This window comes from Leptodactylus fuscus, chromosome 5 (assembly GCF_031893055.1).
Source record: "Leptodactylus fuscus isolate aLepFus1 chromosome 5, aLepFus1.hap2, whole genome shotgun sequence".
NCBI lineage: Eukaryota > Metazoa > Chordata > Amphibia > Anura > Leptodactylidae > Leptodactylus > Leptodactylus fuscus.
The window spans coordinates 163,451,053-163,595,231 of NC_134269.1; the positions used below are offsets into that span (position 1 = coordinate 163,451,053).

The 144,179-nt window shown below is 42.3% G+C and overlaps 2 protein-coding genes across 6 annotated transcripts; one reads left to right on the plus strand and one right to left on the minus strand.

The window, feature by feature from the left end:
• Positions 1–834: 834 nt before the first annotated feature.
• Positions 835–92,850, minus strand: UIMC1 (ubiquitin interaction motif containing 1). Of its 4 annotated transcripts, none has more exons than XM_075274670.1 (14): positions 92,643–92,850; positions 82,551–82,721; positions 61,652–61,739; positions 59,559–59,686; positions 55,296–56,339; positions 45,257–45,321; positions 40,070–40,158; positions 36,197–36,279; positions 26,284–26,446; positions 24,607–24,685; positions 16,801–16,921; positions 13,339–13,408; positions 4,030–4,066; positions 835–1,346 (listed from the first exon to the last, which is right to left on the minus strand). In XM_075274670.1, the coding sequence occupies exons 1-14, from the start codon at positions 92,754–92,756 to the stop codon at positions 1,163–1,165; spliced, it is 2,436 nt and encodes an 811-aa protein (XP_075130771.1). In that variant the 5' UTR covers positions 92,757–92,850; the 3' UTR covers positions 835–1,162. The 4 variants fall into 4 exon arrangements, 3 of the variants coding, with proteins under 3 accessions (XP_075130771.1, XP_075130772.1, XP_075130773.1); XM_075274671.1 differs by lacking the exon at positions 92,643–92,850 and adding an exon at positions 86,643–86,742; XR_012716120.1 differs by lacking the exon at positions 16,801–16,921 and having other exon boundaries at positions 1,307–1,346.
• ZNF346 (zinc finger protein 346) lies at positions 92,794–107,037 on the plus strand. 2 transcript variants are annotated; one of them, XM_075274695.1, is made up of 7 exons: positions 92,794–92,897; positions 94,876–94,979; positions 95,075–95,173; positions 95,926–96,073; positions 98,889–99,134; positions 105,088–105,181; positions 106,596–107,037. In XM_075274695.1, exons 1-7 carry the CDS (start codon positions 92,840–92,842, stop codon positions 106,933–106,935), a joined length of 1,089 nt encoding a protein of 362 aa, XP_075130796.1. In that variant the 5' UTR covers positions 92,794–92,839; the 3' UTR covers positions 106,936–107,037. The 2 variants fall into 2 exon arrangements, with proteins under 2 accessions (XP_075130796.1, XP_075130797.1); XM_075274696.1 differs by having other exon boundaries at positions 95,929–96,073.
• The last annotated feature ends 37,142 nt before the right edge of the window (positions 107,038–144,179 follow it).

Below are 144,179 nucleotides of genomic sequence, written 5' to 3' on the forward strand. Positions count from 1 at the left end.
TGTGTCCGGATTATAAAACCCGGTTTCGCGGCAGAGAGCATAAAACGCTCACCGCAGGACATCTTTCTCACCCATTCAAATGAATGGGTGAGAAAGACTCCTGCAGGTTTCCGTCTCCTGCTCTGTTTTATGCAGGAAACGGAAACCTGAAGTACGGAGAGCAGAACGCAGATGTGAACGAGCCCTAACTCATACTCCCCTCTCTCTCTCCTTCCTAGTTGCATCACTTGCAGCTCTGATGTCCGCCGGTGTTCCAAGCTCAGGCATGGGCAGTATGATCTTCTAGTTCTATGCTGCTTAGTAGATCATAGAACTACAAGAGCGTACTGTGCATGTGCATTACGCCATCTTGGATTTTGGAAGGAATAGTCATACTGCACATGTATACTTTTAATATTTTGTGAGATTTTAGTTGCAGCATGTGAATGACATCTGTAGGAATCTCATCCTTTATGCTGCTACTGTAGATTTAAACAGATTAGCTGTAGAAGTGTTTTGTTTTCAATTAGGATTTTTTCCTATCTAAAAATGCCTGAAAAAAACCCATAAACAAAGCCTGCTACACAGGAGCCCAAAATATTCAGCAAAAATAAGGACAGGGAGTAAAAAGGATTTGAAAAAAACCCTGATGTTTAAAGCATGTTGTTAACTGCCCAATTTCGGATTTACTAACACATGGTAATGTTTACATTTTGGGTGGAAGTCCTCTTTAAAGGAAGAGGTGCCAAGCTAGCAATATCTGCTCTAAGAGAAACATCCATGCACCAAATTGTTAACATAAAATTATAGAAGAAGTATACAATGGTGAAAAGAACACATTGTCATTTATTCCGTTCCATTCAGACTGACACATAGATAGTATATTTTCAGCAGAAAGTATAAATTTCATTGTGGACCATAAGGAAATAAAATATCACCATAAATTATATATTTACAATTGCAGGCACTTTACCAGGCAGAGTATTGCCTGACATTATAATTCATAATGAAAACACTCACAAAGATATATAGCTGCATTGATGATGGAAAAACATCACATCCTTCTGTGGAAAAGTCCTATGTTCTTGTGTACTACAGAATAGATACTGGTCTATATAAAGAACAGATTGTACATGTGCTGACATACAATATTTGGTCCTGAATTAATCATGTAGAGATGTAGTCACATCCTACGTCTCTTCCCCCGCCGACTTGCTCTTCTACTGTTTGGCTGGCGGCTGAATTGCTTCTTGAAGTCAACAAGGCAATCTGTGGCTTCTGAGATGGATACAAAGGATTTGATGGGAGAGTCGCTGAGGTTCAGAAGCTCAGAGGTTAAACTGTCATTATAGTCTTCTCTAGGTGGGCTGAACACAGGGGTGCAAACAAAGAACAACAATTTATGTACATGTATACAGTAAATATAGTTACGGTTGGTTAAGTAGATACATTTCTTTAGTGTTTGTGTCATATATTGACACTGTTTATGAGACCAATGTATTCTTTCTATGCATACCTCCTCACAGTGACTGGCTGCAGGATGCAGAACCACAGCGGCTAGCTGTCAATCATCATTGGTGGGGTCATAAACTATATTGAAGACCTAAGTTTTCCATGCCAGTCTTAATCATCTCTGCCCTACCTGAGTTTGCTCTTAATTTATGGTGTATCCTCCAGGGTCCGTGCATCTAAATAGAAATGTATACCAGTAGTCCTGTCCCAATCAGCCCCACACGTTCAGTGTATTCCTTGATAGCTCACAAGAACCAAAGGGTACAGTTTTTGTACAATTTTGGCTAATAGGAGAGTAGACCTGTGCACATACTATGGTGTCCTTACATAGTCCAGCATAGTCGGATGACAGATCAGCTTTATAGCAGGCACTGTGAGCTACATTTTATTTTCTCTCTCCATCCATCAGGTATCTGAAAGTTCTTTTCTTTTAAAATTCTTTTGATTGATTGATTCTTTGGATTTTGTATTAAAACGCAATTACAATTACAAGCAAATTCAAGCAATAGGACATGAACTGCCATTGAACGTAGGATAGTAATACTGCCAAAGCAAAACATGGAGAGTAGGTTAGAGATTAAATGTTTAATAACGGAGTCAAGAATCCAAGCACCTAATAGATAGTAAAGCATGGTGTATAGGTGTGGGTTGAGGAGCTGAAGGAATGTAATCTTAGAGTCTGCTTACTTTTTGGTAAGGGCTGGTTCACAACTGCGCCCGGGAGTCCGTTATGCAGGTTTCCGCTTCCTGCACAAAACAGAGCAGGAGACGGAAAAAGCTGCAGGACTCTTTCAAACCCATTCATTTGAATGGGTGAAAGGTGTCCGGCCGTGAGCGTTTTATGCTCTCCGCAGTGAAAACGTTTTTTTTTTTTTTTTTTAAACGGACACAGAGTCGGACATACAGTACTCTGTGTCCGGTTTAAAAAAAACTGTTTCGCCACGGAGAGAGCATAAAACACTCACCGGCACTCACGGCCGGACTCGGCATGACAGGTTTCCGTCTTCTGCATTCAGAAGACGGAAACCTGAGAACGGACTGCCGAACGCTAGTGTGAACCCAGCGTAAGGGGTAAGCTGTCCATGCCATATATAACAAACTTGTCTATAGTACTAATGGTCTGGCAGACTGCCTTTTGGAAACATTTAGGTGTTCTATGTCAGTATACCTTTATTTTCTATTGTTAATTGACTACACTTTTCAATACAACAAATCTCACAGTTTATTTTTATCATACTAAACTAAATGAGCAACTTGAGATTGCATATGTTGGAGCGCTACATACTACAAATGAAGGAGACCGGCAGAGTGCTGGAGTCACGGTATATCTCCCTCAGGTTTCTGACATGCGAGTAGTCCAGTGTGGGTCTTGAGTAGGCCTCAGCCCCGGTGTGGGTACTAGGCTCACTATTGGGCCATAGAAGGCTGCGGGGCCTGCACTTCAGAGCAGAGCAGATCCTGGAAGCGAAAGGAGGCGCCTGGGTCTGTCCTGAACCACTGATAGACTGGTGAGACCTAAGTCTGCTATTTGTTTGTTCGTGTGGCTGGTAGTAAGCCATACGTATATAGTTAGCCTTATACTGTTTAGCTAGTTTTCGGACAAGCAGGGTTTTGTTTGACATTTTTGTCTGAAGATAAGGCTGCATTTTGTGTTGCTTATTTTGTGCCTGACATGAAGGTTTATTTATTTTGCTGTTTTTCCAAATAAACCTGTTTGCACCAAATAATATGTCCCTGTGTCTGACTGGCTGGATCTGCATTAATGCGACTACTGAGCTACCTTCCCCACAGTACTTACAAACGCTTTATTTTACTTACTTATCATTGTCCCTATTACCAACTAATGAAAAAAAGAACTAAAATCACTTCAATTCACTCCTATTTAAAAAAAAATTAAAAAAATCCTATGTGTCTGACTAAAAAAGTAAAACATTTGGTGGTAAACTAAAAAAAAACAGGCTTTGGGGTCAGAATCTAGGACCAGTTTTGAGTGGAATCAGAAGTGAATAAAAGTTACAGATTCTGCCTTCAAAATAAAATAGTTACTTATTTTAATTATTTTTAATAACATTGTTTTAATATTATGAATTAGATGTATAGTTTATTGCAGATTTACTTTCATAGGAACTCTATCGCTAGCTTTATTCATGAATTACAGGATCTTTACTGCCTCTGACTAACCATGGCTGTCATTTATGAAGGAGTCAGACTGAGATAAAATAGAAGAGTTGGTCAGTAAAAAAAAAAAAAAAACTGGTTGAGAAAAGGTCAAGTTAGTAAATTAAAATAGTCACAAAATTTGGCACATATAATAAGCATAAAATGGACTTTCATTTTCTTTCAAACTTCAGTCTTTGGTGCAAAGCACATGTTCTTCCAACACTTTGGTATAAAAATCACCAGACTTAGTTAATAAATATATATGGAGACCTCTGCCATCAATAACAACTCCTAATGTATAAGGGCCATAGGACAATGATACCATACAGAAACTACAATAACTATATTGTATGTATAACGAGTTTGGATAGAGTTTACCTCAGACGGGAGGGTTCTGCAGTGGTACTGTTTGCTTCTGTAAAGTAAAACAAAAGTGTAAGAAATAATGTAAGACATTATACTGTGTTGTCAGTGCCAAATCTGCTTACAGAGGGCTTTTTCCATTTCCACAAATTCCAGTCCTTTGTATCATTTAATGTGCCCCCTCCATTTATTTCAGCACATTTGGGATTTCTTTCTCCAGTCCTCACCATTCCCAAACAATCAGTGCTGTTAGTTTGGTTCCTAAATTATTTAGCCTCTGTACTGTCAGGAGGGCGGGGTCAGGCAGGAGCAGACAAGGAGCAGTGATTCTGGGCTCTGACACTGGCTGCCTCTGATTCAAGATCTGAATCACACCCCCTGCCTGACATCACCCACCCAACAGTACAAAGTCAGGTGAGACATTTCTGAGTAATCATCACAGTTCATTTTGGTGCATGATATATTTATCAGGTACCAAAACTACCTACATTGATTGCTTGGAAATGGTGAGAGCTAGATTCCAGTGGAATCAGAGGATCGGCAAAGAAATGGAGTTGGTGGTCCTCTTTAAGATACCACCCTTCTACATATCTGTAAAGAACAAAATATTCCACCAGTTTATAAAATTATAAGAACAAAAGTTTATTAAGGGTATGTTTACATATACACGGTGGTGAGACTCACACCAGAGGGAAGACTCAAGTCAGAAAAGATCCTATTGTTTTCAATGTGATCTGTTCAGGCACCTCGTATAACTGATGTTACAAGTTACCTGCAACATTTTTCTGTCTGACTCTTTGACAGGTCAGGAGCAATACCTTATTGTAAAATATAAGGTGCCATATAAACACCAGTTGCCACCGTTCTGGCCAGGGCTGTAGCTGGCCATGGCTGGTAGGCTATATTCTTAGACTCTTTCATAACTGGCAGCAGGCCATGCTCAGACAGGAAAAAAATTGCTAAAAATAAAATATCATATACATACTAATCACTCTATTTTATAGTCAGAGTCAGTAACTATTTCCAACTACAACTCCACCCAAAACTGGCCCCAACTGATTCCACAGCCCTGGATCTGGCATCAGGATTCCTCTGGCTTTTCTGCACCATTCTGGAAGGAAATTACAACCGAGGACATTTACAGTCCTATGAAAAAGTTTGGGCACCCCTATTAATCTTAATCATTTTTAGTTCTAAATATTTTGGTGTTTATAGCCATTTCAGTTTGATATATCTAATAACTGATGGACACAGTAATATTTCAGGATTGAAATGAGGTTTATTGTACTAACAGAAAATGTGCAATATGCATTAAACCAAAATTTGACCGGTGCAAAAGTATGGGCACCTCAACAGAAAAGTGACATTAATATTTAGTAGATCCTCCTTTTGCAAAGATAACAGCCTCTAGTCGCTTCCTGTAGCTTTTAATCAGTTCCTGGATCCTGGATAAAGGTATTTTGGACAAACAATTCAAGTTCAGTTAAGTTAGATGGTCGCCGAGCATGGACAGCCCGCTTCAAATCATCCCACAGATGTTCAATGATATTCAGGTCTGGGGACTGGGATGGCCATTCCAGAACATTGTAATTGTTCCTCTGCATGAATGCCTGAGGATTTGGAGCGGTGTTTTGGATCATTGTCTTGCTGAAATATCCATCCCCGGCGTAACTTCAACTTCGTCACTGATTCTTGAACATTATTCTCAAGAATCTGCTGATACTGAGTGGAATCCATGCGACTCTCAACTTTAACAAGATTCCCGATGCCGGCATTGGCCACACAGCCCCAAAGCATGATGGAACCTCCACCAAATTTTACAGTGGGTAGCATGTGTTTTTCTTGGAATGCTGTTTCTTTTTGGACGCCATGCATAACGCCTTTTTTTATAACCAAACAACTCAATTTTTGTTTCCAAAATGAAGCTGCCTTGTCCAAATGTGCTTTTTCATACCTCAGGCAACTCTATTTGTGGCGTACGTGCAGAAACGGCTTCTTTCTCATCACTCTCCCATACAGCTTCTATTTGTGCAAAGTGCGCTGTATAGTTGACCGATGCACAGTGACACCATCTGCAGCAAGATGATGCTGCAGCTCTTTGGAGGTGGTCTGTGGATTGTCCTTGACTGTTCTCACCATTCTTCTTCTCTGCCTTTCTGATATTTTTCTTGGCCTGCCACTTCTGGGCTTAACAAGAACTGTCCCTGTGGTCTTCCATTTCCTTACTATGTTCCTCACAGTGGAAACTGACAGGTTAAATCTCTGAGACAACTTTTTGTATCCTTCCCCTGAACAACTATGTTGAACAATCTTTGTTTTCAGATCATTTGAGAGTTGTTTTGAGTAGCCCATGATGCCACTCTTCAGAGGAGATTCAAATAGGAGATCAACTTGCAATTGGCCACCTTAAATACCTTTTCTTATGATTGGATACATCTGGCTATGAAGTTCAAAGCTCACTGAGGTTACAAAACCAATTTTGTGCTTCAGTAAAAAGTAGTTAGGGGAATTCAAATCAATAAAATGATAAGGGTGCCCATACTTTTGCACCGGTCAAATTTTGGTTTAATGCATATTGCACATTTTCTGTTAGTACAATAAACCTCATTTCAATCCTGAAATATTACTGTGTCCATCAGTTATTAGATATATCAAACTGAAATGGCTGTTGCAAACACCAAAATATTTAGAACAAAAAATGATTAAGATTAATAGGGGTGCCCAAACTTTTTCATAGGACTGTATATGTGAATGGATTCTAAGGGGATGTTCACGCCCTGGGATTTCCATCCTAAATCCCAGGGAAACTGGACAGGGGACGGCTTGCAGGCGGTCAGCTTTAAAACCCATTCATTTGGATGGATTTTTAAAGGTAACCACCGTTATCCGTATGTAGGCTCTCCGCAGGGAAACCGTTTTTTTTTTTTTTTTGCAAGCACACAGTCGTACATGCAGGACTTTGTGTCCGTGCAAACCCCCCCAAAAACAAACAGTTTCCAGGCAGAGAGGCTGCATACGGACACTGGCGTTACCTTTAAAAACCCATTCAAATGAATGGGTTTTAAATCTGACTGTCGGCAAGCCATCCCCTGTCCAGTTTTTCCAGGGTTTATATATATTTCCTTGTTTTTCAGAATATAGCTGGAGCCAACAAACCCTGAAGTCGTATAGGCCACATGTGTCCACAGCAGACATCCTGCAGAGGAGGAGTATTTTTTTGCAGCAAAGTTTAGGCACAATTTTCCAGACAGCTAGCCTGGCTTTTGACCTTTGCATTGCAAACCACTCTGCGCTGCTTTCTTTTTTTTTCTGCAGTGTGTGTGAATGGGATCTGCTTGAATTCCACCCACTACACGTCTATTGTAGTTCACAGCAGGTTAGCCATTGTCGATTTCGCAGAGGCTAACAACCTGCTGTGAATGTACCATGTGTTCCCAGCCTCCATTACATTTTTTTTTTTTTTTTAAATATAAAAGAAGAAGGACAAATGGTTTAGAATGAAGCAAAAACAAAAAAAGAAGAAGCTGCACTCACCTCATTGGTCACCTGCTGCCACCGTCCTCTCTCAGAATTCCCTATGTGTGCAGACAGGATCGGGAAGTAAAATCCAGAATCCTGGTAAGTGGCGGGGGACCAGAACGTCAAGTATCACTTCTTTTTTTTTTTTTTTTTTTTTTTTTTTTTTAAACCTATCCGAGTCTGCTTCAATTTTTTTGCCCCCAAAACAACCCTTTAAGAGAGAAATCAGCAGGACTCACAGACTCTCTATCAGGGCTGGCAGCTTTGAAACAGCGCTTCACATGAAAATCCTGAATCAAATCATAGCCAATTACATGTCCCTGGGCTCAGCAGGTCCCTTCTATCTTATACTGCACTGAGTAGCATGGGGGACCTGACAGATTCACTTTAGCATCTAATTATCTATTATAGCCTATGCGATCCACGACTGTCACAGAACAAAAATTCTGGTTTTTCTGACAATACTGGAGGTATACAAGTAACTCCTCGGTCATGCAGGGGTAGGTTTAACCTGGTGAGCTCTTGTGATGGCTATGCAATACAAACTGGCGAGAAAGTGCAAGAAAGTCTGCGTACTTTTCCAACTAAGGGCTGGCTGTGCTATATCCCTGTTTGCCCTCAATAAAAGGGAAGAAAAGTCTGTTCATTAAGAAGTATTCACAGGGGAAATAGCTAGTAATGAGCGATTCTCTACTACATGCTCGTGGTCAAGGGTCTCCAAAATGAACACAAGACAAGTAGCACACACTGGCGATGCGTGGTTTTCTGTAAAATGAACAACAAAACTGAAAGTCTCATAGGGCATCTCATAAATATCCTTTACAATTCTCTGCACGCCAAGTTATGTTTTGATTGTGATGTAGAACATTTCCCGGGTGGATTTTCTCTCTGCTTTTTTATCACTGTTTGAACAATTTAGGAGTAAAACTGCGATGTAAAACTATTTACATGGTGCTGTGCGAGTCTTCTTGGGCTTTAATCTTAATCTACATACAAGGAGAGATTGTAACAGCTTTAGCTCTTACACAAGTATTTTGTTCCTGGGAAACCTTCTGCATACACCCTTATCGATTGTCTGCATGCTGTTGAGGCCTGCTGTGTAAACGTGTCTTTGAGTCAGTAACTATGGCCATTTTCTGGGATTTTAAGTAAATATGATGCAATTTTCTGCTATTTTTTTGTAATGTTGGTACAGAGACTCGAGAAAGGAAATGAGGTATTTTGCATATCAACCAATACCAAATTTCTACAGGGTACAGTCTGTCTCTGTGAAGTTTGGGGTGTCAATGCTTTGTGTGGCACACTTAGAGGGTACTGGGCAGCCAGCCTAATCTAATAGTAAGGACCACTGCATATAACTGTGTGACTGACACGTTCTAGAAGCCTTATCTATATGCAAGGATAACATTACCTAATGACTATCCACTTTCCTTCATAGATTTTAAAGGGGCTCTATCACTAGATATACGTGTTATGAGCCAAAGATATGTCTGAATAGCCTTTAAAAAGGCTATCCAGGTGCTTCTATTAGTTTGTAAAAAGAACACCCCCCCATTTTTCTTTCTTATCTCGGAAATCGATATTCAGATGAGCTTGATCGTGCACAGTGGGCGTCCCGTGCACCCCTTAGTATCATAGCCTCAGGACGCCCACCGCTCTTCCTTGTTCCTCCAAGCCCTCCTCCTTCTGCTTCTTCACCATAGTCGGCGGTTTCCATTAAAATAACGCGCATGTGCAGTAGTGCTTCCTCCAGCGCACTACTGCGCACACTCCAGCACCATTTTCCCTTAGAGAACATTGCAAGCAGGAGCTGGAGCATGTGCAGTAGCGCGCTGGAGGGAGCACTACCGCGCACGCACTTTATTTCAATAGAAATCACTAATGATGGAGGCGGTGAAGAAGCAAGAGGAGGAGGGCTTGGAGGCACAAGGAAGAGCGGTGGGCATCCAGAAGCTATAACGCTAAAGGGTGCACGGAATGCCCACCTTGCCCGATCAAGCTCATTTGCATATCGATTGCCAAGGTAAGAAACAAAAACGGGGGGGTCTTTTTATAAACTAATAACAGCTCCTGAGTAGCCTTTTTAAAGGCTATTCAGGCATATATTTAGCTCATAACACGTATATCTAGTGATAGAGCCCCTTTAAGCCCTTGTCGCAGGGCCCTCGATCCCGCTGTTTTCTGTTAGTATTCTATTTCTTTTGTGTATACCTACAAATATACAGCATCACTGGATTAATAAATAATAATAATACTAGTAATAACAGTATGTCACCATCTACATCATGGATGCAGGCCAAGAATTCTGCATCTAAGCAACCTACCTCATATGGCAATATTACGCGTCCGCCTGTTGTTGAGAACTGCTGTGTGGTCTTTGTACCAGACAGTAGGATCTTTCCTGTGATTTTACGTACTTTTCATTTCATGTTCTGTTATTTGTTAGCCTGTCACAGCATTTACCAGTGGGTATAGTCATACAATGGATTTTTCTGCCAGAAAAATCTAATACGGAATCCCCTACAGAAATTCAAGGCTAAGCTTTGACTTTCTGTTGCAGATTTGCAGTAACATACTATGGATTGGTGCACGAGTTTAGCCCCAGTGATGATTTCTAATCTGCGGCAGAAAAATCCACAATGGTATACGATAAATGGAGACATACTATATGCAACAGTAAAACCTGCTGCACAAAAAGCCAGCCACATCTTCGAGCGTAAATGCTAAACCCCCATTTACTGTCAATGTCTTGTACTCTACTGTAGATTTTAGGCCTGGAACTGTTTTGACTAATGAAGCAGATTTCCATCAGTCAATTTCAGTGTCATAGACCTGAGGGTTATAGTTAACCATTGTAACACTGTTCGATTGCTAACAATAATCTATATGTCTATGCATCTTCAGCTAAAAAGAAACTTTGGTTGCATAATACCAATGCAGCACAGAAATATTACAAGTAATCATTGTGCATGTGGATACATTACTATATGCAATAGGATCAAACTTAGAGTCAGATGTAGAGTCAGACATTTTATAGCTGTGCATCTGCAAGGCGACAAGTGATAGAAACGGTTTTTAGGTTCATGAAATCTGTGGTGATCTGACATCAGGAACCCTGTCAATCAGGCCTGTTGCATTTGAGCGACTTTGGTCCATGTTAAAGGGGTTCTCCAGCTAAAAATATTAATTACCTAATTAATAACTAACATAAGATCTGTAGTGTCAGATACCAAACACCCCCACAGATCAGCTGTTCTCAGCAGCTAATACACACAGAATGCAGGAAGCAGACAGCTCTATTCCACATGTAGTGGCAAACTAAACAAATGAATGGGAGCCAAGTTGCAATGACTCGGTTTAGCCACTACATAGAAAACTGCGCTGTTTGCTTCCTGCTCCATTCTCTGTGCATCAGCTGCTCAGAACAGTTGATCAGTGGGGGATACCGGGTGTCAGTCCCTTACTAATTTGATATTGCTCAATATTTTCAGCCGAGAAACCCCTTTTAAAATGTAGAAGAGTAAGAGGGAGAACCTATTTTACTCCTCCTCAGCTAAACTCCTGTAATGAAAGTTCTACTAGTATATAACAGAAGATAGCCTAGTAAAACTATATTCAAGAAAGTCAATTAACCCATTTGTAATAAAGTTAAATTTCTATCTCATGGGTTCCTGCTTCTGAACAGACAGGAAAACCTTTGGAACATAACTGGGATGACATTAGATGTACACAAGCATCATGTGAGTGACTGATGACAGCCTAGGTTTGTCCATGACCAACATACAACAGGATCAAATAATCCAACCTATCAAGAGGTCTCCCTGAAATCAGCATGGCTGCTATAGAGAGATCTGATATTTATGGAAAGCTAAAAGAGAGTCTGTAAGCAGGAAAATTGGCAAAAAATCCATAACAATACCTTGCAGGGTTGCTTCATACTTTCCAAAGATGTCTTTCTTGTTCTTCATTTCAGCTCCAGTTTCATGAAAATCTGAATTTTTTTCTTATGCAAATTACACAAAAATGGCTTTACGGGTATGTCCTCACCTGCTGGAGCTTCTCTCTTACTGCACCCCAGCTCTGTCCCCCCATTGCGAGAGCGAAGGCCTGACAGGAGAAGAAACTCCCCTAAAGACCTTTTCAGCTAATTGGCATAAGAGGAAAATGCTGATTTTCATAAAAATGGAGCTGCAACACAGAACAAGAAAACATATTTGGAAAGTGTAGAAACTGCCCTACAAGGTACATTAGATCATTAGTTTGATACTGATTTTTCTGACCGACTCCCTTTATAGGCTAAGTATACATGTGTAACCAATTTTTCATAATAGAAGAGGGATTTCCCACTCAAGAGATTTATTTTAAAGAAATGCTTAAATTTATTCATCACGTGGTAATATTCACATGTAAGCGATTAATTACTCTACATCAGGGGTGCCCAATACGTCGATTGCGATCTACTGGTCGATCGCAAAGAATGTATGGGTCGATCGCGGGATGCAGCCAGGGATCCCCGGTGTCTGCTTGTTCACAGTGCAGGCTGAGAGTCGACTCTCAGCCTGCGCTGTGAACAAGCACTCCGGACACTTGCAGGCCGGGCAGCAGCAGCTCCGGGGGATGACGTGCTCCCCCCTCTTAGGGATGGAGGGAGCCGGGGTGCTACTTGTTCACAGCGCAGGCTGAGAGTCATCTCCGGACACTGGCAGGCGGGGCTGCCGCAGCCCCAGCCTGCCAGTGTCCAGAGATAACTCTCAGCCTGCGCTGTGAACAAGCACTCCAGACACTTGCAGGCCGGGCAGCAGCAGCTCCGAGGGATGACGTGCTCCCCCCTCTTAGGGATGGAGGGAGCCGGGGTGCTGCTTCTTCACAGCGCAGGCTGAGAGTCATCTCCGGACACTTGCAGGCGGGGCTGCCGCAGCCCCAGCCTGCCAGTGTCCAGAGATAACTCTCAGCCTGCGCTGTGAAAAAGCAGACACTGGGGATTCCTGGGCGGCCACAGAACGCTGCTGTCTCCTGCTCTCACGCTTCGCGCCGACCCTGCCCACAAGCCCGGCCCTGGTCCCGCCCACAAGAAGTGGGTAGTAGATCTTTTGCCTTGGTCAGTTTAGGAAGTAGCTCACATGCTGAAAAAGTGTGAACACCCCTGCTCTAGATGAATATTACCACGTGTAATGAATAAATACAAGCATTTCTTTAAAACAAATCTCTTGAGTGGGAACCCCTTCTTCTACTGTAGGATACGGCTGGGACTCTATTTCTACACTTACAGTGGCGTGCAGCCTACACTCTGTAACATAACATTTTTTTTATAATGATCCCAATGAATCTAAATGAAAAATTAAGCAACTAGGTAATAGGCCATAGGCTTTAATGCTATCATACGTTGTCCATAGGATCACCCTTGCAGCCATTGTCAGGTAAATGGAGCTCCTGACATTTAGCAAGAAGCAGTGGACACATAGAAGAGCATAGGATTGCCTGATCAGGCTACGCAGTTTGTTTGTTGTCTGTTGCCATGAAGATGCATAATTTACATAGAAAATGAATAAAGAAAACAGAGAATTATTAATCAACACCTATTGCAAAATTTTTCATTTATATGCACTGAGACATTAGAAAAAAAAAATGTTTGCAAAAGGTGTACATAGCCATTAACAGCATCACTACAGTGACGGGAAGCCACTGCAGGTTTCAATGGCTAAATAAAAGAACAGGGCTTCAGTCTGTAGTTTAATTCTCCTTCCTAAATGCGATTCACAACTCATTTTACACTCTGTCATACATCCTAGACGTTACACTTCATACCTGCCAAAGAGGATGATTCTGACTGCTCCAGCATGCTTAGAAGCCTGCAATTAGGTGCTGGGTATTCCCTCTGAAAATCAAGGATAGACAGCTGTCAAAATCCATGGTGTAGACAGACTACCTGCTTAAGGATAAACTGCAGAACAATACTATTAAGGAAAACACAAACACATACAGCGTTTTGTAAAAGTTTTCATTCCCCTTGCACTTTTTCAGATTTTGTCAAAATTTTAATCAAATAAAAATCTGAAAAGTGTGACATGCAAAAGTATTCAGCCCCCTGTACTCTGATAAGCCTAAATAAAATCCAGTGCAATCAACTGTCTTCACAAGTCACTTAATGAGTTAATAGAGTCCAGCTGTGTCTAATTCATTCTCAGTATAAAGACACCTGTTCTGTAAAGGCCTCAGTGGTCAGTGAACAAACAGCATCATGTAGACCAAGGAACTCACCTGACAGGTCAGAGATAAAGTTGTGGAGAAATTTAAAGCAAAGTTAGGTTATAAAACCATATTCCAAGATTGGAGCATCCCAAGGAGTACAGTTCAATCCATCATCCAAAAATGGAAAAAGTATTCTACAACTGCAAATATGGCTGTACACCAAAACTGACAGATTGAGCAAGAAGAGAACTAGTCAGATAAGCAGCTAAGAGGCCAGTGGTCACTCTGGCGGGGGCTGCAGAAATCCACAGTCGATGGGAAGATGGAAGGAGCTAAATACAAGGCAATCCTGGAAGAAAACCTGTTGGAGGCTGCAAAAAACTTGGGACTGGGAAGGAGATTCACCTTCCAACAAGACAACGACCCTAAACATACAGCCATAGCTACAGTGGAATGGCTTAGATCAATGGCTTACATGTGTTAAAATGGCCCAGTCAAAGTTCAGACCTAAATCCCATTGAGCATCTGTAGCAAGACATGAAAATTGCTGTTCACAGACGCTCTCCATTCAATCTGGCTGAGCTTGCGCTATTTTGCCAAGAAGAATGGGCAGAAGTCTCAGTCTCTAGATGTGCAAAGCTGGTAGAGACATACCCCAAAAGACTTGCAGATGTAACTGAAGCGAAATATGGCTCTGCAAAGTATTGATATAGGGGGGCTGAATACTTTTGCACATCATACTTTCCAGATTTTTATTTGATAAAATTTTGAAAACCATGTATCATTTTCCTCCCGCTTCACAATTATCTGTTGAAATTAAAATAAGACTCTCCCCAAACAACAGATGTTGGGGTCGGAAGAATTTTAACATGTCTGACTCTCTTTTTTTCAGAGAAGATAAGCAGCTGCCAGAGGTGTCTGGTAGTCCAATATCCCTATCATCCCATGGAGAACTCATAGACAATCTGCTAAACCAAGCATGCATGTGTATAGCGGGTCCAGGAGGAAAAACTGCTGAATGAACCAGAATCTATTTCATACTTATAGCCTGCTGTAGTTCTGCCTATGCGTTGCTGTTATTTTAGCACTTCACATATAGTTATGACTGTAAGTGTTGACATCCCTGAAATCTTTCCAGTAATTCAACAGAGAGTTCCTGCTGACACTGATGCACCCTAAGCCTGCAAGACCGCTTGAATTTCTTTGGAAATTGATTGCGTTCGTACAGGGAGATTAGTTACAATGCCACAGGTTGTAAACTTCTTGAATATGCAGCACAGTGTAGACAAATGAACATCAAGATCACTGGAGATAGACTTGAGAACCAAAATTGTGTAAAAATATCAACATTCTCAAGGTTACAAGTCCTCAGACAGTTATCTTCTTCTTGTTCTGTCTCCAATGTTAAGAGTGGCACACACTGACACAGAATGCAAAGACTGAGTCAAGTTCTCTCCTCTTTTTCTAGTTCAGGTATGATTTTTTTATTGCCCACACCTGTTACTTGCCACAGGTGAGTTCAAACAAGCATCACATGCTTGAAACAAACTTTGAAAAGGTGCCAACAATTTTATCTGAACCATTTTTGAAGCATTGAGTGAAATTATGTCCAACTTGTCTTTTTTCTTTTTTTTTTTGAGTGTGTTGTTCCAATAGCCTAAAGGAAATAAACATGTATATAACAAAACAGGTGTAATTGCAGTCCTGAAGTGGCCAGCAGCAAGTCAGGTTCTAAATCCCGTTGAACACCTGTGGAGAAATCTTAAAATTGTTGTTGGGAAAAGGCAGCCATGAGAGACCTGGAACAGTTTGCAAAAGAAGAGGGATCCAAAATTCCAGTTAAGAGGTGTGTTATAGTGATTGATTTCAGTTATTTTTTCCCAAGAGGGAAACGTTGCGTTGAGGGTTCCAGTAATTTTGCATGGCCTATTTTTGTGCAAAATTCTATCCCTTTCGGATTTTTTTTCTATGTTCTTTGAGTTCTTCCAATACACATAAAAGAAATAAACATGTGTATAACAAACCGGTAATTGCAATCCTTTTCTGGGAAAAGTACTTCATTTTCTGGAAAAATTTCACATGTGCCAACACTTACGACCATGACAGTTTGCGTTGAAATGGTCAAGTTCAGATAAAGTAGTTTCTCTATAAGTTCTTCTATTTTGTTCCATATAGTCATGTTACTACCCACAGGTCATATGTGACTACATTAACTAGATCACATGCTACTGTTACATAGAGCAGAAGAGCACTGGATGATTCAAGAGGCCTGTTGCATTTGAGTGACTTTAGTTCATGTTAGTAAGGTTTTCCAGCTAAAAATATTAATGAGCTAATTAATGACCAAAGATCAGGGATTCTCAGCAGCTGATACACAGAGAATGGAGCAGGAAGAAGACAGCTCTGTTCTTGGTGTAGTGGCCAGATTAAGTTACTGACAATTTGTTCCTATTCGTTTGAAAACAATCTAAGGTGCAGTGACTTGGTCCAGCCACTACACAAAGAACAGAGCTGTTTGCTTCCTGTGCATCTGTTGTTTAGAACAGCTAATTGATGGGGGTGTGGGGGTCTCAAAATCATACTGATATGGTATTGATAACCTAGACTAAGGACAGGTCAATAATATTTTTAGCCCAGAAAAACCCTTTAAGTAGCACATTTGTTGCATCACCTCCCCCCACAAACTAATTACAATGATAGAGAAACAAAATGCAAAAGTGTGCAGTTGGTCAATGTGGTTTGGTGCGTTTTCTTTATTTTTTCCTATGATGTAATATGTAAAGCCTATGGATAAACCCATGCTGATTTAACAAAAAAAAACCTCTGTCACATGCCAGCCCCCTCTTCATGAATGTGTTGTATTTGGTTGTGATGATATAATACATTGATGCTTGGATTACACTGGCGCTGTCAGGTTGGTGAGGGAACTCGAACAAAAGAGAGGAGGGGGATCTCTAAAAGAGCAGATATACACAGAGCCCTGGGACCTCATTGACACGGGTGGAGAAAGAAGTCTTCCGCTAATTTTTGGCAGACTCTGCAAGGGAGTCTCCAACGCAGATGTGAATATAGCCTTACCTTGTTGTTTCTAAGTCTTGAGTCCTGGGTTTCTAGCACTGCAGTCTGCAAACAGTTGTCCACATGTGCCTGATAATCTTTTAGTGGTACTAGTGATTTACATATGTAACATTTCTCACACCTGCGTAACACAAAAAAAAACAGAGAACAATTGACAATTGTGGCAAATATAGAAGAATTTGTTTTTAAATAAACCCATTTACAACAAATATGGGGTGGGCTCAGAAGCAAGTGCTGGCTTTGTTACAGCTGGGACTTGCAGGCAGTGCCTGGGACTGAAGATAATTCTCATCACTGATACTTAAGTTAAGTAAGGTTATGTCGTCAAAAAGACGGACACAAACAGTTACACAGCGCATATCATAACCTGTCTTTTCTGACAAATCATTCAATGGGTATCTGTCTAAACTGTCCGTTTCTGCTCATTTTTGGTGGACTGTTCCCCAAAACAAATCGCTCTCCGTTGCTGGTGGTGGGGTAACCTGTTTATGCCTGTTTTCCATAGACCTCAATGTTATAAAAAAACAAAACAAAAAAAAAATAAATAAAAAAACAACAAAATAAAAAAACAACATCTGTTGCTCTCCGTCGTGTATTCTTATATTTTGGACAGAGCGAAAGTGCTGCAAAAGAGCGGATACATATAAACAAATAACAACCTGCAGATGGTTTTAAAAAACCATTGAAATCAATGTTTGTTTGTTTTTTAAAGGGGCTCTATCATTGGAAAAAAAAAAGTCATTTTTAACTAATCACATACATGCATAGCCTTTAGAAAGGCTATTCCACACCTACCTTTTGTATGTAAATTGCCTCAGTGGTTTTTTTAATAAGTCCGTTTTTATTTATATGCTAATTAGCCTCCAGCCAGCACAGGAAGTCCCCAGCAGCACTCATCTCTACTATTCTCTCCTATCTGTGTGTGCAGGAAGTCATCAGCAGCAGCCTTACATAGGAAAGAATAGCAAAGACGAATGCATGATGAGACTTCCGCACTGCACCAAGAGGCTAATTAGCATGTGAATAAAAGCAGTCTCATTCAAAAACCACTGAAGCGAATTACATACTAAAGGTAGGTGTGGAATAGCCTTTCTAAAGCCTATGCAAGGATGTGATTAGTTAAAAATGACTTTTCCCAATGATAGAGCCCCTTTAAACAAAATATTCTAATCAGTTTTTATGATCTATCGATGAGTCCCAGAAACAGATAAGATGCAGAAACACCAATGCAGATTTGAAGCCAGCCTTACGTTACTGTATATTCCTCTCCACATTTTACGTTACAACTTTACTTGTATAGATCACAGTTGGTAACTGGCAGATTCAGCATTATTTACAGCCCCCTGTGGTATGTACAGTATGTCCACACTGCTAAATAAGCACTACTATCAACTGTAGAACAAACATGAACCTATACTTAGACACTGCAGATTTGTAGTATGGATTCCATGTGGAAAATCCACATCAGCAGACAGTATAGTACAAGTAAATCTATTTTTTATTCAGTCATGGGTAGGAAAAAAAAATCTATGTGGATTTTAGGATATGCTGCAGATTTTACCCTTTGCAACGTTTCCTATTTTAGATGACTTGGATATCATCTGAACCGCTTATCAATGTAGGATATTACTATTTTTGCAAAACAGAGTGCACAAGGAAAACCAAAACATGGCCTATAACTGCTTAAACTTACATGAGTTAGTATTTAGATTTGCCTATATTTACTTCGATCTATCTAGAAAAAACAAAAACTTGAGAAAGGCTGCTGTGTGGGCTGATACGTTGTGATTTCTGGCTCCAATAAAGCACTCTATCAAAGGTCGAGATGCTGGAAGACAAATGCTTTTGTTTTTTTTTTAAATTTATATAGGTGTGTATGTGAGACAATCTGATAGTATACTATACATGTGCAGTTTGTGTGTGTATTTGTGTATACCTCTCTATATATGCACCTTTGTGTGCACACAGGATTATGTGTATACTGTATGTGTGTGTACATACGTTCTTGTCGTGTATATATTTACCTGTATGACTTTTTGTAAGTCTGTATAATAGGGTTTGCTTTATATTGTGGGGTCAATATACTGCAAGATCCAAAATCACAACATACAAATAGATTATGTTTTCAATAAAATGGGTCTGTCAGAGTAATATGCTGTGTTATAAATGGCAGCAAATCATAGCTACTGGCCTTTTATGTCCTCATGTATATGCAGTTTTATATATCGTCATCGCTTACAGCCCAGTGATGACGCTCAGCTACGATGAACGCCCTTTTGACAGAGGGGGTGAAATCGGTGCTGAAACTAATGGCACCAATATCTCCAGCCCAGAGGCACATACCAGGAAAGCCGACACGGTGTGGTAAAGGCTACCCTGCCATATTTATGATCATGTATGCCCAATTTGCAGGCTGGTGTACATTTCAGTAAAGGCACACAGCCCTGCATAAGATCTTGTTTAACTGAAAAAAAACCTTAAATTAAATTATATTGGTAGTTAATGTAACTCAACTACTATAATAATAACATTCTTATCATCCAAGTTGCAGTCACCTCAAGAACTTCTATTTTAGAAAACAGAAAGAAAATAGAATGGCAAAGCCTAGAAAATGTTTCTCCAGTGTTATGACCACACCAATCCAGAAATACAATGGGTTTCATTTTACAAAGATTACTTGAATAGAGTAAGGCCAACGTGTAGGTGAGAGCTGTTGTAACAGAAGTACTACTTCACCTAGAGTACGCATGTGCTACTTACTTAACCTGTAGGGTGTCATGGACAACGACAAAATAGGCAAATGCTTACAATGTGAAGTATTGTGTATATTGATGCACAATAGAGTTTGTAGCTTTTGTTAAACCAGCATGAAAACTAAGCGCACATTGTGGATTAAAAATTGGCTTTATGCCCTCAAAGCTTTGTTTAACAGACTGAGTACAATTCATACACTCAACTGTTTGTTGTACACATAAAATGTACTGCATCTATTCTGTAAAACAAAGCGCTCATTCACATGACAGGGCTGTGTACATCACAGGCTTTTCACGGATCACTTATAGACCTGAATCTATTGAGCGATCCATGAAAACGGTCCCATATATGACAGCTTCTCAGATTGGTCACATTGCCGTTAAAACAACAATTGTGTGAATAAATCCATTTCATGTCTAGATGATATTCACATTATTATACTGTGTAGTCAAAATGGGCTTAAAGAGGACCTTTCACCACTTTTGGGCACATGCAGTGTTATATACTGCTGGAAAGCTGACAGTGCGCTGAATTCAGCACACTGTCTGCTTTCCCGATCTGTGCCCGCTGTAAAGAGCTTACGGTGCCGGTACCGTAGTGCTCTATGGTCAGAAGGGCGTTTCTGACCATTAGCCAGAGACGTCCTTCTGCCTCGCGGCGCCAATCGCGCTGTGCTGTGGAGCGGGGAGGAACTCCCCCCCTCCCGCTCCTGATAATGCTCATCTATGGACGAGCTGTGTGAGCAGAGGGAGGGGGCGTTCCTCTCCGCTCCACAGTACAGCGCGATTGGCGCCGCGAGGCAGAAGGACGTCTCTGGCTAATGGTCAGAAACGCCCTTCTGACCATAGAGCACTACGGTACCGGCACCGTAAGCTCTTTACACCGGGCACAGATCGGGAAAGCCGACAGTGCGCTGAATTCAGCGCACTGTCAGCTTTCCAGCAGTATATAACACTGCATGTGCCCAAAAGTGGTGAAAGGTCCTCTTTAAAGGGATTCTACCATTAAAAATCTTTTTTTTTTCTAGTTAACACGTCAGAATGGCCTTTAGAAAGGCTATTCGTCTCTTACCTTTAGAAGTTGTCTCCGGCCCACCGTTCAGTAGAAATACCGGTTTTTACCATTATGCAAATGAGCTCTCTTGCCGCACAGGGGGCGTCCCCAATGCTGCCAGAGAACTCTCTCCAGCAACACCTCCGTCTTCAACAACATCTGCATCTTCTTCCGGCTGGGGTCACACTCCACTCTTGCGCGCATGTGCAGTACGCTCCTGTAGTTCTCCGGAGTGTGATCCCAGCCGGAAGAAGACGCAGATGCTGTTGAAGATGGAGGCGTCGCTGGAGAGAGTTCTCTGGCAGCATTGGGTGCTGTTTGAGCGCTGGGGCCCGCCCCCAGTGCTGCGAGAGAACTAATTTGCATACCGGTAAAAACCGGTATTTCTACCGAACGGCGGGCCGGAGACGACTTCTAAAGGTAAGAGATGAATAGTCTTTCTAAGGGCCATTCTGACGTGTTAACTAGAAAAGATTTTTAATGGTACAATCCCTTTAAAGAGGACCTTTCACCATCTCCGCCAATTCTATTACTTTTCATTATTTAATAGGCACTGCTCCACTGATTCCAGCACAGTTGTAATTTTCTCAACACCCCCCCACCACCACCACCATTCCTGAACAACAAGTGCAGTTATTTTTGATGCCTGATGTACTATTTAAGCTCTGTAATGTCAGAAGGGCAGTGACAGGCAGGGGTGTGTGATTCAGAGCTCCAGTCAGAGCAGCTCCTTGTCTGCTCCTGCCTGACACCACCCTCCTGACAGTGCATAACATATCAGGCTCCAAAACCAACTGCAATGGTTGAGCTAGAGAGAAAATTCCAACTGAACTAGAATCAGTGGAGCGGCACCTATTAAATACTGTAAAGACCTAGAGATAGTGGATGTGATGAAAGGTCCTCATTAAGTGATTCTTCCCCTTCAATACCCTTGTATAAATAGTGGTCACAACACTTGCGAGCATTTCAAAAGTGTACATTATTCTAAATGTCCATTTATCTATGCAAGGTAAGGTTTCTCTGTTTGTTTACAGAGCAGCCGCCTCGGTGACATCTTGTTGACTAGTCGACTGCAGCCGAACATTGCTCTCAGCTGACTACTGCTCTATACAGCGTAAAAAAAGTGTTATGATTTTACTAGCATTCACCTAGTCATAGGTATCTTATTAATGAAATACGCTTCCTCTCCACTTATTAGACTTACTTACTTCTCACATATAGATTTATGGAGGGAACCTGCAGGAAAAGAAATGGGCGAGAAAGGCTGTGCAAATAGGTCCGTTAGATCAAAAATTATGGTCTGCAAAGCTAAACTTCCCCAGGGACAATCTATCCGTAACCTAGCAGAGCGCTGTAGGAGAGAGAAAACTCCGGAATTCAAAAAGAATTGGTGTCGCGGCCTGGCATTGAGACCTTAGTAGTCATTTTATAATCTTCCAGTCTTTCCTATGATAATGCCCCCTCATTCATGCAGCCTATGATATAAATGGGCATTAATGGGCCAGTCACAATTTAACGTGCAGGGCATTTCCTACCCATCAAAGTTCCATTATCCAGCTATTATAGTATATACTGAGATAAGCAGGAGTTTCATTCATATCATTGGGCTCATCTGACGTACTATTATGCATTCAATGAGGTGCTTGTATACAATATATACTGTTACTTTATGACACTTAGAATGGGCCAGTATGTCTGCAATCCAATTATTGGCATTATGAAATACATATCATCATACTATGGAGCATACTATTTATACATTTTAGTACTAGGGGACTCTATTCTCTGGGGTTATTCTTCCTTCTGGTTTTAGTTTTTAACTCGGTTGCTAACCATGGCATGGTTTTTAGTCCTGATAAAAGTGAAGTTTTACTGATTACCTTGCCACCGCCCTTTGGCCTTCTATTCTCTGACCTGTTTTCTCTGTTACTATTTGGCAGTGTACACTGTGATGGCTCTTGGAGGGGGTCACTATATGGTTATTTACATGGAAGAATATCTATAGCGCACTTGTATCAAAGAACTCTCCAAAAGCAGTTATTACTTGGGATAATCCACTGAAGGCGGGTTCAAACCTGCGCCCGGTCTCCACTTTGCAGGCTTCCGTCTTCTGCCCAAGAAACTGGACAGGAGACTGAAACCGGCAGTCAGTTTTCAAACCCATTCATTTGAATGGGTTTGAAAAGTGTCCGCCCGTGAGCATCTTCTTCCTCTCCGAGGCGAAACCGTTTTGTTTTTTTTTTTATTTTAACTGGACATGCAAGACTTTGTGTTCAGTTAAAAAAACAAAAAAAAAAACAAAACACAGTTTCACCGCGGAGAGCAGAAGACAGTGACACTGACTGTCGGATTTCCGTATCCTGTCCAGTTTCTCAGGCAGAAGATGAAAACCCACAAAGCGGAGACCGGGCACAGATGTGAACCCGTCCTAAACAGTTTTTAGAGTGCGTCTCTGCTGACGAAACCTGGGCACAGTATATTGGGCACTGAAATGTTGTATCTCTGTAAAAATTGTAATTTCAACTTTTCAATATTGGCAGTGTATTCATTTCTAAAAACTAACTGAAAACTCTGGTATGAAGGGTTAAAAAGCACCAGTTTTCCCCTTGATAAGTTCCTTGAGAGGTGTAGTCTACAAAATGGAGTCGCTTCTTGAGGAATTTCATCTTAATAGCACCTTTGGGGCATTCTACATATTAGTCTTTAAAGAGATAAGGGTGAAAACAAAGCTGCTAGGAACACACTCAAATAATTTCTACTGTTACATTCTGCTACTCTGTACTCCTTTAACACTGGTAGGTTTGTAGAGAAGAGGCTAGGAGTGCACAGAATGAAGCAACAATTCAATTAACTATCCGGTGGGCATATCCTACTCCACCCTCACGGTTACGGTTCTGCCTATATATATTTAAATTAAAATGTGAATGACGGCAGAACCCTTTAGACTGCGCTGGTAACTGCAGTCGAGGTCCACAGGCCTCAGAGGGCAGCTGTTTGTCTGAACAAGGCCTTAGTCAGTAGCTGCATTGGACAGTCGAGATTTGTACTATTCAGTGTGCACAGACTGCAACAAAAGTCTCCATCAGTTCAACTGCACTGGGGAATAGCATTTGTGATACAGTGTGAACAGACTGCAACAAGGTTCACCAGTTTAACTGCCCTGGATAAACACACCTGAGAGTAGATGCTACAGGTGCAGGCTGCCAGGGGTTAAATGTTGCCCCTGGTCAGCAACACAAGACAGAGGTCAGTGGCTCACAGACCCCTAGTATTCAGAACTGACAGGGATAGAGGGCCAGGGCACAGGCTAACCCAGAGACCAAACCTGCTGACAGCGTCACGGGCTGGTACAGTGACCACTGCTCCAAAGCCCTAGTGTAGCGCTGACAGTTCAGGAGGATTACAGGTCTTACTAGCAATACCCAGAACTTCTGTCATTAACAATTTCCAGTCAAAGTGTGAGCGCCGGGCGGCGGCACACTGAAACTATATAAAGGGAAGTCCCCGCCCAGCAGGGCGGTGGCCATGACCTCACGAATCATGCTCAGTATGGGCAAAATGGGACTTAGCCTCTGAGTGGCTCCAAAAGTTCCGAGCATGCTCAGTAGAGGGAAAAAAGGGACTTAGTCTCTAGACGCCTCACTGCACGAGGCCGAGAGTCGGGTTGACCTGCAGGTGGCGCCGTGCGCCGGGACGGAAGCCTGCGGGACTTCATCCTAACACCTTCCCTGCTCCATAGAGTTCTATGTGAGAAGTGAAGAAGGAAACAGATAAGATATATTGTAAAGTTTCTTATATTCACCCGCATTATATATTTACGAAAAATTGTTTATAACCAGGAGGTATGTTTTAAGGTGTTAAAAGGTAAAAGTCTCTTCACTTTACTATGGAAGAACAATATACTTTAATGAAGACTTCCATAAGCTGTTTTTCATTTTACACACGCACACTATTCACATTATTCATGTAAATGTAACAGAAATGAGCATACCTACTTACTTGCCAGTGTCTGCAGAGGTCATGCTAACAGCTGAACTATCATGGCTTCTCCTTGTCAATTTATTTCTTGGTCTCAGAACTAAATAACAATAGAACAATATACAGTGACATTAAAAAGCTAATACGCAAACAATAATGCACTGTGCGAGATATTCTTACCATATGAACAGCTAGTTATACTATACAAACAATGTAATGTAGAAGACTGACAAATCTAGTGGGGGGGTATCAAGACCTGCACACAATTGAAGTGTCTCAAAGTACAGTTTTGCAACTTTTTGAGCTGATTTGAGTCAAAATTTATTAACACTTAGAACTTTTACGCCACTCACTCGACTTTTTAAAAATGGGTGGGAAAAGCGGTGTGCGGTTAACCTGTCTAGCTGCTTGTTCTCCAGAATTGCCAACAGTGACTTTAAAAATTCACAAAAATATCACAATCCTACTCCAGTGAGTGGGTGGTGCAGAGTGTGAAGTAACATCTCCGGACAGAAGTGTTATATGTATACGTAGCACTATGCACACGTTCTAGGCAGGTGTGGAAAAAAATGCTGAAACGTACAGAACGCTTTCAAAAATAGGAGTGTTAATAGTTAATTTTTTTCAACAAGAAGCAAAGTAAATGAACAAGCATGATGTTGAGCTCAGGGCTCTATGGGGGCCATATCATCACTTCCAGGACTCCTTGTACAAACTGCCTTCTCCTAAAGAATCACGTATAAAAGGTTAGTGCTGACCGTAGATGCAGAGGTCATCCAACCCAACAGCAGATGAAAGACAAGGCATGTTTACTTCCCTTCAAAAAGAGCCAAAATGGGAAATATTTGTCTGTAAGAGAAAGGCAATATGTCCATGATAGGGCTGGAGAGCGATACAATAATGAATGTCTGCAGACAACAGTAAAGCATGGTAGAGGTCCCTTGCAAGTTTGGGGCTGCATTTTAGCAAATGGAGTTGGCGATTTGGTAAAGATCTCGTCAATACTCAAAAATATAGGCAGATCCTTATCTGTAATGTAATGGCATCATCTTATTGGCTCCATATTTCACAGCAGAACAACATCTAACTTACAACAAATCAACAAATATGATTTAAGAACTACCCTCAGTGTAAAGAAAAGATGAAATGGCCACCGATCCCCGATCCCATCATCATTAAGTCTGACTGTGATTTCATGAAAAGACAGAAGGATTGGAGCAAGCCTAAATCTACAGATCTGTGGTTAGCTCTCCAAGATGTTTGAAACAACCTTCCTGTCAAGTTCCTTCTAAAACTGTCTATAAGTGTACCTAGAATTGGAGCTGTTTAGATGGCAAAAACTGATCACGCCAAATATTGATTTGATTTAGATTCTTTTTTTTTTGTTCATTTCCTTGAATTTTTAAATTGAAAAAAAAAAACCAAAAAAAACTATTAAAACTTTTATTTTTGAGAGCATTCTTACTTTTCAGCACCTGCCTAAAATCTTTGCACAGTACTGTATGAGCCAAATGTATCAAACATCATGCGACATCCGATTCATTCGGTTCAATTTATGCAAATACAAACTCCGACACAACTGACTTGAAAATTTTCCGTCCTGATAACTTTACCTTTGGAAAATAAGACTATAAAATAAGTGTCAATTACTTTTTGAAATACAGCTCTGTATTATATTAAATCATAGCGTATACTAACCTGCCATTTCCTGCTGCCCAATTGTTCCATCACAGTATGCGGCATGCCTCTCAATTTGGGTCCGAGGGAAGTTACACCCACACATTGGGCATGCAACGTTTTTGTGAAACATTTTGTCCAGGCAAATAATGTCTTCGTCAGAAGATTCAGAAGGAATACAGGCCTAAAATAATAATAATACTAATAATAATAACTGGTCATTCATATTAGTAATCATAGCTACCATATGCTAACATTATTCTATGATTTTAATACCTGACATTAAAACTACCAGAATAACTGACATAAGCGGAACACTGTCCATCACCATTGACCAGAACATTATATAGGCGCTTTCGTTTTAACAGACATTGCATAAGTGAATAGTACAGATTTTAAGTAACTTTTTAATACATCTTATCAAAGAGAAATGCCTCTTTCTGCTCTTATCTTGTGATTTCTCTACTCTCCTTCCCTTTGCTAAAATAATTTTCACTCTTAGGGCTAGTTCACATGGGGCTAGTGTCGGCGTAATGTGGTCCCGATTTTGATGCAGCGGTCACGTGATCCGCCGGGCTCAGTGTCTTGCAAGAGCTGCTGTGTCCTACAGGACCCAGATCAGCTCTGTATAATGTGTATACAGCATGCAGGAGGCTGTATTCCTCCTGCAACTGGGGCTAATGTACCAGCCCCAGTTATAGGAGAAATCAGCCTCTAATACAAAAAAAAAAAAAGTGATCAGATGTCCCCAAAGGTCTCTTCTGATCTTATAGGGACACCATCTGAAAAAATAAAAAAAAAGATTTTTTAAAAATTTAAATAAAATAATTTTTAAAAAATAAGTAAAATAGTACGCCAATAAAACGCCGTTATTAAAGATTATAGCCACACCTCTGACAACACCATGCAAAATAAACGGAGAGGAAAAACTATTTTATAAAGTTTTTCAGTTGCACTTTTGTGTTATTAAATTTAAAAAAAAAAAAAAAAAAAAAAAAGTGAAAACCAGACAATTTCCCTCCTATTTTGTTTATATTTTCCCCAGATATATATAAAAAAAATTAAAACACATTCAAAAATAAAAACAACATAAAAATAAAAACCTACAGTCCTATGAAAAAGTTTGGGCACCCCTATTAATCTTAATCATTTTTTGTTCTAAATATTTTGGTGTTTGCAACAGCCATTTCAGTTTGATATATCTAATAACTGATGGACACAGTAATATTTCAGGATTGAAATGAGGTTTATTGTACTAACAGAAAATGTGCAATATGCATTAAACCAAAATTTGACCGGTGCAAAAGTATGGGCACCCTTATCATTTTATTGATTTGAATTCCCCTAACTACTTTTTACTGACTTACTGAAGCACAAAATTGGTTTTGTAACCTCAGTGAGCTTTGAACTTCATAGCCAGATGTATCCAATCATAAGAAAAGGTATTTAAGGTGGCCAATTGCAAGTTGATCTCCTATTTGAATCTCCTCTGAAGAGTGGCATCATGGGCTACTCAAAACAACTCTCAAATGATCTGAAAACAAAGATTGTTCAACATAGTTGTTCAGGGGAAGGATACAAAAAGTTGTCTCAGAGATTTAACCTGTCAGTTTCCACTGTGAGGAACATAGTAAGGAAATGGAAGACCACAGGGACAGTTCTTGTTAAGCCCAGAAGTGGCAGGCCAAGAAAAATATCAGAAAGGCAGAGAAGAAGAATGGTGAGAACAGTCAAGGACAATCCACAGACCACCTCCAAAGAGCTGCAGCATCATCTTGCTGCAGATGGTGTCACTGTGCATCGGTCAACTATACAGCGCACTTTGCACAAATAGAAGCTGTATGGGAGAGTGATGAGAAAGAAGCCGTTTCTGCACGTACGCCACAAATAGAGTTGCCTGAGGTATGAAAAAGCACATTTGGACAAGGCAGCTTCATTTTGGAAACAAAGATTGAGTTGTTTGGTCATACAAAAAGGCGTTATGCATGGCGTCCAAAAAGAAACAGCATTCCAAGAAAAACACATGCTACCCACTGTAAAATTTGGTGGAGGTTCCATCATGCTTTGGGGCTGTGTGGCCAATGCCGGCATCGGGAATCTTGTTAAAGTTGAGAGTCGCATGGATTCCACTCAGTATCAGCAGATTCTTGAGAATAATGTTCAAGAATCAGTGACGAAGTTGAAGTTACGCCGGGGATGGATATTTCAGCAAGACAATGATCCAAAACACCGCTCCAAATCCTCAGGCATTCATGCAGAGGAACAATTACAATGTTCTGGAATGGCCATCCAAGTCCCCAGACCTGAATATCATTGAACATCTGTGGGATGATTTGAAGCGGGCTGTCCATGCTCGGCGACCATCTAACTTAACTGAACTTGAATTTGTTTGTCCAAAATACCTTTATCCAGGATCCAGGAATTGATTAAAAGCTACAGGAAGCGACTAGAGGCTGTTATCTTTGCAAAAGGAGGATCTACTAAATATTAATGTCACTTTTCTGTTGAGGTGCCCATACTTTTGCACCGGTCAAATTTTGGTTTAATGCATATTGCACATTTTCTGTTAGTACAATAAACCTCATTTCAATCCTGAAATATTACTGTGTCCATCAGTTATTAGATATATCAAACTGAAATGGCTGTTATAAACACCAAAATATTTAGAACTAAAAATGATTAAGATTAATAGGGGTGCCCAAACTTTTTCATAGGACTGTATGTGTCCCCGAAAAAAGACATAAAAATTAGTTGAATGAGACGTATGAGAAAAATGTTACAGCCCTCTAAACTACACATACAAAATAAACCTAAAATGTGTCTGGTCCTGGACCACAAATTGGCCCGGTACTGAAGTGGTTAAACTTATTTCCCATTAAAGTGCTTTCTCTTTTTCGTTTCTTCTTTCACATGGCGCGGCGAGGGATAGGAAATGACATCTCGATCTACCTGCAGCGCCACAAAGGTGCATTTCCGGTCACATGTTCATTAATAAAAAAACACTTCATATACCAGCTAAAGTCCACCCTTTCAGTTTGTGCACTTACTTTCCGGACACCCTGTATAAATACCCATCCTCTGGAATAGGAAGCTACAGGTGACTACTTTACTATGGACGGGCTATTTACTTTACTCAGTGACTGGCATGCGGCTCCCAGTTCGTCTTCAGAAATGTTCTGCACCTTGAGGTAGATTTGTGTTCCACAAGTCTGCACCTTCTGCTTTAATATGGTCACAGAAAATGGAGGTGATTTGTGATATGAATATATTTATCAGTCTGCATTCATTTATTCCATAGATGGTGAGGAAGCTAGGGCACAATTGAACCACTTCTTGCACCATGTACTTTTTGTATAAATGTGTAACCTGAAGCAGCTATATGTGAACCCTACTTACAACATGCAGCTTGGTCTAAATGGCCAGTAAAAAGTGGAGCAAATTACATAATGACACAATGATCACTAAATGACCACCAAATTTACAAGTGTCATTCTGATCCGAGAATGCAGCGCTTAGCATGTATTTGGTCACTCTTTACATGCTGTATTACTTAGACATATCTTATAGAATTGCAATACAACATTAGCACAAGTCAAAAAAAAACCCACCCAGATGGGGAAAAAACCTTCTCCAATGCCCAGAAGGGTTTGGGAAAGCGCGCACAACTTTTCACAAATGCAATGTGAGAAACATTTGCTCACCACTTCACACTGCGCGGCTTCTCGGTTCTCATCCTTACAAGGCGCCTGTAACATTGCTCTACCTGCAGTAATTTCATTTGCGAATTTGTCTTTCAGCTTAGAAACTGGCACAATTAGAAGGAAGGTGTCACAACACTGAATGCAAGCGAAACTGGCTGCTCAAATTGAGTGCAAGAGGGAACGCCTTAAGCCTGTAATGTACAGAACTGCATTGAGCATGCAGCACATGATCTGATTCTGATAGGATACAAGCTATACAAAAGAATTACATTCCCAGGGACACTAAACCGATCACAAGTCCTTATGGGGCAAGGATTTAGTGTCTAAAATAGCCCTATTGTAAAGTGTCTGTGCCCACATGACATCCAGTGCGACCGAAATCTCGAGCACATGCAGTACAAGCAAGAGATTTTGATCGCGCCGGACACCAGAAGCTGTAACTGCAGCTATCAAGACAAGCAGGGGGACGGCTCACATATCAAGAGGCAAAGATTGTCTTGGAAAGAAACAAGGAGAACTGCAAACCTTAAACCCCAGTCTCTTCAAGGAATTAACTCTGCTTTATTTCGGAGACATTAACCCCTTCCCGCCGATGGCACTTTTTGACTTCCTGACCAAGCTCGATTTTTCAAAACTGACATGTGTCACTTTATGTGGCAATAACTTTGGAACACTTTAACTTACCAAAGTGATTTTAAGATTGTTTTTTCGTAACACATTGTACTTCATGTTAGTGGTAAATTTTGGTTGATATGTTTTGTGTTTAATTATAAAAAAATTGGAAATTTGGTGGAAATTTTGAAAAATATGCATTTTATAAAGTTTGAAATGATGTACATTACATACAGATAGTCAGACCGCCAAAATTATATCATAAATCTCATGTCCCAGATCTCTGCTTTATGTCGGCATCAAACCTTAGGCGCCCTTTTAATTTTTATGGACATTATAAGATTTACAAGTGAAACAACAATATTCAAAATTTTCAAGATATTTCCAAAACTCATTTTTTAAGGGACTAACCCAGTTATGAAGGGGTTTTGAAAGACCCTTGTATTAAAGCCCCCCATAAATCACCCCATTTTCAAAACTGCACCCCTTAAATAAGCCAAAACAACATATACCTAGTAATTTAACCCTATAAGTGCTTAACAGGAATTAATACAAAATGGAGGTGAAATTTTCAAATTTGAATTTATTTTACTAATATTTTCGTTTAGCCCTAGAATTTGCACATTCACAAGGGGTTAAAGGAGAAAACGCATCCCACAATTTGTTAGGCAAGTTCTCCCGACTACCATAGTACCCCACTTGTGGGTGTAAACGAATATATGGACACACAGCGAGACGCAGGAGGGAAGGCGCGCCAAAGAGCTTTTAGAGGGCAGATCTGGCTGTGATCAGTTTCAGGAACCATGTCGCATTTATAAAGCCCTTGAGGAGTCAAAACAGTGGAAACCTCTAGAAAGTGACCCCATTTTGAAAATCGCACCCCTCAAAGAATTTATCAAGTGATGTAGTAGCATTAGTAACCCCGAAGTGAATGTGTAAGCTGTGCGGAGTAAATTGGGTACACCAAATCCCATTCTATTTTCCCACGAGCTCCTATGACGCGGACGGGGAAGAGGGGCATTCTGGGGGGTCAGCGCTGGTGTATGCTCTCTCATAAGCTCTACATATGGGGTGTCCCCTGAAAACGCTCGCACCGCTTACACATTTCCTTCTAGTCGCAGCCACTTATGTCCTAATGATTTGGCGACTTTTGGGGTTTTTGTCTTCACATTGTACAAGGTAGATTTTTATTTTTATTTTCTGGCAATGTGGCCATATGAGGGCTTGGTGTTTGCGGTATTAGATGTATTTTTCAATGCCACCATTTTGGGGCCTGTAACTTATTGACTACATTTTATTAACTCTTTCTGGGTGGGATGTAAAAGGAAACATCAATTCTGGCATTGCTTTTTAGCATTTTTTTTTCCCCGTGCAGCGTACAGCATAAGTAACATGTTACCTTTATTCTGCGGGTCGGTACGGTTACAGCGATACCTCATTTATATGATTTTTTTAATGCGTTGCTATTTGTGCAGAATAGAATTCAATTCAGGGAAAAAAATCAATTGTTTTTGCATCGCCATCTTCTGAAAGGCATAACGTTTTTATTTTTCGCTAGACAGAGCTGGTTGAGGGCTTATTTTTTGCGGGAAGACCTCTTCTTTTTATTGGTACCATTTTGGTTTTCATCTGAGCATTTGATTACTTTTTATTGAACATTTTGTAAGGGAAAGGTGGTGAATAATCATTATTTTGTGCGGTTTTCTACTTTTTTTTTTTACGACATTCGCCGTTCGGGTTAAATAATGTTTTAATTTTATTGTTCAGGTTATTATGGACGCGGCGATACCAAATATGTAATGTTTTTTTCTATTTTTCTTTATTTTACATAATAAAACATTTTATATGGGGAAAAAGGGATTTTTGGGGCTTTATTTATTTATAATTTATTTTAAACTTATTTAAACTTTTTTATTTTGACTTTTTTTTCACTTTTTTTTTCTGTCCCCATGGGGGATTGAAGCAGTGATCGGCTGATCACTGCTTCAATAGAGATACGCTGCAATACACGTGTTACACGTGTATTGCAGAGTATAGGAAGCTGTCAGCCTGTGTAGACGCACAGGCTGACAGCTTCATTCACGGCAGGATCGGCCAGGCGCGAGGACGGGGTAAGTGAAGGGGCAGACCTGGGGTCACTGATCAGACCCCGGGCTGCCCCCTACGAACACCGGCACCCCCCGAAACCGGCGCGGGGGGTGCCGATCGGCACCATATGACGTTGTAACCCCGGAGGTCATGTTGATCACCGGCATCTCAGGGGTTAACACCCGCGATCGGACCCGATTCCGACCGCGGGTGTTACAGGGCATTGTCAGCCGTGTATTACGGCTGTCACCCGCTGTGCATGGTGCGCACACAGTTTCTGTGTGCGCACCATGCATCCGCAGTAATAGTACGGCGGTTTGCGGGAAGCCCTTCCCTGCAGCGCCGTACTATTACGGCGAATGTCGGGAAGGGGTTAAAGTAAGTGGTCACCATGGAAACACAGGGTGGTAAAACATATTAAAATATCTATATGACAACTTAGATTTCCCTCATTTTTAAATGGAAATCAACGTAGTTCCATCACATACCCTTAACCCTTAAAGGGGTTGTCCCATCTCAAGGATTCTATCTATACTGGTAGCTTATACAAATTGAAGACCTTTCCTAAATATATTGCTTTAGAAATGCTGCTTTGTTTGACTGCTATGTGAACTTATTCCTCCCACAGTTTAGACAGCGTTGCTATAACCACGGACCTATAGGAGAATTGACGTCACTCACTCACTGCTCTTGCTAGCAGGACAATCCATTCAGCTAATTGTAGTTTTGCTGATAAAACCCAGTCTGTTATTTCTCTATGTAAACACACAGACAACACTGAGCCCTTCTCTAGAAGCATGTGCATATGATCTAATCTTCTTAAGTGTTGTGAGACTTCTCAGGTCCCTTAAGCAAGGAGAAGGGGGAGTTGAGAGAAATACAGGAAGTGAGACTGCAGGCAGACTGCCGAAACACTGAGATGGAAAAACCCTTATAAAGACACCATCTAACCACCTTAAAGACCTTTCATGTTCCCCTGCACATGCAGTTTTATATACCGTTTGAAAGCTGAAAGTGCACAGAATTCAGCCTCTGCTTTCCCGTTATGTGCCCAGGGCTTGAAATATCGGTGCCATTAACTTCGGCACCAATCTCTGCCCACTGTCAGAAGGGTGTTCCTGACTGTTCCCCTACAGTACTCATCCATAGACTTGTACTGGAGAGAAGTTCTTCATAGCTCAGCGTCATCGCTGGGTGGTAAGGAAAACCCCCTCTGACAGTACAGGATTAGACGAGAACTGTCAGGAACGCCCTTCTGACAGCCGGCAGAGATCAGTGCCGAAATTAACGGCACCAATATCTCCAGTCCCGAGGCACATAACAGGACTTCCTACCGGTATGTAAAACCACACGTGCAGGAGGACATGAAAGGTCCTCTTTAAAGAATGACTAAACTTTCAGACAACTTTTGATTTCCTAGCACTATTGGTGTCATTAACAAATTTTGTAATCAACAAATTTTTAACAAATGTTGTCTCCTTTCTGTGATATCCTGCATCTCTTTATTCTTTCCCTTGCTTCTCTATTGAGAGATGTTCCCTGCTTCTCATTGTGTACAGTGCATGGACTGTGTGAAATAAAGGGAAAATGAAGGTGGGGGAGTCACTTCAATCGGCTATATCTGGGGCATTATAAAACTTGCTTTTGGAGTCATATGAAAGAGGAGACTGTCAGCAGCTAGAGGATTATACAATCACTGCTGCTGGGGGGGCAGTGGAATTATCCTTTTCATTACATATTCTCCCAAATAATAGAAGACACCAAAAAATATATAGGCAGTGAGGCTGCACTGTGATCTCCATTATAGGTGTGTGACACAAGCGGTCTTGTATCAGCAGTACCTAGTGATAGCAGATCTTGTCCCCCGTGGACAACTTGTGTGGTACAATCCATGTTGTTTGGATCGTACAATCACATGTCCAAAATGGGGAGAAGACAACCCTGAATTTTCAGATAGAAAAAGAATTCCAAGGCAATACTAGCTGATCTATATACACTGCTCAAAAACTAAAAGAAACACTTAAATAACACAATGTAACTCCAAGTCAATGACACTTTGGTGAAATCCTCCTGTCCAGTTATGAAGCAACAATGAATGTGAATCAATTTCTCCTTCTGTTGTGCAAATGGAACAGACAACAGGTAAAAATGATAGACAATTAGCAAGACCACGCCTATAAAGGAGAGACCAGTTCTCTGTTCTCATCATTTTTGGCTCTTGTTTTGGTCACTTTAGCATTTTGCCATTTCTATAACCTCTAGAGGTAACATGAGGCGGTGTCTGCAAGCCATAGAAGTTGCTCAGGTAGTGCAGCTCATCCAGGATGGCACATCAATGCGAGCTGTGGCAAGAAGGCTAGCTGTGTCTGTCAGCATAGTGCCCAGAGCAGAGAGCAGATACCAGGAGACAGGTCAATACACCAAGAGACAGAGGGGATGTAGGAGGGCAACAACCCAGCATCATGACCACTACCCTTTCCTTTGTACAGTGCCAGAGCCCTGCAAAATGACCTCCAGCAGGCAACTAACATCCATGTGTCTGCTCAAACTGTCAGAAACAGACTCCATGAGGATGGAATGAGGGCCCGACGTCCACAAGTGGGTATTGTGCTTACAGCCCAACACCGTGCAGGTCAATTGGCATTGCCAGAGAACACCAAGATTGGTAGATTAGACAGTGGCGCCCGATGCTCTTCACAGATGAGAGAAAGTTCACAATGAGCACACGTGACAGCGTCTGAGGACGATGTGTCAACCCTTATGAATTCATTAATAAGAGATTTGCAGGGGTCTGACACCCAGGAAGACTGCAGATCAGCTGCTGTGGGTCAGTGCAGCTCATGGTTAAGTTTACATGCCAGAAAGTCACACTGATCACTTGCTGTACAAAGTGTAGCAGTGGCTTTAGGTACCGCAGCGCTGCCCCACTTAAGTCTATGGCAAATGTCACACTGCTGGTCAAACCTAATTTTATCAAATGCAGACATGCAGAAATGCAACAAGGTTTGACTTCTGCAGACTGTCATGGTGTAATCATGGCACTTGCGGGTTGCAACGTAACCTTATTCACTATTAAGCACGATGTAGGTGCACAACTTATGTCATGCATGTTGTGGTGTAGCCCTGGTCTAAAGATCTGCATTCAGGATACTTGTGCTATATTTCTTTGTGTATGGAATTTGATTAATCAAAAGGAAGACTCTGTTCTTGTTTTTTCATTCCAAATGAAGAATACGTTGGGTGTATGAAGCAGCATATACCTCGACAAAAGCCTTCCAGTATGTGAGAAAGGGAAAGAAGTTCAGCAGGTTGGCAGCCAGAGCAGGTTCCTTGCCTGAAGGAATAGTATGCAGAGGAAAGAGAACGCTATGTCTTCTGATATGTAGTGGAAAGGGGTCCTACGAAGTGAGACTTAACTGGGATACGCTGTAAATATCTCGCAATGAGGAATCCTCATTAATATATGGCCACAAGAGTGCAATGGCGGATTTCTCTGGTTAGTTTTCATTTTTTTAATCTGCTTTCAATGTTACCTGTGGCTCTGGGGCAAAGTCCATTCCGTCTGCTGGATCCTCTTTTGCAGATTCCTCCTGCTTAGCTGGACTAGGCTGTGTTTCTGTATAGGAATAACAAGGTTACACAATAGGTATTAATGTAATTTATCCCCTTATATAAGGTTACAGTGCTACAATCTATGCTCAGTGTGAGTGTTTCTTCAGGTTGGCCAATTACCTGTCTTTCCGGAGCACAAGATACCGCTCTTACCATGTCCAATAGTATGAAGAAGACTAAAGGTGGCCATACACTGTAGATAGCAGTAAGCCAGCTATCATTGCTGCTGATATTCATCAAATGCGTATGGTCACTTTAAGAGAACGACATTCATGACAATAGGCAAGTTTTATCCTTTGCATTACTGAGGTGCTGGACTACCAGAAATTCCAGATTACTGGATTGTTTCACAATATACACAAACACATACATATACTTACAGGGGCTATGTGGCTCTAAAATTGTGTGGTCTACATACTCTGCAGCAACTACTGGGCACTGTGTGTGTGTGTGACACATGCCTATATTGGTCTTCTGGGCCGAGCATCTATTATATCTTGTATCAATAGATACTGATAAGGTTATATTTAAGCCTATACATTTTAGACTAAGGTTGATGAAAGTGGAAAAAAAATGTAATCAAAATGAAGAAAACAATGGAGCAATGAGAAAGTGTATTAAATATTAGAGAGAAGCAGTACTTAAAGAGGCTGAACCATCAAAGCCACTTCTCCCCTCTAGCGATTAGGAGAATGGGGCTGAAAGATCCCCTGTATGCTCCATGTGAAGGAAGTGTCGGTGTGCTTGTGTGATCAATAGCCCATTCACTTTTATGTTAATCTTAGGACAGCCCCTTAAAGGGGTTGTCCCATCACAAGGATCCTATCTATACTGCTAGTTTATGTGGATTTAAGACTTTTCCTAAATGCATTGCTTTATCAAAACTGCTTTGTTTGGCCGCTATCTTAATTTACTCACTTCATTGTTTACACTCCGTTTCTATGGCCCTTGGGATTATCTGGTCATTTGTCAAGTGATGTAGCTGCCTGCTCTCGGGGGGGGGGGGGGGGGGGGGGGGGGAGTTTGTGTCTTTTAAGTAGTGGAGCTTCTCAGAGAGCTCTGGCATTTCTGAGCTCTTATCAGTCGGTTTAATTGAATTTGGCTGATAAGGGCTGAGATAGGGAGTCTGTTACCTCTGTATGTAATGCAAGCTGGCTCAAATCCAGCTCTGCTACATCAGCTTCACACTGTGGTAATTCATTTACAACCAATCCCGTGCAAGTGAAACCACGCCCACCTATGTGCCGAGGAAAGCAGGAAGTGAAGAGAGCACAACAGCCTGCAGGTTAGTGAACAAACGTCATGGGAATACCCCTTTAAACTAAGAATGATCATTTTAACCAACCTATGACACATCATCATTGTCTGGAAAGAAGTTGGCTTAACTTTCCATTTTTGGCCCCCTAGTAGGACAAAAGATCCCTCAGTCCTATGAAAGAACGTGCAGAAGGTGCTTTGTTCTTCACCTGGTTGTGTGAACGTGTATGGCTCAGTCACATGATTGTAATGACCAATACTGATGAAAATATGAATGGCTACATCTGCACAACTGTTATACAGACATTAAAATACTTTTATTTAATGTGCACGGTCTCCTTTAGACTTGAAGGCAAAGTTAGATAAAATGTTAGGGCCTGTAAAACCTTTCCCACTCTTGTCACCTCCATGTTCATAGGGCCGTGGCATATTACTAGGATATACTGCAATTATATAACAGCAATCACTAGAATTAAGTGGATGGCAGTACCAGAATTCAGTGCACTGCAACACGGCCCTATTAAAGTGAACGTAATGTTCTGCACAGTGTTGCCTGTGATTGTCACTGGGAAGGTCCACAGACACTTTCTGGTAGCAGTCAAACCTCTACCGGACAAACTGCTATCCTGCAAGGAAATTTCCTGCCACAACACAATCATGTACAGATAACTCTTTGGAGTAATCCAGCAAAAAGCAAGCTATCATTTCAGATAATAAAGTGACACAACAAGTTAGTTGTACACTTCATGGCTGGATGAGGTCTAATCCATCGAGTCTTTTAACACAAGATCTTCTGAACAATGAATAAAATTATAACTTAAAGTTGTTATAATTGGAGGGGCTATGAAGACGGGCGTGAAGAATGCAAGTCTTCATAAATCTGGTCAGCTATGTAAGTTAGGGAGAGTTCACAAATGCGCCCGGTCTCTGCTTTGTGGGTTTCTGTCTCCTGCCCGAGAAACTGAACATGAGATGGAAACTGGCAGCCAGTGTCCGCCTGTGTGCACCTTCTGGTCCAAAAGCGTTTTTTTTTTTAAACTGGACACAAGGTCCAGCATGTCCGACTTTGTGTCCGGTTAAAAAAAACTGTTTCACTGCGGAGAGGCAGAAGACGCTCACCGGCGGTCACTTTACAAACCCATTCAAGTGAATAGGTTTGAAAACTGACTGCCAGTTTCCGTCTCCTGTCCAGTTTCTCGGGCAGAAGACGGAAACCTGCAAAGTGGAGATCAGCCACAGGTGTGAACCCGCCCTTATAAGTCTGAAACACGTCGGAGGATTTTGTTTTTATTCGATGATGCACATACATCGCCTTTAAATGGATCTTCAATAAAGTCTTAGATTTTACAAATCTGGTCTGGCTCCTGGAATTCCACTGCAACATTTAGAATCTGCATACCGTATTTTCCGGACTATAAGGCGCACATAAAAACCTACGATTTCCTCAGAAATCGTAAGTGCGGCTTATAGTCCGGTGCGCCTTATATATGGATGGAAGCGGCGGCAAAGTCTGCGTGCCGCTTCCATACATACATAAAAGGCACCGTAAGGGTGCATTCACACTACGGAACGCGGCGTGTATCACAGCCGTACACGCCGGCGTTACAGCAGGGCTGCCGGACACTTCCCATTCGTTTCTATGGGAGCCGGCATGCGAGCGCTCCCCATAGAAATGAATGGAAAAAAGCAGTCCATTCATTTCTATGGGGAGCGCTCGCATGCCGGCTCCCATAGAAATGAATGGGAAGTGTCCGGCAGCCCTGCTGTCACGCCGGCCTGAAACAGAACGTGAAACTTACCGAGCGGTGCAGGGCGGGCATTCAGGCCTCCTCTTCCTCCGATGTCCTGACCACTTCCTCCGGCGCTCGCGAACTAATGGCCTGGGCGCATGCGCAATATCATAATGCTTCTACTACGGCTACTGCGCATGCGCCCAGGCCATTATCAGTTAGCGAACGGCGGAGGAGGAGGACGGAACATCGGAGGAAGAGGAGGCCTGAATGCCCGCCCATCCTGCACCGCTCGGTAAGTTTCACATTCTGTTTCAGGCTTTTATTTTAAAACGGGGGGGGGGGGGGTCAGTTTAATCTAACTTTTACGGTTGGGCTCTATCAGCATGATTTTGCTGATAGAGCCCCTCCTCGCCTGCCGAGCGCTTCCAATAGAAGCGGCTGGCACGCGGGGGGTTAAGCGGCCGCTGGCAAAGTCTGCCTGCCGCCGCTTTCAATAACATATAATGCGCACCGGACTGCGGCTTATAGTCCGGTGCGCCTTATATATGAACCGAGACGGACTATAAGGCGCTCATGGGCAATGCGGCTTATAGTCCAGTGCGCCTTATAGTCCGTAAAATACGGTATATATATATGTAGCATGGCCACCGCAGCTGAAACGTGTTTTTTCGCCATCTATTAATGATACAAACTTCTGTGTATAATAAAAACATCTGTCTGGACATTGCTACAGAATTGCTTCAGTGATCTGAAAAGCAGAAACATCTAAAGAACAGAATATAATTATTTGTTATTTCCCCATACCTGGGCAGATTGTAATCTCTTCTTCCTGGGCAGTCTCAGTGTGCTCCATAAGGTGTCTGTCATTCCTCACAGCAGTTGGTGAAACAGCGCTGTAAGAAGAAAATAAATTGAAGTTTTTCACAAGAATCCTCTAAAATGTGGTAAAAAAAAAACTAAATAAAGGCATAAACAGGACATATCAGAATAAAGGGATTAAATTTAGACAGAGACAATGACAAGTGTATATCAATATATACAATCGTCCTTCACTTTCCCCGGCGCTTCTAATACATATTCTAGGTCGTGTTTCCAGCAAAACGCTGCAGCCATTTTTCAGGCTTTCTTCACAGGACCGTAGTGGTTTTTAGTGTCCGCAAAAAGATATGTCCATATGTTATCCATAATCATAGATCTGTAAAAAGACTTCTATGATCCCCTACACTCGTATGTGCCGCAAATGAAGCAAAAATAGGACATGCTTCATAATTTAAAGTTCAAAGAAAGGAACTTAATCTCACTGAGATAAAAAGTATAACTTATTGAATTATTAAAAAGTCAGGTACACAATAGAGATGAGCGAGTAGTGAAATATTCGAGATTCAATATTCGTTTCGAGTAGAGCCTCAATCTTCGACTATTCGAATAATCCCATTATAGTCTATGGCAAAAAAATGCTCGTTTCAGGGGAAACTACTATTCGACTAAAGGAGAGTCACCAAGTCCATGAGTAGCAGGAGGAGAGTGTTTAGGAGGAGCGCTGTGCAGTTAAAGCGCACGGACCCCATTATAGTCTATGGGGTCCATGCGCTTTAACTGCACAGCGCTTACAAAAAGTAAGCTCCCTCGTAACAACAAGCTGCCAGCTCTCCTGACTAGCAAAGACGAGCCTGCGGCAAATAATGCTGGTTCTGCAGCAGGCTCGTCCTTGCTAGTCGGGAGAGCTGGCAACTTGATGTTACGAGGGAGCTGACTTTTTCTCATAGGAATGAATAGACCAGCGTTGATAGGCCAGTGTACAGCATTCAGCCAATCAACGCTGGTTCTGCTAGAGGCTCGTCTGAGAGGAGGCAGAGTCTATAATCGGACCACAATGGTGACTGCTGTGGTCCGATCTTAGACTCCGCCTCCTTACAGACGAGCTTCTGGCAGAACCAGTGTTGATTGGCCGAATGCTGTACACTGTATAGCATTCGGCCAATCAACACTGGTTCTGAATCGAATCTTTACTGTGAATAGCGAGTAGTATTCGAACGAGTACGAGTATTTCGAATACCGTAGTATTCTATCGAATACCTACTCGATCGAATACTATTCACTCATCTCTAATTATTATCTCTTCATAACGTCATTAGTTTGGGGCCATAGAGCTGTGTTTCTGCTCCTGATAAAGGCTCCTGCATGGTACTATTACTGGTTTGGGAGGCATTAATAATCAATGGAGACTGCTGTGGTCCGATCTTAGACTCCGCCTCCTCACAGATGAACCTCCGGCAGAACCAGCGTTTATTGGTCGAACGCTGTACACTGTCCAATCAATGCTGGTCAATGCATTTCTATCCCGACTAGCAAGGACGAGCCTGTATAGCATTCGGCCAATCAACGCTGGTTCTGAATCGAATATTTACTGCAAATAGCGAGTAGTATTCGATCGAGTACGAATATTTTGAATACCGTAGTATTCGATCGAATACCTACTCGATCGAATACTACTCACTCATCTCTAGTATACAGCAATGGCAAAAAATGAATAGTATGAAAAAACACGAATATACAGAGATAAAAGGGGAAAACGCATGAAGTTCTACTAGTGATAATGGGTATACCAGGCAAAAGCAATGTACAATGTATAGTGAAAAATGTAGGATGGAGGGTGTATATAATCCACTATCAAATGAAGGCGATGTACAATATATAGTGAAAATGCAAACATATGCACCTACTCAGGAATAGTAAGATGAAGGGTGTATGTAACTCACTACCAAGTAAAGGCAATCAGGTCAAACATGATAATCCTACTAATAGAAATGTGAAAGTTGTTATGTTTGTGTGTTTGTCACTCAATCACGCAAAAGCGGCTGAACGGATTTGAATGAAAGTTGGCACATAAATAGTTTGTAACCTGGATTAACACATAGGCTACTTTTTATCCCGTAAATGGCATGACTTCACGACTGTTATGAACTTATGTTCATATACTATATTAAACTGCTCTTGCTGGCAGCACTCTCTCAGCTAACTGCAGTTTGGTTATAAAGCCTGGTCTGTTATCTCTCTGTATAAAAACACAGATAACACTGAGTCCATTGTGTGCAAGCAACAGCATATTATCTAATCTGCATAAGTATTGTGTGTGTTCTAGGCAGCATGCGGAGACACTGAGATGGGAAAACCCCTTTAATCCAAATTGGATTAAAGTTTCCCAATTTTAAACATGCCAGGAAAAAGAAAATCCAATTTATCGCAAAATTCGAAGAAAACAAGAGCTTTGAAGATAGCCAGAAGTCAACAGAGTTCTCCTCAAGAGGAGCTGAGGAGGATTGAGCAAGCTAGGCGTCAAGTGGCTCTTAGAGCTGCCGAAATGCTGGGACAGGTGGATCATCGACACCAACAACACACTCATTATATGGCGTCTCAGAGAGCTTCTGAGAGGCCAGAACAATCACAGGCATGGTGAAAGGAACAATTTCAGCTGTAGGCCAGCTTGAGAGCTGCAGAAACGCTGGAGAAAGTGTCATCATTGATGCCAACAACATGCTCATTATATGGTGTCCCAGTGAGCTGCCGGAACAATCACAGGCACGGCGCGAGGAACAAGTTCAGCAGCAGGACAGCTTGAGAGTTGCCGAAACACCGGAGCAGGTGAACCATCAACAGCAGCAACACGCAGACAAAGTCGCGGGCAGAGGCTAGTCCCATATAAGTGAATTGGTTTTGTTTGTGTAAGGGAGTGGAGGAAGCAGAAAGATGAAAACCTGATTCAAAAGGACTACACTGACTATAATGGAGTCTGTTGGGTGTATGCTACAATCTCTGAAATATTGCTGCACATAAAAGTCCAGCATGCATGTTAAATGGACATAGCCTAAGACAAAGGTAGGCAACCTTTGGCACTCCAGCTGTTGTAAAACTACAACTCCCAGCATGCATACTTGCTCTGTTGTACTTGTAACTCCCATGGAAGTGAATGGAGTATGTTGGGAGATGTAGTTTCACAGCAGCTGGAGTGCCAAAGGTTGTTGACCCCTGGCCTAAGAAGTGATGCTCCAAAATTGTAATATCAATGGAAATACAATTATCTATTAAAACCAACCTGTCTAGAGAGCAGACATGTCTCCTCTGAGAATCAATTTACAGTAGCCCTGTCCGTGTGGTACAGTATCCTTATGATGAGGAGATGTAAATGAAGCCCACAAAGTGGTAGAAGGAATTATCATTACTTCTTACAATAAAGCAGCTTGTTTGCTGATGCTCAGACTTCCGTCTTTGTTCCCCCATTGGTAGCAGCATGGCCAGATTACTATCCTGACCTGCATCACGATGTGAGCTACACATTTAGCAGAGAAGCCATATTATGTTCCAATAGCAATAGCAGCTGAACTGGACCCTGTAGGTTTCTAGGGTCTATTTTTATGAACACCCTAACACTTACAGAGGTGATTATTGGGTAATGCCTGTGATTACGGCCATTATAAATGCATTAAGCGGCCAGATGGGTCTGATAAGAGGTTTGTTTCTGCTCTTGACTTGTTTATAGACTTCTCATAACACTGGAGCTGTGTATAGATCCTGCAGTAAGATATCGCTGGAGGTTTGAGCCTACACTCTAAGGGCCCGTGCACTCGGAGTTAACGCGAGCGCATTTTAGCATAATACACGTGTTAAAATAACACTCCCATTGACTTCAATGGAATTTTTTACACGTGTAAAAAAAAAAAAACGCATCAAAAAACGCGCCGAAAAAGGCAACGCGTTTTTTTTACACGTGTAAAAGATTTCATTGAAGTCAATGGGAGTGTTATTTTAATACGTGTATTCTATGCACGTGTATTATGCTAAAATGCGCTCGCGTTAACTCCGTGTGCACGGGCCCTAATACCCCCAGGACTACTTTAAAAGGAAGACATGGATTATGTTAACAGATCCTAACACGGGTTGCCTTTGTACTTGTAATACAAAATAACTTTATTATAGGAAGTTCTGCTTAATGAGCTTTGCATGCTTTTCAGGACAGGAGAAAAACCAACACTATGATGGATCTACTGAATATAAAAAGCAGGCAATAAGCATTGTTTACTTACGAAAGATACAGAGGGACTGGCGGAGATATACAAGTTATTTGCCAGCGCTCCATGTCTTGCTATTCAGCAAGTCTGCTCATGTGTACTGGTAAAATTTATTACAGTCAGCCATACAAGAACACTTAGCAGACAGCTAGGATTTATGATAAACTATCCAGGTGGTGAAACCAAGTCCACGGAGGACGCTTCCCCCACATCCCAGCTCTGCTCATGTGAAATAAGGAAATAAACAGAAAAAAAAAGCATACCAGGTGATACAAGGTAAGCTTTCATTGTAGAACCCTGAACATTGTAGTGACCCTTTCATGCCTGTGCCATGCTTCCTAAGATTACACTGCAGCGAGTCTTTTCTTATGGAAGTACTACGAATGCAGCTTAGACATAATGTCTGCGGCGTAAAAGTCCATTTGCCATTGTCTGTTGTTCACCTGGTTTACTTGTTGGATGTGATTCCCATTATAGAGTGAGGGACATTGGATGCTACGCTACATTCAGCATTTCACCTACAGCAGTAAAATTCCCAATAACGTTCCAGCTCGGCGGCTGTGCTTATACTAATTTTCAGACGATTACATTAAGAGCTCTAACTACTCTCTGAACAAGTAAGTTATCTCCCCTGTGACAAGAATACCGCTTGCTCTTGAAACATGTTTATGCCAAGAAGAAATGCACCTGAAACATGAAAAATGATCAAGTTGCTAGGAAGAGCCCTCCAGAGGGATGGCGTGTGGCCAGGCGCCAGGTGCGTGCAAGATGCCGTGTGGGAAAAACACTCGAATCGAGGGAAGAAACTGAATTTCCCATATAAACACAACTACAGCTGCTTGCTGGGGATCCTCGACAATCTTTTATCAATGGGAAACTACAAGCATGCCCTAATAATATTCACAGGGTTCATGAGTGATCTCACCTCTCACCAGGTGCCACGGGAGCGACTCCTTCACATTCGCTTGGCTGCAACTTGGTAAATAGTGCCTGGGAAAAGTAGAGAAAGCGTATGGTTAGACAAACAAACTACTGTTTAGGAAATGTTAGTGGTATGTTCCCATGAGACTGAAAATTTTCTGCTAAAAAACTGCAGCAAGAAAAAAAAAAAACACAAAACAAAAAAATAACCCACCACAAAATGGTATACTCTCTGTTGAAGATTTCACGCCAGAAATGCTGAAAATGTATTTATTTTCAGTGTGAAGGGATAAACCCATGAAAATCTAGAGTTACAGCACAAGTTAAAGGGGCTCTATCACTGGCCAAAGTCATTTTTACATAAGCACATCCTTGCATAGCCTTTAGAAAGTCTATTCCACACCTACCTTTTGTATGTAAATCGCCTTATTAGTGTTGGAATAAGTCTGTTTTTATTCATATGCTAATGAGCTTCTCCACGTGCACAGGAAGTTGTCAGCAGCACTCATCTCTATGCTGTGTGTGAGAGCAGGGAGGAGGAGTCAGCAGCAACCTGTGCTGTATATACAGGAGACAGTGCACGAAGAGACTTCCGGGGTGCACCGAGAAGCTAATTAGCATATGATTACTACTAATATGTCTACATATTAGTAACTAAAGGACCTTCCAGTTCTCTGTGCTCCGTGGGCCCTGACTCATGTATAAGCCGAGGAGAGCTTTTTCAGCATGAAAAATGTGCTGAAAAAGTCGGCTTATACTCGAGTATATATGGTAATCGTAATTGTAAACATGTAATTGTTAAAATAAACTTTCATGCAAGCAACACCAATGAGCTTTAGAGACTTCTTTGGCTGTATCCATTGCAGGCATTTAAGGGTATGTTCACACAGTGGAAAATGAAGAGGAATTCCTCTTCATTTTCCGCCACCAGAATTTTTGCCACAGCCTAGCCGCAACGGGATGCATTAGCATTTAGTCGCAGCATCTCGAATTGCGGACACCATGGCTGAATTAGCCGCCGAATTCACGGCAAGATCGAGCAGGACGCTTCTTTTTTACACGGCCTGCTGAGATCTCTGCCTTCCTTTGAAAACAATGGGAGGAGGATTCCGGGAGGAATCTGCTCTGGATTCGGAGGCAAAATTCGCAGCAAATTCCTCTGTGTGAACGCAGCCTTAGTTTGTCGTTCCTGCTGGAAATATATAGAGAACCCCTTAGGCCAAGTTCACATCTACGTCAGAGGCTCCATTGCAGAATGTAGTCAGGATGTTTTTGTCTGGCAAAAACAACAGACACTGGAATGGAAGATCTGTGGAACCCATTATAAGGGATCTCTTTAGGGCTCCGTTGGCATGTCATTTTAAATAGCTGACCTATGGAACACAATAAAGGAAGATGGTACTGATATGCCCACAAATATTGGTTGGCAAGTGGGTGTCATATATAATGACGTAAGGGACACAGTAAGCTTTTACATTAATCTGAGATAAATATACTGTATACCCTTCACATCCTTATAAAGGCTCGTTGACACAAAATTGCTTTAATAATCAGTCACGGATATCTCTCTGTTCCATACGTAATGTCTATAAAACCTCAGACAAACACCAACTTCTTACATGTAATTCCAGAAGGGTGGTTGTATTTGCAAAGGGTTAATACACGGAGAATAAGAACAATTTTTTTTGGTCTTAGACAGTAAGTCAGAACATCAATACTGGCCAGGCTCACACCGCAGGAAAAGCAGATCCAAATTCGACAGTAAACAATGGAATGAGCGCTCCATGACTCCGCTAAACAACATGTAAGCAGCAGGGAAAACAAGCAGCACTGGTAAAGCCTGTACTGAACAATACAAGGAGCCAACATGGCAGAAACAACGGCAAGTCACTGCCCAACAGTAAGACAAGTAGCTCATATCCCTGCATAATAACGAAAAACTATTTCTTATCAGGAGTTATTAAGGAGCAGATTTTATTAGCCATAACTCCCACATTATAACATGTCTGATAAATCATGTGACGCCACTAGGTAGCTTATCGCATATAGTCAACTGACCCGTAGAATTGAATGCAGTGAGCTCCCCCTAGTGGTACATATAAGCAGCTAGAATTTTATCTTCTAAAAATCTAGTGTTGGATTCGGAGGTCTGCATCACAAAAACTCTGGTTCCTATAAAATTCATGAGAGTACAGGACCTAAGAAGAATATCTGCTTGAAATTGGTTGTCTCATGAAGATACATGATGTCCTTTACGTGAGGTCCATTCTTGGAGCCAGAACGCACAGTAACTCTGAAAGCGATGCTCTTGCTCAAGTTGGACTTGAGCTGTTCTTGTATTACAAGGGTGGCCATTTATCTGAAGGTCGGCCATATAATACTACACCACAGCTTTCTTTGGCACAGTCACCTGAGAGCTTTGATTGAGATCGCCACAGGGGTCGCATTTTAAAAAAAAAAAAAAAAGTTGTATCTTATAAAACAGGCAAGGTCAAACTTGACTATATGCTGAAAGAACGTTTTCTGACAGATATTTACTGCATGTTATAGGGGTTTTCCAAACAAATGATGAAATCAATTGCTTATCCTTAGAATAGATCATCACTATCAGATCGATTGGGGTCTGACATACAGGATTCCTACCAATGGCTTGTTCTCAGTGGCTGCTATACAGAGAACAGACCTGGAAGCAGAAAGCTCTGTTCTCTGTGCGCTACGTTACTGCTGTTCAGCTCCTATACAAGTGAACGGGACCTGAGCAGCGGGTGCAGACACCTGCCGACCTGATACTGATAATCTAGTCTAAGAATAAGCCATCAACATCATTTGCCCACAAACCTGGTCAGCACAGTAAATAGTTTACTATACTCACAGAGACCACCAAGTATGCAATCCTCTGGATCTGGGTTGCGTTCACTTCTCCACCAAACAGACATTTATGGCTGTGAACCATGCATGCCTGAGCATTATCAGCAATTGTGGGAAAAGCACACGCTGCACAAGCAACCATTCCTTGTATACAGCGGTACAAGTGTGAAAGAAGGAGCCTGCAGCTATGAAATCCTGGAGAACACAACTATTTCCCTCTATGTGTTAGTGGTAACTACCATTTTGGGTTTGTATGGGTGAAGTATTTATGGTCTTATATCCATTGTTTAACCTCTCAATTACCAATTGGTGTGGGACGACAAAGCAAAACGTAGCCAACCATCAGCACATGTGTTAGGACTTCCCAGATTGTGTAATCCTAGAGACACCGTATACTACAGGTTGAGAACGGCTTAGATATCTCGCAATAGTATTGTATAAAGTTTGTGTTCTCACATAAGATAGTATAATAAACTGGGTTTCTACTCCCAACCAGATTCTGTTTGCTGTCTGCACAGTGTTTTATATAAAGAGATCAGTAGGCTTTAGACCATAAGAGAGTTTATAGGGGAGGGTCTGTCTGGTTTCTATAGTAGTTTAAAGGGTATCTGAGTTTTCCTGAAAAGTTGAAATATGTGTACCAAGCTGCTGCTCTATGCTAGACAGAGGTATTATGATAGGACTAACAAACCTCATACTCTCCTAGTTCGCCAGCTACGGGACAGGACGGAAAAGGATACGGCCTAATGTCCTATGGCGATCCGACGGGGCAGTTGTCTATGATCCCAATGAGGTGGCGCGCTTGTTCCACATGTTTTACTCTCCTAATGCAGGTGCCCCTTCAAGGCCTTCGGTCGCTGAAGTGCTTGATACCGGCCTGGGTCTACTCTTCAAGAGTACTCTAAATGGATGGAGATAGAGACCTAGTGACTTGTTCTGCAACACCCTCACTCTCCCCTCAGGACTGATCTATTAGGCCCCATGGCATTGTGTGGCTCACTTCCCCCTACCCTTAGCACACTCCTCTATGACCACTTTTCTTCTCCACCCTCCTTATCTGGCTACGAGCTGGCCTGTGCAGATTTGCTGACATTATCAACTACAGGACCCGTACTGCCCTTCCATTTGCCGACCTCCAGTCCAAGTTTGGTCTTCCCCGGTCTATTGAATTCTCTTACATCCAAATCTCCCACCTAGCCTGTTCTATTTCTCCTGGTCCTAAGGCCCTGACTCCCACATTTTCTGTAAGGCTCTGCAAATCCGGTGTTGCAACTGCTGGACTTATCTCTGCCATATACCAGCTCCTCTCAGACCCCACACTGGACACTTTACCTAATTACAATTACATGTCACAGTGGGGGGGCTATGTGGGAACACCCATCTCAAATACCAAGTGGTCGCCTCAGCTTACCTCAGCTAGATGCCTAGTGGCTAAACACTGGAGGCAGTCTGTCCCCCCTGCACTGGGATACCTGATACCTGGAATATCTGACTGCACCACTGAACCATCAGGTAGAAAAGCTTCAGATAATATTGAACCCGTGGCACAAGTTTTGGGCTACCTAAGCACTCTGAATGTAAAGAATTCCAGTCTCTCTTTTTCTGGGTATCTCTCCCTCCTCTTTACCCTTTTGTTCACGCTCTCGTGTCCCCCCTTTGGTTCAATATGTTCCATTTGGGTCTGAAATGGCCCCTATATTTACACAGCCATAACTTAGCTATGCCTTATGTTTCGCTCTAGGTTTCTTAGTGTTTCCCGCTTTATAGGCGATGTCATATTTGCTTTCTTTTTCAGGTCTTCTTGTTTTTTGTGCCTCATCAGAGGCAAAACCTAGGCAGAGGTAAGGATAGCCTCTATCTTTTTTTAGGTTGAAGCAAAGTGGCGAGCAGAGGTGTTCTGTGCCCGGTCAGCTGTGATAACTGGCCGCTAAAAAAGACATAGGCTGTCCTTACCTCTACTTATGTGTCGCCTCTGCAGAGCTGTACCGACATACAGCAGAAATGTGTCAGGCTAATCTAAGGCTGATATACTTTATTGTGCGTGTGAATGCGGTTAGTTAATAATACCGAAAGTGTAATGTAAGCTCTCCAGCTAGAGATGTAGATAGACCTAGACTGGTCTTTACTGGGAGGTTAGCCCTGGTTGTACGAATATGATTTGGTTTGTTTTGAGGGGTGGGGAACATCTGCATTCTCCAAAATTATGAGGAAACCTAGATGCCTGAGTGGGACTTGGTGGTATATTTAGTTCTATATCCCCTCAATTACTTTTGCTAGTATTTCTACTATACTCACACTGCATGAGTATCCAATCTAGGGCTTTCTTACCATACACAAATTCTACGAGCTTTCCACACTTGACTCTTTGGCTGTTAATTCATATACCTTTTTAGGGTATGCTCACATGGCGGAATTTGTATCACGCGTGTGAACACTTCCGCGTGGCTAGCCGTGACAGGATACCGGTGCGGTGCATCAGCATCACGTCGTGGCATTACGCTCAGGATTAGGCCCGAAGAATGGGCCTAAATCGGAAGAGAGCCTCACGCTGTGGCTACTAGCTAGCGGAAAAAAGAAGAGAGAAGCTCCCATTGAAGTCAATGGGAGCCGTTTTTTGAGGCAGATTCCGTGTCAAAATCAACTCCAAAAAACTCCGTGTGAACATACCCTTAGGGTTTTGTGGGTATACCTTATACTTTTAATAAAAGTTATCTTTTAACGTAGCTTTTCTTTTTTCTATTGGGTTATTTGTGATACATAGATTTATTAATCCCTTACGTTGTGGTACTATTTTGTCTACTATAAGAATTGATCTTCCAATATATCATTTATTACATCAGTATTCTCTTCTTTACAGACATTGTAAATATGTTCATTCCCCTGCCCTGACAAAACCCTTTATAAGGAGAATGGACAGATGAGCAATACCTGCATTCTTTAGGGCCAGTTTTATTGTGATATGCACTGAGAAAGCAGTGGGGGTTTTTTTGTTGCAGATTGTTCTGTGTTTTTTGAGCCAAAGCCAGCAGTGGATTTGGCAGAAGGAAAAGTATAAAGGCGGATTACATGTGCATGGACCCACAAAAATGAATGGATCAGTGTGCTATCCGGGTTGTGTGCAAGGGACTTAAAGGGATTCTATCATTAAATTGCTATTTTTTCTCACTAACACGTAGGAATAGCCTTAAGTAAAGGCAATTTTTCTCCTACCTTTAGATGTCTTCTCCGTGCCGCCATTCAGTAGAAATCCCAGTTTTCTTCGGTATATAAATGAGTTCTCTCGCAGCACTGGGGGCCTCCCCAATGCTGCGAGAGAACTCTCCAGCGCCGCCTCCATCTTCCTCTGGAACGGCCTCTCTCCGTGTCTTCTTTCAGTGCTGGCTTCAAACTTCTATGCATGTGCAGTCGGCTCTGCCATTGGGCCTCGGGCAGAGGTGACATGCGCGTGGCCATTTTCTTGTGGCCGCTTACCCCAACTTACTGGTGTAAGCGGTCACAAGAAAATAGGCGTTTACAGCAGGCGGGCATGCGCAGACGGCTCTGCCCTAGACCCGACAGCAGAGCCGACTGCGCATGCCTAGAAGTTTGAAGCCAGCACCGGAAGAAGACGCAGGATGAGGCCGTTTCAGAAGAAGATGGAGGCGGCGCTGGAGAGTTCTCTCGCAGCATTGGGAACGCCCCCAGTGCTGTTTGAGCGCTGGAGAACGCCCCCAGTGCTGCGAGAGAACTCATTTGCATACCGAAGAAAACCAGGATTTCTACCGAACGGCGGCGGTAGGAGAAGGTAGGAGAAGTATAGCCTTTCTTAAGGCTATTCCTACGTGTTATCAAGAAAAAATTTTGTTTTAATGATAGGATCCCTTTAAGTGCTTCTTTTATATTTCTGAAGTCACAATTGACTCTAGCTTAAAACCCCCCCAAAAAAAACAAAAAAACCTCCTTTTAAGCAACGTGAGCCTTAGAGTTGTCTCAGACCATTATTTTTTTTCCCATTTTTATCTGCCAGTAGCAGGTCGTACACTTTACTATATAATCCTACATGATGAGGTACAGTGGATCAGTTGTCTATACCCAACCAATAAGATTAGTACTTTCATTTCCAAAAGGACCAGGGACAGCTGAATTACTTTCCACCATTTTAGATAAATCATTCTCCATTTCATCTTATGCTTTTTGGGTACATATTAAAGTTCCCAGTTAGAACTCTTTAAGAGGGTTGGCAAGTGTTCTTTCTGACTTTGGTGAAATTTTTCCATTCATATTTTATGCCCAGGCAACACTGGATACTTTCTCCAGAATACACAGAAATATTTAAAAAAATACATAGAAAGTAATTCCATAATAACCTTAAGGCCCCGTTCCCACGGAGTAACGCGCCGCTCATTCTGACACGTAAACACGTGTCAGAGTGAGCACTTTAAAGCAGAATCCCATAGACTTCAAATGGTTCCATCTTACGTGCGCTACACACTGAAATCAATGGGAGGCTTTTTAACCACATTGATTTCAATGTGTAGTGCACGTAAGACGGCACCCATTGAAGTCAATTTGATTCTGTTTTGAAGTGCTCACTCTGACACGTGTTTACGTGTCAGAATGAGCGGCGTGTTAGTCAGTGGGAACGGGGCCTAACAGATCAGCCCTCTCGCTGAATCGGACAGAATACAGGCTGCTGTACATGGTAACCAGCATTCTGCTGATGGAATAAGGGGACTTGTAATAGGACAAATGGTAACATGAGAAATGTATTCTATAGGTTCCCAACTAACTGTTACCATAAGCAGGTAATACCTACAAACATTAATGTAAGTAAGACTCACAAACCTCCTTTGGGAAACCTTGCAACAGTACAACACTGCCACCTTCTGCTTATGTAGGGTCAATTCACACAAGCAAAATTATTTTAGATACAAGATTGAAAAAAAAAAAAACTTATTAAAGAGGTTGTTTAGAAATTACAGTACTCAGGCAGGAAGCCAGGGAAGGGTGAAAATTAAAAAAAAAAAAAAAAAAAAAAAAAAAGCCAAACCTATTCCCGGCACTCTGGTGTCCCCCATCACTGTCTGATACAGTGCACACTGCGGCTTGTGCTGGTGGAAGTGCTCGGCGCATGTGGCCATAGAGGAGGTCTAAGGGAAGGAACCGGTAATTTATAAGAGTTCCTTTCCTGTGACAACTAAGGCCACCGATTGTCGATTAAGACTTTTTAAGACGTTTTAAGAGTCATGTAGGCAGTACTACATAGTGACTGACAACCTTCCCGAAGAATCGTATGGAATTTAAGATCAGAGGTGGAAGACCGTCTCAGTTTCCGTATAAAGCTATACCTATACAATAACCTCTAAGGAGAGGAAATGAGGGGAGCCGAAAACTAATTTCTGTCATGAGAAAGCTGGATAGTAGATCCTGATAACTCAGCAGTGTTGTGAAAAAAATGATGCGGATATCTCTCCGTTTTGAGGAAGCTTCCTCTTCCTCCCCTCTCCATAGACTTATGGTACAATATGGAAGGAGGCAAATAAGTGAAGAAGCAGACCATGTATTTATTAAAGTATATTATAAAGTTTGTTATCTTGCTTTTTATGAAAAAATAGATTAGTTACGCATTAAAAAAAAAACAAGAAGTTGGAATTGGTCTTTTGTAACGATGACGCTAAACTGGGAGTAACTCCCCCTTGACTGTACTCATCCATAGATTAATACTGGGGGCTTAGCGTCATGGCTGGATGGTAAGGAACACACCCTCTGACAGTACAGGGCTATGGTCGAGTACTGTCAGGAGTGTGTGTTCCTCAGAGCCCAGCTAGACTATCAGGAACGCCCATCTAACAGGGAGCAAAGATCGGTAACGGCACCAATATCTCTTGCACCGGGCACATAATAGGAAAGTCGACAGTGCGCTGAATTCAGCGCAGTGTCAGCTTTCTAGCGGTATATAAAACAGCATGTGCCCGAGGACATGAAAGGTCCTCTTTAACATATCAACAAGAAGCAAGTGACAATATAAAGAAAGTCAAGAAAGCATACTATAATCAAGTGAAAAAATATACGCTCAAACCAGTGGTGCAATTACATGTAAATACTGTTCGGCCCTGCTACTTTTTGAGATTGAGGTCAGCAACAAAAATTCCACCTATAATATGGAAATAAGGTCCATATTCTAGATTCACCAGTACTTGTATTCAATAGGTGACAGAGCGAAATATGTGATTTAAAAGGATTTTCCAGTTTAAAAATATTGATTACCTTTCCTAAAAGCAGGTAATTAATATCAGATTGGTAGAGGTCTGTCACCTGACATCCCATCTGACTAGCTGTTCTCAGCAGCTGATACACAGAGAATGGAACAAGCAGCAGACAGTGCTGTTCTCTGAATAGTGGTGGTAGAGTCACTGCAGCTTCAGTCCTATAGATGAGAATGCAAGTTAGACTGCAGTGCCTGGTGTGGCCACTACACAGAGAACAGCGCTAACTGCTTCCTGCTCCATTCTATGTGTATCAGCTGCAGAAAACAGTTGATCAATGGGGGTGCTTGGTGTTAGACTCCCACTTATCTGGTATTGATACCCTATCCTTAAGAAAGGTTATCAATATTTTTAAACCATAAAACCCTTTAAACCACAGTTTACGGTGTTATTTATATGTATTTTAAGTGGTGCTCATTGATCATACAGATAGCAGCTTAAGATATGCAGTCACCCTGATGAAGAGGTTCATTAACCATGTTTATTGCTTTGATCGCTTTTTATCCAAATTTTTAGCAGAGGCAAAACCGTGAAATAAGTGGTTCGCAACTTTCGATTCGTTTCTCCAGCTATGACGTTTATGGTACAGGATAAATATTTGGTTTGGTATAGGCTTGTAGACTGGGCATTTTCAGACACATGGATACTTAATGTGTATGCGTATCACAGTATTTAAGTACTTTTATATGTGTTCTATGGAAAGTGGGGTGATTTGACTTTATAATATTTTTTATTTTTCTTTATTATTTATTTTTATCTTGCATTTATTAGACCCCCCCCCCGGGGTGTGATCACTAATGCAATGCATTGAGATTAATTGTAAAATATTGGCATTTGTATGGCAGCCTGCCATACAAATGTTGATGTCAGAAAAGGGTTAATAATTACATATAAATATTACAATATCATTTACAATATCAGGCATCTTACCTTTGAGTTATCTTTATCACCCTGAAATGAAGAGCAATGACCATTGTCCGGGGTGGTCTGTGGTGGACTCTGAGCTGTCTTCTGCCTCTTGCTTGATATATGCTCTGTCTCTTGACTATCAGAATTATCATCATCCTCTTTTTCACTTTCTTCCAGTTTTTGTGTGTCCTTTTCAGCTGTGTCATCTTCTTGGCTTTTGCCCTCCTTGTCATTTTCTTGACTTGAAGCTTCAGGATGGATTGGTTGTCCATAATGCTTTTTATGTAAAAGCTGTCTCTGAGCACTTTTCAAGCTCTTCTGATAGACTTCAAGCTGGCAAAGTATGACTTTGGTGTATTCACTCGGATTCACACCCTTTGGACAGAAAGGAACACCCCAATAGTAGTTAATGGTACTCCCACTTTCCATTCGCTTATCTGACCCACACATTGAGGTTTCAGTGCCATCTACAGAAGGAACGTCCTTACAGTCCATTTTCTTGGCTTTGCCAGCCCAAAGGTTCTCTGCGTTCCTTCCGTCATTTTGATGTGAAATTTCTCCTTGGGAACATAATATAGGTATCAGAGTAGAATCTATCTGAGGACTCTCTGAACAGTGCGTCAATTGGTCATCTAGATCATCTCCCGGCCCGTCATCACTTAAGTTTCTTTCCTGAAATAGTCTGCAGGGAATGAGTCTGCGTGAACATGTGGACTTTTTCGGAAAAACAGGGCTTAAAGGAAATTGTTTAGCTGGGGACATTTTTACAAAGTCACTGCTGGTAGGTGGAGACAACGGAGATTGTAGACCGTTTTCTATGCATGAAATAGGATCCTTGCAGTTTGGAGACAAAATAATACTAGAGCTTTCCACAATGTCTTGACTTAATCGCTGCAAGAGAACAAATGGAGTTTTTGTTGAGCCTTCATCTGAAAGTCTAGAATTCATAGATAAACTCGGTTCTTCTTCATCGTCACTCACACGCAACATTTCTTTACTCAGATGTGTTACATTTCTTATTTCATCTTTTGTGCCACTAATAGGAATCTCGGTAGCTTGGCAGCTCTGAAAAGACAGACAGACCATAGGTTAGACATTTTTATATTGTTTCAATCCTTCCACTGAACAATAAATACATGAAAGGTAAATTAACCCCTTCCCGCTCTCATTCTCATTTTGAAACTCCCCATCTTCCAAACTCCATAACTCTGTTATTTTTCAGTTTATAGAGCCACATGAGGGCTTAATGTTTGCAGGATACATTGTACTTTGTATATGGTACCATTTAAAATTGTCTATGATGTATTTGGTAGCGGAAATAAAATTCAAAATAGAGTGCAACTGTAGGAAAACTGCATCCGTGCGACTTTCTTACAGCTTTCTTTTTTCAGCGTTCACCGTGCAGCCAAAATCACATGTCATCTGTATTCTATCGGTCGGTATTATTCCAGGGATACCGTTTTAGCCTCTTTAAAAAAAAGTTCTTGGAGTTACCAAGTAACTTTTTTTTATATTTCCATGTACCAGGAACATATAGAAAGCATTTTTTTTGTGGGGCCAGATGTAATTTTTACGCTGGGTTCACACCAGCGCTTGTATTCCGTTAGGGAATTCCATTCCCTTCCCCCTCTTTGGTTGGAAACTGAGCAGAAACCACACGGACCCCATTATAGTCTATGGGTTGTGCAGGTTTCCTAAGGTAACCACTTATGGTATTTATGCGGATTAGGTTTCCGTTTGGGGGGTCCCAAAAGAACCCTCTGAACAGAAATCCAAACGCAGATGTGAACCTAGCCTGAGTTATGATATTTTCTGGAATGCCTAATGTTTTGATTGCTTTTTATTCAAAATTTTATGGGAAGTGAAATCGTGAAAATACGGAATTTGGCGCTTTTACATTTTTTAACTTCTGTAGACCGGGTATTTTCGGACATGGGGACATATAATTTGTTTATTTACCTCTCTATTTTAAATCTATGGAAAGGGGGATGATTTCAACATATATTTATTTATTTATAAAACATATATTTATTTTCTTTTTTTATTTATTGCAAGTCCCATATGAGCAATACAACTGAATTTCAGTCTACGGGAGATTCGCTCCATTACTATTAAGACTAGTCATAGGCCATAACTATAACCTCCAGGATGCTACAGGAACAGTGAGTCAGGGAGTCATCCTGCAACATTAAAAATATAGGGACAGCATGGAATGGCCCGGGGAGGGGGTGGCAATCAGTGTGGACTCTGATCATAGGCATTAGCTCTTGGTCTCTGCTCTTGTAGGGTGGGCGTCTCCATCTTCAAAGGGATTCTATATCATTATATTTACGCAAATTTGCTTAACGACATGTTGCAATTGCCATTAGAAAGGCTATTATATCCCTATCTTTCCTCAGCTTTTAGCCAACGCTGTTTTTGAAATACAGACTTTATTCTTATATGCACGGAGCACAGCACCATCATATCCATTATCCCGCCTCCTCTGGCCGCTACACGCCCCTTCATTTTTCGGTGTGATAGCAGCAGTATTTCTCACTACCTTATTCAGACTGGATATAGCTGAATCCACCTCTGAGTAAGAGTAAGTTCTCATCTGCACTCAGTGATCCCGTTCCCTATTCCGTTTGAAAAATGGGAATGGGGAATGCATTTTTCCGGTGGAAATTCCCCTGGACCTAGTTTATGGGGTCCCAAGCGGCCCCGAAGAACAGAAACCCAAGCGCAGATGTGAACCTAGCCTAAGACTGTTCTTCTGTTTACGCATATAATGGAATTACAGAAACAGTAACTAAATAAGGTTGCACAGTCCATCGTTTTTGATGCAGCACTAATTTTCCTGAGAAAACGTCAAACACCTTGGTGGAATCCAACAGACTCAACTATAAGTAAAGTCTAGTGTAGAAGCCAAACACCTTGTTGTTAAAGCTAAAGACTGGGAAAATGTGAAAACTCTTTTACTGGGGAAAGAGCAAGGAAAGAAATGATGCTTGGGAATTCACCTCAGCTACAATATCTGAAGACTGGTGATGGATCCTGTAGTCATTGCAACTAAATTACAGGTTGAACGAAATGTTTGAAAATTGCATGTTTTTACCAAAATCTGTGACACACGTCAGACATATTGACCACCCTACTTCCTGTCACTGAGGAGTCGCATTAACAACTGAAGATGTGAATAACTGGACAACTAATGTACACCTTATAGAATGTCATAAGCCTATAAGCAGAATAGTCTAGAAAAACATAAAATATAACAATGACATTTCCCAAATGGAAATGGCAGTAAATAAATATTAAACACTAGCTTTTACCCGCGACTTCGTCTGCGGTGATTTGAGAATTGGGCGGACACAGACGTGTGAAACTGTAAAAGTGCTTTAAAAAGTTTGGTGGGCTAGCAAATGTGATGTGATGTGTTATATTGTGTATGTCGTGATACAGACAATGTGATGTGTTGTATTGTGTATGTCGTGATACAGACAATGTGATGTGTTGTATTGTGTATGTAGTGATACAGACAATGTGATCTGTTATATAGTGGAAAGCTATATGTAAATGTGAGTGAGTAGAGTGAGGGCCACTCCTGAGGTGACAGTAAGGAGTGTGCAGGCAGGTTGAGGCAGGAAATGCCAGGCAGTGTGTGTGAGTCTATAGCTGGGGCTAGGAGTCCTGCTTTTGTGAGTCTCCTGCTAGGAAGCCATGTTGTTTAGTGGCACCAAAAGTAGCCTGTGACTCAATCCTAAGGGAAAACTATGTTTGTGGAAAATTGCACGAAAATCCGTCCAGGCGTTTTAGCGTGATTGAGGAACAAACATCCAAACTCACAAACATCCAAACACACAAACTTTCACACTTATAATATTAGTAGGATGTTTACAGAGAAACTGTCAGGTCAATTTGGGACACTAAACCACCCGAAGGTCCTTAAAGATCAGGGGGTTTAATGTCACAGATCACCCTGTCTTAAAACCATCATGCCTGAATTACATAAAAAACAAACCTTAAGCTTACATAGAGATGAGTCTGATGGGTCTCACTGGACTCATTTCTGGTTCTCTTGGCGCCTGCACAGTTCTTCAGTGACGCCATGGACATACACCCTGGTTTCATTGTGCAAGCCCTGAGGTTGTACTCCTGACTTCAATGAAAAACTATGTCAGCATGGGGAGTACAGAGCATAAAGTGTGTTTTTAGAGCAGGCATGTATGGCTTTACAACAGGACAACCTGGAACTCTAAATTGCCCTTACAGGTTCCCTTTAAGGTAAGTGTGTATATTCACATGAAGGCTTTCTTCAATGGCTTTTTTAATCAGCTCATCCTCTTCTTCTTGGGTGTATTCCTCGTGTTTTGTCTGCATCTGCTGACTCATCTTTACTGCCAGAGCCAACTGTTCCTCCTCGGTCATATCTAAAACGCAAGAAAAATAGCCGTAAGTCAAATCAAGCATGAAAACTGTGAATGTTTCCAATTCTATGGGTATTCCAAACTAAAAAATGTATGGCATATCCACAGAGTGAAGTATGCAACAAATGTCTGATTAATTCCACTTTTGTTTTTATCTGCTCCCACCTCTGGGTCCTGTACCTACACTACATGGACAAAAGTATTGGGACTCCAACACATTACGCCTACAGATGGTTTTATGACAGCTTTGTCTTGTTCATTGTGATGAAGTCAGGGCATCAGAATCACCCAACCATATTTGTGGTGATGTTATGTGAAGTCAGCAGAGCATTAATGTACTGTGTGCCTCAGCACATGACATAACTAAGTGTAACTATGTAGTCTGCCACTTTGTAGCGGAGTTGCTGAGTTTCCCAAACACTTCCAGTTTTCAATATCACTCACAATTGATCGTGGAATATCTAGAAGGGTAGACATTTCACAAACTGGCTTGTTGCAATGGGGTCAGTCTATTATGGTATCAGGACCAATATCTCTAGAAGGGGTTAAAACCCTACCACCATTCTACTCCAAGTCACAAAATCCACATGAAAAGCAAACAGAGAGGTGGCTTTGATTTGTTCTCATGACTCCAGTTCTGGAGGTAGTTGTGCACCCCTGAGGTATAACATACAGCTATCAGACATTTATTGGTGTGTATAAAATGTCTAGCATAGGAAAGTCTTTAAAGGGGTTAGCCACTTTCAGACCAATATTGAGAAACAAATGTTATTGTTTGTACAATAAAAAGATATACAATTTTCCTATATACTTTCTGTATCAATTCCTCAAAGTTTTCTAGATCTCTGTTTGCTGTCATTTATTCTGTTTCCTCTAGGGGACAAAAGTCTGACCACGGTCATGTGACTTACGGTCCATGGTCATGTGACTAGCACACAGGTGCACAGCTGATTACCAGGCAGATGTCTGATTACTGTGCTGTGACTATAACGAGCGGCACCTGTGTGCTCATCACATGACCATGGACCATAAATCACATGACCATGGTCAGACTTTAATCTACTAGTATTAAGCAGAATGAATGACAGCAAGCCGAGATCTAGAAAACTGTGAGGAATTGATACAGAAAGTATATTGGAAAATTGTATATCTTTTTATTGTACAAACCATAACATTTGTCTCTCAATATTGGTCTGAAAGTGGCCCACCCCTTTAAATTCCCCCAGAGATCTTCAGACACAGAACCCTAGAAACATATATATCTCATCTAAGGAGGCACCAGACAGAGCACTTTATGAGCGCTCTGCCCAATCACAGGGAACTGTAAAGGTACTTATTAAAAACGATACATACTCTAATGTTCTGCCATTATAGATCTGTATGTTTTGATTAGGGCAGAAAGGCACAGCAAAAGGCAATCAGCACATATAAAAGGACAGCAATTGCTTTACTTTTCATAGAAAGATGTAGGGGCAGAATGTATTCCTTGTGAGAATGTGAATATAATGTAGCCCTTGCATTAACTCTTCCACCAAATACGTAGTGTTCTCATCTAAGGATTTAGATGCACATTTCACTTATAAGAATGTGAACACTCATATGACACCAGAGATGAAAAATTCTGGTCTGGCTGCTCCCATTTGGATATATCACCCACCAGTCTCTGTACCTGGCCCTGAGCAATGACGTCAAAGCATGGACACTTGAGCCCAGTTGTGTTGACCTGTCATGGCTGCAGCTGTTCCATGTCCATGTCAGGATGTCATCGCTGGAGACCAGATAAAGAGATTGGCAGGGAACCCGGGAAGTGTTGGAAAGGCAGCAGCGGGGGATTGACATGATGAGTACTGCTCCTTTTATTATCTTATACGATTCTAAAAGTTGTCAACAATGCTCAACATCAGAACTCAATGCTGTATTTTCTACACAGCACTTTTTTTTTTTATTTCGCCATCAATTAATTCTTACGTGCAATTTTTCTTTTGACTGGCAAAGGTTTTCGGAGGGGTGGAGGCCTGCGTCTCTTTTTTGGCAAAATACTTTCTTCCTGCAGTTCCTAAAATGTAAGAAAAAAACATCTTTTCAATATCATAAAAGCCTATAAGAAGAAACCCATTATTTACAAGGAATTGTGTCAGGTATAAAGAATTGTACGTGTCTGAAATAAAACACATTTTCGGGAAAATAATATTTAAATATGTCACTAAGTTTCCATGGCAACCATATAGCTTGCAAAGTTCTAAAAGCAAATGAGAAAAGTAAATCAGAAAAGTACTGTATATGGAACGGAGATGCCATTACAATCCAGGCATGAAATGATGGCTTATGATTACAATATGTGAAGCACTTCGCTTCTTCCAGATTCATCTTACAGATTTATGAAAGCGTCTAAAAGAAAAACCGTCGTTAGAAAAGTTTGTCATAACAACCAATCACAGCGCAGCTTTCATCTTACTAGTGCACTGTAACAAATCAAAGCTGCACTTGGATTAGATGCTATGGGCAACAAAGAAAGATTTTATTATAGACAATTTCTATAAGTCTTTACCATAATATATTCTTATTGTCAGATGCTAAAGGATACAGAATTTACTAATAATGGAGCAGATAAATGAAGAAATATGAAACAGAATTCTGGTGGAAGTCCTCAGTAGTTGATACCTTTTTTAATGACTAACTTAAAAAAAATTTTGATGACACATCGAGCTTTCGAGACTCTATAGAGGTCTCTTCATCAGGATGGTATAACACAATTTCTGAAGGTAGGCATATATATACAGAGGAATGGAGTGTTAGATACAAAATAGATGGAAAATAGAACATGTAAATAAACAGTTTAAAAAAAACATATATATCAGTTCACAGGAAAGTTCTCTGGATTTATGGCTTCTTTGATCAGTGACATGGTGTCTAGTGGTTATAAAAGGTCATAAAACCTTGGGCCTGATTTAACCCCTTTTGAAGAGTGTTGAAGGTCATCATAAGTTTAATCTCCCATATGCGGCGATCTTTTTTGTTCCTAAAATTCCCTCTTAGTACCGGGATCTTCATATCCTGGGTCATATTATGATTTTGATTACAGAAGTGTTCTGGCACCGGGAGGTCCATTCTCTGTTCTCTAATCGTATGTCTGTGTGAGTTCATCCTCATCCTAAGTGACTGTCCTGTCTCACCTACATACAGGCCCTCAGGACACTTAGTACACAATATCAAATACACTACATTAGGTGTGCTGCAGGTGAAGTTACCTGGGATCTTGTAGTGTCGATCAGAGTTCGGGATCTTTATTTTATCCATGGTCAGTACGTGAGGGCAGGTTTTACACCTCTTCTGTCCCCATGGAAATGTTCCTGTGTTAGTTGGAGATGACAGTGAGCTGCTAATAATCATATTCCTGAGGTTTGGTGGCTGTCTGTAGCACAGGAGAGGGGGATCTGGAAATATGGATTTTAGATGGTTGTCTTTTTGCAGTAGTGGATGTAATTTGCGTGTGATTCCTCTCAGCATCTCCAGGTGTGGGTTATATGTGACAACCAGGGGCACCCGATTGTTTTCCTGTTTGGTATTGTATTTTAATAACGCCGATCTAGGTATTCTCGTGGTCCTGTTAATTTGGTTTTCAACTGTTCTTGGATGGTAACCCTGCCTCAAGAATGTGTTTTTGAGGCCTCCAATGTGCTTGTCTCTGTCCACAGGGTCTGAACATATGCGATGGTATCTGATAGTCTGGCTGTAGACAATGGAATTCTTTATGTGTTTCGGATGAAAGCTATCCCATCTTAGGTAGGTAGGGCGGTCAATCGGCTTCCGATACAGTGATGTCTCAATTTTGTTGTCCTGTATCTTGATGACTGTGTCAAGGAAGTTTATTTCAGAGAAAGAGTGATTGAGCGTCAGGTTGATGGTGGGATGGAACTGGTTGAATTGTTCATGGAACGTTTTCAGCTGTTGTTCAGACCCAGTCCAAATGATCAGGATATCGTCAATGAAACGGTAGTAGGCCAGAGGCCTGGTGGTGCAGGTGGATAGGAAGTCATTCTCAAGCTTGTTTATTTACATGTTGTTTTCCATCTATTTTGCATTTAACACTCCATCTCTCTGTGTATATATATGCCTAACTTCAGAAATTGTGTTATACCATCCAGATGAAGAGACTACTATAGTCTCGAAAGCTCGATATGTCGTTAAAAAAAAATTTAAGTTAGCCATTAAAAAAGGTATCAACTACTGAGGACTTCCCTCAAAAAATTTCTTTCATTTCATATCCACTGGCTAACACAAAGACATTTTTTCTTATACAGAATTCTGGTGTAATTTTCGTAAAAAAAACTGGTGCACATGCTTAGATTCACCTTATTTAAGAACAGAAACCCAGGCACAGATATGAACCTAGCGCGTTTTGGACTGTAAGAGTCTGAGCACCAATATACGGAGTAACATTAGACTAGACCAGGGGTGCCCAATAAGTCGATCGCGATCTACTGGTAGATCGCAAAGGACGTATGGGTCGATCGCGGGATGCAGGGATCCCTGATGTCTGTTTGTTCACAGTGCAGGCTGAGAGTCATCTCCGGACACTGGCAGGCAGGGCTGCCGCAGCCCCAGCCTGCCAGTGTCCAGAGATAACTCTCAGCCTGCGCTGTGATGAAGCAGACAGCGGGGATCCCTGGGCAGCCACAGAACTCCGCTGTCTCCTGCTGTCACGATCCGCCTGGCCCCACCCACTTACCCGGTCACGCCCACATACACACCCGCCCCGCCCACAAGCCCGCCCATATGTCCACCCCGCCCCCGCCCACAGGCTCGCCCCAGCCCCGCCCTGGTAGATCTTCTGCCTTGGTCAGCTAAAAAGTAGCTCACACGCTGAAAAAGTGTGAGCACCCCTGGACTAGACAGTCTAAAAGTGCACAACAGACACTTTGGATAACCTTGTGCAGTTTAAAGAGGACCTTTCACATCCTTCGGCACCCAAGGTATTATATGCCGTTAGAAAGCTGACCGTAAAATGAATATAGCACACTGTCAGCTTTCCCGATGTCTGCCCGGGTGCAGGAGATATCCCTCCACTGTCAGAAGGGTGGGCCTTACAACCCAGCAGCGTCTTAACAGGGCAGTAAGGAATGCCCCCTCTTCCATGGCATTGTGTTGTCAGAGAGGGCGTTCCTTGCCTTCCAGCAATGAAACGGAGCATTTCTTCGGACAGCGAAGGAATATCGGTGCCCAAACTAACGAGCCATCAGTAGTAATTACAGTCCTGATATAGTGGCCATTAAAGATCATCTGCCATATCTGTAGTAGATCACTACACAGATTTCAGGGCCCAGGGGAGGACAGTAAACAATAACAAATGTTCCTGTTCAGGTCTCTTGTGACGTGATGCATCCCTAAGATCATGGCTGAAGCTTATAATTGGGCCTCAGTAGTCACATGAGTGGAGATTGGTCAATGCATCAACACACTCCACGTGATCGTTGAAGACCAAGCAAAAGCTTCAGCAGTGACCTCAGGGGCGTGTGACATCACAAGTCATTGTACTGAAAGATGTGTGGTCTGTACTGCCCAGTGTGGATTGTTCCCTTCACAGTATATAATAGTACAAGGTGATGTTTCCCAGCAATGAAAATTTACAGTAAGGACCACCCACCTGACAGTATACCAATATCCATAGCCAAAACTAACCACACTAATGTCACTGTAAAGGCTGGCTTTGGTTCTGATGGACCCAGTTGTTCATGTTCAGGCATTCATATACAGCTGGCTATAATATCCCCTGGGTTTCTAAAGACAGATTCACAATGCTCCACAGTCTGACTTCAGCTTAAAAGAGGGAATGTGTTTATGAGGCAATCCCTTCAAAATGGCCACTTATTCTGTTAAGTTATCTGACATGTATAACTTGTACATGATAGCTAACCTCTCTTCAACTCCTCTACATACGTGAATTGTGCCTATAGAAGGAGGCTGAGGGTCTTTGGAGTCCAGGGGCCACTTCTTAGGCTCTTTTTCAACTCGGTGATCGGTTTTCGGTGTGGCCTGCTGGGGGAGCAGTATATCAACCAGGGACAGAAATAGACTTGAAAGGCTGATCAGAAGGGCCAGCTCTGTGCTGGGGAGCCCCTTGGACCCAGTACAGGTGGTGGGTGACAGAAAGATACTGTCCGTGGTGACCTCCATGCGGGAGAATAAATCCCACCCCATGTATGGGACCTTGACGGCACTTGGCAGCACTGTAAGTGACCGACTGCTTCACCCCAAGTGTGGGAAGGAGCGTTATCGCAAGTCTTTCCTTCCAAACGCGATCAGGCTGTATAATCTACATCACACCAAGCGAAGATCACTCTGCACAGAGAACTAAATGATTCTGAAGTCTTCCGTCTTTCTTTCTTCTCTTCCTTAGCTGCTATGGACCCCTAGTATATCTTCTCTTCTCAGGATATGTGTGTCTACGTCCATAATATATTACTGTGTATTATCCTGTATCTGTATTACTATCCTGCTGTAACATACTGAAATTTCCCCACTATGGAACTACTAAAGGATTATCTTATCTTATTTGGACACACACTGATAACTAAATGTGTTAGAATGGTTGTGTGGAACTGTGATACTGACTGCTGTAGCCTCATGACTACTTACTAAGTACAGCTCCATGCACTGTATCATGGCTGTGCTTGGTATCTGGAATAGGAAAGAGTTACAGCTTAACCATTGATCTGAGCACTATAAGGTGCTGAGATTGGATTAATAATGTTTTTGGTGCTGACAGACTCCCTTTAAGCTATTGGAAGTGTTTTATACAAGACATTGCTTTATCTGTATTGTTTGTTTGCCAGCTACTACTCATTATGCTTCCTCAGCATTTATAGCCTAGGTTTCATACCACCTCTGCTATCTAGTAGCCAGGTTGGGGACATCAGTCCCTATTCCTGGACCACTCTATTCTCTTCATTATCACTGGACCCTTCTGTCAGCTCTGCTAAGTGTACTTAGTTGCTGAGCCCTGATAATGGCTAGAACAGCCTTATAGAAATTGCATGGTGTATGCTCGGTACACTAGTGATACATTTAAATCTGATTAGATTTTTTTTTTACATTGCGTTAAAGGTTTTTTTTTTTTTATCTAAATCCCCATTAACTTCCATTTTACAGTGTGTTACCGCTCATGGCAGGACTTCCAGCAGGATAATGCTTGCCCACACAGCAAGGGATGTGAGAGTGCAACACAAAAGTCCTTCTGATCAGTGAGGTTCTGAGAAGTCAGACCCCCCACTAGTCTGTAGGTTATCTCCCATGTGATGGATAAGAAGGGAATAACCTGCTTTGTGGGAAAACCCATATAACCAACTACAAAATTTTCTTTCAGAATTTAGTATGTAATGTGTGAAATGCAGTCCATAAGGTTGAAGCCAAGATTGGAGCTGCTGCAGCCTTTTTCAGTTTATGTAGCATAGCGTGTTTACCGCACTTGTTACAATGGATGAAATACATCATAGAATAGAGCATTTAAAAATTCTATTGAAGACTTTCTAATCACTTTCTTCTTAGGTCCATTTCACATCGGCGCATAGGTTTCTGTTTGGGGGGCTCAGCTTGAGGACTCCCGAACAGATACCTAATCCGCATAAAAAAAGCGATCATCTTACGAAACCTGTGGAACTCCATATACTATAACTCCATATTTTTCATGCAGAGAGGGGAACAGAATGAACCGAACGCAGATGTGAACTGGGCCTTAGAGACTTTTTTTTTTAAATCAGATAATTTTTATTAACAATTTTTTCTGTATATAAATTCAAACAATCGACAAAACAACAGCAACACAACAATTCAAAGTAAATATGGAGACACAATCTGACGTATAAAGGGGGAAGTCCATTAGGGTCCCCCAATAAATCTCCCGAACATCTTTTGATTCATAGCAAATAATAGCGCTCAAGGAATCAGGGAAACAGATAAAGTAGAAGTGAGAGATCTACTTCTAGTCAGAGACGGGGAGGGAAGACCAAGTGTGTCCAGCCATGCCCCCCAAATTTTTTCAAATTTAGTTTGGTCCTTTCTCTGTATATATACTCCCTTCTCCAGCCTAATAGTATTATTAACTCTAGATATCAATTCAACCAGAGAAGGAGGGCTTGGGTCCAACCAATGGTAAGCAATCAATTTTCTTGCCTGATATAATACCCTAGACAACATTATAAATTCCAGGCTTTCCGGGTCCACACCCTCCCCCAAATGACCTAGGAGGCAAACTAATGGTGAGCGCAGAAGTGTAATAGAATACACCCGGCCAAGCAAGAACCGTAACTGATTCTAGTAATCGGCTAAATCCCGACACTCCCACAACATATGCAGGAGATGTGCGGGTTCCATACTACAGCGGGGGCATTTGGAATCAGAACGGATATGCATACAGAACAGTCTCTGTGAAGTCCTATAGACCCTATGCAAGAGATAAATATAAGAGACAATGTCTGCACTTCACTAGGGGACAGTATAGGGGTCAGGGCTAACACTTCTCCCCACATTTACCCATCCACCACACCCCTTTGAGACTTTTACATAATAAAAGTTTTAAAACGGAGAAAAAACCATTGCCTTATAGTTTTGTTCTGAGGGTGTGCACAGGGTGTTATTGTACTGGAGGATATGGAGATGGGACATTATGAAGGCCCTTTATATCGGTACATGACATGGTAAAATCAATGCTATACCATCCCTGGGGTCCAAGGGCAACCTCAGTATTGAGTCTGTATATTTTCAATGTGCCTGCAGTTTCATTCCACACTTAAAGATGATCTTTCACCACCTAAGCCAAGTCCAGCTCTTTGTATCATTTAATAGGTGTTTCACCAGTGAGTCTAGCCCCCCCTCCCCCAATTCCTAAGCTATAAGTGCTGTTAGTTTTGGTGCCTGATAAGCCACTAAAGCTGTACACTGGCAAGTGGTTGGTGTCAGACAGGAGCAGGCAGTGGGAGTGATCCTAAGTAGAGATGAGCGAACAGTGTTCTATCGAACACATGTTCGATCGGATATCAGGGTGTTCGCCATGTTCGAATCGAATCGAACACCACGTGGTAAAGTGCGCCAAAATTCGATTCCCCTCCCACCTTCCCTGGCGCCTTTTTTGCACCAATAACAGCGCAGGGGAGGTGGGACAGGAACTACGACACTGGGGGCATTGAAAAAAATTGGAAAAAGTCATTGGCTGCCGAAATCAGGTGACCTCCATTTTAGACGAATAGTGGATTTCAAATCCGGGTCATATGAGAATGTGAACTTTGTGACTATGAGACAGGGATAGCTGTACAGGCAGGGATAGCTAGGGATAACCTTTATTTAGGGGGGAATGTTATTAAAAATAACTTTTTGGGGCTCTATCGGGTGTGTAATTGTGATTTTTGTGAGATAAACTTTTTCCCATAGGGATGCATTGGCCAGCGCTGATTGGCCGAATTCCGTACTCTGGCCAATCAGTGCTGGCCAATGCATTCTATTAGCTTGATGAAGCAGAGTGTGCACAAGGGTTCAAGCGCACCCTCGGCTCTGATGTAGCAGAGCCGAGGCTGCACAAGGGTTCAAGCGCACCCTCGGCTCTGATGTAGGAGAGCCGAGGGTGCACTTGAACCCTTGTGCACCCTCAGCTCTGCTACATCAGAGCCGAGGGTGCGCTTGAACCCTTGTGCACACTCTGCTTCATCAAGCTAATAGAATGCATTGGCCAGCGCTGATTGGCCAATGTATTCTATTAGCCTGATGAAGTAGAGCTGAATGTGTGTGCTAAGCACACACATTCAGCTCTACTTCATCGGGCTAATAGAATGCATTGGCCAGCGCTGATTGGCCAGAGTACGGAACTCGACCAATCAGCGCTGGCTCTGCTGGAGGAGGCGGAGTCTAAGATCGCTCCACACCAGTCTCCATTCAGGTCCGACCTTAGACTCCGCCTCCTCCGGCAGAGCCAGCGCTGATTGGCCGAATTCCGTACTCTGGCCAATCAGCACTGGCTAATGCATTGTATTGGCTTGATGAAGCAGTGCTGAATGTGTGTGCTTAGCACACACATTCAGCTCTACTTCATCGGGCTAATAGAATGCATTGGCCAATCAGCGCTGGCCAATGCATTCTATTAGCGTGAACTGAGTTTGCACAGGGGTTCTAGTGCACCCTCGGCTCTGCTACATCAGATTGCTACATCTGATGTAGCAGTGCCGAGTGTGCATCAGATGTGTAGTTGAGCAAAACTGACTCAGCACTGCTAAGTCTGCATTCGCATAGGAATGCATTGGCCAGCCTTCGGCCAATCAGCGCTGGCTCTGCCGGAGGAGGCGGAGTCTAAGGTCGGACCTGAATGGAGACTGGTGTGGAGCTATCTTAGACTCCGCCTCCTCCAGCAGAGCCAGCGCTGATTGGTCGAGTTCCGTACTCTGGCCAATCAGCACTGGCCAATGCATTTCTATGGGGAAAAGTTAGCTTGCGAAAATCGCAAACTGACAGGGATTTCCATGAAATAAAGTGACTTTTATGCCCCCAGACATGCTTCCCCTGCTGTCCCAGTGTCATTCCAGGGTGTTGGTATCATTTCCTGGGGTGTCATAGTGGACTTGGTGACCCTCCAGACACGAATTTGGGTTTCCCCCTTAACGAGTTTATGTTCCCCATAGACTATAATGGGGTTCGAAACCCATTCGAACACTCGAACAGTGAGCGGCTGTTCGAATCGAATTTCGAACCTCGAACATTTTAGTGTTCGCTCATCTCTAATCCTAAGCTCTGACACTGTCCACCTCAGTACGGAGATCTGAATTACATCCACTTTCCTGTTCCTGCCTGACACCGCCCAGCTGTATTACAGAGCTGACGTAGAAAATCAGACACCGCCATTAATAGCTTAGGAAAGGTGGGGGCTACAGAAAAAAAAAAAAAGTCAAATTTCACTGGCAGCAAATTCGCACCTGAAACTAGTGAGTCAATCTTGAATTGCTACCACAAATTCTTTGTGAACGACACATCAGTACTTGCCATAATCAAATCCTTAAGACATAAAAAGAGCCCTAAAATGTTAAAGGGATTCTACCACTAAATCGCTTTTTTTTTTTTTTTGTGCTTTAGATGTCGGAATAACCTTTAGAAAGGCTATTCGTCTCTTACCTTTAGACGTGGTCTCCGCGGCGCCGTTCCTTAGAAATACCGGTTTTAACTGGTATGCAAATGAGTTCTCCGCAGCAATGGGGGCTGCCAGAGAGCTCACTCCAGTGATGCCTCCATCTTCAGCTGCAACCCCGCCTCTTCTGTCTTCCGTTTCGGTCCAACCTCCGACGCCTGCACAGTACGCTCCTGTATTGAACTACAAGAGCAAGAGCGGCCTCCCAAAAATGGCCGCCTGCCGGCGCTGGGGCCCACCCCCATTGCTGAAGAGAACTCATTTGCATACTGGTTAAAACTGGTATTTCTAAGGAACGGTGCCACGGAGACCACGTCTAAAGGTAAGAGACGAATAGCCTTTCTAAAGGCTATTCCGACGTCTAAAGCACAAAAAAAAAGCGATTTAGTGGTACAATCCCTTTAATTTTAATTAATTTGTCATGTATATCTTGACTACACAAGTGTATTGAGCACTGACCACTTTACTAAATTAACTGGAAAATCACATTTTCCCAGGTTGGTCGTAGAATGGAATTGTGCCCACCAGTAGAGGTAAAGCAAAAGACCCCCAGTGTTGATTTGGGTAGAGGAAGGGTGTTATACTATCTTTATTAAGTATAAGAAAACATAACCAGGATGCTGTGAATTCTGTCATCACATCCCTAGGTAATTCAGAAGCAATATAAGAAAACTTCAATCTTCAAGTGGGGGAATTAAAAAAAACAAAAAAAACCCCTAAGGATAAACATGGGACAATGGTGCCACCTTGAGGACAACTCGCTCACTTTTTCCCAGCTGGCATTGTGATATTATAATTCAGGAAAGCTTCTCCAATGTTCGTACTTCTCATTTCTTAAATGGCACAGCTGCCTTCCTGTGTTTATCATTTAATGAATAAGAAATTTAATAATTGCTCTTGCAGGCCATTAAAATGCAAACACGGCTTGCCGAGTGCATGCGTATTCTCCCCAGAAGCTCCCAAGTGTTCCTTTAGCACATTTCATATGCTTAGCAGTTTCCCTGCTCTCGTACATCAACCCAAATCCTACAGGATTCCAGCTATAAACGGCACAGCTTACAAATCCTGCAGTTCTTAATCATCTGTGGCGATGGAAATGCAATAGCTGCTTAAAGCGATACTCATGGCTAGCAGACGGGGCAGGGCTTCTACAGAAAGCAACATGTGGATGGCGCAGACACCAAAACTAGACAAACCTGGATGTCAGAAAATGTTCTCCCAAGTTTACCCCTATACCAAGTACAATGCTACCGATAAGGGACACACTGCTAAGGGCATGATTTCTTCATACTTACAGAAAGTAAGAGGTGACAAGCAGGCAGTTACATTTCTATTATAATAATATTACATCATATTAGTGATGAGGGAAGGAACGCTAAGAAGCCTATCAGGCCTGGGTAGAAAATGGACAGTTACAGATTATTTAGAAGGCTAAGTCACACTAGCTGCTGGACCATAAGAACCAGGGTGTCTAGAAGGAGAAAAGAAAAGTCTGTGAAACTGGTGTAACGGCAAGGAAAAGAGGAAAGCAGGGTACATAAATAAGAGCAAGTGGTGGAGTGGGGACTGGATGTTTAAAGAGGACCTTTCACCACCTTCAATAAGTTCAGCTCTTTACATAAAATAGGACTACTCCGCTGATTTTTTTTCTCTAGCCCCCACCATTCCTGAGCAGTCAATTGCGCCTGATGTGCTATTTAGACTCTGTACTGTCAAAAGGGCGGTATGAGGCAGGAGCAGGTAAGGGGTGTGAGTCTGAGCTCTGACACTTCTGCCTCTGATTGGAGATGTGAATCGCAACCTCCGCCTGACACTGCCCATGTCACATTACAGAGCTTAAATGGCATATCCGGCAACAAAACTAACTGCATTTGTTGCTCAGGAACGGTGGAGACTAGAGATGAGCAAGTACTATTTGAAACGGCAGTTTCGAATAGCATGCTCCCATAGGAATGAATGGACACAGCCGACACGCAGTTGGGGTCCTGCCGCTTAACCCCCTGCGCGCCGACTGCTCCCATTCATTCTCAGGGGAGCGTGCTATTCGAAACCGCCGTTTCGAATAGTACTCACTCATCTCTAGTGCAGACTAGTGAAACAATTCCAACTGTGCTGGAATCAGTGGAGCAGCAACTATTACTAGATGCAAAGAACTTGTATTGGTCAAGGTGGTGTAAGGTCATCTTTAAGCAGAGCTCAGGAAGAAGTAGAACATTCCACACCTGAGAAAAGATGAGGACCACCAAACCCAGGTTGCTGACTGTAATGTTTTGTGTTATGTAAGGTTTTCTGACTCCTGCACTAGGGATATAGCAGCTACACTTCTTATAGCACACAGCTTTAGTAAAATCTTCTGATATGGCTGTCGCTGTACATCGCTCTATAGTTTTGATCACCTTGCTATCAGTGTCATCCAATGACACCAGCAGTTGCTGTGCCTCAGTGCTAGGGCTCTCTCTTACTCACCACATTTATCAGCACAATGACATCAGAAATGGATAAGAAGTTTTCAGCTCGTCACACTTACTATTCTTCCTCCACATCTGTGCAAGGCGGCATGAGAACAGTAAAACCTTCCTACAGGGCAACACAATGGCTCTGCAGCCTTGGAGTCCTGGATTCAACTCCTGCCAAAGACAACATCTGCAAGGAGTTTGTATGTTCTCCCCGTGTTTATAGATAGATATACTGATAGGGAAAAAATGTACATTGTGAGCCCTATATGGGGCTCACAATCTACATTTAAAAATAAACCCAAAAAAACTCACCACAGATTCCAAAACCCAACACTCCAGTATTCCAAAAGGATGATTAAAATGATATCTCTTTATTGTAGATCACATTTATCAAAAGTCACACAGCACAGATGCTGACACGTTTTGAACAAAAATATTTTTCTGTTTTAAGCTCCAAACACGTCTGCAGTTTTATTCTGTGACCAAGAATAAAGAAGTATCCTTTAACGCTAGGCTCACACCTGCGTTCAGGGGCTCCGTTCTATGGTTTCCGTCTTCTGCATGCCAGAAGACGGAAACCATAGACCGGGTCCGGCCGTGAGCGGTGGTGAGCGTTTTAGGCTCTCCGCCGCAAAACCGTTTTTTTAAATCCGGACACAGAGTACTGCATGTCCGACTCTGTGTCCGGATTATAAAACCCGGTTTCGTGGCGGAGAACATAAAACACTCACCGCCGCTCACGGCCGGACAGCTTTCTCACCCATTCAAATGAATGGGTGAGAAAGACTCCTGCAGGTTTCCGTCTCCTGCCTCTGTTTTAGGCAGGAAACGGAAACCTGAGGTACGGAGTGCCGGCGCAGATGTGAACGAGCCCTTACTGGTCCTCTTGAAGTACTGGAGCGCTGGGTTTTGGAATCTTTAATGACATCATCAGGCAGCAGGTGATTTAAAGGGGTGTCCAGTTTCAGCAAATAAATCTTATTGTTTGTATAATGAAAAGATCTACAATGAACATCAGTTCGGATTTCTACATCTCTGCTTGCCATCATTTATTGCTTACTTCCAGTGGATAAAAATTAGTCCATGGTCATGTGATGAACATACCGGTACATACTTGTTATTGTCAGAGCTCGAGCTTGTTACGAGCTGTGCACCTGTGTGTCCATCACATGACCATGGACTGAATATCACATGACCATGGACTGAATATCACATGACCATGGACTGAATATCACATGACCATGGACTGAATATCACATGACCATGGACTGTATATCACATGACCATGGACTGTATATCACATGACCATGGACTGAATATCACATGACCATGGACTGAATATCACATGACCATGGACTGTATATCACATGACCATGGACTGAATATCACATGACCAGGACTGATTTTTATCCACTGGAAGTAAACAGAATGAATGACAGCAAGCAGAGATCTAGAAAACCAATAACACAGAAAGTACATTAGAAAATTGTATAACTTTCATTATACAGACAATAACATTTTATTTGCTAAAACTGGACAACAGCTTTAAAGTTAGCCCACTTAGGCATCCAGTGTGATCCATAGTTACGTACCCTATCAATCCGTATCAATCTGGGATTACAGTTTTGGTTCTTCAGTCTGTTATTCTGGATATTCTCTGGATATTTGGTTGCCAAATTCACTTGCTTCAACATCGACTGCTGTTATGAACTCTCACCACAAAATTTTGGTTCCAACTTGACTGCATTTTGTAGGCCTGGGTCCAAGAGAGGATTAGAGGGTCACATCTAAATGATGTGGACTCTAATACCTGTCTTTTTGCACTTGCTTTCTACTCCGTCCAGCTAGCCACAACAGACATACGAGTACTTTGAGGGATGCAACCTGAGAATGTGTCATTCTATACCGAGTGCCGATACATTCTTAGCTCTGCATGTTCTATTTGTTACACCTGCACATAGGTGTGTATGACACTAAAACAAAGAAACAAGCTACCAACATGATCTCAAGACATGATGCGTGACACCACAAACAAAAGCAAGGCATTGAACTAAAAAGTATTTAACTACCCTGGCTATTACGGGTAGGATCCTATAAAGCAACACGAAGAGTCCCTATGACTTTATAATATGGTGGTAGAGCCATTCCCAATACAAGCATATGGTGTCCATATTGGGTCTTCTGACTGATGTCAGGGACTGCTGAGGACTAAATACAGTCTTTAGAGTATGGTCACATGGGGATGTGACACAAGTGTCAATACCCTGTATGACCCATGTGACCATTGAGGCCAAATCACAGGACTCAACGGTCCCTGACATCAATTAAAAGACCCAACGACAGCAGTAAGTGGCGCTAGACCCCAAAAGAGGTGAGTAACACCATTTTTATGCTTGATCACCTCCTCTGGGCCTCTCCTCATTACACTCTGGGATCTGAAGAGGCCCCAGATTATAATAGCAGTTCCAGTTTGGCCATATTTGGTGCGAATGAAACTGCCAGGTGAACATTGCAAAATGAATCTCAGATGGTTTGCCTAACAAGTACTAAATACTTTAAATGGATTCTAGCATTAAAACTTTTTTTTTTCTGGTTCACACGGAATAGCCTTAGGAAAGGCTATTCTTCTCCTACTTTTAGACGTCGTCTCCGCCCCGCTGTTCGGTTAAAATCCTGGTTTTTGTCGGTATGTAAATGAGTTCTCTTGCAGCACTGGGGGCGTCCCCAATGCTGCGAGACTACTCTCTCCCGCGACGCCTTCATCTTCTTCATGAACCACCTCTTCACTCACCTTCTTCCGGCTGGGGTCACACTTCGACTCCTGCGCAGTTGGCTCTGCCATCGGGTCGCTGACAGAGCCGAGTGCACATGCTGGCGGCCATTTTTTTGTGGCCACTTATGCGAGCATGCGCAGTATACTCTGTACTCCATAGAACTACAGGAGCGTACTACGCATGTTCGCGTAAGCGGCCACAAAAAATGGCTGCCAGCATGTGCACTTGGCTCTGTCAGCGGCCTGATGGCAGAGCCGACTGTGCGGGCGTCGAAGTGTGACCCCAGCCGGAAGAAGACGAATGAAGAGGCGGTTGCTGAAGATGGAGGCGTCACTGGAGAGAGCTCTCTCGCAGCATTGGGGATGCCCCCAGTGCTGTTTGAGCGCTGGGGACCGCCCCCAGTGCTGCAAGAGAACTCATTTACCAACAAAAAATGGGGTTTTAACTATACGGCGTCGCGGAGATGACTTCTAAAGGTAGGAGAAAATAATAACCTTTCTTAAGGCTATTTCGACGTGTGAACAAGAAAAAAAAGAGTTTTAATGCTAGAATCCCTTTAAAAAGGGGCATGATTTAATAATCGCCATTAATCATATTCGGGGTAAAATGCCTGATTATTTGTTATCAATTTATTTTGATTTAGGTTACAATTAGCTTGCCCTACCATAAGAGGCTGAATTCCTAATTGTCTGTAGTGGCCAGTGACTACACAGTTTGCGATAAAACTGAAGTTTTAAAGCTTGTGCTGTTACTGTCGGCCGAGGAGATAACCACACATAGTTACTGAAGCATTTGGTCGTATCCTTGTGTATATCAATCAACTTGTGTGACATCAACAGAATTCCTTTTTTCTTTTTTTTTTGGAGGGGGGGAGGGGTAACACTCTGTGTATAAGAACCCAGTGGCTATTTGTGCCAAATAATAATTAAAAAAAAAAAAAATATTCCTATACTTTCATAGGATCAAATATAAGCCACAAGTAAGAAAAATGCCGGCCTTCTCTTTGCAGAGGGTACATTGTCACACATGCAAGCCAACGATAATGAAATGATTTCACGTCTTTTCACTTACCGTCAGCTTTCCATGAAGGTAATTAAGCATTAAACCTCCTTGTTAACAGATGGGTGTGTGGTAGAATGACAATTGCCTCTAATTTTTCTGTTATATTAAAAAGTGGAGTCTAACACCTTTCATTCTGAATGCAAAAACAAGGTGTTAAGCATTCTCATTGATAATTTGGGAAGCACATAAATCCTTCTGGAGTAGAGTCAGATGAAAGATGACATATTAAGAATGTAATACTAACGTATAGGGATGAACATCTGCTCAACCATGCAAAACACAAATGCTGAAAATTAATTGGACTATTTCTTTGTGCACTTTACTTTGAAACAGAAATCAGGTGTGAGAAATCCTATCTAACTACAGAGGGAAGACAAGGGAACGCAAACAACGCACTATAATCTGTCATCGGAAGCCCTCAATCATGCCGCCAAAGGCAGCTTTCTCTATTATTTTCCTTACGGGGGACATGTCAGGAGATTCATGCTGCCTAAACCGCACGCAGAATAAAATCCCACCAGATTCCCTTATAACAAACAACTATGGGGGAGAATTATTACCCAACGTACACCAGGAAAGTAGCAAAGGTGCAGTGCATCTTTGGCCCCAATTTTACCAAGAAGATCCACTTTGCTGATTTTCACCCTACTCGCCACTGTTTAAAGAGGATATTTCACGACCTGGGGCACATGCGGTGTAACACACCATCTAGAAAGCCGACAGTGCGCTGAATTCAGCTCACTATCGGCTTTCACGTTCTGTGCCCCCGGTGAAGAGCTATCAGCGCCGGTACCGTAGCTCTTCACTGTCAGAAGGGCGTTTCTGACAGTCAGTCAGGAACGCCCTTCCTCACAGCAGCGTCTACAGCACTGTACTGTGAAAGGGGGCATTGTTTACCACCCAGCAATGACACTGACTTTGACACTCTCAAAGTACAGCGCTGATGACGCTGCTGTGAGGAAGAGCGTTCCTGACTGACTTGCAGAAACGCCCTTCTAATGGTGAACATCTACGGTACCAGCACTGATAGCTCTTCACAGGGGGCACAGAACGTGAAAACCAATAGTGAGCTGATTTCAGTGCACTGTTGGCTTTTTAGCGGTATATAAAACACATGTGCCCCAGGGGGTGAAAGTCCTCTTTAACACAATCGGTGGAGCAGGACGAGAGTGACTCAACCCCACAGATTTAATATAATGCATGCCAGAAAATTGGCATGAGTTATAGCTGTAATCTCTGCCAAGTCCTGGATGAAGATTTCACTTCTAACACACAGGACCTCCAGAGATAAATAGGATATGCCAGTCTTAATAAAGTCACTCTCTGTTTTACTCACAAACACTGTGATACTTAAAGCGAAACACATCAAATCAAGATGGAATTGTTTCATTTTCAAAATGCTTGCCACCCCTCACCTAAATGAAAATATATGAAAATATATAAGTCATCAATATTAGATCTGTGAAGGTCCCACACCTGTGACAACTGCAGATCAGCTGCTCTAGGATAAGTAATATTTATACCTCCAACATGGCCTGCAGGGCAGAGCTAGGCAGACTCCCCCATGGCTCACCATACAGAAGAGGACGCTAGCTTTCCAGGCGCACATCCAGGGGAGCAACCCCGACTCCTACCACCACCAAGCATGGCTAAGCCACCTGAGCAAACCCGACACCCCCCAACCAAACAGCAGCCAACCACCAATAGATGATAACCCAGGTCGAAATAAAGGCGACCACAGAGGCAAACAGAGAGCGGTACACTGAAGAATGGAGACACGAAATAAATAACTCCAAAAAACTCACTGTGTACCAATAGAGAATACGAGCCCCAAACACAGACAGACCCTGAGCCGGTACAGACTGAGCACCCACAACCTAGAGATCGAAACAGGGTGGCACAGGCAGACGTACAAGCCACGGGAGAACTGTGCCAGCACTGTGACCAGGGGGCACTAGAAGACTAGGCCCATTTCCTGCTACACTGCACCAAATACTCAGTTGTGAGGGCCGTCTACTACCAAAGACTCTCTGCCCACATCCCAGACTTCACATCTGCAGACGAGAAGAGGAAACTCTACATCCTACTGGGAGAAGAAGGGGCCACTGTGGAGATCGCTGCCCAATATGTGTCCAGCTGTCACCAAGAAAGAGGAAGATAAGACACATGGACTATCAAACCCCCCACCCCCATGGACTATTAAACCCCCTTAAACTCCCCCATCACTTGTCTACCCCATACCCACCCACACCCCAACGCCCCAAACAAGAATGAGGAGACACTAAAGACACTCAAACCCCCAACCCACGAACCCCGTACCCATCCCCCTCCACCACCCCCAACTTTCGTTTTGCTTTGGCAACACCAAATGTTTTATTCTTTGGTAATGCTAATAAAGCTTATTAGTATCTTGTTCAAGCCAGAAGCTATACTTCTCACTCGCCGTAAGATTTGCAGTGGTAGCTTAGGTACTGCAGTGCTGTCCTACAGACTTCTGTGGGACAGCAATGTAGTACCTAAAGCAGCCAACAAACTTTGTATACTGAGTGAGCCGTACAGCTCCCGGCATGTAAACATTGCCAGGAGCTGTGATGTCCAGTAACAGCTCATCTGTGGGGGTCTTGGCTGTCAGACTTCACAGATATATATTGATGACCTATCCTAAGGAAAGGCCATCAATATTTGAAAATGGATAATCACTTTAAAATAAATGTCACATCAAAAAATGATCTATTTTTTCCAATCAAAGTTTTATGTTAAAGTTGTGTAGGGTACATAAAATGTTTAATACTGTTGACCTATCCACAGGATTTGTTATCAGTATCAGATCGTTGAGTGTCCAGTCAGCCTCTGGCACTGGACAGTATACAATGGTCAGAGCCAGAAGCAATAGGCACCATCCATTGTAAGGACCCCTTCACACGGCGTAAGCACTCCGCTCATTTAGACCTGTACACGCGAGCGCTTCAAAACACATCCCATTCACTTCAATGGGAGCGCGTGTAAAGCCGGGATTAAATGAGCGGTGCGCTTATGCCGTGTGAAGGGGCCCTAAAGCCGCAGTGCTGGAGTACTGCAGATCTGCTCATAGTCAAGTAAATGGGCTCAGAGCTCCAGCACTCTTACTATACAACAGACAACTACTGCAGTCCTAAGCAGAAGTATCACAGATACCCATTTAAAGGGATGCTATCATTAGAATCCCTTTTTGAACTAAGACTTAAGAAAGGCTATTCTTCTCCTACCTTTATTATTCTGATCCGCACCACCGTTGCGGAGTTATTTTGTTTTTTCGCCATATACAAAGGAGTCTTCAGAAAGCACAGGGGCGTCTTCATCGCCTCTTCATCGGCCGGCAGAGTAGACTGCGCATATCCGTTCGGTCATTTCCTGTCCGTTTCCCGTAGCCTTTTACACGAGAATCTGTTCAGCCACAGGAAAATGGCCAAACGGACATGCGCAGTCAGCTCTGACAGCTGAAGACGTGGCCGATGACGGGGCAAAGAGGAAGTCGGGAGAAGAAGATGTAGGCATCGCTGGAGAATCTTCGGACAATACAGGGGACACCCCCTGTGCTTTTTGAGCAAAAGGGAACGCCCCCTGTGCTTTCTGAAAAATCATTTGCATACGGCGAAAAAACAAAATAACACCAGAATGGCAGCGCGGATCAGAATAATAAAAGTAGGAGAAGAATAGCCTTTCTTAGGGTAGGTTCACACAAAGTTTTTTGCAGGCAGATTTTGATGCGGAATCCGCCTCAAAATTCGCCTGCAAAAACACCTCCAATTGATTTCAATAGGAGTCACTTGCAGTTTTTTTCTGCTAGCGATTTTTTTCAGCCAATGAAAAAAAAAAAAGCGACATGCCCTATCTTCACGCGGATTCCGCAGCTGAGCAGGTGAACTAAGCCTTAAAGGTATTCTGACTTGGTCTTAGTTCTAATGATAGGATCTCTTTAAAGTGCACCGCCCGTTTTGTTTTTTATTTTGCTATTGTGTCAGGTGTGTAGTTAACATTTTTGTAATACACGTAATTAACCTACCCAACCTCCTTTTTATATAAAACAGGCTGTAAGGTTCCCACTAGCAATGCTCTAACTAAGCACTGACAAGGAGAGTGTGTCCTGTACACCTGTGCTCAATGCTGTATATACACATATACAGCAACCTTGTGATATCTCAGGTTGTTTTATAGCTAGCTACTCATGTGTTTCATGTGATACAAGAGTCCCTTGTATATGTAGTATATAACCACAGATACAGCTGCTTGAATTGACCAGCCCATCTATATACTGACAATACAGATGTGCATGGCTGTTCCCTGGTTACAGCTTAGTTAGTAGTTAGCTGGTAGAGAGAAATTTACAGACTGTATTCTAGTAAAAGAAAATTAGCCACACTAAGTATATTACAAAAACATTCCCCATACACGTCCCGACACAATAGCAAAAAACCCACTAAGTATATTTTTAAAGAAATTGTAATGATTTATTTATTTTTTTACCTTTTTAATGTCATTACCTATATTTAAAGAGGTCTCTGAGGGAACCTCCTCCCCCCAGTACTCGTCCATAGATTTGCACTGGGGGGACATTCCTCACAGCTCAGCGTCATCGCAGGGCGGTAAGGAACGCTTCCTCTGACAGCACATGGCTATATAACAGTGCTGTTAGGAGGGCGTTCCTTACAGCCCAGCGATGACACTGAGCTAAGAAGAACGACCTTCTGACAGTGAGGAGAGATCGGTGCCGAAACTAACAGCACCTATATCTCCTCAACGGGGCACATACCGGAAAAGCCAACACTGTGATGAATTCAGCGCACTGTCGGCTTTCTATAAAACCACACTTTCATGAGAACATGAAAGATCCTTTTTTAAAAAAAATTCTCCTGCCGTTCTCACTTTAGCCACTACTCCTACTAAAAATATACTTACACTTCCTGATTTCTTTGCCACACACCATTATCAGCATTGGTAGGATTAGAATGGCCAGAATCCTCTATATATAGATAACACTGGAACCTCCATTTATAATAGAAAACACTGTTCAACAGTGTTCTCTTGTACAGGCATGAAACAATGCAGAAGGCTGCGCTATTCCCATACAATTGTATCCATTTGCTTAGCTGTCTCTGCTTCTGCTCAGAAATTAAATGCATAAAGCTAAAGTTTAGATACATGCAGCAGAATCTCCTGTATCTGTGCAGGCGCCTGCATAGGAGTACAGACAGTTAATAAAGTGGTGATGTGGATAAATCCCCTTACATAATGCAGAGGTTTCAGGTCGGTGTATTTGAGCAGTAGGTGGTCTCCCTGCTCTCTACTCATATATCCTTAGGACATGACAGATGGTTAGCACAAATACAACTGTTTATTAGTTATGCCTTTGTCAATTGTATAGCAAGAATACATACCACATCGTCAGTATCAGAGATCACAATGGATGAATCTTCATTATCAGTCCTGTTTCCAGGACCCATATTGATTGTGGGCTCTGAATTGGTTTCCTCACCATCTATCACACATTTCCCGCAAGTTTCTTCCGAGAATCGTTGTTTCCTGCGATGGTGCATACTCATCAACACCTGTAATTGGAAAATAGTACAAATAACAATGAAGAAAAAAAAAAAAAACTACATAGAGGGCCAAGCAGTCTTTACAAATGAGGACGGATCTGCATGTAAATAATTCCCAAGTAGTAAACCTATTAGCTAGACATTGATCACAAAAATTACAGGTACCTGACCCTTAAAGTGCACCTAACCTTTAGGCTAAGGCTCCACACGGAAACACAACGGATAAAAAAAGCACTGGGTTTTACAGTACCGGCAAAGTGAATGAGATTCTGCATAATCTCATCCGCACAAGAGCTGCGGGGAAAAAAAAAAAAAACTGCAAAAAAGCTGCGCTTCAAAAACACAGCAAGTTAACTGTAGCTGCGCAATCATGAGCATTTTCCTATAGATTTAACAGGGGACAGGGAAATGCAGAGAAAAACGAAGGGAAAAATATATAGCACTTTTTCACTGTATTTTAGCTGAGATTAGGCTAAGGCCCCATTCACACAGAAAGCTAATTGGCGGACTTTGGTCCCGAGAGTGACGCGGGAAGCCGCGTCACAATAGGGCCAAAATGCGCCTGCCACAACTGTCGCGGGTTCCAGCAGTCGCGGCATCCCAATCCGTAGTATTCTCAAATGAATGGGTCTAGGCCGGAGGGTGCTGCCGCGAGGCGGACGCCGGGGCTGAATCAGCCATGAAATCCACCTAAAGAAAGGGCAGCTCACTTGACAGCTCACCAGCAACATACCACTCACGGAAAAAAGTAAACTGGCGGTCTACATAGACCTCCATTGTGAGGGGGCGGATTAAGACGTGGATTCAGCGCAATAATCTGCCCCATCTTGCCCCACGTAAACAAGGACTAAAACCTTAAAGGAGTCTGTCGGGGTAAATTGGTTATAACCCTAATTCCCAGTGCTGTGTTAAGGCTAAAGGCTCGTTCACACGGGGGCGGATTTTGACACAGAGAGTGACGCGGGAGTCGCGTCACTCTCCGGTCAAAACCCGCCTGCCACAACCATCATGGTCGCCGCTTTCCCCTCCATAGCTGGCTCAAATGAATGAGACGATACCGGAGGGTGCTGCCGCTAGGCGGAAGCTGCGGCTCAGCGCGCCGCGGCTTCTGCCTGAAGAAAGGTTATGTAGCTTCTTTTTTTCTGCTAGCAGAAATATCTGCTAGCAGAAAAAAAAAAAAGCAATCTACATAGACCACTATTGTAAAGGGGCGGATTTTGAAGCGAAATCCGCTGTCAAAATCCGCCCCTTTGTTCACGTGTGAACTAGCCCTAAATCCCCACGGGCCGTATCCACAGCACTAAAGCGCTGCGGGAAGAACCGCTGCGTGAACGCATTGCGGTTCTTTCCACAGCACTTTTAAGAGTAAGTTCACAGAGTTTTCCTCCGCGGACTTTCTCTTAACATTATATCTACGGGAAAGCCGCCGGCGTTTCCATAGATATAATTGACATGCTGCGATTTGCAAAGCTGCAACGGCTTTGCAAATCGCAGCGTGTCCGTGCTGCGATCTTTTCCGCAAAATGGGGATGGGATTCGCATGAATCCCATCCACTTTGCCTGCACTGTACAACACCACGATTTTTCCTGCAGCGTCTCCGCTGCAGACAAATCGCAGCGTTTCCGGTCCGTGGGGCCCCGGCCTAAAAGTGATTCTACACTGGCCAAATACATCTCTGTTATTCAGCTTTGGAGCCCATTTTCAAGTAAATCAATGTTATTTCCATAACTAAATGAGAAGTAAGAAGGTTTTTGTCAATATACAAACGAATAACAATGGATTGATGGAAACAACATGGTGTGTTCAGGTAACCCTGTTCTATCGATTTGTTGGGCTGGATTCTGGTGAAAGACTCCCTTAGGCTAGGGCTCCATGTTGCAGAACGCAGTGGAAAAAAAGCAGCAGAAACAGCTTTTTTCTGTTTTTTGCATTGTTTTTCGTTGCATTTCTTCTGCGCTTCTGTATGAGGATTTTCTTCCCTTATTAAACCTATTTGGAAAAAGTGTTTCCACAGGTATAATTGACATGCTGCTTTTCTGAATTTTTTTATTTTTTTTCTGCAATGTATGGATGTTTTTTTTTCCCCCTACTGCATTTCTGGTGCAGGAAAAATGTTGAGTTTCTGCGACGTGGAGCTTTAGTCTTAAAGGCGTTATACAGTTTCTATGACTGACCCCTTATCCTTAGGAAAGACCACTAATATTTGATTTGTGGAGGTGTGACACTCGAGAACCCTGCAGATCACCAGTAGCAAAGCAGCACGAGATCTGTGTACCAACTGTAGGAATGAGAATGGGTCCTGCGGCGCTGCCCCACTTAAATCAATGGGGCAGCGCTGCAATATCTACACTCATCGCTACAATTTCTACAGTGAAAGAGTAGCGTAGCTCTCCCACATTGCCTTGGTATGGCTGTTCTGCGGGGGTCCCAGGTGTCAGCCCCCCCTCCACATATCTAATATTGATGGACTGCTCTACTAGGGATAGGCCAGTGCTGTACCACTATCACCATTCATGTCTCTATGTAAAATCGGAGGTAAGGCTCATAGATCTCTATAGGTAAGAATTCGGTGGTCAGGTTTGTGACCCGCATTCCCAAACCTGACCACCAAATGAAAAACTTGCTCCTGGTGGTCTTGATGGTACAACTAGGTCTGGCTACTCTCCTGTCAGTATTCTGTATGCTTACATAGGTTGTGTTCGCACAGAAGAAAGGACGACTTACCACAAGACGCCTAGCGCTGCATGACTTGGCTGCCATTTGGTAGCCTACGGATGTCAATGTGTGACATATGCCATAGACTTGTGTACATCAGCAGCAGGGCCCCATATGAGGAGTTCCCCTTTAGGAAACATTCAGATGGAGCAGCCTTGATGTGCTTCTTGCTCGGTACTAAAAACCTCAGTACAATCACTATGTCTGACTATGTCCTTAGGAGATCTGTGTGGATACCCCGTTATATTATTACATTACTATGTGTAGATAGGATACCCCGTTATATTATTACATTACTAGGTGTAGACTATAGGATAACCCGTTATATTATTACATTACTAGGTGTAGACTATAGGATACCCCGTTATAGTATTACATTACTATGTGTAGATAGGATACCCCGTTATATTATTACATTACTATGTGTAGATAGGATACCCCGTTATATTATTACATTACTAGGTGTAGACTATAGGATAACCCGTTATATTATTACATTACTAGGTGTAGACTATAGGATACCCCGTTATAGTATTACATTACTATGTGTAGATAGGATACCCCGTTATATTATTACATTACTAGGTGTAGACTATAGGATAACCCGTTATATTATTACATTACTAGGTGTAGACTATAGGATACCCCGTTATAGTATTACATTACTATGTGTAGATAGGATACCCCGTTATATTATTACATTACTATGTGTAGATAGGATACCCCGTTATATTATTACATTACTAGGTGTAGACTATAGGATAACCCGAATATGTGACTCCTCTAACTAGTGCAGTGTCTGTACCTGTAATGTAGCCGGCTATATGGAGGAGATTACTGACAGAACGTCACGTGCGCCGCTCCCCCCCCCCCGTGCACTGTACTTGGTACATGCCGACTGACCACACCGCGTACATCATTAGCTGAAAGTTTCCACCAGCAGGTAGTGAGAGCAGAGCGGCCACACACAGCACGAGAGAGTGCAGGGCACCGAGGACTGTGCTCAATGGACTGGCCAACCTGTGGCATTCCCGCAGTCAGCTGTGGGACTATAGGACCCAGCATGCACTTGACAAGAGCTTTATGGATCTGTTTGCACGGTAATGCGGGTGAGCTGTTGCTTATTAGGCGCCCTGCGCTAGCTTCACCTTCGCAACTAGTTCTATCCCTGTCACCAGTTCCGAATGAACATTAATGATAGAAAGTGATGTTACCAGATAATCCCTCCTGTCACTGACAACACGGGCTACCGAGCAGCCCCAAGACTCACTCCAGGTTGTCCACAGCCGGGTTACGCGCTCTCGGCGCTTCCTGCTCCCGCGAAACACAACAGAGGCCACGGGAGCGCGCCGAAGGACGGGCAAAACCAAGTGTGCCAGAGAAAAAGGGGGCGCCAGTCACTGAGAAAACTTGAATTGTCCCTGTGGTGTAATGGACTATGCCGCCAGCAGAAGCGCGGGAGTCAGGGTCACCTCTGATACAACATCAGCAGCCTGAGACAAGGGATGCCAAATGGCCTGGACCTTGTAGCTGTGTTATGTACATTTGGTGGTACAAGGATTATGGACGTGGTGGTTGTGATTTTTTTTTTCACAATTATAAAACTCCTCAAGACTTACAAAGATCACATGTGCACAACCTTACTGTGCAGGGGCAATGCAGGATTACATACATGTATGATAATATGGCATGTAAAGAGTGGCTGCCCCCAGACCTCAGCCCGCAGACACATAGGTTAGGGTTACCCTTTGTGAATCACTGACTCCATTACCCAGATATTGCTATTTTAGTCAACATGCAAAACAGCACTTTGGGGTAATGAAGACCTTGAATTTACATTCACTACACCAGTGAGCATCACCGGGCATAAGAAATAAGCCTCATTGTATCTAGTGACCGGTTAGGAAGTCTGCCAGTGCAGAAGGTAAGCCACCACAGAGTTGCTAAAACCAATTTGGTGTACAATAGCAGCAAAATGGAGAAATTGAGATTCAACAAAATTTTTCACTTTCAACAGTTGCAATGCAAAGAGTCAGAGAAGGAAGCTAACCATTGCAATTCCTAATGGAATACCACTGTAAGTGCCACCCCATTATGGGTGTTTCTATGTGAAAGTACCCTGAAGGTTTGGGACACGTGTGGTGTGTTCAGTGTGTTAGCTTCTGCAAAATCAACAGTGGCTAATCTGCTACAATGTGCAGTAACAGTGTACTGGATGTGATTTAAAGGGGTATTCTCACGTTGCATACTCACCAGTCTTCACTCCTGTAAAATCTTCTTTCTTCCTGGTTTCTTGCATCATTTGGTGGGCGGGGTTTCACATGCAACCTGCCATTTAGCTCCGCCCCCAAATTCACGTGTAGCTCCACCCACCCATATTGGACTATGAAGTACAGGCAGCAGCAACTCCATTCTGTGTTACATACAGAGACTGCCTGTCTCTGCCATAATGAACACAATTGAATTAGCCTGATAACTGGGAGAACAGAAGAAATGAAAGCAGCTCCTCTCCTCTATCTGAGTGCAGGACCTAGGTCACGTGGTGTAGACACAGGAATAGCTAGAAACACAGGCTCCTTCCCCCCTCAGAGCAGCAGATACATCACTTGACTTAAGACCAGATAAGTCAAGGGATGTGTAAAAAAAAAAAATGAATAAAGTGATATAGTGGACAAACAAAGCAGTTTTGCTGAAGCAGTGTATTTAGGAAAAGTCTTACATCCACATTAACAAGCAGTATAGATAGGATCCTTGTGATGGGACAACCCCTTTAAGCAAACTCTCTACATACCGTACAAAAACAAAAAAAACACAAAGTGTCTTGCTTTGCAGGCTTTGAACACACAGCACGTCAATTATTGCTGTGTTTTCAGCCACAGTTTTTAACCTTTGAAATGGTTGAAAGGCTTGTCAGGACTTAAAGCCAAGACAGAAGCTAGCCAATTTTGGCAGTTTTTTTTGCCGATGACATGTTGGCTATGGACAACCTGCAGCAGACTTCAAATGAGCAACGTCCACACAGCTCAATCAATCAATTAATTAATATGAATGACGCTATTCACATGACCAATTTTTTATTTATTTCTTTTTTGACAGTCCATTGTAACGGAACGTCAAAAAATAAGACATGACCTATTTTGTGAAACAAGTGCCCATGGATGCAATAATGCCATGAAAAATATCCCTTTTCCACAACCGTTCTGCACGTCATAAGCCAATGGACAAAAATGCAGCATTTCACAGTCCCAGCAAAGTGAATGAATTTTTATTTAAAGGGATTCTATCATTAGAACCCTGTTTTAGGCTAAGGTCCCACGGGCCGGAACCACCGCACTAAAGAGCTGCGTGAACAACTGCAGCGTGAATGCATTGTGGTTCTTCCCCCAGCACTTTGAATAGAAAGTTTGTGGAGTTTTCCTCCATGGACTTTCTGTTACAATTATATCTAAGGGAAAGGTCCTTTTGTTTCCGTAGATATAATTGACATGCTGCGATTTTTCCTTGTATAAAATCCCGATTTTCGTCGGTGTGCAAATGAGTTTTCTCGCAGCACTGGGGGCGGGCCCCAGCGCTCAATCAGCACTGGGGGCGTCCCCAATGCTGCAAGAGAAATATCCAGCACTGCCTTCATCTTCTTCAGGAATGGGCACTCTTTGCGTCTTCTTCCAGTGGTGGCTTAAAACTTCTAGGCCTCGGGCCAAACCGACTGCACATGCCTGGCGGCCACAGGCTTACAGTCCCCAGTGCTGCGAGAGAACTCATTTGCATACCGACGAAAACAGGTATTTCTACGGAACGGCGGCGCGGAGAAGACATCTAAAGGTAGGAGAAGAATATCTTTTCTTAAGGCTATTTCTACGTGTTAGGGACAAAAAATTTAGTTTTCATGATAGGATCCCTTTAAAGGGGCTCTATCACTGGATTTTCGCTGTTTTAGATAAACATATGCCTGATTAGCCTTTAAAAAGGCTATTCAAGTCCTGCTAATCTTTTGTTAAAAGACATCAGAAACTGTTCAAATGTTGAAGACCGCTTACAAGGATGATCAACAGAAAGAGCGTTGCATCGAAACATGCTGTGCCATGAAAGAACATGCAGAATTTTTTTCGAAAATTATTACGGGAGATGAGTCTTGGTGCTCTGCTTATGACCCGGAAACCAAACAACAATCAAGCCACTGGAAGACGCCATCCTTGCCCCGCGCCAAAAAGGCTTATCAAGTGAAGTCCAATGTGAAAACAATGGTCATTTGTTTTTTTGATGCAAAAGGGATTGTGCACTCGGAATTCGTTCCAACAGGTCAGACCGTCAACCAGGTTTTCTACTTGGGGTTTCTTAAGAGGTTGCGCAACAGTGTGCGGCGATAAAGGCCCGAAATGTGGCAGTCTGGTGATTGGTTTTTCCTCCACGACAATGCCCCAGCCCACACCGCCATCTCGGTGACCACTTTCATGGCAAGAAACGGCATGGCTGTCTTGTCCCACCCACCCTATTCACCCGATATGGATCCCAGTGGCTTTTTTTTTTTCCCACGAATGAAGAGGAACCTCAAGGGGAAGCATTTCGCCGATGTGGAGGAGGTGAAAAAGAAAATGACGGAGGCGCTTGCACACATCAAAGTAGAAGAGTTTAAAAAATGTTTTGAACAATGGCAGACGAGATTTGATAAGTATTGCCACTAAAGGAGAGTACTTTGAAGGAGATTGAAGGAATTTTGGACAAAAAAATAAATACACGCTTCAAAAACAACTTTTCTGGAAACTTTTAGGTACCCCCGTGTATAATGGGATTGGGCTGAGTAGGTAGAGAAGGGCTAGTAGTGGGCAGGAAAGCTAGAGAGACAGGGAAGAGGGGCTAGCGTGGAAGTTACATAGCAGGAAGTTTAAAGAGGACCTTTCACCACTTTTGGGCACATGCAGTGTTATATACTGCCAGAAAGCCGACAGTGCGCTGAATTCAGCGCACTGTCGGCTTTCCCGATCTGTGCCCGGTGTAAAGAGCTTACGGTGCCGGTACCGTAGAGCTCTATGGTCAGAAGGGCGTTTCTGACCATTAGCCAGAGACGTCCTTCTGCCTCGCGGCGCCTATCGCGCTGTACTGTGGAGCCGGGAGGAACGCCCCCTCCCTCTGCTCACACAGCTCGTCCATAGACGAGTATTATCAGGAGAGGGAGGGGGAGTTCCTCCCCGCTCCACAGCACAGCGCGATAGGCGCCGCGAGGCAGAAGGTCGTCTCTGGCTAATGGTCAGAAACGCCCTTCTGACCATAGAGCACTACGGTACCGGCACCGTAAGCTCTTTACACCGGGCACAGATCGGGAAAGCCGACAGTGCGCTGAATTCAGCGCACTGTCGGCTTTCTGGCAGTATATAACACTGCATGTGCCCAAAAGTGGTGAAAGGTCCTCTTTAACCAAGTAAACAAATGTAGAGATACCAGGAGCCCCCAGAGACACCCAGAAATCACTCAAAACATGGCTAAAGGTATATGGGTGACATTTATTAACCCATTAATAGCTCTAACAGACCTTTAAAAAAAACTAAAAACTTTTGCCTGGAAAACCCTTTTAACATTTCAAACAATTTTAGAAATCCTATTCAATTACTTGTGTCAAATCCTTAAAGGGATTCTACCATTAAAAAATTTTTTTTCTAGTTGACACGTTGGAATCGCCTTAAGAAAGGCTATTCTTCTCCTACCTTTAGATGTCTTCTTCGCCCCACTGTTCGGTTAAAAATCCGTTTTTCATCGGTATGCAAATGAGTATGCTCCTGTAGTTCTATGGAGTACAGAGCGTACTGCGCATGCTCACATAAGCAGCCACAAAAAAATGGCCGCTGGCATGTGCACTCGGCTCTGCCTGCGGCCCAATGGCAGAGCCGACTGCACAGGCATACAAGTGTGACGCCCAGCGTCGGAAGATGAAGAGGCCGTTGCTGACGAAGATGGAGGCGGCGCTGGAGAGAGTTCTCTCGCAGCATTGGGGACGCCCTCAGTGCTGTTTGAGTGCTGGGGCCCGCCCCCAGTGCTCCGAGAAAACTCATTCACATACCAACAAAAAACTAATTTTTAACTGAACTGCGGGGCGAAGAAGACATCTAAAGGTAGGAGAAGAGTAACCTTTCTTAAAGAGGACCTTTCACCATTTTGCCCACAGGCAGTTCTATAGCCAATCGCGCTGTGCTGTGAGAGCCGGGAGGAACGCCCCCTCCCTCTGCTCGCAGTACTCGTCCATAGACGAGTATTATCAGGGAGGGAGGGGGGAGTTCCTCCCGGCTCTGACAGTACAGCGCGATTGGCTGTGCTGTGAAGAAGGACGTCTCTGGCTGTCAGAAACGCCCTTCTGACCATAGAAGAGCTACGGTACCGGGACCGTAAGCTCTTCACACCTAGCCCAGATCGGGAAAGCCGACAGTGTGCTGAATTCAATACACTGTCAGCTTTCCGGCAGTATATAACACTGCATGTGGGCAAAATGGTGAAAGGTCCTCTTTAAGACTATTCCGATGTGCCAACTAGAAAAAAGAAGTTTTTAATGGTAGAATGCCTTTAAATGCATTGCCAACTCAAGTGCATAAGCAGAGATGTAGCTAGCGGGGGGCAGAGCGTGTGGTGGACATGTCCACATACTTCTTTTAAGAATTTTTTTTTTTCATTTTGGATTTGGTGGGCTCTGAGACAGAAGAATCAGAAGAGACAAACTGAATGGATTTGAAGCCTACAGCATATCCAGAGAAGTCATGTACATGGAATTTATCAACAGCTTGCGCCCAATTAGTAAATCACGCCAGATATTGAAAGAGCGCACACAAGGCGCAACTGTGCTAAATTTGAGCGAAAAGGGCGCCTTTAATAAATAACTCCCATTTAGGCTACAACACCGCAAATTCAGCCGTGACTCCTGTCATACAACCAGTGTGTCCTGACAGTACAGGCTATGGACGAGTACAGTCAGGAGGGGGTGGCATTACTCACTCACAGCCAATGTCCAAATCCAATTTATGAAACCCTTACAGGTTACAGCTATATATATATATATATATATATATATATATATATATATATATATATATATATATATATTACCACTGTGCACTATGGCAGACGGCGGCAAATGTACCTGTATTAGGACAGTGATCTATGGCTGTACCTGGCTATCTAACGCTATGGAGTGAGGACACTACGTCACACTATGGCGCAGACCGTTGACCCACCATGAAAAAACAAAACTTGCAGCCCAGTGTTCTTGTCAATAAAGCTTTGTTTTGGTAGAAAGGACAATCCGAGGGTGTTTGAATCTCGCGACAGCAGTGACCGTCCTCGAACATCTCGCGAGGTTTCCTCTCAACGCGTGTATCTTTTCTTGACGCTGTGTGCGGTGCGCGGTTCACCAGTCGCTACAAGCGAGAAAATGGCGGACGAATTCGGGAATGGTGAAGCTATGGCTCTTCCGGTGGGAAAGGCGGCAGGTAGTTATGATGGTTAACGGTGAAATAGCCGGAAAGTTCTGCTAGGCTAAGGGTGGGTGTAACCGGTGTAGGCCAGGGGTGTGCAGAGCGCGCTGTCTCGGTGACCGGTCATCTCTATGAGGGGTTGTGTCCATATAGAAACCATAGGCGGGAAACTAGTGTTGGTGGAGTGTTCTATGGCAGCCATGTGATGCAGCAGGCTAGGAGGCACCGTGTGCTGCCGGCTCGGGGCTGTCACTGCACCTCATAGGCAAGGCTTGACACTTTTCTAGACGGTTTGGAGCATTTTAAACGAAAATTAGTTCTGAAATCCAGATGCTAAATGAAGCTACCGAGTAAGACAGTGTGGGCTGTGTATGTCATATCTACTACTCATTGTATTACCTCTCCTGAGCCACATGGGGGCAACACAACTGTGTGCAGGGCAGTGCTTGTTCCCAAGGCAACAACCAGGGCCCAGACTAGTAATGGGACCAGTGTGTGGTAGACACTGGACTGTTTCTCCAGAGGTCACTAATGCCTGGACAGCCCCTTTTTGTAATCTCATTGAAAAGCACCACAGCATGAATGGCTGACCACCATGGATTACGTTTCAGTAGATTATGGTTATAGTTACACACACACAGACGTGAAAGCTGCGAGCATATGCAACTAACTAGTTATCTACTGGATACAGGCATGCCAGTATTCATGGCTTTAACACAAGATCAAGATTGCCACTAGCCCCCGCGGCTCCAGAATTACACATTGAAATTCTGCAGCTTCAGTGAACGTCTCCTGCTCAGGGTGAACTGTAACGTACTTTGCTTACTCCTAGAACAGGGCTGTCGGGGTTGTAGGTAGTCTGAGTTGTAAAAAACAGCGCTCCCAGGGCTGAAGGTCTGCCCCCAATTAATCAACTGCCTCATTGCATAAGACTTCCTCCAAAAGTGATTTACATATGTATTGTAATGTGCTGCTTAACGTGGTGACAAATGAATATGCTTGGAGGAGGTGTCAGAATACTTGTAATGTACATGTGACCAGCTAAGACCAGGGATTGGCTGGCTGAGTGATCACGTGACATACGAACGTGGTGTCATCACTTCCAGTTCCACTGGACTGTTGGAGCTGACACTTAGGGTTAGTTCACAGGCAAATCCGCGTGTGCATATTCTGTCGCAGCAGCCGCGACAGGATGCTGGTGCAGTGCACAGCATCCTGTCGCGGCTTTCCGCCCCGGTTTAGGCCCAAATGAATGGGCCTAGTCCAGAGGGTGCTGCCGCGAATCCGCCTAAAGAATGGGCAGTTTGCTTCTTTTTTTCGCTAGCGGTCTCCATAGACCTCTATTGTGAGCGGGCGGATTATGACATGGATTCCGCGCCATAATCCGCCCCCTCTGTGCCCGTGTGAACTAGTCCTTAGGGGTGTTTGGAAAGGTGAGTTATGCGTTATTTTATTATCTGCTCCCTAATATGTTCTTAAACCGCAACCCATGTAGATAGGTTATGGTCACCTGGATGAAACAGTGCTTTTTACAATTTATGATATTGCTGGGGTTTTTTACATCCATATGCAAATTGGACCTATAAGGACTTTGATGCTTATCTCTTTGATGTAACGGTTCTTCATTCTTATGATTTGTGTTGAGATTTCTATCAATCCATCTGTTTTGATGAATTGGCGCAGACTTGGCTTTCCCACAAATATGAATTATATAGTGGTACCTTATTGTGGCCCGTACAGTCACTGAGCAGCAATGACCATTGTACATATTGCTGGTGGATTTTACGGACTGTGCCACCAGTAATAATGTGGACATGGTTAATAATCTGCGCTGCAGGCGTATTGGGTTTTGTTATAATGACTTAGAACTTATTATGCCTAGAATTGATCCCTGTATTATTGTAACCATAAAAATGAGTTGTTTTCTTTTCTCTTGATCATGTCCTGCACTTTTTCTTACACTTCTGATGTACTTTCATGGTTTTATTTCTAGTAAATCGTCTGATCCGGGAGAATAGTAACCTTTTCTCTGACAAGCATTGTAAAGTCTGCAGTGCTGTCCTCATCTCAGAATCCCAGAAGCTTGCACATTACCAGGTGACTTGTCATCTTCATATTTCTTCCTTTATAAGCACATGCTATTGGTTTACACATCTGTAACTTGTCCATTTTGTCTCCTTTCCCAAAAAAAGAGTAAGAAACATGCAAATAAATATCGGCGGTACATGTCCATTCACCAGGGAGAAGACTTTAGCCCAGCAAAAAAGATGAAAGCTGATGAAACTGTGGTGGTAACGTGTTTTATTTTATTAATGGGAGCCTATTACACTGCTAGAACGCTATATAGTTTGCTTTCACGTCAGCTTGTTTTGCATCATTGTTCCATCTGTATAGAATAAGTGGTTAAGATATTTGCATAGTTTAAAAACACAGTAGACTCACTTTTCGTTCATTTTGCAAATGGAATATGCCTGTAAGTCTATGGAGACTGATTAAAATACAGATGTACCCATAAGTCATCTGTGTCTGACATGCCGACATACTACACATCAAAGCAGACTGTGGGTATTGTATGTAGTTTGGCTTTCTCTATTAGGGGTTGTCTTCTAGTCAGATCTGTATGGATCACATATACTCATGACATACTGATGCAGATTCATTTACAATACGTCCATTTTGTGGACCTATTAAAACATGGTGACAAAATGTTGCAGATTATCTTTCTGTTAACTTTTTTTTTTTTTTTTCTGACATTCTCCTATTGATTTTGTTATGGGGGCAGGCAGGAAAAAAATTGGGAGTTTTAAAAAAAAAAAAAAAGTGCCATAAAATGCCTTTATGGTCTCTTATCCACACACTCATCAACAAAACATCATGGGAAAATCGCAAGGGTGGTCTTAAGTCATTGATTACAAAACCTACATATGTGATCACTTAACAATGAGTTGGCAGGTCACTTTGGATATATTTTTTTCTGTGTTAAATTTTAGAATCTAGTATGTTCTTCATGTTAAATAATGTGTTATGTTTTTTATGTAATTAGCAGGAGACCAGTGATGACATAGAGAGAAACAAATGCTGCCCAGTCTGCAATATGACCTTCTCATCTCCAGTGGTTGCTGCGTCCCATTATATTGGCAAAACACATTCAAAGAACTTGAAACTGATGGAGCAGGGGGGCGTATTTCAAGGTAGGATTTGATTTAGTTCAATTCAGGTGTGTTGGTGGCATTTCCCAGGCATTCTACAGCTCAGCTGAACCAAACTCTGCATTGCAGTAACATGATGCTGTGCTCTCCAACCCGGAGTTGGGTTCATTCGAGCCACAGGTGGTCCAGAAAATGCCACCATTAAAGGGGCTCTATCATTGGGAAAAGTCATTTTTAACTAATCACATCTTTGCATAGGCTTTAGAAATGCTGTTCCACACCTACCTTTAGTATGTACATTGCCTCAGTGATTTCTGAATAAATCCGTTTTATTCATATGCTAATGAGCTTCCAGCCAGCACAGGAAGTTCCCAACAGCACTCGTCTCTCCTATTATCTCCTATGTATGTGTGCAAACAGGAAGCTGAGTCATCAGCAGCAGCCATTGCATATACTCCTATAGGAAACAATAGCAAAGAGGGTGCACAATGAATCCTGCACCAGTCTAATTAGCATATGAATAAAAATTGACTTATTCAGAAACCACTGAGGCAATCTACATACTAAAGGTAGGTGTAGAATAGACTTTCTAAAGCCTATGCAAGGATGTGATTAGTTAAAAATGACTTTTCCCAGTGATAGAGCCCCTTTAATTGGACCACACCTGGTTGTCTAAATTGGCTATTAAAACTTGTGTCTACGTATACTAATTTGATGAATTTTCATACAAAAAGAGAAAAGAATGGTGGCACTGCGGTAAGCCCAAATGCAGATATGTATACAATATCCCCAGAAAAAAACACAAATATCCGTAAATTATCCGATGAGAGTATAGATTGGAGGAGGAAAAACAGAATATACCTGTATGTGCCTGTTTTAGGAGGTGCTCACACCCAAGAACACATTTTCAGCAAAATATATAAAGAAAAGAAAAAATGGGGGCACTCACCAAGGCACTTTTTCTTAAAAGAATGGCTTTATTCCATATTCTTTAAAAACACCGGGAGAGAATGACATTGCAACAGGGCGAGGAAAAAAGGCAACAGCGTTTCGCGCTTGTAGCACTTTTTCATGCCATGTAAGTGTCCATTACTTACATAGCTTGAAAAATGCTACAAGCGCCTTGTTGCAATGTCATTCTCTCCCGGTGTTTTTAAAGAATATGGAATAAAGCCATTCTTTTAAGAAAAAGTGCCTTGGTGAGTGCCCCCATTTTTTCTTTATATATTTTGCTAATTTGATGAATCTTTCCTTAATTGTCTAGGGAGGGCGTTAAAGAGGCTCTATCAGCAAATCAGCAGAATGTGATCAACTTACCCATCGTGCACGGTGGACGAGCATTCAGGGTCTGCCGTCTTCTTCATCCACGCCTATATTAGAGAGGGCAATAGTATTTCCTCTGTAATGAGCCATCTGATTTAGGCTATGTTCTCACAGCAGTCATTACAGTCTGTTGTCCTTATCCGTAATTGGATGAGACCAATGGACTTAATTTCCAATACAATGACTGGTCCAGATGGAGCCCTGTCCACCTGCTTTCACTAATGTAAAGACCTGATGGAAGAAAACTTGTAACAATTCAGCCTTAAAATCTTAAAGGGGCTCTATCAGCAAAATTTTGCTGTATGAGCCCCACATATGCCAGGCACTGCTAATCTTATTTTAAACACACATACCCATTTTAAAATAATGCCCTAAAAATGTGCACTGTCTGACGTCATCTTCTGGCACGCCTTCCTTTTCTTGCGGCGACGCCCTCTGGTCCTGGCTCTTCCCCGGCTTCATCGTCCTCTTCCGGCGGGATTGGTTCAAATCCGCGAGTGCATAGTAGTCTCCCTCCGGCAGATCGCAAGCGTACTGCGCATGCGCAGTACACTCGTGTAGTTCTAAGGGGAACTGAGCATGCTCAGTAGCTCATTCCCCCTCCCCGTACACCCGGAGGGAGCGCTACTACAGATGCGCGGGATTTGAACCAATCCCGCCGGAAGAAGAGGAGGATGAATCCGGGGAAGAGCCAGGACCAGAGGGCGTCGCTGCAAGAAGAAAGAAGAGGAAGGCGTGCCAGAAGATGACGTCGGACAGTGCACGACCGCCCACCGTGCACAATAAGTATAATTAGCATATTCGTTTTTAGGGTATTATTTTAAAACGGAGGAGGGGGGTTAAAATAACATTAGTGGTGCCTGAATAGCCTTTTTATTTAAAAAAAAAAAAAAAAAAAGAGCTTGGTTTCTGCATCGTTTGACCTAAGGCTAAGACCCCACATTGCAGAAATGTGGCTTTTTTTTTTCTTTTTTTTTTTATATATATATATATATATATATATATATATATATATATATATATATATATATAATTCTCTTGCATCTGTTTGAGCTAAAGTTAGGAGTGGTTTGAAAAGGAATGGAAACAATAAAGGAAATGCTTGGACTGTTTCTTCTCTGTTAAATCTACCACTGACTTTGGCTCAGAGAAACACAGCGATATCTGAAACCATATTGTGTTTGCCTAGGTTACAGAGGTGGTCTGTACACTAGGCAACCGGATGTAAACACTGTGGAAAGTTAATGAGCAGTATCTGACAAACAGGCCAAGATAGAGCAATATATTGGATAAAACACTTTAGTCAGCCTAAGCATCAGGTCTGAATATGATCACTTTAACGAGCCATACACTTTCTAGATGGTGACTGGGGTTTAACTTGTACCTCTAGGTTAGGATGCCATAGCTGCCAATTCGGTAGCTATTTGCTTTTAGTATTAAACATGAACCTACCAAATTCCTAGCTTTTCTATTCTGAAATAGAAGGTTGAATTGTTGCATAAAAATGTATTCTAAATTCTGCATGTTTCTTTAGGTGCGCCACGAGTTTCCAAGCCTGTACGTGCACCACCAGTAAATGCAGATAAATCGGACCCTGACAAGTTTTGCCATCTTTGCAATGCCACCTTCAATAACCCTAACATGGCAGAGCAGCACTACAAGGGCAAGAAACATCAGAAGCAGGAGACTAAAAGCAAGCTCATGACTATTTATACCAGCTCTGGGAACACGCTACCGCAAACTACAACGCTCAATCCAGTAACGCCAGGCTCTGGAGCAAGTGAGTCCAATGCTGAGCCTGATTCTGAAAAACCCACTGTCTAATATGCAGGAAATAACAACTGTTTTGTAGTTGAACTAATTTTTCTGTTTTAATGTTGATTTACTGAGCTAGTCCAGTTTTATATTAGGGCTTAAAGTAAAGGCGCATCTTTGCTTTTTTTTAGCACATCTTCAATATCTACATTAATGTATTGCATGAACAGTTAAGACTTTCCAGCACATTCTTCACTGTATCGCTGCTATTAATGCTAATTTGCAAGCTGTAGCAAAGAGAGCCCTTCATACTATGGCGGAGTGTGCTGCTAAAATGTCATTTGATGAATTCTACCTTTTTGTGTTCAGTTTCTCATCCTAAAGTTTTCATACTGTAGCTTTAAAATATTAATCTGGTTATCCATTTTGGAATCAGGCTTTTGGTGATGTGGAGTATTTTTATTTCTTTTTAACTCTTATATCCATTAGATCTCTAACACAAGTTTAAGGCCTCCTGCACACAGCTGTAATGGGTCTGGATGTTGTGGACCGTGCTACGCTCACCTCCTAGATCCCTTTAGGGTAAGTTCACACTGGATTTTTTGTTCAGGATTTTGAGGCCGTATCCGCTTCAAAATCCTGACCGAAAAGACGGCTCCCATTGAAATCAAAGGGAGCCAGTCAGTCCTTTTTTCCAGGAGCCGTTTGTTCCGGCTCCCAGAAAAAAGAAGCGAGATGCTCATTCTTTCAGTCGCCTGAAGACACTCCCTCCCGACTAGGCCCATTCATTTTCGGCCTAATCCGGAACGGAGTGCGCGACTGGATGCCGGTGCACTGCGCAGGCATCCACTTGCAGCTGCCCATATTTTGGACCAGAACCTGAGGCGGTGTCTGCCTCAGGTTCCGGTCCAAAAAAACCCGTGTGAACTTACCCTAATACAGTCCAAAAAATACAGATGCTTTACGACTGTGTACAAGAGGTCTGAAAGTGAAAGAATCCTATTGCTTACCAAGTAATGGAGAAATAAAAAGTAGACTTGCATGTGATATGTACTAGTTTTAGCTTCAAGAAAAAAATGTAACTTCTTATCCCATGAATTCTATTGTGGGACCCAGAGGATTGGAGGGTGAACATAATTGCAAAGTATAGCACTGCCCAAATGAAATCATTTCTGCTTTTATCCCATCATCACATTTGCAGCTTCTTCTTTTTTTTTAAATTTGTTTGTCAAGTCACAATACGCATACCGGTTTTACTTTATTGACAGCTACGGTATTACTTGTTTACTTTATATGGTTTGCGGTTGTTTTTACTTGTGTATTTATTGACAATGAGCTGATCTTCAGTCCAGCTAACACTCACAAAGCACATGTAAGCTCTAGGAGGGCCTGCATGCAGCAACAGCTCCCAAACGGATCACTTCCCTTTGTGATGTCTGTATCTGGTATCCAACTGGGACTTCTTCCAAAGAATGGACTGTGCACTCAGACTGGACTCACATATTGTGCAGTTGTTGAAGAATTTCAGTGTGGAATTTTGTAGCAGCAATTTTCTAACCTAGTGTAGTACAGTGCAAGTGAGTGGAGGTTAACTGAACACACACGGACTGTCTCCCTGCAGTTATCAGAACATTTACATGTAGTAAGATCAGTAGGCCGCTCTATAGGTGCTGCATTTGTATTCCTAATAATAGGAACAGTTCAAAGGCGCTTTCCTGCTAGGAACACTTCTACCTGTTCCACAGGGGGGGTATGTGCTTCATTGCTGTGGGTACTCGTTGCACATGGAGCAATAGTGTACATGCATAAACCTGCTCCATTGGCTGATAACTAGAGATGAGCGAATAGTATTCGAAACTGCAGTTTCGAATACCTCGCTCCATAGGAATGAATGGGAGCAGCAGCCGGCGCTTAACCCCTTGCAGTTCGCCCGCTCCCATTCATTCCTATGGGAGCGAGCTATTCAAAACTAGAATTTCGAATAGTATTCGCTCATCTCCACTGATAACGCATTCTTTCAATCCCGTAGAAAAGAGCGGAGTGGTGCTCACAGGTATGATTTTTGGATACCTTGTGGATGGGAAATAAGTGTTTTATTTATTTTTTTTAGCAAGAAACATGGATTGTAGTTTTATTTCATTTTATAAGATATTTGGATTGGATGGTTACTATTCTTTATCATAAGCTTTAATGTACCTCTTTTCCCAATTCTGTGCTCCACACATCTCCTAAATACTACAGGATTCCTGTTACCTAAAAGTCATTTTTCCTGTTAGGCTGCCTTCACACGAACACTGAAAATAATAGCTGTAAAAAAAAACGGACAAATGGTCTGGGGGGGAATCTGCTTTCACAAATCATTGATAGACTTGAATCTATTGAGGGATCTGTGAAAACCAACTAAAAGTAGAACATGTTCTATATTTGGACAGTCCAAAACCAGTCATGTGAAATCCCCTAAAAGTGGTTGTGTGACTGCCGTTCCAAACAAAACGGCTAAAACATGGCCGTTTGACATTCGTGTGAATAAGGCCTTACACATAGGGATTTTTGACAAGCTCAGTTGCGCTTTTGTTCTGTCTGATTTGGACAGTTTAGCAATAGGGAAATGTTGGTCAGGGATAACTTTTCTGTTCATACTTCATTGTTTTGTAGACTGCAATTCTCTTCTAATGCCAGTCAGTACCTGGTATCTGTAAATTGTATTTTTCTTTTCTTTCTTTTCTTCTACATGAACTAAACGTTGCTATTGTACTCAATGGATATTGTAGGCTTGAATCACTTGGAAGATGTGATTGTGTTTACTCCTAATAAAACATTCTTTCCTGGATATATCAAAAAATAAAAATGTGTTAATGTTTTTACAATGCATATTTTTGTCAATTTTTTTCAAAATGGCAGATGACTTATTTTTAATATTAACCAGTATATTAAAAATAATCATCTTTAAATATCGCACTTGAAATGCAAATGCCTTCTGACAGCAGTAAAGCTCTTTCAGGATGTCAAATGCTATACCATAATGGGTTGTTTCCACTGAATAAGGTATTGGTTGTGAGTTTATGACCCTCTAGGAGTCCCACCGATCCTGGGAATGAAAGGGCCGCAGTTGTGCAGGGGGAACCCAAAAAGGTAGATCCTTTATTGGCATGTGTTGCAGAGGATAGACTCCTGATGACATATCCTAAGGAAAAGCCGTCACTTTGTATGATGGGAACACACCTTTTAAATCTGACTTTATTTCTTAACTTTTAACTTAACACATATGAACACTGTTACACCATGTGGCCTAAAACCTTAAGCCTGAGGCTCCACGTTGTGGAAGTTCTGCTTTGTTTCTTTCAGATTTTGCTGCGTTTTTGGGGGCCAAAGCCAGGAGAGGATTGAACTGAAGGCATAACAGCTTCCTATGTACGTCCCTTTCCTTTAATAGAGTAAAAGAGAGAACAGGGCGCCAAGCCGACCCTTTCATAGCCATTCTTGGCTTTTGCGCAATAAAATGCAGCAAAATCTACAACAGAAAAAGCTGCGTTTCTGCAACGTGGGGCCTCAGCCTAATGGTGACTAATCCTTGGGATAGGTAATCAATGGAAAATCTGTGGTGGTCCTACATCTAGGACCCTCATGGATGCAGTATGTGAAGCAGTAGCGGCACTCCTTGAGCACAGCTTCTGACTCACAGGCTACTCATTCATGGTTCATGTGGCCTGATCGCAGCCAAGTCCCATTGAAGTGAATGAGCAGAGCTGCAATACCAAGCACAGCTTATGCACAAATGTACAGCATTGGTAAGTACCAAAGAGGCTGAAGCACTCACCTTAACGCTATGGTCTATTCAAACAGCTGATCAGCAGGGGCTTTAGAGTCTGACCCCTGCTGATCTTTAATTGATGACCCTTCCTAAGGGTAGGACATCAATTATTCCCAGAAACCCCTTTAAGCTTAACATACACATTAGATTATCAGCAGGATCTGCTGACAAGTCATTTATCTAATGTGGATAAGATCTTGCACACCAGAGGTGCCTCATCTTTCTGCCTTATTGAGGTACACCTGCCAAGTCAGACATTCATACTCTTGGGCCCACGTGGCCCATTTCAGGTATGGTATTACCAGTCACAATTTTCAGCTACCTATTTACTGCAACAGGGTTCATTGGAGTTTTTACTTACAAAATTTAGCAGAAGATGACTATACACAGCCCTGAAGATATGACGCACAATACAAGCAGGAGTGACGCCAACTCATTTGCTCTGCGCTGCTGCATATTCTGTTAAAGTATGAAGCACATTCTCTCATCTGAGTCCAGCACAAAATAACAGTTTATTCCCTTACATGTGCCAACTGGTATCATGTACAAAAGGCATGGAGAACAAAACTAAGATCCTTTTGCCATCCCTATTTTTTGATATGTAACGCATCAGCACCATGTATCTTCATCAGTGACCACTGTAACATTACTGGTTGTCACGATTTATTATGTTTTATTAGGAACACATATATAATATGGCCAACAATGGTTTCATGTTATCTAGTGTTTTTGTATGCTTTTGAATGTTGACATCCAGCCTAAAGGCCCCACATGTTACAAATGCAGCTTTTTTGAGCCAAAGTCAAGAATGGCTACAAAAGGAATGGGAAATATATAGGAGGTTCTTATCATTCTACTTTCTGCTCACTCCACTCCTGGCTTTGGCTCAAAAAAATACAGCAAAAGCTGCGATGCCACAACGTAGGGGCCTCAGCCTAAAGCACTAACATTTTAATCGATCTGATCAATACTCTTTGCATGTTGTTTGTTGAAGCTGTTACATCTGTGTATTGTTGGATTTCTACAATTTGCATGTAAATATATATTCCTGTCATATATCCCCTACGAAAATGCCATGTGCTTCACCAGTGTTGAGGTTATACATATACCGGCCACTATTTGGGTAAAACCTGATTCAACTTTTGTTTTTATAGCTATAATGGTAGACAGTTCATATCTGTTGACAGACCATGGGTTTCATAACATGAGCTCGCAGCCTTAAACAGTAAGCAGCAATATCTAAGGGCGGCTTCACACCTGCGCCCAGTCTCCACTTTCAGGTTTCCGCCTGCTGCCCGAGAAACTGGACAGAAGACGGAAACCTGAAAGCGGAGACCGGGACGCAGATGTGAACAGAGGATGACTATACATATTAGATGTATATTGGCAGGTCAGTCATCTAATCTGTGATGGGGAAGAAAAAGCATTTGCCACAAAGTACAAAATGCTGTACGTCATTTGATAGCCTTTACAATTTGGATTTTATTTATGTCTTGCATGCATTTTTTTCAACTGTTTTTTTCCCCTCGCTTTACTCCTGAAAACCTCCTGGTTGTTGGGGAACCCTCAGGGTACCTACATCCTTGATGCGCTTCAACACTTGCATTACGTTTTTTTTTAGTGTGAAGTTACTTGTATCCCATGTTCCATGCTAAGAAGTAATACCAGCTCAGTTGTCTCGAATATCTTTGCTTTACCATAAAGTGAAAGGCTCACAAAAAAAAAAAAAAAAGTTTCTAGCAAAAATTGAGTTTTGTCCAGAAGGAAGGTGCATACTCCTGTATCTTACCTCCTTGAGAGAAACCATCAGGTCAAAACTAAATCTGAATTTTGCTTAGAAAACGACTTAAATATTATTTTTTTAATACATACAATATTTACTTTGTTTTAAGATGACCCTTCCATTTAAAAAAAAAAATCTCAAACTTTTGTTTTAAAACTTTATTTTTTTATTTTTTATAGTATTTCTTCTTGAAAGATGCTATGAATAGTGTAAAAAGCAAACAAACCTAGTTTAAGGTGAAAGCCTGGAGCATTAATCCAGTGTAACCAGCAGACTTGCTGTTAAGACTTTCCTTTTCCTGTCTTATCCTTTTTTTTGTGTTTTATCTACAAGTCTTGGGTAGCAGGGTCATATTAAAATACTTGCCATTCCTGTGTCTTTCAGCCGGAAACTGGTTCAACTGTGATACTTGCAATGTTGTTCTGAATTCTATAGAGCAGTATCAGGCTCACGTCAGTGGATCAAAACACAAGAACAAGTAAGTTTTATTTCCGTATCAAATTAACCTACGCATCCCCACATTATGTACACTAATTGAAATAGGTTTTCAGAGAGTATACTGTTGAGTACCTGTCCTTTGGATAGGTGCCCAATAGTAGATCATGGGAGTCCATATTCTGCAGGCCAGTGCTGATCAGCTCTTTAAAGTGGCTGCAGTGTATTAGGACTAACAACTACACTGTATAGTGCTGAGAAAGGTACTATACAAGTCAGTGGGATAGACCATGCTGTACCTTTCCCCGTCACTACAATGTCCAAAGCTGTGCTAGTTCTTATACTTCAGCCACAGTGAACACCTGATGAACTTTTGGTGTGCCAGGACTCGGACTTCTAACTGTCTACCATTGATGACTTATATTCTTGGAATACCCTTAAAATGTAACACCCCGTTGGCGAAATGTGGTGAGCTCGTTTGGGCGAAGATGCAGCCTTTCTGACATAATGACCTGCATGTTTGACAATGGGTGGTGTTCTTGTTAAATACTCTTGCAAACGTAGAATAAGGTGTGTCTTGAAGGGGGTTTTGTGAGCTATAAGTATTGCTGAGCTATCCTAAGGATATGTCATCAATATGTAATGGGTGGAGCTTTGACGTCCAGCACCCCCAATCGATCAATTATTCTCAGTAGTTGACACACAGACGAAGCAGGAAAGCCATATCTCTCATCTGTGTACTTACCATACTAGGTGCTGAGGACTCTATACACAGTTGGTGCTGGCTGTATTATGTTACATACATAATGAGAAGTATTTATCCCTTTTGGTGTATTCCATAATGGAATTCTCCATATGGGATACGGGAAGTCAATATGCACAGATCTCAGGGCTTTTTTCATTCACTTCTATTCTGTGTGCCAGCAGGGAATTTAAAAGGTGAGTAATGCCTGTTTTTTTCTTTTTTTTTTTTTTTTTCCTGGATGGCATAATCTACTCCTCTGGGTTGTTTTTTTAAAAAAAATATTTTATTTTTATCGAGCCCAAATGTATTATTACTTACAAACTCGCATGGTCCCAGTTATACCTGTAGGATGTTTGAAGCGTGTCTAGGCAAGAGTGCCAATTCCATAATCGCATACGGAAACCGGAACCAATAAAATTAATCAGAAAATAAAGACGACGTGTTCCTAATTTAGTCAAAATCTGGGTCAATTCTTTTAAAGCACTGAACAAACCCACTGCTGATCAGCTCCCACCCAAGGTCAGGCTTTTATCTACCAATGGAAAAATGTACACTTATGGCACCCGCTCCACTGAATGGACCCTGTAGTTTATGGGAACACAGGGTCTTTCAAAGCAGAGGCCACTCTTGGCGTTAGGAATAAGCAGTGCTTCAGTGATAATTAAGAATTGTTGGACTACTTGTTCTTGATCTTCTACATTTCTCTCACCAGTTTAAAGGCCATGGCATCCACACAGCCGGACAGTGTGTCACCTGTAGCTGATCGTAAGACGTATGGCGGTGCTTTTCCCTCCAATTTCCTGCAGTCCTCAGTGAATCCCTCCACAGTTACTGGTTTTTCATCATCTACAGGTGGACTTTCATCTACTGGCGTTTACTCCTCAATAGCTGGAAATTTCTCATCGACATCACACGGTCTGTCCAATACAGGGAACACATCTGCTGGCGAGGGTTTGCTGCCACTACCCCCTTATGCTCCACAGACCCAACGACCATATATGAAAGACATGATAGGGCCTGATGGCTACAACTATTTCAGTCAAGGTTACTAGACCATGTTTTCCAATATGTGTCTCGGTTTCCTCAGCTGATGCACTGTAAGGGTATATTCACACGCTGCAGGTTTGTTGTAGAAATTTCGAGTGCTTGCTGCAGTAATTTTTGCAACAAAACTACTACATGTGAATGAAACCAGAAAAGCCACAAACATTAGTGACCGTGTTTCTGTCGTTTCTTTCTTTTACTCCCATCCTCAGCAAGTCTTCAAAAGGGGGTCACACTTTTGGCAACATTAACCCATGAATGTAGGTAGTGAATAACGCACAAGGTGTTTAGCTCATTAGATGACCTCACCAGGGAGCGAAAAGACATTTAACTCGTCGGCCATCTAGTGTTTGTCATATTGGATGTTTTGTGAAGATGACTAGACATGTCTATTATTATAAAAATAGCAATTCAATGATACTGAATAATTTGAAGTTACTGAAAACTAAACCCACAGAATGTTTAGTTGTCCCCAAAATCCTGTATACATGTGGTGTTTTTTTTTGTTTGTTTTGTTTTTTTAAATCCTATAACATTTTATTGCTTTCTGTTCCAACTTGAAATTTGTTTTTATTATTTGTAACGCTGCCCTTATTTTTATTTCTTTTAATAAGTCTACATCTGAAAACTGACTCCGCTATTGTTTTCTTGTTTATTGGTCTACTGCTTTCATAGACAAGGAAAATATGTTGCAAGACGCAACTTGAGTATCAAGTTGATATTAAAAAAATAAAAAATCCAGGGAGCATTTCCTTATTACCCTTGGGTATAATGAGTGTGTTGTGCCTACCTTTAGTTTTAATTTTGCCATTGATCACCCCATTGTTTGGTTAACATGGCTGGTTACATCCACTATTCAATCATGTGACTTTCCAATTCAAACAGCATCTGCTATGTCTGTCTCTCTCTATACTAGTATATGAGAGCATCGGGCCGGAAAATCGCTGTGTTTTACAGTACTTGCAAAATGGATGGGATTTATGTGAATCCCATCCCCACTTTGTGGAAAAAATTACAGCACGGACATGCTGCAATTTCCAAAACCATTGCCGTTTTGAAAATTGCAGCATGTCAATTATATCTACGGAAACGCCAGCAGCTTTCCCATACATATAATTGTAACAGAAAGTCCGCGTAGGAAAACTCTGTGAACTTTCTGTTCAAAGCGCTGCGTGAAGAACCGCGATGCGGCCCGTGGGGCCTTAGCCTCAATGTGAGTCTTGCATGCCCTGAGACTTCTGGTCTGCATAGCAGACCCTGTGTGAATTTGTATTACATGTGAACAGGCAATCTAAATGGCCAACGTAACAAAACAATGTGGCATTTGAGGGCATAATATACCTTTGCACTTCAAGGTAAGGGGGCGTTCACACTACCGTCATTGTCCGATCCTAGTGTCCGTTCAAAATCTCGCATGGACATTAGGAGCAGACACTTGCTGTGTCCGTGACACTTGTCATTCATTTAAACCTACATGTCGGGTTTTTCTGTCCGATTGAAAAGTCGGACATCTTTACAAGCGGACAGTGAAGGACGGGCACGGAGTGCAAAAGAACGCACCCGATTGCCATTTAAATGAATGAAAAGTGTCACGGACACAGCTAGTGTCCGCTCCTAATGTCCGTGCGAGATTTTGAGCGGACACTACCCATCGGACACTGACGGTAGTGTGAACGCCCCCTAACCTTGCATTTACACAACAGAGTTTCTGCTGGTCATGTTCCAGGATTCCCTGCCTCCTAGCTACATCCAGTCCCGTACGAATTACAGTACAGGACAGTATGTTGAGAGGCAGGGTCTACTAGCATGATAGATAACTATACTGCTAGGTGACCCTCGCACGCCATACTGTTCAGATGGTTAATTCAAGCCAACACACAACCATGGCTTTAACCTCGATCATGTGAATGCAGGGTTAAGATAAATATTTCCTGAGTTGTCTCTTTGGCCCACAAATAGCAAATCTGTGAACTATAAACTGGATAAGTAAATAGTGAGCTCTCCTTTCTATACCCTGTACTCCTTATGGTGCCAATACACCTTCAATAGCTGTTGACCAAATGCTCACTTAGATGACAGCTGTGTTTCCCAACTGAACATGCATGTGTTTTCAGTGGTGTGAATAGAGTAAACCATGGTTTACCTCCATTGGAAACAAAGGATTCAACACGAGAACCTAAATATGCTCTATCCTTCCTTCCCCAACATAATCTGTCAAAGGAGAGTTGTCATGTTCAACTGCCTATTCTTATGTACACTCACCGGCCACTTTATTAGGTACACCATGCTAGTAACGGGTTGGACCCCCTTTTGCCTTCAGAACTGCCTCAATTCTTCGTGGCATAGATTCAACAAGGTGCTGGAAGCATTCCTCAGAGATTTTGGTCCATATTGACATGATGGCATCACACAGTTGCAGTCGCAGATTTGTCGGCTGCACATCCATGATGCGAATCTCCCGTTCCACCACATCCCAAAGATGCTCCTCTATTGGATTGAGATCTGGTGACTGTGGAGGCCATTGGAGTACAGTGAACTCATTGTCATGTTCAAGAAACCAGTCTGAGATGATTCCAGCTTTATGACATGGCATTGCATTATCCTGCTGAAAGTAGCCATCAGATGTTGGGTACATTGTGGTCATAAAGGGATGGACATGGTCAGCAACAATACTCAGGTAGGCTTTGGCGTTGCAACGATGCTCAATTGGTACCAAGGGGCCCAAAGAGTGCCAAGAAAATATTCCCCACACCATGACACCACCACCACCAGCCTGAACCGTTGATACAAGGCAGGATGGATCCATGCTTTCATGTTGTTGACGCCAAATTCTGACCCTACCATCCGAATGTCGCAGCAGAAATCGAGACTCATCAGACCAGGCAACGTTTTTCCAATCTTCAATTGTCCAATTTCGATGAGCTTGTGCAAATTGTAGCCTCAGTTTCCTGTTCTTAGCTGAAAGGAGTGGCACCCGGTGTGGTCTTCTGCTGCTGTAGCCCATCTGCCTCAAAGTTGGACGTACTGTGCGGCGTTCAGAGATGCTCTTCTGGCTACCTTGGTTGTAACGGGTGGCTATTTGAGTCACTGTTGCCTTTCTATCAGCTCGAACCAGTCTGGCCATTCTCCTCTGACCTCTGGCATCAACAACGCATTTCCGCCCACAGAACTGCCGCTCACTGGATGTTTTTTCTTTTTCGGACCATTCTCTGTAAACCCTAGAGATGGTTGTGCGTGAAAATCCCAGTAGATCAGCAGTTTCTGAAATACTCAGACCAGCCCTTCTGGCACCAACAACCATGCCACGTTCAAAGGCACTCAAATCACCTTTCTTCCCCATACTGATGCTCGGTTTGAACTGCAGGAGATTGTCTTGACCATGTCTACATGCCTAAATGCACTGAGTTGCCGCCATGTGATTGGCTGATTAGAAATTAAGTGTTAACGAGCAGTTGGACAGGTGTACCTAATAAAGTGGCCGGTGAGTGTATATGGTTATCTTTATTCACCTTGTACTGTGTAAGGGCTAGTTCACACAGTTTATTGGCAGTGGATTTTGACGCAGAATCTGCCTCAAAATCCGCTGCCAAAAACTGCTCCTATTGACTTCAATGGGAGCCGATCGCTTCTTTTTTCTGTTAGCTAGTAGTAGGAAAAAAGAAGCGATATGCCCCATCTTGCTGCAGATTCTGCGGCGTCTGCGGCTTGAGGCATGCTCCAGTGTAGGCCTATTCATTCGGGCCTACACAGGAGCGGGATGCTGTGACAAAATGCTGATGCTGCATTGGCGTTCCGTCGCAGCAAGAGGCGTGGAACGTTCACACGGCGAAAAAAGTTTCTGCAACCTTTTCCTCCATGTGAACATACCCTTAGGCTGATTCCTCTATATGCTAGAAAAGGAGTTACATTCAGTGAAGAAAAGTAACGTACCAAGAATAAGTTGTTGGAATTGAATGTAGCTTTATACTCAAACCTGACCATCATTGGACCCCATACATAAACTTGATTCTTTACTGAGGATGATACAGTTTCAGTCTATAGTAGTTTAGGTTTCCCTTTCACAAAATCATGACAAAACAATGTCAACAGTGGCTGGCTGGCTGTCAATGGCAGCAAACATGAGAGGCGCTGTGCTGGTAAATGTTTGAGCTGCTTGTGGGCGAATAAAAGAAAGAAAAAAAAAAAAGCCTCTCTTCTAGTAGCTCTTACTGGGCTGTCCAACGCCTATTTGCTGTGTATTCGTGCTTTCATGTAACCACTGCTCCAAACCTCTAACAGCTATGCCAGGACAACATAGATGGTGGGCAGTGCATCAAAATTATCATCCTACTTCTCAAAGCCCAATGATGCACCTTCTCTATATCTAGCAACTGAGCAAAATGTCTTTGAGTGCATCTTGGAGGCTTGTCTAGCAGTTAACTATCTCTCACCAAGAAGTACACTACTCGATAGTAACCTCTGAGTGTCTTTTTATAGGGAAGCATTTTTATGCCCTCTTGTGGCAATACTCAGTCTAATCAAGCCCATTCCATGTAATCATTTACTCTAGGTACACATCTTCGCTTGGGGACTCCACCCCAAACGGAATCCTAATCCGCTTAAGGGTCCATTCACACGGAGGAAAATGGAGATACCAGTGTCATTAAGTTTCAGCACCGATATATCCCCACTGTCAGAAGAGCGTGACTTACAGCCTAGTTCATCGATGAGGCTAGGTTGTACGTCCGACCTTCTGACAGTGGGGATATATCTGTGCCGAATGTAACAGAACCAATATCTCCAGCACCCGGGGTATAGCCTTGAATGACTATAACCCCATAATACAGGCTCATTCGCTTGCAAAAAAGGTGATACCGTAAATGTGATGCAATTGATGAGGACACAAGATGTGTGGGATTTTGTAGAAGAACCTGATGTGCAATCTGCTTTTTGTAGTTCCTTTGCTATGGTGCATTTTATGTAATATGTCATTAAGTTTCATAGGCATCCCAAAAATCGGCTTCAGCCTTTAAAGGTAATGTTTGGGGGGGTTTTGCCTTAAAAGCAAGTTATGGCTGTAGAAACCTACTAACTGTTATCTCGCAACAAGTCACAATGTAGCCTCAGGCCTGGGATAAGGCAATACAGTGACTGTAGACTCTTGATGCAAGGTTGCTTTGCCACACTGCATACATGGCTTAAAAATGTTTGTTACGCTAGGTTCACACCTGCGTTCTACTCTCCGTTCTGTGCTTTCCGTCTTCTGCATGCCAGAAGACGGAAAGCACAGACCGGGTTTGACCATGAGCGGCGGTGAGCGTTTTATGCTCTCCGCCGCGAAACCGGATTTTTTAATCCGGACACAGAGTACTGCATGTCCGACTCTGTGTTCGGATTAAAAAACCCGGTTTTGCGGCGGAGAGCGCAAAACGCTCACGGCCGGACAGCTTTCTCACCCATTCAAATGAATGGGTGAGAAAGACTCCTGCAGGTTTCCGTATCCTGCTCTGTTTTATGCATGAAACGGAAACCTGCAGTACGGAGAGCACAACGCAGATGTGAACGAGCCCTTACTTAGGTGGCATGACGTAAGTGAAAAAAACCTAAATCTGCTGGATTTTTGTAACAATTCACAAATCGACTATTCTCAGAGAGAGTTTAATGGAGGTCATGTATTCCTGCAACTCTGTGTCTGTTCACGTGAAACACACAACCAAATCTGACCCTAAAATAGTTATGCTGTGTCAAAATCGCTTACATTTTAAGGTCAGGTTCACATCTGCGTTCAGGCCATTCCGTTCCCCTATCCGCATGAAATAGGTGTAGAGAAAAGTCCTGCAAGCAGCACTTTTTCTCTTAGCATTTTTCATGCAGAAACCACATGGACCCCATTAAAGTCCGCCCGCCGGTTTTCTTAGATAACTGCTTTTTTTCTGTGCATAGGTTTCCATTCAGAGGGTCCCCAAATGGACTCCCCAAACGGAAACCTGAACGCAGATGTCAATCAAGCCTTACATACGTATTTTTCACAGAAAATGATTGAAGTTGTTTGGTGGCCACACGCTGTTTTTTTTTATTTTGGGATTTTTTTGTAAATTTTTTCTTTCCAACAAAGTGGAAAAAAAAAATACTGTGTGCTCCCAACATAAAGAAGTAGAGGGCGGTGGCAGATTTTTTACTGGTAGCAGAAAAAGCATCATACCATATCAGAAGCAGAAAAGACAATGGCCCTCAGCACTGCACTGGCTTCCAGTTGTGCACTCCACTTCGGATTAGGCCCAAATGAATGGGCCTAGTCGGGAGGGAGGTGTCTCCAGGCAGATGTCGCGAGGCAAATCCGCTTCAAAGAATGAGCATGACGCTTTTTTGTCCCAATACCTCCACACGTGTAATCTCCCATCCTCTCAAGACCTCCTTTGCTCTGCGTTGATTTCTCCTTGGAACTCCCTAATACAATACATAAGACTGTCCCCTTCAATCACAACCTGGTAGAGCACCCTGAAGACTCATCTCTTCAGGAAAGCTTACAACCTCTGATAACCCCGCTGCCACCATAGCCATATCTTCCCGCAGATTGTAAGCACTGTATACCACTGTACCTGTTGCTCACTAGGTTAGTCTATTGCACTTGTTTTTGTGTCTTATATAAATCCTTCTTCAAATGTGAAGCAACATGGAATCAATAGTGCCCTACAATAATATGGGAATCTTATTTATTCATGGGAATCTCACAAATCCCATCCACACACTACATTGCAAAGTGTCTTGTGCTCTGGGTTTTAGACATACAGAATGTCCATTATTGCTGCGTGTGTGGCTGTGGCTTTTAACCTTTGCAATGCAAAGGTCAAAACCTGACCGCTAAAATCTGCCAATTGTGTCTGTTTTTTTTCCATGGGCACATTCACATCTCTGTCGGACCTGAGCGATGGAGATCCCGGCGCAGATGTGAATTTAGCCTTAGCTGTGGAATGTCACCTTAGCCTAAAGTGGTTTTCCTGACCACTGAAATGTCGTCATATGTATCTGATAATGTGAATTAACCATAACTGGGAATGTGGGCATGGAGATGCTACGGCAGATGCTTTTTGTCATTTCTTTAATACGCGTCACTTGTTGCTTTTGCAGCTGCAGATTGACAATTCAGAGGTGCAGATCTGCTTAATGTAAATCTCCATCACTGATGGCTGTTCTTATGGCTGCGGAGGTGTTGATGACCGGGTTTCATTAGCTCTCTTATCCCTTGTACATATTCCCATGGCTGCTTGTTGCCTGAGTGTCCCTGGAGTAAAGTGGTGACCACATCACAATGGAATCCTTATCCTTTTACCCAGGAAGCTCCTGGTGCCTGTTGTCTCCCCTGCCCGCACCTGTTCTGCACCAGCAGCTGTGAAGGTCCTATGCAAGTGTAGTGGGGATGTCACTGTGCAGAGTCTCGTATACAGTCTATATACTTGGCCAGTTTTATGTTTACTTAAGTTATATTTGTATCTTTGCTTAGTTCTATATATATGTGCTGTGTGTTGTTAACCCCTCTTATTCAGGAAGCCGTAGAAGCTGCCCATGCTTATGGGTGCCTAGAGGAGACCTCAGTGAGTTCATCTTTCCTGGCATGATTCATGATACTACAACAAAGGATCCACATTTTGTCCCATCATCTAAAAACTGTGAAGTTATTGTTAAAATGTGGGATAACCTATGCTAATAAGCTATTTTGTGCAATGTCTTCACATACATTGTACTTTGTACCAGAATCCTGTATTAGTAAATTAAAGAGACATTTTCTTTCATATATTGGGCATTTACTCTTTTTATTTCGATGTCTGATGTTCGAAGGACAGGAAAATCAGATTGCTAAAGTTCTGTGTACAACGTCCATCCATAGAGACCAGTGGGGGACAGCAAAGAGGTCATCTAAGATTGGAAAAACATGTTTTCGAAACATCACTACTCATGACCGCAGGTTGCGTGTGGTATTGCAACCCATTTACTTCAATTAGCTGTAATACCGGACACAAGCCATATGACGCTGGGTTCACACCTGCGTCTGGGGTCTCCGTACTATGGTTTCCGTCTTCTGCATGGCAGAAGACGGAAACCATAGATCGGGTCCGGCCGTGCGCGGCGGTGAGCGTTTTAGGCTCTCCGCCGCGAAACTGGATTTTTTTATCCGGACACAGAGTACTGCATGTCCGACTCTGTGTCCGGATTATAAAACCTGGTTTCGCGGCGGAGAGCGCAAAACGCTCACTGCCGCGCACGGCCGGACAGCTTTCTCACCCATTCAAATGAATGGGTGAGAAAGTCTCCTGCAGGCTTCCGTCTCCTGCATCTCTTTATGCAGGAAACGGAAACCTGCAATAAGGACCGACGACGCAGATGTGAACGAGCCCTGACAGATATCATGCTGTTTCTAGAAGAACGCAGCCATTTTTTCTAACCCCTTTAGTCTGAAGCTCCAGGTTGCGAGAACACAGATTTTTTTTGTTGCAGATTTTGCTGTGTTTTTTTGAGCCAAAGCCACAAGTGGATTGGGCAGAAGGTAGAAGTAGAAGTACTTTCTGTATATTTCCCATTCCATTTGTAGCCACACTTGTCTATGTCTCAATGTGTAGCCTTCAGCCTTAGGCCTCCTTATGTTGTCCGCAAATACTGTTCAGCAATCTGCACATGTACATGTCCGCATTGTATCAGTAAAGTCATCCACAATCATGGATCTTGTATGATTCCCTTCACTGGTCTGTGTTGCAAATGCAGACAAATATAGGACATGCTTAATAATTTGCGACCCCTTCTATGGCCTGGACACACTTCTGCAAAAATTGCTGACGTGTATATGGGCACATAAAAATGTATGGGTCCACATTTGCATGGCGCTGTAATGTGTATTCTTTGTCTCTATCCTCCCCATATCTAGACCTCCAGCAAGTACAATTCTAATATTAATGGGAAGACAGCTAGAATACAGGAGCAAAAATGAAATGTCTAATTTTGAAAAAAGAGGCAAAAATAAAGATCAAATGTGGGGGTGGACATAAACCTATTGTGACTGCTCTAGTGACCTCTGAAATTGAAGAAGAATTTGGAGAAGCCGCTGTATTTTGCCTTTATTGGGCAGTGGCTATTCTACATTAATGGAAAAGGTGTAACTTCTGCCTTACATTCATTTAATGGGAGTTTTCAAGCGGAATTAACCCGAAAAACAAGCAGCTACTGCCTCACATCGAAATGAATGGGAAATTCAGGAGAAATTTGAGTTGGATCCTAAGGGCTAGTTCACACGAGAGCAAAACCTGTGACTGAGACCAAGCTTTCTGACACTGGGCAGCACATTTCTCTCTAAAATTCCTTGATAGTCTTGAGATGTCATTGTACCCTGCACAGATTCAAGACACCCTGTGCCAGATGCATCAAAGCAGCCCCAGAACATAACAGAGCCTCCTCCATGTTTCACAGTAGGGACAGTGTTCTTTTCAAGATATGCTTCATTTTTCCACCTGTGAACAGAGCTGATGTGCCTTGCCAAAAAGTTTGATTTTTGTCTCATCTGTCCATAGGAAAATTCTCCCAGAATGTGGCTTGTCAACATGTAGATTGGCAAATTCCACTCTGGCTTTTTTATGATTTGTTTTCAACAATGGTGTCCTCCTTGGTCATCTCCCATGTAGTCCACTTTGGCTCAAACAACGCTAGATGGTGCGATCTGACACTGATGTTCCTTCAGCTTGAAGTTCACCATTAATCTCTTTAGAAGTTTTTTGAGGCTCTTTTGTTACCATTCGTATTATCCTTATCTTTGATTTGCCATCCATTTTCCATCGGCAGACACGTCAATAGAGGTTGGCTACAGTCCCATAGATCTTAAATTTCTGAATAATATGTGTAACTGTAGTCACAGGAACATCAAGCTGCTTGGAGATGGTCTTATAACATTTACCTTTAACATGCTTGTCTATAATTTCTTTCCAAGCTCCTGAGACAACTCTTTCCTTCGCTTCCTCTGGTCCATATTGAGTGTGGCACACATCATGTCACCAAACAGCACAGTGATTATATAGCCCTATATACAGGCCACCAAACAGCACAGTGAGTATCTGTAGCCCTATACAGGTCACCAAACAGCACAGTGAATATCTGTAGCCCTATATACAGGCCACCAATCAGCACAGTGATTATATAGCCCTATATACAGGCCACCAAACAGCACAGTGAGTATCTTTAGCCCTATATACAGGTCACCAAACAGCACAGTGAGTATCTGTAGCCCTATATACAGGCCCCAAACAGCACAGTGAGTATCTGTAGCCCTATACAGGCCACCAATCAGCACAGTGATTATATAGCCCTATATACAGGCCACCAAACAGCACAGTGAGTATCTGTAGCCCTATATACAGGTCACCAAACAGCACAGTGAGTATCTGTAGCCCTATATACAGGCCACCAATCAGCACAGTGATTATATAGCCCTATATACAGGCCACCTAACAGCACAGTGAGTATCTGTAGCCCTATATACAGGCCACCAAACAGCATAGTGAGTATCTGTAGCCCTATATACAGGTCATCAAACAGCACAGTGATTATATAGCCCTATATACAGGCCACCAAACAGCACAGTGATTATATAGCCCTATATACATGTCACCAAACAGCACAGTGCGTATCTGTAGCCCTATATACATGTCACCAAATAGCACAGTGAATATCTGTAGCCCTATATACATGTCACCAAACAGCACAGTGAATATCTGTAGCCCTATATACAGGCCACCAATCAGCACAGTGATTATATAGCCCTATATACAGGCCACCAAACAGCACAGTGAGTATCTGTAGCCCTATATACAGGCCACCAATCAGCACAGTGATTATATAGCCCTATATACAGGCCACCAAACAGCACAGTGAGTATCTGTAGCCCTATATACATGCCACCAAACAGCACAGTGAGTATCTGTAGCCCTATACAGGCCACCAAACAGCACAGTGAGTATCTGTAGCCCTATATACAGGCCACCAAACAGCACAGTGATTATATAGCCCTATATACAGGCCACCAAACAGCACAGTGAGTATCTGTAGCCCTATATACAGGTCACCAAACAGCACAGTGAGTATCTGTAGCCCTATATACAGGTCACCAAACAGCAAAGTGAATATCTGTAGCCCTATATACAGGCCACCAAACAGCACAGTGAGTATCTGGAGCCCTATGTACAGGCCACCAAACAGCACAGTGAGTATCTGGAGCCCTATATACAGGTCACCAAACAGCACAGTGAGTATCTGTAGCCCTATATACAGGCCACCAAACAGCACAGTGAGTATCTGTAGCCCTATATACAGGTCACCAAACAGCACAGTGAATATCTGTAGCCCTATATACAGGCCACCAAACAGCACAGTGAATATCTGTAGCCCTATATACAGGCCACCAAACAGCACAGTGAGTATCTGTAGCCCTATACAGGTCACCAAACAGCACAGTGAGTATCTGTAGCCCTATATACAGGCCACCAAACAGCACAGTGAGTATCTGTAGCCCTATATACAGGCCACCAAACAGCACAGTGAGTATTTGTAGCCCTATATACAAGCCACCAAACAGCACAGTGATTATATAGCCCTATATAAAGGCCACCAAACAGCACTGTGAGTATCTGTAGCCCTATATACAGGCCACCAAACAGCACAATGAGTATCTGTAGCCCTATATACAGGCCAGCAAACAGCACAGTGAGTATCTGTAGCCCTATATACAGGCCACCAAACAGCACAGTGAGTATCTGTAGCCCTATATACAGGCCAGCAAACAGCACAGTGAGTATCTGTAGCCCTATATACAGGCCACCAAACAGCACAGTGAGTATCTGTAGCCCTATATACAGGCCAGCAAACAGCACAGTGAGTATCTGTAGCCCTATATACAGGCCACCAAACAGCACAGTGAGTATTTGTAGCCCTATATACAAGCCACCAAACAGCACAGTGATTATATAGCCCTATATACAGGCCACCAAACAGCACAGTGAGTATCTGTAGCCCTATATACAGGTCCACTGAGTGATTACAAGATTATAGACACCCCTTAATGTCGCATGTCCCTTTGGTCACATTATTTCTGTCCAGGCCTGTTTCATGAGTTTTATTTTTCATAAAATTCTGTTGAAGCGTGGTTGAAAAACATTTTCATAGAATTTTTATTTATTATTACTTTTGTCAGATTCCAGTTATTTCTGTGACCATTGTGGGTTTTTCTTTCATTAAACAAGGGGTACCAACAATTTTGTCCACGTGTTTTTATACACGACAGCTAATCCTGAAAATCCTCTCAAAGTTTAGGTATCCTTTATACAAGTATCTTATTTTGTTATTTGCGTGATATGATGTGATTTATTTTATTATTGCGGCTTCCACATCATGTGTTACCTAGCTAATAATAAAGTCTGGCAGTATGCTGACCTCCAATCAGAATTGTTGTGACATGGTATTATACATTCCAATAAATGGATCCTATACACTATTCCTGATCCTATACAATCCTATATACTGTTCTGCTTACTGTACCTACTTAGGTTGTTGATTAGGGATTGGTTGCGACCGGTAGGTAATGGGACAATTTCACCTGCAGAGGGCAGCAAAAAACAAAGTTAAGTCAATCTCTGCAAAATTTAGTGCGAGCAGCATGTGGTTCTGTATGGGACATGCGAAAGAATAACCAGGAGACTGCAGGGCTAGTACTTGTCTGAGAAAGGGGCTTGTTCTTTTTATTTAAGTCTCAACTTATTGGTACAGTAAAACCATCGGCTACTTGCTGAGTCTATTATCCACTAGTTGGATGATAGAATTGCTTTCTCTATTATTCTGCTTCTGTTAGACCAGGTCAGTTCATGTCGTCATTCTGTTGTGGATCAGTATAACTGAGGTCCCAAATTCAGCCATAAGCAAGTCGACCCCCTTACTTGCACCAGCAGTATATGGCCGTGTTTTTTAGGCAACACAAACTTTGGGCTGTTTTCATTATAGAGAAATATAATGGAGCAGATTTATGAAGACTGGTGTTATGAATGCCAGTCTTGATAGCCCAGGGGTCAGCGGAGGGTGCAGCTTCTTATATATGAGGCACAGCCTCTGCCGGGCTGCAAAGACGGCACAGATTTTTAAAAATTTCAATTGCTATGAGCAAAAAAAAAAACAAACCTGCTGTACAATCCAAAGTACCGTAAATCCTATTGACATGGTATGTTCATGAATAGCATTAGCAATTTTTATGTTCTTTTAGACAAACCACGTTTTGCCATATTCCCGGCTACTTGTTGAGTTTCTTCTATTGAGTTTATTGTAGCCATTTACCTTTTTTTATCATTTAGTTTTTAATGTCCATGCAGAACTAGCACAGTATTTCAAACCCATTATAGACATTTGTGTAAGGAAAATATATGCACTACCTGCACTTATTAGGTATTTTTAATTTTGCGATAGATTGTTCATTTCTACGCTGCGCTCGATGTCCCTGTGTGAACCCGATTATATAGTTTGAGTTGCAGCGTAAATCCTGTTTTCTTTGCTTCTACTGAAAATGAAGCCTACAGAATGATTGACAGCTAATATAAACATCAAATGCTATGTCAATATTTTTTTTAGTCTCTGGAATGCGGTCTTGTCATTGTAATGTGATTATATATGCGCTGCCACTTTACTTGTAATTTGTTTAATTGGATCATCACCATGTATAATATGTCAAGAGCATTTCCTGCTAGAACAAAAAAATAATTATTAAAAAATATAATCTCCACAATGGTTCTTCTCTCCATCCTCTTCATTATTTTTCTATTTTTGTGCTGAAACTCTTCCTTAAAGGGGTTGTCTGGGATAAATAGAAACTCAATCCCTAAACTAAACCCCCTTCCCTCTACCTGACTTCTAACTGACTTTATTTTTTTAAAAAAATCTATATTTACCGTACCTATATACCTGGGGCGGTCACATCCCTCTCATACTTACCCATCTTCATTCTTCTGGCACCGAGCGGCACTTCTTCCGCTTCTTCCAGCGCAGGCGCCATAGAGCTTTATTGTAGAGACGCCGGCAGAAGCGAAGGACGCATACCACGCATGCACAAGAAGTCCAAAGGGACCAAAGACACTGATCTCCAGAAGACAGGCAAGTATGATTGTGGTGGGAATTGGGGCTTAGTGAAGTAGGTAAGTAGGTAGGTATTTATATAGCGCAAGTAGTCCACAGACTAGCTAGGGAAACAGGGAGGGGGTGTGAGAGAGGGGGATCATGGGAGTTGTAGACTAGGACAACAGGAAGCCCAGAAAACTCCTTTAATTTTGGCTCCTATAGAAGTAGTCACCAATCTTTTCTGACTCCTAAAATTAGAAATCTACTTAGTTATATATAGATACTTTATTTCTCCCTTCATTATCACATTGTCGAGTAGTTTGTCCATTCAAAAGGTTAAAAAAAAATGTAGATAAGAACCAAAAAAGGACATGTAATGGCCGCCTTTTCTGGGTACCTCTTATGGAAAGAACGGAGGGCTAAAATGTATACCAAAAAAAGATGCAGAAAAGTGGGAAAGGGAAGAGTTCAATAGCTTCTGTGTAGGGAATCTAGGTGTTGAAAGTGGCACAAATCGTACAAATGTAGCCCATTACATGACGTCTTGGACAAGCTACTTTCTACTTCACCCATTGTACTTCAGTTTTTGTAGTCTCATTTTGCTTTGGATTTATATTACACCCTTCCCGATGTCTACACTCCCTTGCATAAATGGGTTTGCATCTAGGATAATGTAAAAGGATTGAGGTCAGTGGTCACCTGTGGGATTGCACAACTACAATCCTTGACGCCACAAGAACCTACGGAGATGTTGGATAATACTGCCACCTTATTGCAAATTGTGTGCGTTCATATTGTCCCTATGGGGAAATGTGGATGATGTATTGCAGTGTGGTCAAGTGTGAAGCATTAATGTGTGTGTGTGTCCGGACAGTGGGGTGTGATGGTAAGAGGAGGCTTCCACAGCCGTAGGGAAGAATTGGGACCTACTAGTAGTTAGAAGGAAGCTAGGTTAATTAGATTTGACTGTATGGTCATGGGTCATAGAAATGGTTTCACTTCCTGGCAAATGTGGAATGTAAACATGTTTGACTACCATGTAACATCTGTTCATCTTCACTTGGAATGGCAGATATAGCGATTGCCTAGGTTTGTTTTAAAGTGTCAAGCTTGCTTAGAAAAGTATACTATCTACATAACTCCTGGGGGATGGTGCAGGGTGAGAAATTACCAGAAGCTTGGAAAATTTAGCAAAAATTTATAAAAAAAAATGTCACCTCAGGTTGTTATGATGTCTCTGTTACGGAAGGAATTAGATATATACAGATGTAGCAGAGGCAACGTGAACTTCTATATTAATTCCTGATAACTGTACCATAATAGGGTTCCATCTTAGTCACTGGATGATAAATATATGTGTATTTATACTGGGGCAACATGTTGGCTCAGTGGTTAGCACTGCAGTCTTGCAGTGCTGGAGTCCTGTGTTCAAATCTCAGCAGGAAGAACATCTACAAAGAGTTTGTATATTCTCCCTGTGTTTGTGTGAATTTCCTCCCATTCTACAAAGACATACTGATAGGAAAGAAAAAGTATATTGTGATCCCTATATATGGCTCACAATCTACATTTAAAAAAAAAATAAAATAATATATATATATATATATATATATATATATATATATATGCGTGTGTGTGTGTGTTATTTATACTATAATATCAATCACTGAGTAGGACCTCCCACTGGACTCCTAAGCCCTGAGTGAAAAGGAAATCCAATTAACATAATACAAGTTATAGTGAATCTTTCCCACAAAACATTATATAAATCTGCTCTGCTACTCCTGTTCTATGACATGATCCCTGCAGATAAGACACCATGATAGGGTCCCTTTAAAATTGTATTGTGACAGATAGAAATATGGATCCAAATTCTTAGTTTATGTGCATTTATACGGTTCTTATAGTTGTCTCTATAATGCCCATATCTCACATAATATTAGTATTAACTTAACTCCACCTAAAATAATTTGTAATAAATAGTATGTGCTCTATTACAAAAATGCAAAACTTCGGGCTGAAAGCTGGTCATGTAAGATTGTGGTGTGCGCCTATAACTGACGGCCGCCTATGTCTCTCGCGTACTTTTCTGTGGTCTGATAATCACTCTGTTATGGGAAATTTCATTAGCCGGCATCAGAAGCTTTGCCAGAGATAGGACAGAAGTGGCTATGCTGTATGTCACTGTAGGAATGCATGAGCCAGATTAACTAGGGATTAACCATGTGTGGATCTGCTCTCAAAACCAAGCGGAGTATAGAAGTGTTTGCCAAAGTGTAGAATCCAGCAACTGTGTTTGTTCCTAGATCACTTAGAGGAAATTACACTTTTTATCACTAAAGAAACTTAATTTAGGAGAGACCACACATGCAAGGAACCTGTTAAAATACAATAGGATCACTGTATTTTATGACCATTGGATACTACAGTAAGATAACTGATCTGCAGGGAGAAGATAACATTTTAGTGAATTACATGGAAATGTATCATGAATATTCCCCATTATTAATAAGAAGACAGACAAGCTACTGAAGATATGTTTAAGTGATCACAAGATGTAGTCATTTGTATTGTGTGACTTTATCCAGATCAATTGGGGATTACTGTAATAAGGTTATAAAGTTAACCTGAACTTCTGCAATTGGTTAAACTGCTGCAGCCTGATAGCTTATCACAGACAACAACAACAACCATTGGAAAACATTTGCAAACATTGTCTTGTCAGTAAATTTCCATATGAGCTAACTACTTATACTGCTTATACATTAGTGTTAGATGCTACAGATGTCATTCAATGTATAGGGTTGGCAGTGGCCTCTCGACCGACCCCCTTCTACGCATTCCTGCGCGCTCTATTATGCCCCATAGTGGCCCCTGCACACAGTATTATGTCTTTTAGTGGCCCCTGCACACAGTATTATCCCCCATAGTGGCCCCTCCACATGGTATTATCCCCCATAGTGGCCCCTCCACACAGTATTATCCCCCATAGTGGCCCCTCCACACGGTATTATCCCCCATAGTGGCCCCTCCATACAGTATTATCCCCCATAGTGGCCCCTCCACACGGTATTATCCCCCATAGTGGCCTCTGCACACAGTATTATCCCCCATAGTGGCCCCTGCACACAGTATTATCCCCCATAGTGGCCCCTCCACACAGTATTATCCCACATAGTGGCCCCTGCACACAGTATTATCCCCCATAGTGGCCCCTGCACACAGTATTATCCCCCATAGTGGCCCCTCCACACAGTATTATCCCCCATAGTGGCCCCTCCACACAGTATTATTCCCCATAGTGGCCCCTGCACACAGTATTATCCCACATAGTGGCCCCTGCACACCGTATTATCCCCCATAGTGGCCCTGCACACAGTATTATCCCCCAAAGTGGCCCCTGCACACAGTATTATACTCTGGGGGCTCTTCAGATCCCAGAGTATAATAATCAGAGACCCAGGGGGAGAAAAACATAAAAAAAACCTCTGTTGCTCACATATCTCCCGGCTTCTACGCTGTCGACCTCCGAAGTAGTCCATCTTCAATTACGTCAGACGTAACATGACCCGGGACGCAGGCCGGGGTCATGAGGCGTCAGACGATTAGGCTGAAGTCTGCACGGATCGTGTAGAGGTAAGTAACAGTGTTTTTTAATGTTTCTTACCTCTCCCAGGCCGCTGATCATTATACTCGGGGGTCCGAAAAGACATCCGAGTATAATGATAGCAGTGGTGGCGGCTGTCACCGAGCCCCTAATGTCAAGGGCCCTGTGGCAGCTGCCTCTGCTGCTATGGTGGTAGTTATGCCACTGAGGGTTGGTGCAGCTTATTGCAGAGAGTTGAGAGCACTTCAGTTTTAAGGACCACCTTCAGTGCACTTGCAAGAATTGGGCGTGGAATAATAAAACCATACACATAAGTATAACCGGTCTTATACCTGTCAGTGGTATTCACAGGTCAAAGTGACTTTCCTGCTCCACAGTACGGCGCGATAGGCGCTGCTGGGCAGAAGGGCGTCCCTGGCTAACTGTCTGAAACGCCCTTCTGACACTAAAGAGCTACGGTACCGGGCCCGATAGCGCTTTACACCGGGCACAGATCGGGAAAGCCGATAGTGCGCTGAATTCAGTGCACTGTCAGCTTTCCAGCAGTATATAAAACTACATATGCCCGATCTGATGAAAGGTCCTCTTTAAGAGCCGGGAGCACATTTTGGGCTGCGAGAGCCCTTCCTCAGGCAAGTAGAGTATGAATATGAAGGTGTGATGGCTGTCATATATCTAGGAAAAATATTTGTCATGGGCCCAAGGAGAAATATGGCCATTCAGAGCTTGCTAAAGGAAGACATACATCTCCCCCATCCTTGGATTCCTCACCAGGATCATTTCTCTTGGGCCCCACGACAAATATATTTCCTAGATATATGACAGCCATCATGCCTCCATGAAGGGCTATTGAAGCCCGAAACATTGCTCTTGGCTCTTATAGCTACACCCTGTATGATCTGATATATTGCTCTAACATGGAATATGTGTTTTGCAAATAAAACTTACAGGCAAACTCAACTACCTGGAGAGCTGTCCATCCTTTAGTAAAAGCTTATATTAAAATTGGTGGGTTCCGGTCAGCCACCGGTGGAATAAGTGCAACCATCTACAAGCTAAGGCGAGTGCTGCTCACATTAATATTGTATATTTAGTTGTGGCTTTGCCTGCACCATCATAGCCAATTGTATGGCACTGTACCTGTTAAACACCAAACAGACAACATCATTCCACAGGATTTGCAGCAGGGTGGTAGAAGTTTCTAGCTTGACCACAACAGAACATTTATTAGGCTGATCAGCGGAGGTGTCAGACTCAGACCCCGCTAATCAGATATTCATGGTTTATGCTACTACATGAGCAGACAGCATGTTTTACTTATCGACAATACCTTACAGGATATCTCAATTGGACATTCTTGGTGAATCCAGTTTTGCTATGGTAAATTTTGGCATGTCCCTCCCCCTGGTCTGTTGTGGTGATTTGGAAAAACGATCTGTTTGCAGTTGTGCTTTCGAAGCAGAACTGCTGCAGCATTAATATAGGGCTTTATACATTATTCTGTTAAATGCGTTCACAGCTAGCTGACAAATGTTGAAATTGGCAAAGAATCGGAAATAATAGACAAAATTTCTTTGAAAATCCCAAATTTAGAAAATGGCTGCTCCTTACGGCAGCAGTAGAACAGTAGGATTATTATCTCCTGGTAGAATACACATGCAGGATATACTGTGGGGACACATTTGCTTGGATATACACGGCTCTGGTATCTGAGTCACTGTGCGCAGGAGAAAGCTGTGTCTCATTAAAATGAAAACATCCAGGCATAGTAGATACAAAGGGGCTTCACATGGGTACAGCAAGACCTCCCGGCTTCCTTCATGTAGGAATACATTGCTGTAACCGACAAATTACATGTTAGGATTTTTATTGGATTATTTTAAAACCTCATTTTGAGGCTGTTCCAAGAACTGGTTATTTCTACACGTCATAAACACATAGTCCTAAAGGATTCCTACACAGTAAAATCTATTTTTGGTGGATGTATAGGTCAGTAGAGATGAGCGAGTAGTGAAATATTCGAGATTCCAGATTCGTTTCAAGTAGAGCCTCAATATTCGACTACTCGATCGAATATTGAGTCCCATTAAAGACTTTTGAAAAAAATGCTCGTTTCAGGGGAAACCACTAATCGACTAAAGGAGAGTGTTTAGCAGGAGTGAAGTGAAGTTGAGGAGTGTTGAAGAGGAGTGCTGTGCAGTTAAAGCGCACGGACCCCATAGACTATAACGGGGTCCATGTGCTTGCAGCGCATTGCCTGCGCGAATGATTCGTGCGGGCAGTGCACGGCAAGCACACGGACCCCATTATAGTCTATGGGGTCAGAGCCCTTTAACTGCACAGCGCTTGCAGTTGCGCTGATATTCCGTTCGGGGGGGTCCTCCTGTGGATTCCTTCCGGACGGGAGGCAAGCGCTAATGTGAACCGGCCCTAAAAGCAAAGTGGAAGGAGTAGGACACGGCGTGTGGAGAATGATAGACCCGCAGGATAGTATTGCAGTATCCCTCCAGCAGAACCAGCGTTGATTGGCTGAATCCTATGCAGTGTATAGCATTCAGCCAATCAACGCTGGTTCTGCAGGAGGCTCGTCTTTGATGAGGTGGAGTCTAAGATCGGACCACAATGTAGACTTCTCTAATGTTAAATATGCAGTCTACATTGTGGTCCGATCTTAGACTCCGCCTCGTCAAAGCGTACACTGTATAGGATTCAGCCAATCAACGCTGGTTCTGCAGGAGGGATGCTGCAATACTATCCTGCGGGTCAATCATTCTCCCCACGCCGTGTCCTACTCCTTCCACTTTGTTTTTAGAGCCGGTTCACATTAGCGCTTGACTCCCATCCGGAAGGAGTCCGCAGGAAGACCCTCCCAAACGGAATATCAGCGCAACTGCAAGCACTGGACAGTTAAGCACATGGACCCCATAGCATATAATGGGCTCCATGTGCTTGCCGCGTACTGCCCGCATTAATCTAAGATCGGACCACAATGAAGACTGCTGTGGTCCGATCTTAGACTCCGCCTCATCACAGACAAGCTTCCAGTAGAACCAGCGTTGATTAGCCAAATGCTGTACACTGTATAGCATTCGGCCAATCAACACTGGCCAATGCATTCCTATGAGAAAAATTCAGCTCCCGCATAACGCAAGCTGCCAGCTCTCCCGACTAGCAAAGACGAGCCTGCTGCAGAACCAGCGTTGATTGGTCGAATGCTATACACTGTATAGCACTCAGCCAAATAACACTGGTTCTGAATCGAATCTTTATTGCGAATAGTGAGTAGTATTCGATCGAGTACGAGTATTTCAAAAACCGTAGTATTCGATTGAACACCTACTCGCTCATCTCTAGTCAGTATGAATCTGTAAACCTCATTATTAACATTTAATTCAGTCAGAATGACCAACCGTAGAAATATATGTCCAAGAAAATGAAGAAATTTCACATAATAAAGTTGCACATTGCTCCTCCAATGTAATCTGTTTCTGTTAAAGGAGTTCCCAATGTTTTCATGCAGAAATGCCATACAGTAACAGATAATGGCATTAAAAGCCAATAAATCGGGGCTTTATTGGCTTTTATCGGGCCCAGAAGGAGTAGCCCATACATTTCTGTAGGTACCAGGGTTCACAAGCTGGACAACCATAACTTCTTCCAAAATGGCAGCTGTGTCCTCTGCTTCACCTGTACTGAACACTAGAGGCAGCGCTGCATTTATGTCACAACACTAAAGGAGGTGTCAAAGGATGTAACGCTGAAGGAAGTAGCATCCTGGCATTCTTCAACATGGGGTGGCTTAAAAAGGGTTGATGTATTGTTGTTGGGCCATATAGTTTGCCTAAGGCAGCAGAGAGGCTAGGTTCACCTCTGCTCACTCCTATTGTGTGAATTGATTTATTATACTGTAATAGATCATTTTGTCTATACACCAACCCTATGACTTGTAAAGTGCTGCAGAATATGTTGGCACCATATAAAATAAATGTATTTAGGTAGTTCCTTATATCACATCTTGTGGAACTGCCTCCTTATTATCTTATTATTTTGGGACAAGATCCTCTTGGGGTCAGAGCTTTATCTCCTCAACCTTTCCCCTAAAACCATGGGGAAAACTGCTTCCATGCTGCTCCTCCACATTCTAACATTGCACTGGGGGGATTAAAGACTTGTGCCTCCCAGCTACTATCTATGGATCCATGGACAGATTCCTGGCTGTGTGGTCAGCCTGGGACCTCTATTGTATTGCGGACTGACAATGCTCACTAGTTGCTCTTTACTTAATGACAGTAGTATTGTTTGTAAACATTTTCTTACACTGTTGTGTTGTGTTTCCCTTCCCCCCATTACCGGCTTCCCCACACCGTATGTGGCTCCCCATTCTCCCCCTTACAGTCCCCGGAGTGCCCTATGCCTTTTATTATTACTATCGACATCTAGCTTGTTTACATCAGTACTTCCAGCATAGGGGATAGGGGAGAGGTGGCCTTTAGGAAAGAGGCTACAGTTGCCTATCGGCGTGTCCTTACACTTTATTTAGAATGCATTGTTAGAGCTTTCACGTTGACCGATTTAGTGCAGCCTTTGAAGCCAAGGCAAGTCATGAGTAGATAGAGGAGGGAAATAATATACTGTAGCAAAGATTGTACTCTGTTTTTTTACCCACTCCTAAATTTTTCTTGAAAAACTTCTCCATCAAATGCATTAGAAAGTGTGAAAGCTCCTTTAGAAGTTGCTGTATTTTTGTGAAAAAAAAAGACTTGTAAATAAGCACAAGTAGGTAATGATATAGGTAAGGGGGCATTCACACTTGTGCCCGTGTCTGCCCGCCAGGCCTCCGTCCTTTTCCCCAGAGAAACTTGATAGGTAATGGCTTCCTGGAGGTCAGTTTTAAAGCCATCCTCTATGCAGGTTCTCTGGGGAATAGGATGAAGACCCGGCAGGTGGACATGGGAGCAAGTGTGAATACCCTAAGTATTACTTTCAGCCTTGGTTTCTTTGTGTCTATACCACATGTGCAATATGACCACCTTAAAGGGGTTCTCCCATCTCAGCCTTTCAGCCAGACTGCCTGCAGTGTCTGCTTCTCACTTCCTGTATTTCTCTCCCTCCTCCTCCTTCCTGCTGAACGGGACATACAACACTTCTTCAGGTCAGATAATCTGCAGATTCCTGTACAGAATGGACTCCATGTTATCAGTGTGTTTACTTAGAGAGATAACAGACTCAGCTTTATCAGCAAACTGCAATTATCTGAACACATCCTTCTGCTGACACTGAGTAAGTGACATCACTTGTCCTATCTCACAGGTCCGTGGTTATAGCAACCCTGTTTAAACAATGGGAGGAATAAATTCACATAGCAGGCAAAGAAAGCAGACTTTCTAAAGCAATATATTTAGAAAAAAAAGCTTCAATTTACAGAAACTACCAGTATAGATAGGATCCTTGAGATTGGACAACCCCTTTAAACTAGCCTTATGTTACTGTGCTTAGCTCACAGGTTGCCTAAACTGTCACATTGTAACAAACCATCAGCTGCATGACCAGCACTAGGTCAGGAAAGATATAATTTTTCTTTATATAGAACCAACAGTCGGAGTCCTGCTCATATGAGTTTACAATCTATGAGTAGTGAATTATCAGTACATTGAAATAGAATGTTTGCTAGAAACTAGATAGGTATATGGGTTATTGTAGCAGAAACATGTTTTCCTTTAACATTACCATTTTACCAGTTATGGACCTGATGATGATGATGATGATTATTATTATGGCCTTTTTATCTAATCCTACAAGAGCTACATCTTGGCAGTCTAAGGAGATTATAAAAGATACCTGTGAACCAAGTATTCGAGCAAGGATCCATAGTAGCAACAGACTGGAGTATTATACCAGAGTATAATAAATAATATTTGAGGAAGGGGTTAAAGAGTCTAGTCTGTCCACGTCTGCCTTCTTTAAACACTGAAGACTACAAAGAAAACAGTCAATAAACTGAAAAGACAAAAAATAAATCCCTCTGGCTCCAAGATGCAATCAGATTTCTTACTGGTGACTCTTGTCTAAAAGTTGTAAAATGACCCGGATAAAATCTATCCACAAAACGTTTCTGTTTTTCCATTAAGCACAGTCCACATGCTGAGTAACCTACAATTTTAGGACAACAGTCATGTGACTTTACTCAGATGGTTGTCAAAAACTAACCTCATAACCCACTGTGCTGTACTCGGATATGACTGAAGGCCAAACCATGGAGCATAGACTAAAATTATCCATACGTTTTAGCTAGCTGTTGACATTTTGACTATTCCTTTGGATTCCGCGTAAACATGCACACCTTACTCAGCTGAGGATGCAGATGTTCTCACTGAGGAGGGGGGGAGTAAGCCACCGCCATTGTCCCAAACCCTTTTTGTTTATCTGACATCTGCCATTGGAGGAGAGTTGGGGAAACACTATACACATTACATGGACAGTCAGTGTTACCAAAATTTTCAGGTTTAGCTAACATCCATCTAATATGTATAACCATATTACAGGATTTTTAGTTTTTTATTTTACAAGAGTATTCCGATTTTAGGAATATTAGGCATATCTATTAGCTAAGCCTCAAATGCCTTTTAGGGCTAGTTCACACGGGGCAAGGGGGGGCGGTGTCCCCTGTGTTGTCCGAAAACTCTCCACTGACACTTCTGTCTCCTTCTCTGGTCTGCCTCTTCACCGGGTCATCGGCCGCATCTTCATCAAAAAGCACCAATTGCGCATGTCTGTCAGTCATTCTCCTGTGGCCTCTTACATGAGCGGCTGTTCAGCCACAGGAAAATGACCAACCGATATGTGCAGTCGGTGACACAGTGAAGAAGATGGAGTCATTGCTAAGGATAGAATCTCTTTAAATCGTTGAATCTCCCTGCTGTTTTTTTTTTTTTTTTTTTTTTTATGTAGATTGTGAGCCCCATATAGGGATCACAATGTACTTTTTTTTCTCCTAGCAGTATGTCTTTGTAGAATGGGAGGAAATCCACACAAACACAGGGAGAACTACAAACTATTTACAGATGTTGTTCCTGGAGGGATTCAAACCCAGGACTCCAGCGCTGCAAGGCTACAAAGCTAACCACTGAGCCACCGTGTTGCCCCTTGAATCTCCCTGCGATTTGTGGTAGCCATTTTCTCCATATACTTCAGTGTAAAGCCCTCTCAAGTGAAGTTACAGAAATAGTCAAGCGAGATGTTTCCGTTTGTGCAAATGAGTTCTATGGAGCAAAAAGGGCATTGCCATTGACAAAACCAGCAAAGGAGTCACCGATTCACAAGGGGAAAACACTCATTGACTGAGGGGACCCTAACTTATCTAATTCCCTTTAAGCAATAATATAATGGAACCATTGTGTGTTTTTATCTTTATTAACCGTGTATTAGAATATAAAATTAAAGATATAATTAATATTTAATTTGAAAGGAGAAAAAAAATCATATTAAATATGACCAGAAATCAAAGTGCAGAAGATGTAAAAATAAAAAAAATATATTTTTTTAAATATAGTTAAACAAAAAACACAAATATTGTTCTATGCTGCAATTTAGAACCAATACAATATATATAATGTATATTAATAATGTACTGTATGTAATCTGTGGCAGTGTAGACAGTGATAAATGGATAAGCCTTACCTGATAGCACAGCTATCATCATAGTGAAACCGTGATGTGGTGTTAGAAATCCAAATAGAAGACGTGATAATGGCAAACACTGACAGAATACAACCATCCATAAACATTTCTGTAGCTACTGTACATGAAACAACATGTCCTATAGACTTCCAAGTGAATCTCCTAGCAATAGATATCAGCTGTAATACATGTAGTTATGCATCACAAAAAGGAGCAAGTTACCTTGAGTTTCCTATAATTCAAGCATGTAGTTTATACTTGAAGCATGCAGTCCATTGACATCATTCCCTTGCTAGTTTTACTGTGTCATCCTGTGTTCAGAATATATGGAAGGCCACTGTCTTTTCAGACCCCAGAGTATAATAATCGGAGACCTGGGGGAATAAAAACATAAAAAGCTACTGTTTCTTACCTGTCCCCCAGCTCCTACGCTGCCGGCCTCCGCTGTCGGCTTCCGCTGCTGTCCTTCTTCAATGACGTCGGACGTCACATGACCCGGGACACAGGCTGGGTTCATGTGATGTCAGAGACGTCAGACAACTAGGAAGGAGCCTGGCAGGATCGTGGAGAGGTAAGTAACAGTGTTTTTTTTATGTTTCTTACCTCTCTCTGCAAAGACCCCCGAGTATAATGATAGTGTTTGTGGGGCCTGCGGTGTCATTTACTGATCCCGGCCCAGCCAGGATCGGTAAGTAAATTGGGCCCGTAATGGCCTATTAAAAAAAAAAAAAACTGCAGCAGTAGCAGCTGTCACCGGGCCCCCTAATGTTCCGGGCCCTGTGGCAGCTGCCTCTGCTGCTATGGTGGTAGTTACACCACTGTTAACACCCCTTGAGCCTTTATATATATATATATATATATTTTTTTTTTTTTTTTAAATGTAGATTGTGAGCCCCACATAGAGCTCACAATGCACATTTTTTCCCTATCAGTATGTCTTTGGAATATGGGATGGAAATCCATGCAAACACAGGGAGAACATACAAACTCCTTGCAGATGGTTTTATGCCCTTGGTGGGATTTGAACACCAGGACTCCGGCGCTGCAAAGCTGCAGTGCTAACCACTGAGCCACCGTGTGGCCCCATGAGCCTTCTTATATTTTTGTTATATGTTATGTTACAGTTCTACGTATTTCTCCCCCTCTCCTGCACCTCTTCATCTTCACATGTCTCTTGTTTTTGGTCACCCCTGGGTCTCTACCTCTGATCTGTTCCTTCCCTCTCATTCCCCTCCTCCCTAACATAGATGCTGCCTATACAGTGGTGCCCGCTTATTGTTAGGAGACTAAATATCCCACAGAAGTGTAGCCATGTTCTCCACCTGATGCTTAACCTAACGGTGCAAATTCTCCTAATACAGGACACCCATATTCAAACCGTACATGTTTCTGCCATGCGTGGCAGACATATATATATATATATATATATATATATATATATATATATATATATATACTTTTTACCCCTAAAAGTGTCTCTTTCTACATAATCTTTTGACAGTATGTCAGTATAACTCTCCTAATCTAATCACACTGCAGTAGGGTCAGGCTCTGTATACTGTGTAGTGCTTAGTCTATCCTATCTACTCCCAATATTTTTACAGCAATTGCTATGAGTGTCCACAGCAATGGTGTGACCTTCTATTTTTTTTTTTCAATTAAGATATTTTTTTTCTCTTTACACAAATTATCACTGTGGCTATCTGATAGCGCATTGAGCATGCCATACTTGAAAGTGTGGTTTGATTGATATCCATGAAATTACGCAAGTGCGATAATTTGGGACTCAACATTGGCACCTCCATTGGAGGCCTCCTAGTGTGCTCACTACATTTAGTACTCCACACAGTCAGTGCCAAGATTTTATCTCTTAGCTTTACTGGTGAAAGTCTTGTCAGCTGTTAGTATAATCTGGATAAAAGTGGTGTATGGCTTTGAAAAGACTTATTGACTCCTTTAAGTGCAGGAGACTGAAACCTGAGTGTAAATACGCTGTGCTCTATTTCAATAACTCAACAAGTGATGTGAGGGCAGAAGATAGATTATTATTAGCAACTTTGTCACTTTTTGTGTAACTAAATATACAGATTCAAGCATTGTATCCATTGTATCTGTATATTCAATTATATAAGAAGTGAAAAAGTTGCTAAAAGTGGTTATATATGTTGTTTCCCTATACATTGTAAAGACTTCACCTTAAATATTATTTGCAGTTACTGCATATTTTCTGCATATTTTCTTGTATCACATCATATGGTTGTTAGGTCTAAGGCCTGGTTCACATCTGTGTTCGGTATTCCATTTGGGGAATACGCTTGGGGACCCCCGAACAGAATACTGAACACATTGACAAGAGGTGAGCAATGAAAGCACCCGGACCCCATAAACTATAATTGGGTCCATGTGTTTTCCACGCGGTGCCCGCACAAGTCATGCAGAGAGAAAAGTACTTCATGAACTACTATTCTCTCCGCATGATTCATGCAGACACCACGCGGAAAACACACGGACCCTATTATAGTCTATGGGGTCCATGTGCTTTCATTGCTCACCGCATGTCAGTGTCTTCGGTATTCCGTTCGGGGGTCCCCTACCGGACTCCCAAAATGGAATACCGAACGCATATGTGAACCAGGCCTAACACATATTTATCCAGACCAGGAAATGTGTCAGCTGCAAATGATGTCTCCCTATAGAGGAACCAGTTGTTTGGTTCATTGCAGAACTTGTCCTGGTGTGGGAAAGATCCTGCATCCTAATAAACAGTAATTCATTTATACATCAACCGTACATTGTAACTGTGCATATTAGATAGTTTTATTGTTAAGTGTAGTCTTATCTTCTTATTCTGTTCAAAATAGATATAGTAGAACAGATCCACAGAGATGACATTTTAAGAGGGAGGGGACAGCAACCTCAGAAGTGCGATACTCAGATATTCTTCTAGTCTGAAGTTTGGATTGACACTATAGTCGTTCTCTCTTTATTCTCAGATGCTATTACCTTATAAAAAAAAAAAAAATCTTTTAATGCACTTCAATTCTTTATTCCATGGCCGTTAAAGGGGTTGTCCACTTTCAGACCAATATTGAGAGACAAATGTTATTGTTTGTGTTGTAAAGTTGTACAGTTTTCTAATATCCTTTCTGTATCAATTCCTCGTTGTTTTCTAGATCTCTGCTTGCTGTCATTTATTCTGCTTACTTCCAATGGATAAAATTCAGTCCATGGTCCTGTGATATACAGTCCATTGTCACATGATATATGGTCCATGGTCATGTGATGGCAGGATTGCAAGGAGAATGCCACTACCTTCCAAAAGGAACATTGCTGCTCATCTGCTGTTTGCCACACAAGCCAGAAGGTTATCGGGACAATATTTTGTGGATGAATGAGACAAAAATAGAGCTTTTTGGTTTAAATGTATTATGTTTGGAGAATGGAAAATACTGCATTCCAGCATAAAACCTCATACAATCTGTGAAGAAAGTGGTGATAGTATCATGGTAGTATTATGGTAACTGGGCTTGGATGGCTTTCCATCATCGATGGAACGATGACATCTGGATTGTACCAGCAAATCCAAAAGAAAATGTCTGGACATCTGTTCATGGCCTGAATCTCAGTATTTTTGAATATTTGTTTGATTGTGTTCTTTTTACTTTCTTTTAGAACCTTATGCAGAAAAGATAGACATTTTGGAAGGGTTGGGTGAAAAGATGTCAGCCAAACCAGTTATAGGCTAAAGCCTCACGTAGCATAAAGCGCTGCGAGAAAAACATGACAGCAACGCATCGACGGTTTTGGAAATCACAGCGTGTCCTTTGCACAAAGTTGTACATGCAGGACTTTGTGTCCGTGCCAAAAAAACGGTTTCCAGATGGAGAGGCTGCATATGGACACTCGTGGTCACCTTTAAAAACCCATTCAAATGAATGGGTTTTAAAGCTGACCGCCGGCAAGCTGTCGCCTGTTCACTTTCTCCAGGGTAAAACCCAAGGCAGACAGCGGCGGTAGTGTGAACCCAGCCTTAAACTGTCAAAAATGACATTGGTAGAATCTATCATGAACTTGTTTTGATTTAACTCGTCTTAAGAAAGACTTCATAAGAAACCTGTAGAAAAGTTAAATAATCAGAAAAGTCAAATCTATAGGTAAAACATATATCATTTTTTGGTGATGCTTATTTTTCATGCCTTGCTACTTGGAGGGAAGTTTAGAAGTCAAGTCAAGAGGAGGTGCTTTAGAAATCGTGCAAGGCCAAAGCTATATCTGCGGGAGACACTCTGGCTGGAATGAGCCATCGAAGGGATTAGAGTAATTAGTCTGAACGGCCCTGTTATTGTGCTGGCATGTGGAAGAGGAACAGATACACTGCTCGGCAAAATGTCGCCAAACTGATTAGCTTGATTAGCCGCTCTTGTAATTGTCACATGTCCTTCTCATACGTCCTCACACTTCAGGTTTGGATGTCTCTATCTGCCATCTTCTTAGACATATCTATCTAGAAATGTTATTAGGATATCGAAGTCATTCTATTAGGTATAAAGCTTTAAGATTTGATAATTTAGCAATTTTTATAGCAGCTAATTGAGCAGAGAAAGGCAAGGAGTCCGCAAGGAATGCAGTGTAAGACGAAGCCCCTTAAAGTGTAACTCAACGGTCAGACAACTTTTTGTTTTCTTGAAGTTATTAATAAATATTGTAATATAGTTTATTAAATAAATATTGTACTATAGTTTAATAACACATTTTGCCTCCTTTCTGAGAAATCTTGCACTGCTTTATTGTTTCCCTGGATTATACAGGACACTAGTGAAAGCAGCATACAGATTTCAGCTCTGAATAGAGAAACAAGGGAAAGAATAAAGAAGTGCAGGATTTCACAGAAAGGAGACAGAAATTCATTGATAAGGTAAATACAAAATGTATTCATGACACAAATGCTGCCAGAAAATCAAAAGTTGTTCAAAAGTTTAAGAAGGGGGAAGATCGATCACTGTCTAGTTCTGCTTTAACTATGGTTTGGTACCTTGGTGATTCAATTTATAGGTCTATATCAGATATGTAAATCACAGTGCTTAAAAGCCAAGCTTAAAGCCAAAATAGACCTTTTTTTTTTTCAAAAAAGGTCTATTAGTGCTATTAATAAGTTAATAAGTGCACTCAAATACATTTAGGAGTGTTTTAAGTGATTTCTGGCTTTATATGTGAGTTTCTGTCATGGTCTTCATTTGTTTACATGGGCACCTTCCTATTCTGTGTTTTCCTACAACTAACATGATGCCTTAGGCTCCGGTCAGAGTTGACTCACCTCTCTGACTCCCTCCCCCTCCCTTTCTCATACACACCCCCTCCCTTTTTCCCTAGCTAGCCTGCCCACTACAAGCCCTTCCTAACTAACTCAACTCCCTCCTCCCCATCATACTTACCTGTCTTCCGGTCTGGACCTTGTGGACACGGGATGTCACTTCTTCTCGGCATGCCTCCACTCTGGCTCTATTGCACAGGCAGACAGAAGAGGTGTCGGTCCAAAAGAAGTAACGTCCTGTGCTCAGAAGGTCCGGATTGGAAGACAGGTTAGTATGATCGGGTGAGGGGGGGTGTTAGTATAAGTTACATTTGGTTTCCCCCTTCTGGAACATCACCAGAAAATATGTCTGAGGTGGTCCGTAGTTAGAAGGTAGGTGGGGGTGGTTTAGCTTAGATCACAAATATTTATTTATCCCAGGCAACCCCTTTAACATCTATTCCGGTATGTTATCCAATATGAATACCATCACATTGGCAGGCTAAATAATAGTAGGGACTAGTGCATGTGCTAATAGATGACAACATGGTTACTGACCCACCTGCTTCTACTATACCTCAGCTATATAGCAAGTATACTTAGCAGTATCAGTGCAGTATATGATCACATATCAAAGAACTGAAATGAAATACAGACTTGCAGAATATTAACGTGAAATGGAGACTGGTGTGCAGAGAATGTATAGGTCATCTTCCATAGGCTTCAAATGTTCAAATCGACACATAGTGTAATATTATTATGAGACAGTGGTTGTGGAATGTGCAATACAGATTATATACTGCTTATAAAGCGACTCCACATCCTCAGTCATATGCTTTCAACTATAACTATAGAGGAATCCACAGTTATATAACACATCCATTGCGTTTCTTCCTCTGTTATGCTATTGAATATAATTGATATCACATGCATTTTACAGCTTTTGTTAATTAAATAATGCCGAGCTATTCCAGACTGAAAAGCCTGACAGATCTTTGAAGCCTCGAATTTGTGCATAATATATGGCAATTATTAATGATAACCATGGCTGTCCTATATAACTAATGGGACACTGAGAGGAGATGTCTCAAGTTATATTGTGTCATACCAAAAGATGAAGAGTGTAAAATATGTCATGAGGGACCAAAAAGGGGAATGCGGAGTTCTCCCGAGGTAAACACATCCCTTCCAGCAGTGTGACCACATCCACTAAACCCCATTATATTACAGTGAATGTCTTCTCTTCTCTGTCCTTTCCCAAAGACTAAATGAAGTTGCACTGTGCCCCGTCCCTGCGTGAGAGCAGAGCAGGGCCTGCTGTACGGGTTTTCTGCCTTGACATCTCAATGAGAGCTGCCCTTTTCTTCCCATTCCCATCTTTGTTTCTGGGGGGCACACAGTGACCTTCAGCTCCTCTGTGCTTTTCAATGTAAAGGGAAGCCCATTAGTCATGGATTACTGCTCCCCTTCCCCCAGATCTTTACACACAATATGAGGACAAGAGGTAGTGTGTGCATCTGGGGCCCTGCATGCAGGGGAGCAGCAAGTGACAGGCAAGAGAAAGCTCGCTGATGTGTCATTGTTTTCTTCTATGAAAATACCTTTAAATGCCTCAAATTTACAGACACATTGTGTCATCTCAAATGCCTTGTAAATAGAACAATGCAAGGTCTGAAAGACACCATGACCAATAAAATATGCCTTCTGTAGATCTGTCTTCTGGAGCTCAATCTGAATAAAATTTGTAATAGTCAATGAAAACACCTGAGGACAGCATCCGCCAGATACCAACACAATGGTGTGAGATTATCCAAGCAAAACATCCATCTCTATCTGTGCGTGGGAAGATGCTTGTGTCCACTGAAAACATGACAGCTAGAACCAAGTAGGTGCCATGAGCTTCAGGTATAGGATTGTAGTTGCAATAACCCAATTGATCTCCTGTGCATTGCAATGAGTTGCACGTAATTTTTTAGTGTGTCAGAAAGCCAAATTTACCAGCTACAATTTATTTTCTGGCATAAATTATTGTAAAATTGCAAGGCAAAGTGGTAAAAAAAAGTGTAACATTTGCTAAATATTCAGAGTACTTCAGATCTATTATGGCTTTAGAGGAAGCTCACCTTGTTAAGGTTAGTTCACACGGTGAAAACCTTTTTCGCAGTGTGGCTTTTTCACGCAGCTACCAGTTCAAACTTTTTCTCTAGCCACCACCATTCCCGAGCAATAAGTGTTTTTAGTTTTGATTCTTCATATGCTATTCATGCTCTGTACTGTCAGGAGGGCAGTGTCAGGTAGGCAAGGGGGCGTGATTCATGAAACCAATCAGAGACAGACAGTGTCAATGCTTGGAATCTAACCCCTTTACTTGCTCCTGCCTGTCACTGCCCTCCTGACACTAGAGAGCCCAAATAGCACATCAGGCACCAAACTAACTGCTATGATTGTTTGGGAACAGTGGGGGCTAGAGACAAAATCCAACTGTGCTGGAAATAGGGGAACATTTCCTACTTAAGGATGAACAGAGCTGGCATTGTTAAAGGTGGAGAAAGGTCCTCTTTAATTATTAAAGGGATTTCTTACCGCAGAAGTTTCATGACATGTTGACTATATGTGGAAGTCTAAGTGCTGGTAGAATAAAGGTACCACGTGCAACATTTCTAATATTACAAAACCTGCAGTAGAGGTTCCAACACAACTGTGGACAGAGCCAAAAGTGGCCTATTTCTGCAGATAATCATTAAATGGATTGTCTAGAATTAGAGAAACCTGGCTGCTTTCTTTCAAAAACAGTGCCACACTGTAATAGATGTAATAACCTGTAGAGATGTCTAAAGGGATCCTATCCCTTAGGGAATACAGAGACTTAAACTGGGATTTTGTTGAATGGTGCCAGCAGAACCACCTCAGGATTAATGCTGGGAAGACCAAGGAGATGGTGATGGACTTTAGTAAACGGAGAAGTGCTCCGACCCCGGTGGAGATCCAAGGGACATACATTGAGATAGTCAGGACCTATAAGTATCTGGGTGTACGCCTCAATAATAAACTAGACTGGGCTGATCACCTGGAGGCGCTGCACAGAAAGGGCCACAGCAGACTCTACCTGCTCAGGAGGCTGAGGGCCTTCGGAGTCCAGGGGCCACTTCTTAGGGCCTTTTTCAACTCTGTGGTTGCTTCAGCCATCTTTTTCGGTGTGGCCTGCTGGGGGAGCAGTATATCAACCAGAGACAGAAATAGACTTGACAGGCTGATCAGAAGGGCCAGCTCTGTCCTGGGGAACCCCCTGGACCCAGTACAGGTGGTGGGTGAAAGAAGGATACTGTCCGTGGTGACCTCCATGCGGGAGAACAAATCCCACCCCATGTATGAGACCTTGATGGCACTTAGCAGCACTGTAAGTGACCGTCTGCTCCACCCCAAGTGTGAGAAGGAGCGCTATCGCAAGTCTTTCCTTCCAACCGCGATCAGGCTGTATAATCTACATCAGACACAGCGAAGATCACTCTGCACAGAGAACTAATGATTATGATGTCTTCCTTCTTTCTTCTTCTGTTCCTTAGCTGCTATGGGCTCCTAGTATATCCTCTCTTCTCAGCTTATGTGTGTCTACTTTCGTAATATATTACTGTGTATTATCCTGTATCTGTATTACTATGCTGCTGTAACATACTGAAGTTTCCCCACTGTGGGACTATTAAAGGATTATCTTATCTTATCATTCAATCACTTTTTTTTTTTAACTAACATGTCGGAATAGCGTTAAGAAAGACTATTCGTCTCCTACCTTTCATTGTCTTCTCCACGCTGCCATTCGCCTAAAATCCCGTTTTTTCTCGGTATGTAAATGAGTTCTTTCACAGCACTGGAGGTGGGCCCCAGCACTCAGACTGCACTGGGGGTGGCCCCAATACTGCGAGAGAACTCTCTCCAGTGCCGCCTCCTCTTTTTCTGCAGCGAGGTCTTCATTGCGTCTTCTTCCGGTGGCGGCTTGTAACTTCTAGGCCTCGGGCCTAGGGCAAGCCAACGAGAAAATGGCTGCTTACAATACTATTGAATATGAATAAATGTTGTTTTTCTATTGTACCACAGATGTCCAAATACTTATAGGTAGACAGTGTGTATATGTACATATATATATATATATATATATATATATATATATATATATATATATTTTTTTTTTTTTATCTGTCATTGTATTACATTTTGATTGAGAAGTTCAGGTCTTGGACCATCTATTTTACTCTAAGACCCTCAACTATGTAAGGAGATTACTAAACAGCTCTACAGCTAAAGCGGGATGAATGCTAATAGACAATGTCGTTTTATGGGAGTAAATTATCATTTCTCTTTCAGCTGCTTGAGGATGTCTCGCTCCTTTCTATTTAAACTGTCCATTTTCCTTCATATGTAAATGATATTGCATTTTCATGTTAATAATGCTATGCAGATGATTGTGAATTTTAATGTAATAAATTTCAATGTGGGTTAGCAGGCACTGAAACATTTATATTAGCTGAGATTGCACACATTTTGTGACTTTGACATCATACATGAAAAAGAAAAGAAAATCATAAAATTGTCCTGTTTATTTTGTAATAGATAACAGACAACGAAACTACACAGAATGACAACTGGAAATGAATCTGAAGGGTAAAGGGGTGAGAAGGCAGAAATCATTCTGTGGATACACTATAACATTAAAAACTTATGCAGGTAAAAAGTGATCTCTATTTGTGTCAGATTATTACTAGCACCGTTATATTTTATGACATAATCTCTATATATTGAGAGATTGCCCATGTTGTTGATGCCAAATGAATTGCTTCGTATTTGTTAGATGTTTTATAAATTCCATGCTCTCATAGTATATAAGCCAGTCTGCCAGAGGAGTTTCAAAACACACCTAAGGGAGCCTTCACATGGAGTTTACGCTCCGCTCATTCTGAACGTACACTTGTTCAGAATGAGCGGCGTTAAAACAGATCCCATTGATTTCTATGGGTGCCGGCATACGGGCTCTAATAATTGAAATCAATTGGAGGCTTTTTTTTAATCTATTATCAATGTAATACACGTGCAGCCTCCCATTGATTCCAATGGGTAGAGCGCGAATGCCAGAACCCATAGAAATCAATGGGATCTGTTTTAACGCCGCTCATTCTGAACGAGTGTACGTTCAGAATGAGCAGAGTGTAAACTCCATTTGAAGGTTCCCTAAAAATGTACTCAAAAGTAGCCTTCTAGGGAGGTCTCTCACAGAAGATAGCAAGTATCCTTAATTTATTAAATCCCTGAAAATCGGTCACAGGAGATTTGGTTTGAAAAATAGGGTGATCTTATCAAAGTGGTGGTCTAAGGCCGGGTTCACACGGGATTTTTCGGGCCATTTTGACGCGGAATCCGCTTCAGAATCCGGCTCAAAAAACTGAAATCAATGGGAGCCGGTCATTTCCTTTTTCCGTGAGTGATTTGTTCCCGCTCGCGGAAAAAAGAAGCGACCTGCCCTTTCTTCAGGCGGATTCCGCGGCTGATTCAGCTGCGAATGTCCACCTCGCGACACCTCCCTCCCGACTAGGACCATTCATTTGGGCCTAATCCAGAGCGGAATGCTGCTGTTTTTTGGACTGGAATCTGAGGCGGCCTCCACATCAAATTCCAGTCCAAAAAACTCACATGTGAACTTACCCTTAGAAGTATTTGGCGTCTACATTACACCTGCATTTAATAGAGACATTGGGGCAAACCTACTATTGTCTATAAGAAGAGATGGGTAAACTTCTGAAGAGGTTTGTCTCGGGTGCAGACAAGTTGTCCCTACGGTTGATTTTGACTTAAACTTGCTTGCATAGATCCAGAAGTGAAGTTATTATACTCTGGGGTTTCTTCAAACCCCAGACTATAATAGGTGGAGGCCAAAGAGAACAGTAGAAAAATAACAGACATTTATATTCACCTTCGCTCACCTCTTCTAGGCCTCTTTGTGGTATCCAGCATTCTCTCTAAGTCCTCCTCTGGCTTCTTCCGGCCTTACGGATGACATCCTGCACCTAGGGTCACCACTGAGGCCTGTGATTGGCCTGTGATTGGGCACAGCGGTCACATGGAACATGCCAAGCATCATAACATCATTTATTTGTTTGTACCTCCCCTGGACCTCCATCTATTATATTCTGGGGTCTGGCTCACAGGTGACAAACCCCAAAAGTTTTGAGTTTGAATAAATATAAAACTTTTGGAAAATTTGGGCGGAATCCGGTTCCATCCAGACCGGTTTGCTATAAGTAAAACAGTGCACACGTAGTCTAGACATTCACAATACACCAGATTAAGCGTTTGTCAAAAAATTTTAATAATTATTTTATTAATTGTTTTTTGTTGTTGTTTTTTTTTTTTTTTATTAAACTGTTCTATCAAGTTGACATCATCTTTTTTTTGTGTCATTTCCTTTACATTGTCAGAATTCTATCAGGAAAAGATCATGTGTTTTTGTGTTTAGAACAGTCACCTGTACAAACGATCGATGAAATTTTGTTCCAGATGAACAAGAGTATTCTAAGACCCTA

Excerpts from the sequence above, each read along its gene's own strand:
- ZNF346 (XM_075274695.1), top strand. The coding sequence starts at position 92,840 with ATGGCGGACGAATTCGGGAATGGTGAAGCTATGGCTCTTCCGGTGGGA. Across the intron at positions 92,898-94,875 it reads TCCGGTGGGAAAGGCGGCAG|TAAATCGTCTGATCCGGGAG; the intron begins GTAGTTATGATG and ends TTTTATTTCTAG. Across the intron at positions 99,135-105,087 it reads AACGCCAGGCTCTGGAGCAA|CCGGAAACTGGTTCAACTGT; the intron begins GTGAGTCCAATG and ends TGTGTCTTTCAG.
- UIMC1 (XM_075274670.1), bottom strand. The coding sequence starts at position 92,756 with ATGTTCGAGGACGGTCACTGCTGTCGCGAGATTCAAACACCCTCGGAT. Across the intron at positions 40,159-45,256 it reads CCCGTGGCACCTGGTGAGAG|CGCTGTTTCACCAACTGCTG; the intron begins GTGAGATCACTC and ends TTCTTCTTACAG. Across the intron at positions 24,686-26,283 it reads TGGGCAGCAGGAAATGGCAG|TTCTGAGACCAAGAAATAAA; the intron begins GTTAGTATACGC and ends ATTGTTATTTAG.